Genomic DNA, 138,506 nt, shown 5'->3' with positions numbered 1-138,506 from the left:
CAATGTCCTCAGTGCTCTGCAGCCTCAAAACAGGATCCAAGGAGCTTCCAGAAAGGAAACAGGGCAACAAATCTTTCAAAGAGGGCAAGGGAAATGGTGATGAAACTTTTTCCTGGTGAGCTAACGCCCATTACTTGATCAGCTCCAAATTTCTGGGGTGGTGGGGCCCCGTACAGGTGCACAGCACTCCCCGCAGCTGGCAAGCCAGTCACTGCAGGACAACATGCTGTGATCCACACGTTATCAGCCTCAACACAAAAAGAAGATTTGCCTTTTTCCTCACCCCCCTTCTCCCACAGGGCAGCTCGTAATTCCCAGATGCAGCTAACAGCAGAGAGTCAGTTATCTGGAAATGACTGGTTGCGGTTTCAGGCTATGATAGATGGCACTCACTGGTAATCCTTCCCTCCCTCTCTCCATTAATACTCCTCCTCCCTCCAGTTACCAGAAAATGCAGCAGTGCTCCCTTCTGCCTGCCCCTCTCTCCTCCCTCCAGGCTACTCCTTTGGAGAATTGGCTCCACAGCTGGATTGTAAAATAATCCAGCTGTTCCTATGACAACGTGCTGGCAGTGGGCAGAGATGACGTCAGCACACAGTGTTGGCCCATTCACTACCAACACCCAACTCTGTTTGTTTTGGTTTGGGATGCATTTGTTTTTCTATGCGGGCAGCTCTGCCGAGTACATTTCTGAAGGCCGGAGGGGCAGGAGGAGCCACAATCCCAGAGACGCCAAGAAAGTTGCTGGCTCTGTGATTTACCCTTTTTTTTTTTTTTTTTTTGCCCCAGCTCCATCTGATGGGAGGATAAAAACCCCTCCAGGAGTCTTGCAGCTGCACCCAGTCTTTGCAAGACTTGATCCAGAGCCCAAGTTGAAAGGCACAGTGCAAGACTTTGCGTGTAAGGCTTCCACAGTAAAAACAAAAAAGCCTTGGGTAGAATCAATAGGGGCCACACAGCCTTTATTTTAACATCTTGCCTCTCAGCAGAAGGATTGCAGTGTAGAGGGAAGCAAAGGAAAAACTTGCTCCTTGTGAAGCATTAGCCGAACACCTGGCTGGACTCATCCAGCCTCTCCAGCTTTGATAGGTGCTAGCTCACATACAGAGGGATCTGGGCACAGGCCATTAGCAGGAGCAGAAGGACCTCACTGTCAGGCTCAGCAAAAGGAGGAGGCTCCTCAGGTACTGCAGCTATTAGACCTCCTCAGCAACACCCACTCCTTCTGCATTGTTTAGATCATTCTGCAGACACCATCTACAGCTCTGCAGCTCCAATGACCGGGCTCCCAAAGGGAAGGGCAGGAATGTGCTTGACAGTCCTCAGGAGAGGAAGACAATTTCCCTGGGACTAACACCCTTCACTCACAAGGAAACTCAGCGCAGCAAAATGCCCCTGCTCCCAGCATCAATAAAATGAGAGACAGTGTTTGTTACTCCCTGTACATTTCACTATGTCTCCATTTTTATTCTGAAGGTCTTGAGAACAGAGTAGAGCTTGTAAGACAGACCGGACTCTGTAGCTGCATAACTGCTAACAAACGGTATCCTTTCAAACCCAGGTAATTAACCATCATTACAAGCACAACAGTGGTCATTTCTATTGCACAGCTGACTGCAATGACCAGGGCTCCCACTGCTCTGTCTTCAACATGCTGAATGTCAGCAGATAGGGGTGAAGAAAGACAGTCCTCAGCAAGAAAAGAAAATCATGAAATTAGTTCTGTTGTTTTTGAAGAAAGACCTCCATGGGCCGCTCTGGAGACAGGACACAAATGGCCAATTAACAGAAGCAAGTGCAACGAAGGGCATGTATCTCAAACTACACAGGGTTGGTTCTCTGATCTGGCATGGTGAGCAGCTGGACATAGCAGACTGTCAGGTACAAGGGAAGTCAAGAGATCAGATTAGCTTAAACCTATAGATGCTTCTTTGATGAGAGCAAGGAAAGAAAAACAGCTAGAAGCCTGACTGTTTCTGGAAATGCCTTAGAAATTGCAGACCCAACAAAGCACTGTAGCACGTATCACACAGTGGTCAATTGGGTTTGGACAGACCTTTACAGGCTCAGGAAGCTACCCTTCTAATGCTGCACCAGGCATGTCTGTAACACTGCTGCGTCGGGGTGCCTCACCTCCTCAGCTCTCCACAGCCATTTCCAAGTTGCCCTCAGCATCTGTCCCCTGCCCACTCTTCAACCATGTAAAAGTCCTGGCCATCAGAGATAGCAGCAGCAGCACCAGGTCAGTGGTGGGTTCAGAAGTCTTCTAACTTGCCTTCCCTCCTCCACTGTGCAAGGAGTGAAGACAAGCTAACTTTTGAGAACTGGTTGCAGTGCTGCTGCTCACAGAGCAGGAAGCTCTACTGTACACTTTACCCAAACTCTTATTCAAGTCTTACTCCCAACTTTCCTTCTCGCCACACAGGGATTTCTGTTCTGGGTTCAAAAGATCAGAAATAAATGTCACGAGCCATACGTGGACAGGGCTTTTTTCTTGCTATCCATTTTGCAATTTAATAGCAGTGCAGAGAGTTTTGAGGTACCTCCCACCAGGGCTGTATTTTCCTACCTTTTTACTTACTTTAGAAATCATCCCCAACTTATATACACAGCGCTATGTTTGCATTCAACAAGCTCTACAGCCTCCTCTATATCCAAAGAGCCCTTCAGCCTCAGTGCCACCTGAACATCCTCTGCCAGCATGGTAACTACAGCAAGACACTCCTTCAAGGATCTGGCCTCTGTCAACCGTTCAGTATTGGGCTCTCTCACTGGCCCAAGACAGGCTTAGCCCAAGATCTCCCTAAGTCCTTCTTGCAGAACACAGTTCAAAGAGTCTGTGGCGGGTTGACCCTGGCTGGATGCCAGGTGCCCACCAAAGCCGCTCTATCACTCCCCTCCTCAGCTGGACAGGGGAGAGAAAATATAGTGACAGGCTCGTGGGTCGAGATAAGGACAGGGAGATCACTCAGCAATTACCGTCATGGGCAAAACAGACTCGACTTGGGGGAAAAAAAAAAAAATTTAATTTATTATCAGTCAAATCAGAGTAGGATAATGAGAAATAAAACCAAATCTTAAAAACACCTTCCCCCCACCCCTCCCTTCTTCCCGGGCTTAATTTTACTCCCAAATTCTCTACCTCCTCCCCCCGAGCGGCACAGGGGGACGGAGAATGGGGGTTTGGGTCAGTTCATCACACATTGTCTCTGCCGCTCCTTCCTCCTCAGGGGGAGGACTCCTCACACTCTTCCCCTGCTCCAGCGTGGGTCCCTTCCACGGGGTGCAGTCCTTCAGGAACAGACTGCTCCAGCGTGGGTCCCCCGTGGGGTCACAAGTCCTGCCAGCAAACCTGCTCCAGCATGGGCTCCTCTCTCCACGGGTCCACTGGTCCTGCCAGGAGCCTGCTCCAGTGTGAGCTTCCCATGGTGCCACAGCCTCCTTCAGGCATCCACCTGCTCTGACACGGGGTCCTCCACGGGCTGCAGGTGGATATCTGCTCCTCCATGGACCTCCATGGGCTGCAGGGGGACAGCCTGCCTCACCATGGTCTTCACCACGGGCTGCAGGGGGATCTCTGCTCCGGCGCCTGGAGCACCTCCTCCCCCTCCTTCTTCACTGACCTTGGTGTCTGCAGAGTTGTTCCTCTCACATATTCTCACTCCTCTCTGGCTGCAACTGCTACTCCCCTGTAACTTCTTTTCCCTTTCTTAAATATGTTATCCCAGAGGCGCTACCACTGTTGCCGATTGGCTCGGCCTTGGCCAGCGGCAGGTCTGTCTTGGAGCTGGCTGGCATTGGCTCTGTTGGACATAGGGGAAGCTTCTAGCAGCTTCTCACAGAAGCCACCCCTGTAGCCTCCCCGCTACCAAAACCTTGCCACGGAAACCCAATACAGAGTCAAAAAACAGACTTCGCAAAATAAACAAAAGCAAAGCTCTTCCCCTGACTTACATAGCCTGTGGGAGTCCAAGCTCCTTGTGTGCTGTGCTTTAGTCTTCAGCACTTTTCACAAGTGCCAGATCCCAACCCCACAGTCTCTCTCAGACTTTTTACTATTTCCTAGGGCAAAATCTGATAGGAGGTTGCCAGGCCCCTGGTCTGCATGGTGTTTACAGGAACAGACCACTCTATCCAAAGCTTCATTAGGTAAACTAGACTCAAAATCAGCACCTGTACATATTTGAGAGGATTAAGAACAAGATTTCATCAAAAGGTATTTCAATTATCAGACTGCACAGCAGATACACAGCAAGGCAAAGGACTCTGAGAGCAAGTCTGGCCATGTATCAACAACCTGTCCGTTCCATGAAAAGTCTACCTGCCTACCTGGTCCTGCCCCAGGAAGCACCCTTGTGAGGCTCAGCAATCGCTGGAAAGCAGATGGGCAAGAGCAAGGAGGGCAGCCTGAGAGCAGTGTCAGTGCAGATGGGAGATGGGATCAGGTGAGTGGCTGGGGTAGAGGTTTTGTGGAGAGGACTGGAGGGTCTGTCTGGGGCAGCTGGCAAAGCAGGCTGCTGCACTAGGGGCGGAGCATCAGCTCTTTGGTTCTGATTGAGCCAGTAACTGACTTTAGTGAGGCTCTCAATGCCATCTCCCCTAGTAACCTTATAGCCAAATTAGTGAGGTGGGTTGAAAACTGGCTGGATGACCAAGCTCAAAGCTGATCAGCAGTACAAAGTCCAAGTGACAACCAGTGGAGATGAGCAGCATCTCTCAAGGGTCAATACTGGGGCCAATACTCTGTGATGCCTTTATTAACACCCTGAATGATGTGACAAAGCATATGGCCAGTAAATTCATGCACAATACCAATCAGGGGTAGTGGCTGACATACTTAAAGAGCAGTGCTACCACTTAGAGGAATCCCAATAGGCTGGATAAATGGCTGATAGGAACCTCATGAAGTTCAAAAAGAATCAAATGCAAAGCCCCCCACCTGGGAGGTAATAACTCCATTCAACAGTACAGGGTGCCACCTGGCTGAGGAGCCACTTTGCTGAAAAAGTGTTTGGAATTTGCAAAAAGTTTGGGAACGCAGTGGGGAAACACTAACTCTTCAAAGCATGTCCCCAAGATCCTGATTGCTTACTATGAGGCTGGTCAAACACTGGACCAAGTCACCCACAAATGTTGTAGAACCTCCATTCCCAGGGACATTCAAAATCCAACTGGACAACACAGTGAGCAACGCACTCTTGTTCGACCTGCTTTGAGCCGGGGACTGGAGTAACGGCCTCCGGGGTCAGAGCATCCCGATTCAATACTCCTCAACTAGAACTAGTCGCTTCTGCTTTTCTCCCCCAGTGCTCAGCTTCCCGGAGACCAGCAGGGAGCAGTGAAAGGCGAGGAATGAAGACTTACCCACCGGACCAGCAGCATTCCTGCACGGCTGCAAAAACACGCCGGGACCGCCCAGGGCTGCAGTTACGAATGCCCAGCCCAGGGAAGCGGGGCAGGGACCCGTCCAGCCACCGGCCAACAGAGGGCACTGCGGGATGCTCCTACCGGGCACGGAAGGGGCACGGCCGGGAGAGCCCGGGCCGCGGGCTGCCAGCCGGGCGCGGCCGGCGGTGACAGCGGCCGCGGGGGAGCCGCGGGGACACGGGGCGCTGAGCAGCCGCCGGGGAGCGCAGGTCGCAGGAGGGGACGAGCGGGGGGACTCGGCCGAGGCACGGAGAGGCTGGGGGAAGTCTTCGGCCGGGAAGTCAGGCGGAGGGGGCTGCCCAGCCGGGTGCACCCACGGGTGCCAGCCCACGAGCCAGATCCCCAGTAACTCCCGAGATCGGCTTGATATTGCTGCTGTAAGCGTTGAACGTTGCTTGTTGCTTCAAGCATCTGCGGCTACAGGGTTCATATTGCCCAACTCTCCTCCTTGATCCCGAGATCTAAACACATGCTTAACAAAAACCGAAATTTAAATTCTTACATAACCACATGACTCCAGGCACTGGGATGATGAAATCCCAAGTAGCACCAAGACAGTGGAAGCACTGACACAGGACCTGGAGGGGACTGCCAAAACCCAGGAGACATGGGCAGCCCTGTGCCGTTTTACTGGACAGCTTTGCTACATCTCAGGATCGTGCTGACATCCATCATGCAACTGAACAGCGAGGCCACAAAGACATTTGCATGCTTCTGTCAGTTCCAGTAAAAACTATAGCATATTGGTTTAAGCTATGGCACTTTATCTACTGATGACAAGTATGGAAAATCAGACATGAGGGGAAGAAACCCCAGTGAATGGATGTCTCGGGACCCCAAAGACCTGGGTTTAGAGGTGGCTGAGCCTAAAAACGCTGCCTCAGGGGTCTGACTCGTGTGTTGATGCAACTGGCTGGGGTGGTGTCAGGCATTCCCACGCCAGTCTCTCCACCCTGCTCTCCTGGCCTGGGTTAACACACCCGTTCCAGGGGAGGCAGAAAAGAATGGGAACATCAGCCTTTGTCGCTGGGCATCGGGGAGCTCCGCACAAGCCCCTTTCCTCAGACGCTTGGTTAGCTCACAGCACTGGGGACAGGGGAGGGTATGCACAAGCTCCTTTCTGTCACCCAAGAGAGCTAGCAACCCACTACAGACAGCAAAGATGGTATTTTAAACTGCTAGTTAGATCTGTCAGAGCATGTCATCCAGATCTTAGAGATGCTCACACACATACATAGAGATGTTTCACACTTCTGGAGTAGTTCCTTGCCACAAACCCTGTGTGTTACCACTCGGCTGCTTTCACACACACCACCAGCGCGTTACTCCTCTACTCTCCCTGACCCAACTGATCCCGCCGATCATAGACTCAATACATCACGTAGATTGGAAGGGGTCTCGGGAAGCCACCTAGCCCAACCCTGCTCAAAGCAGGGCCAGTTAGAGCAGGCTGCTCAGGGCCTCGGCCAGTCAAGTTTTGATGACCTTCAAGGCTGGAGGTTCCACAACCTCTCTGGGCAACCTGCTCCAGTGTTTGACCACCTCCATGGTAAAACACTAGGATTTTAGCACACAGTCTGAAGAGTGAGCACTCCAAACTGAATTTAGGCAAATCACTTATGCCCTCAATATGCTGTTCCACAGGAGTTTATACAGCTCTGTCAGGTACAGGGCCTGCTTCTTCCATTGCTCTGGTATTAGCATTTGACTGATCCTGCAGTAACTTTGGTCAGGGACTCAGACGAGCTGGAACTTAACCTCCCACATACATTTGTGCCGGTTTGTTTGTTGTGCCAGTGCAACTTCCTGAACAATTTCATTGAGAGGTCAGACAAGTAACTGTGCAGAAGCCAGGAAGGAAACAGAATCGCATGGATGGGAGAAGAGAAGAGAGCAGGACCACACGTGGATTGATTTAAGCTATCCTGAAACTGTCATTTCAGCACCTCAATTTACCTGGCTATTAAGATGGGATCACACTCTTCACCTGCTTCATATGGTTCTGGGGAACAGCTAATTACGTCAGTGAGAAGCCGAGGTTGTCACCTTCAAGGTGCTCAGTGGCCTGGCACCAGCACATCAAAAAAAAAAAAAAGGTCTCCTGAAACACCAAGATAGACTGTAGGCAACAACTCTGACCCTCCGGCACAAGACACTGCAATAATGTAATGCTTGCCTGTGCAAGAGACCTCATTTTCCAAGGACCTGTCCAAATTTGGAGAATGAGCTCCCTAGGGACTAAGGGCACTTCAGTACCTGCCCGTCCAGACTGCAAGCTATGCTGCTTTCACCTGTAATGCAAACACACTACAACACAAAATCCACTGGGGAGAGGAGAGGGGAACAAACCACACATTTGCGTATTAGTCACATTCGAGGTTAATGGGAAAGTACTCAGATGCTGCTCTGAACGGCTCATGGTAAGCTGCAGAATAGAACAGAACACTTCGATCATTAGTGCCCATGAGGAGCTCCGAGATCCTCAGGTGGAAATCATTACATAATAAATACTTTGTCCTCATAAACACAGATGATTATTTCAGTGCATAACGTATCTTAAAAAAAGGAAATACAAACTTTTGGTTAAGAGTCAGAGCTGGTCTTTACCACATTCTGCGCCTGATCACCTGTAGGGCACAATCTGTCATGCAATATCCAGTAATTAAGTTATATTTATGACAAGATTGGAAGCTGTGAGGTCATTCCCTGTGCAACTACACGTGCCTTAAATTAGCTACGATAATCATTCTCACATGTACACAACAGTTCAGGCCTTTAGCAGCAGCCAACGTCTGATGTTACAACAGCAAGTGACAATGTGGTATGGAGAGGAAAAATATTGCAGACTTTGGTCGTAAAGTGGTTTAGAAAAAAGGAGATTTTGCTGGCGTTTGACTGCACGGAGTTATACTCAATTCCCCATATCCAGCAAATGGAATTGGCTGGCACTTTGATCACAAACACACAAGTATCACCGATTCCAGAACTGTCTTATTAGTATCTACTCTCTATAAGGAATCAGCAAATAAGCTGCATTTATTTTTGGCATGAAAATACTTGCACAGTAAAATGTTTCTCAAATTATAGGTTCTAAAAATTATGAAAAAAATTATACATTTCAATTCTGAAGTGCTAAAGCCCTCTTGGCAAAGATGACTTATATTTACGTTATGTGACAGGTTTATCAAGAAGCCATGTTAATCCTGCTCTGGTGTAATGAGCAAGAGTCTTGCACTCCTGTAGTACCTCTCCGCAACAAGGACTTGTCGTGGTTTAACCCCAGCCGGCAGCTAAGTACCACGCAGCCGCTCGCTCACTTCCCCCCCACCCCTGGGATGGGGGAGAGAATCAGGAAAAAAACCTCGTGAGTTGAGATAAAGACAGTTTAATAGGACAGAAAGGAATGAAAAACAATGATAATGATAATAATAATATGACAATTGTAATACTAAAAGAATTAAACTATACAAAGCAAGTGGTGCACAATGCAATTGCTCACCACTCGTTGACCGATGCCCAGTTAGTTCCCGAGCCGCGATCCCCCTCCCAGCCAACTCCCCCCAGTTTATATACTGGGCATGATGTCATATGGTATGGAATAGCTCTTTGGCCAGTTTGGGTCAGCTGTCCTGGCGGTGTCCCCTCCCAGCTTCTTGTGCCCCTCCAGCCTTCTTGCTGGCTGGGCACGAGAAGCTGAGAAATCCTTGACTTAGTATAAACACTACTTAGCAACAACTAAAAACATCAGTGTGTTATCAACATTCTTTTCCTACTAAATCCAAAACACAGCACTATACCAGCTACTAGGAAGAAAATTAACTCTGTCCTAGCCAAAACCAGGACAGACTAAAGCTACAACAAAAAGATTTTCATTAGGAAGGCAATTACAAGTTCAGGTCTTGACTAAATGTGCTGGCACTAAGAGCCAGAAGCCATACCCAGTGAAGCATTTGCCCTCAGTAGGGCCCCTAGGAACGTAGAGGTATGTACAGTATACCCAAAACTTTTCTCAGATAAATGTTCCTAACCAGGAACATCCCTTCTGGGGGAGGTAGCTTGTATGAGTATCATTCTGCAGTTCTAAAAGCTGTGGAAACCATCCCATCAGCTTGCCACGCCTCTCAGCTCAGCCCGCAGACTGAAACAAAGATCTTGAAGATAAACCACCAGGTAGAGTAACATGCTTCCTTGTGTGTTATTTCACTGTATTTGTCTCCAATTACAGCTACGTATCTACCTTTCAGTGAAAACAGTAGTTCATGTTTCCCTTAAATCCCACCCAATATTTAGGATGATTTGGGGGTAGTTTACCAAACACTGCAGTCATCAGGATTCTTTTTGGAGCACTGAACACCTTACACAACCCTTACAGTGAGGTAAATCCTCTAAGCTGCCAGAGCTCATTTATAGAGTGGTGACACAGGCAGCATCTACAATACCAAATGAAGCAGACAGGAACTGTTCTGTGGTGGAAGGGCCAGGCGGTACACTCAGCACATCCACACTACACAGCACTTGGCCTGTGGTCGCCTCCGAAATACATGTGGTGTCCCTGTAGCCTTAGGGCATAAGTATTATTTGAAGGGTGTTTATTTCAAACACCCAGAGTTGAAGAAACGAGGGCTGTGCTGTAGCCCAGAGGGGCGATTTACAACATCAAGCTAAAGGACTTGTCATATGCCAAAGCACAGAAGTGTGTTTGATAGGATGAAACCTGCTAGGATATTGCTGGATGACCCAGTAGAGTGGAGGGAGCCCGGTTTCATGCAGCCTTGCCCACTGCTCATCGGACACACACTACCCTCTGAACTACGGCCAAGCACCATTTTGGGAGATTGCTAGCTGACATAGGCCAAGACTGCTTCAGGGTCCAGAGTTACTACCATGTAGCAGAGCAGGGTGGAAAATCAGCAGTCTAATGCTCAAGCTTGCTACCTACCCCCTTTGATTCAGCAACACAGGCATAGCTAAGGAACCCAGGCTTGTGGCACCTGGAACTTGCTGATAAACAGCAACAAAAAAAAAAAGGGGGGGAGGATGGGAGGATCTGAGGCTCCCATGAATAGTTAAAGCTGTGAAGAGCTGAACTCTTTGAAAGTCTCAGAGTGAAGTCCTTATCTGTGCCGAAACCCCATTCTTGGCTTTGCGCTCAGCTCCTATGTAATGACAGCAAATTACTTTGGTATATCTTCCTTGGTGTCCTCAAGGTTAGTGACACATCATCATTAGGTTACGTTACTATTTTAATTCAATTACCATACCACATGCTTAAATGCTCTAACAGAGCTTGTCCTTCTTTCTACCGTGTGCTACTGGCAACTGTCATTTCTCCTACAATTAGAGTTCAAATGCTTCATAGCAGGAATTGCATCATTCTCATGCTGAAGCACCCACTATACTTCAGAGCAGTGTCAAAATAATGTTTTACTTAAAAACCCCAATAACCTGGTAATATCTGAATCCTGTACATTTCAGATTACATGCTTTAAAACTGACACTGCTACTGTATTTTATGACCTTTGCCATATTGTTACCTATTCAAAACAAATATTTAGTTTTGCAAACAAAAACAGATAAATACTGTATTATGAGTCGGGTTCACTTCCCTTATTCCCTAGCACGAGAAGATTCAAGATGGGCTATTTAAAAAGAGCTAAATCCTTACCAAATGGAAGATGCGATGCAATCAGAATTAAAATGACTCCTTTAAAGTTGCAGCTGGTTGTCTTTAGCCAACAGGATCAAGTTACAAAACATTTGTATAAAAACAGAGCTCAAATATAATCAGTGAAGAGGAGCTGAAAATCTGTTGTTCTGCAGGCCAAAGATGCGGGGCGGGGAAACAGAACAAGAGCTCCATAATTGGAAATAATAAAGAAACTTTGTCCACATGCTAGTTACAACCTTCTTTTGTTTTCCCACGATATCCTGTTGATATAATATCCAGGTCCCTTGTGGACATCCGCTGTTTCCAAATGAGAAGAATGAGCGTTGTTAGTTTCACTTCAGCACCTCACCAGGTCACGAGCCTACCTACTATGCGTGGAAAGCCTGCCGGAAGCAGGGTCAAAGAACCACCTTATCAGCAAAAGATCTGAACGGATGAGGAGCAGGGACATATGAGATCACATCTTGTGGTAATTTAAACAAATTTCAAATACCATTACAATAAGGAAGCACAGAATAAGAGCAAAAGTTCAGCTAAATACTTACAAACCCACACAGGCATAGTCACAGTTGATCAGATCAAGCACACCTTTTCCCCCTCTCTGCTATCAGCCACAGTCTTCTGACACTACCTGACAGCAACCACCCAAAGAAGGTTGTAAGGACAAAGTCAGGGTGAAGCGCTGCCTCCCTGCAGTATTCCCTACGGCCCCAGAAATTTACACAAATCAGGACTTCCACAGCCAAAGGGAATATTTTTGTATTTAATAGTCCTCATTAGCTTTTCCTTCTGTTCATTTTCTGGACTTCTTTTCAGCTCAGAAAAACCCTGTAGTATCCACAACATCATGCAACAAGGTTTTCCACAAGTAACCACAACATGGAATGAACAACCTCCTCAAGTTTGGTTTTATCCCACATTTTCCCCAAGTTTCATTTGATGCACATCATACTTACGTTGAAAGAAACCTCCCCTCACTCGTGTCTCTGTAAGGCTGAAGAGTCCTCGTTAATTTATCTGTTTCTCACCCAGAAGCTATTCTACACCTCAAAACACCTATTTACTTCCCTGCACCTCCTACAGTGCTCTACGTCCTTCTGAAGATAAGATCAGAACTGTACACAGCATTCAAAGCACTGGCACACCACGGATTTACCCCGTGCCGTAACAATGCTCTCTGCTTTGTTCTCTAGCTCTTCTTTCTTACCTCCTAATATTTGATTTGCTCATTTACCAATCCTTGAGCTGAGATTTTCACAGAACTATTATTATGCCAAGATCTTGCTGCTAAGTGATAAATCAACTTCTAGGCTGTTCCTGTATATTTGAAGTTAGGATTGTTTATCTCCCATTCAAAACACTTTACATTTAGATACATCAAATTGCATCACCCACTCACTTTGTACTGTGACGTTTTACTAAGGCTCCTCTCAGGCCACAGGCTCCAACTCAGATCCTTGCAGAACTTCACATATTGACTCCTTTCACCGAGAAAACATTTTTGCTGTGTCTTCCAGCAACCTGTCTTTAACCCAGTGTCATCTAACCACGTGAAAACTTCTCCTCTTATTCCACAGTTTCTTCAGAAGCTTTTGCTGATAGATTTTGTTGAATGCTTTTTAGAAACCCAAGTAGACGACATCAGCTGAATCTCTCTTGTTCACATGCTTTGCCTACTCCTCACAGGACGCCAAACGACGTGTGAGGCCAGGACTTCTCTTTAGAAAAGCTCTGCCAGCTCTCCCAGTACACCATTTTCTCCCCGCACCCACTCGTTCACCTTTTTAAACAGTTTTCATTAACTTGCCTGGTACAGAAACAGGCTCAATGCTCAGCAGCTCTCCAGAACTTTTCCAGCCTTTTTTTTTTTTTTATTGGCATATTAACTATCTTCCCATTCTCTGTTATCAAAGCACTTCTAAATGCGATGTTACACAAAACCATTAGTAAGCAGCTCAGCTATTTAAATCTTGACCTCTCTTAGAACTCTCAGATGAATACCATGCAGTCCAATTGTTCAGCGCTGTTTATTTTAGCTATTTGTTTCACAACCTTTTCTACAGACACTTCAGCTTGAGACATACCCTCTGGTAAATCTTTAAAAAAATCGAATATAAGCATAGGAATCTTCTTAAGTTCCTCTACAGTGAGCACAGAACAAAATACTAATTTAATTTTTTTCTAGAACCTTATCTCCTCTGAACAACCCATTTATTTGTGATTGCCCACTGGCTCTGACAACTTTTTTGGCAGGCTTCCTGTTCTGTTTTGACCAAAAGCAGAAGAGTCAGATTCATTCGCAAAGTAACAACAGAACAAACGGCACGAGAACCGGCAGAACAAGTGTTCAAGGATACAGGTGCCTGGTCACCTGCTACACTGAAGTCAGGTTTCACAGGACAGCTCTTGTACTGCAAGTGCAGTAAAAAGGGTAATTATTTTCTTTCACCTAATTCTGTACAGAGATAAAAGCTAATTGTTATTACGCATTTTTTTATGTTAAGTTGAATTTTAGCACCTTTTATTTTCCACAGTCACAGGTCAATTCTTCCAGCTAAGAGCTGATCATGGAGATTTGCAGGTGGAGAGGTGATGCCAGGGAAGCCCAGTTAAGGACAGTGAGAGCTACAAGCTCTTACATGCAAACCTGTCTGTGACTCAGCACCCAGCACTACGGGGAGCCAGGGAAGCTCCCATTCCTTCTCCCAACACCTCACATTCCGCCCACCCCCCCCCCCCCAAAAAAAGGGGACGAGAGTGCTGCAGGACGGGTAACGGAGCCCACGCAGCCTTGCCAGCCCACCACAGGCGCCCACCTTTGAGGAGCCCCGCACAGAGCTCAGCCACGGCCTTCACACCTTCGCCAGGCTGGGGCAAGGCACAGAACGGCGGCCCCAGCTGTGGGGACACTGCCAGGGCCGGGCCGCGCCGCGGGCGAGGCTGAGGAACACGGCCGCCCGCCCCGCACGCCGGCCGTTGGGCCAACAGCCCGGCCCTCGCGCGCGCGGACCCCCCGCCCCCCCTTTCTGGAACCTTCCCGCCGCAGAGCCGCACGCGCGAACCGACATCCCGCGCCCGCCACGGGAAGAGGGGCGCCACCGCTTTGCCATATATGGGCACGGCCGGAAGTACTTGCGTCATGGCGTTGGCTCGTAGCGTCTCCGCGGGGAGCGGGACGTCACGTCCCAGGCGCGCCCGCCGCGCGGCGCCCTGGCAACCAAACAGTAAACACGGCGGCGGGGAGGGGCGGCGGGGCGCGCAGGCGCGGCGCGGCCCGGGGCTGGCGGGGAGGAGGAGGTGGCCCCCGCAGCGCCCCGCGGCCCGCGGCGAGGCCCGGGCGACCCACCGGCCGCCTGAGGGGAGGGCGGCTGTCCCTGCGGCGGGGCGGGCCCGGGAGCTGCGCCACGGCCCCCGGGAGCGCTGCCACGGGCCCTGGTCAGCGCGGAGGGTCCCAGGGAAGGCCCGCCTCAGCCCCGCTCCGGGCCTCTCCGCCGCCCGCCGTTCACCGGGCTCCGTGAGAGAGCCCCGCGGGGTCGCGCTGGGGCTGGCCCGACGCTGGGAACCTCCGCGGTGATTTCAGGTATCGGCAGTGGTGCCAGCCCGGGCCCCTGCGCCGGCCCTCAGGGCTGCGGGGGAGAGGGGCCGCCCCGCCGCGGCCTGGGGGCAGGAGCGCTGGAGGCGAGGGGTGAGGGGGGGTGTGGGGGGTGTGCACAGGAGCGTGTCGGGACTGCAGCTTCTGCCAGCATCGACGCAGTCCTGGACCGTAGCACCCTCCTGTATCCGGGGTTGCTTTGCTCTGCAGCCCTTCTTTATTCTCCTATAAACGTGTTTAAGGCTCCTCATGTTGTTTTAAAGCTCTACTTTTTGTAATTCGTAATAACAATTCCACTGTTCCTTGCGTTGTGTTGCAGTTTCATTTCTAAGAATTACACTACTGCCCTCAATGGGATGAGGAGCACAGGAGGCGTCAGAAATAACGCGAGCGTTACCTGCTTGTCTTATCTCGTTCCATTGTTTTGTTTCACAAAGCTTTGTACCGATATCTGTGTGATGTATCAGATACAGCTTATAATTGAAGCACATGCATGTAATCCATTCGAAGCAGAGATTGCTGCATTATTCCTTCTCATGGCTCTGTTGAAGTTAGTGGCAAGATTCCCACTGATTTAAGTGAGATTTCACTACAGAGTTCTCAAATGCGAGGAAGCAGATGAATCATATTCATGACATGCCATAAATTTTATGTAGCACATCCTGAATTCTTGATCATCCCTGGCTGAAGGGAAGGAGTAGGGCTGGAGCCTGGGGTTAAACGTAACGTGTCTCATGTAGTGCCACCCCTGAGTTTGACATCATTGCGTAACAAATGCAAAAGCTGACACACTTGGCACTTGCTGTCACTGCTGTTAGAAAGAAAAGCCTCAGTTAGTTAGGCTGCAGGACTGCTCGCTCTCAGAATTCAGCACTAGATTTTGCTTTAACCTGTCCAGTGATCATGAGAGATGATGGGGCCAGGATCACTCCACCTACTTTGAGGGGACTGTGTGGTATTTTGGGACTCTATAGACCCCTGCTCCTTTCTGCCTCTCTGCTGAACGTCTAGTGATTTCAACAGCATGCGTGGGCTCTGAGACCTCTGAATTTTCCAGCTCTGAACCTGATGGCCTTTCAGCAGAAGGCATGTTGTGATTCCAGATTTACTGACTTCACAGGGTTACTTGTCACGTAAGTCTCACTCTCTTGCAGCTACACCTACATGACTGCTTCAGGGGTCAGTGCTACTGTGCATTTGCAGTGCCAGGGTGTTGGCCTTGTAAACTCGAGTGGCGATGTGAAAGTAGCTGCTTCTCAGTGGGTGGCATCTCAGTAGCAACTGGGGTCATTCTTCGTCAGTTGTCAGCGCTGCCTCCAGCTTAATGTTGAAAGACGGGAAGCCGCACGCATAATATTTGCTTTTCCACAGGGCAGGCCTTGTTGAGCAAGCCATGAAACTGCAATACACGCTATTGAGATGAGATACATCCTGTGCGTGTTCTGATTAGGGAAGGAATGAAGAAAGCAGAGCCTGCTGCACTGACCAGGAAACGTGGAGTTACACAAACCCAGCCCTGAATGCCAGCCTGCAGAGATTTCCTGAGAGCGTGGTGTCAAGGTGGCCTTCAGCCAGACGCACGTGCCAGCGCAGGTGGCATCTTTGCCTCCACCTTGAGAAAGGAGTTCTCAAGGGCTGGAGTGACAGGCTGGAGGCCATCGAGGAGGCCTTGCTGCTCTTGTGGGACTCTTCACGTGCGAGCATTAGGGAGGGAGCAGAGTAGTGCTCTGCACGCAGGGGCAACCTGCCCCAGCTGCTGTCCTGCCAGAGGGGCACGTGTTTCACAGCGCAAGCAGCAGGAGCAACAGAGGGTAGCAGCCCCTCTAAACTAACTTGGGAAGGAGAGGACATGTTGCACAGACCCCAGGGAGGGAGCATGTGGGCCATTTGCCATAACTTGTACTCATTTAAGGGCTGGGCAAGCTTTAATAGAAACTGAGGGGCAAGGGAAGGGTCAGCGTTTTGCCTCATACCACTCAGCCAAAAGTGAGAAGAAAGTGGATGAGCATTTCTCCTCCCCTCGTGGCCAAAAGAAGATACGCCTTAGCTACTCCTTGAGGTGCCAGACCAAGTCCAGGGGCACCCAGAGCAAGGGTGTATGTCCGCTCCTCCCCAGGCAGGAGGAAGTTGGGCTGTTAGGCACATGCAAATGATTGGGTGGACCCCAGCCTGGAGATGGCCTCCCTGGTTCAGAGGCATGAACTCACCTGCCCTTTTTACCTCCTTTCCAGTGAGGCTTCCAGCTTGTCGCTGAAAGGCCACAGCAGGTGACACACAGGAGCAGGAGGGGACCAGACCCAGACAGATCAGATGGGGAAGGCCGTAAGGAGTGACCCCACTGCCCACCGGGGTGGATGGGAAAGGGCACAGCCACAGCCAGCCCTGACTAACGCCAGGGCAAGGACAGGTCTGGCCTCAATGGTATTCCCACCCCAATGCACCCTATGCCTCAGGCAGCTAGCACCAGTCTGCAGTTTATAAAGCCCGGCCTAAATTAGAGGCTAGGGAACCCCTTTAGGGTCACAGGGAAGCAATGCAAAAGGTAATGCAAGGACAGCTCCAGCAGTCAACTTAAATGCTTTTATTGACAATGTCTCTGAACAATAATAAGCAAACAATGCTTAAGTTTCATCCAAATTCACTTTCCACATGTCAAAAAAGACCTCAAGGTAGAAAAAAATAAAATAAAAATATAAATATCTGAGAATCCATCTTAATAAATAAATTAAAAACACAATAAAAACGTTTTCATGGAAAACTTATGTCAGAACATTCAGACCACCTCAACAATGCATGATCAGTAAAGTTACAATGAACATCAATGTAGAACTACAGTACATGGATATAGCTATTTATCTACCTACTGGAAAATAAAATAGAGTCTCTTTCCCCCCCACATAAGATGGGTCATTGCTAAGTCATCAGAACACGATATTGCCAGGAACACAGTAGTTATTGTTAATCAGCTGCACTAGATACAAGTTGGAGATACCCAGCACCAGGTTAAATTCCAATCATTTAAAACCAAGAGATTAATTAGTTAATGCTAGTGATACTAAGGAGGGGAGGGAGTCACCTACCCAGCCATGTGGGACATGCTACAGACTACCAGCTCTCATGGATGGGCCATTGGGGACGAGACAAACTCCATGCGATTTGCTACATCTCTGGAAGAGGTACGAGGCCTCGGTGCGGGGCGCTCTGCCAGGCCCCGGGGCACCAGGCCAGACTGGGGGGTGGCGGTGGCGGGGCCCTCCCCAGGCCCGGGGAGCCCCATGGGGCACAGCAGCGAGTCCGTGGGGGTGCACGGGCAGGGGAGGGGGCCCGGCAGGTCAGTCAATGCTGGAGCCCCTCACAAGGCCAGGAGGGTGGGGGAGCTGAGGGAGTCGGACGAGGGCTCGTTGCTGCTGCTGCCCTTCCGGTGCGCGGCAGCGCAGCTGGGGAAGGCGTCCGCCTCGGGGTAGGTGAAGACGAAGGTGGAGGTGTAGGTGCTGGGGCACGGGGTGCAGGTCACCACAGGGGTGCAGAGGGGCTCCAGCTCGCCGCTGGTCCCGGCGCCCAGCGGCTCCCAGTCCGACGCATAGAAGGAGGAGGCCCCAGGCAGGTCCATGTCGGGCACGGAGCGGGAGGCCTCCCGCGGCCCCGTGGAGAAAAGCAGCTCGTCGAAGGGCTCGGCCTTGAGCTCCAGCCCGCTGCCGCCGGTCTCCTTGGGCGGCACGGCTGGCGGCGCCTCAGCCATCAGCGGCAGGGCGAAGGCAGCCTCCTCGGCCACGGGGGGGCTGGGGCTGCCCAGGTCCAGCGCGGTGGCAACTGCCAGCTCCTCGGAGAAGCGCAGCTCCTCGGGCATCTTGCAGGCAGGCCGGTGGGCCGCCAGGATGAACTCCAGCTTCTCCTTCTCCTTCAGCAGGTTAGCGATCTCTGCCTGCAGCGCAGACTTCTCCTCCTCCAGCTGGTCGGTCTCCTGCAGAGAGAGCGGGGCTGTCAGCCAGGGCCGGCACCACCCCCGGCTGGAGTCCCCCTCCCCTCGCCAGACCCGGGTACCCCCCCCCCCCGGCACACCCCCCCGCCCCGGGCACCACTTACCGCCTGCAGCGTGTCGGTGAGCTCCCGCCGCCGGTTGCGGCACTTGGCTGCTGCCATCTTGTTCCTTTCCCGGCGGATCCTTCTCTTCTCCTCCTCCTCCGGGGACAGCTGCGGGTAGAGAGAGGCCGCTCAGTCCCGCCGTCAGCCCGGTGCCCCCCGGGCGGGGCAGCCCGCCGGCCGCGCCCCCCACTCCCCCCCCCCCCCCCCGCCCCGTACCCCACAATAACCCCGGTCCCCGCTCACCTGCTCGACTTTGCCCCTGCGGCCGATGCTCTGCCCGCGGCCGCCCGGAGCCTTCAGCACTGCGGGGCGGGAGTAGGCGGCGGGGGCGGGCGCCGACACGCCGTAGGGGTGCCCGCGGCTCTGGGAGGGGGCCACCGAGGAGATGAGGGTGGGCTGCACCAGCCACTGCAGGTCGGGGCTTGTGGAGATGGCCGTCACCGTGGGCACGAAGCTGGCGCTGGAGACGGCCAGGTCGGTGCAGAAGTCCTGTGGGACAGAGGAAGGGGGGGGGGTCTGCCGTCAGCGGGGCGCCCGGACCGCTCCCCGCCGCCCCCGGGGCCGCGCCGGCCGCGGCGCCGCGCTGCCAGCGCCGGCTCCACACGAGAGCGGCCTGTTATAAATATCTCTGACGTCCGCGCTGACGCAGACACTGCTCCGGAGTCTCCTCAATGAACTCGCGTTTTATCAATGAAGCCGCTTTACACACCCGCCGCAGAGCGCGGCCCGGGCCATGGCTCCCCCGCCCGCCCCGCCGCGGCACCGGGGCCGCTCCCCCCGCCCGGCCCCCGGCCCGGGGGCAGCCCGCCGCGACCTGCCCTCCTCGGCGGGCACCGCCGAGCCCCGCGCCGCCCGCTCCCGTCCCGCAGCCCCGTCCCGTCCCCGCCCGGGTGCTCCCGCCCCGCGGCGAGGGCGCAGCCGGCGTGCCCGGCGCCTCACCTGCGGGTTGACGGGCGAGCCCATGCTGGAGAAGGAGTCCGCCGGGGAGGGGTAGTAGGTGAGGCTGTCCCCGGCCGGGGAAGCGCTGCTGCAGCGGGAGGAGGGCGCCTCGTACTCTCCGGCGAAGCCCTGGTACATCATGTCGGCTCGGTGCGCGCAAGCCGGCGGTGCGGGGCGATGCGGTGGTAGCGGAGCGCCCTTGGGGAGGAGGCGAGGAGGGGGCCGGCTGCGTGCGTCCCTCTGTCCGGTCCGCGCCGCGCGTCTCTCCGCTCCGCCGCCGGGGCTGCCTCTGCTGCTGGAGTACCGCGCGGCGCCTCCCTTTTATACCCTCCCGCCGACGTCACTGGGGACGCGCCACCCGCGCCCGCGGGGGGGGCCGCCCGCCCCGCGCGCGCCCCGCGCCGCCCCCGGGGCCGCCCCGCGCGCCGCCCGCCACTGCCTTCCGCGGAAGACGGCCGCGACGAGGGGCGGAAGGCGGCCGCCGGGGCGGGGGGAGCCCCGCGGGCGGCGCGGGGGGGGGCGGCGGCGGGATTCCCCCCCCCGCGCGGAGTGGTACGGCCGGTCTCGGGAACCCACTGACGCAGATATCCTTATATGGGATACATCCTGTGCGAGGGGGCGTGACTGACGGGAAGCGCTCCAGGCTGCAGCCAAGTGCGGCGGGCGGCGCGCGGGACGGGGCGGGACGGGACGGGACGGGACGGGACGGGACGCGGCGGCCCCTCCCCCCCCACGCGTGGCGAGACCCCGCCGAGGGCCCCGGCGCGCCAACGTTGCCCCCGCGGGCGCCGTCCCGCCGCAGGTGACCCCCTCCCGGGGGGGGGGCGGCGGCACCGCGGCTCGGCGGAGCCCCCGCGCAGCCCTGCCGCGGAGCAAGGTGCTCCAAGGGAGGCGGCAAAGCAGGGCCGGGGCTCGGGCCCCGCAGCGGGCCGGCCGGGCAGGCGTGCGCTTTGCACTGCAAGTAAAACCCCGTCCCCGGCACAGAGCGGGGTCTGCCCACGGCTGGGCATGGGGACACGGCGGGCCCTACGTGCGGAAAGCCTGACCTACCCCCTTCCCTGCAGCGAGGGACGCGTTACACTCATGTGGCACTATTTACTTGTCTATTATATACGCAGAGTAATAGTCGAGAGGGAGGGTAATGGCATGGGGCGCTGGGAAGCCCTGCCAGGGAAGCCTGGAGGGCCGCAGCCCCCCTGGAAGGTTGGGAGAGCTTGGGAGCAGCACTCGGGGGTGCTGGGACACGTGCCAAGGGCACGGGCAGGGGGCCACCGGGAAACCACCGGCGAGGAGCGAGGGGTGAGGCTCGTCCTTTCCTCCAGTTTGGGTTTTGTTTTGATCCTTGTTGCAGCGAAGCCCGGAGACACCCACCCACGATGGGGATGTCAGGCAGCCCTGGCTCAGGTCAGGCTAAGCTGGGAGCCAGACCGCAGACTCGCCTTGCACGGGAGCCAAGAGATCGCGGCTATAGATAGTAACAGGGAAGCTGCAGCAGCGAGCGTGTTTACAGCAACAAACAGAGCCTGCAGCGCAGTCTCCAAGCAGGAGCGTCACCCAGCCAGGCTGGGATCCTGCTGGCAGCCTCTCCCGCTGTTTGAGCTCATGGGCTAAATGCAGCGCCTGATGCTGCTGCTGTTGCTGTTGCTGCGCGAGCAACCTCCGTTCTTAGAGATCTGGGCCACGGGGGCGGGAGAACTGGGCCAGCTGCTATTTCTGAGCTGCCCGTCAGAGCGGAGGGGACAGCCAAGGACTGCCGCAGCTCACGGCCCTCACCGCTCCCTGGGAAAGGACCCTCGGGGGCCAGCGTTGCCTCTCACCAGCTCAGCGCCGTCCCGTGAGCTAGCCCCGCTCGGGGCAGGCGTCGTCCACCTCAGGTCCCTGTGCTGCCGGGGGGCTCCTTGCCCTGGCCAGCATTCCCCCTATGCCGGCTGCTGAAGCAGCGGGGCGAGCATGGTCTCTTCAGCAGCCCCAGGCTGCAGGCAAGGAGGTCCCCCCTCTGCATTGCCCAGAGGAGGGACGTGCCAGCAAATTAGCAAAGCCACGACGCCACCATCCCTGCCAGCGGCCCAGCAGCGGGCCAAACCTCTGTGGCCACGTCCCCAGCAGGGCCTGGGTTGACCACTGGTGCCCAGCATGGGCGAGAGCCTCCAAGACAGTTTCAAGTCCCAGACGTTTGCCAGGCACATTTCAGAAAACCCCTGCTTAGTCCTGCTGCTGTCTACAAACTGCCCCCCCGCCCCCGAAAGAAGTGTCTGGAAATCAGGGAGGGGGACCTGCTTCACCAAAGCCCAAAATATTTTTGTGGCGCCCATGCAAACTGTCTGTTGCCATCTCCGCTGGCGACCGAGCGTGCTCTGTTTGTACCAAACGGAAAGTGCACAGATGCTGCACATTTCTAACATGTGGAGGCAAGGAAACAGAGAAAGCGAAAACACATGACGTGGGTTTGTTGTTTGCTCCAAACGCGGGGCGCACACGGTTTTACCGCAGCGTGTGTGAGAAAAAAAAGAGGAAGCAAGCGGTACCACAGGGACAAAACAGAGTGCAAACCCTCCTGCCCGGGTGACGGGGTTGCCCTCGCCAGCGTGCTGCCAGAGCCTGACAAAGGCTCCCCGCCCCTCTTGCCAGCTGGGAACGGGCAGAGGTGTTCGGCCCTTCCAAAATAGTGCGACCTGAGGAATGGACCACGAGTCCATCAAGCACCACAACATTATTAAACCTGTACAACCAGGGCCAGCAGGGTTTTGCCGGGCTCCAGCAGTGCTCGGCTGGGCCTCAGATGTAGGGATGCACCACTGTAGGGACTAGGATTCTCCCCAGCCCCGGGGTAGGGGTCCCCCATCCCAGCATGACCCTTTCCCCCTGCTCCAGACAAGCCCATGGCATGGCTGGGCCCTGTGCTGGCAAGGAGGAGGTGGCTGGTGACCACCGCCGGCAGGGAGATGGCTCTTCCCAGATGTCTGGCCAGACAGAAGAGGCCGTGGCCACTGCACTGCTTGGGCATCGCAATGGTGCTGGCAGGGCACAAGGAGAGCACCCATCCAACAAGGATCTTGTCCTGCGTACCAACGGGACCCCTCCACCTGCCTGGCCCCCACTTTTCCTCCCGCCAAGCAGGGAGGTGGGAAAGCTTGCAGCTCCTGGGCTTACAAGGGAGCAGCGAGCTCCCCAGCCCCAGAGTGCCAGCATGGGAACTTGGCCCTGCTTTCACACCCCTCCTTCAGCTGAGCTTGTGACTGAGCCTGGGCTTGGAAAGCCACAGCAGAGAAGCGCCTGAGGTGTGTGGGCCGGTGCAAACCACACAGCCAAAACCTGCTTCGGGGGCAGAAGATGGCTGTGCCTAAATTTGGCCGCTCACTAGGGGAAAGTTCATGCTAGCAGCATGGCCCTTTGGCAGCCGCGTGACAGCCCCGACCCACCCTCTGTCAGCAGCACCGACCGCAGCGTGGTTCCACGTTCCCTCTCCGGGCAGACACTGTGACGGACGTCTGCCTCCAGCTAACCAGGGGCTGCTGGGGTGGGTGGGAAGGAAACCCGGGGGCCAGAGTCCAGCAGCAGGGCTGGCACGCAGAGAACACTGCTGTGGGCACCAAAAAATAGCTCCTCACTGTAAAATGCCCCTCTGCACTGAGAAGCCGTCGTTGTCTGGCCAAGCGCCCTGCCCATACCATCAGAGGATCCACGCAAGAGCCGGAACACCCGTTGCGGTACAGACTTCATGGGCAGGCTCCAGGGGCATTAGTGCAATTCCCACTGCACACACCTGCACACCCACTGTTCCCGGTGTTCCCCGCCGCATGCACTCCCTGCGTGGCACAAGGGATCCCCTCCATCCGCCTGGCCCCAGGGAGGCTTGCGGAGCTGGGCAGGGGCTGCAGGGCTCAGGAGCAAACGGGATGGAAAAGCAGGAAAGGGGGCTAATAAACCAGTGGTGGGGGCCTGCCCCCTCTCTTGATGTGGCTGGGGAGCAGGGGGTGGAGGAAGGGCCCTTAGCACATTATCCGGGGGGCCTGAGCTCCCCCCAAGACACGCTGCAGCTATCACCCTCCCAGCTAGCCTGGGAGCCTCCAGGAAGGCAGGGTTCCCACCTCTGCTGGTCTTTAAAATGCAGCGCATACCCAAAGCAAAGTATAAATATTAATTAATAATCACAGCAGCTGGGTGTGTGACAGGGACACCCTAAAGAATAAACACTGCAAGCGGAGACATCCCGGCATCTCGTGGTCGTGCAGCCACATGCCACGGGCCGCCAATTACTGCGGATGACGCCGTCGAGCCCTCCCACCCGTTCTCACCGCTCTGCCTGCTGCTTTTGCCTGCACCACAGTGGATGGTAGCTCGTCAGGCACGGCTGGACCTTGCTCCGCACACTGACGAAACCACGCGCCGCTCACAGCCAGCAGGTCCGAAAGGCGGCTTCGCCCATCGCGGCGCTTCCTCCGCACCCCACTGCCCCAGGGCCGGGCTGGCAGCCGTCGCCCCGTGCGAGTGAGGTTCATAACCCAGAGCAATTCAAGCACAAAGTTCTCCAGCCGCAGCTCCTGCTGCTGCCGGCGCCGTCCCTTCGTGCGCCACGGCGGTGCGACAGAGCCGGAGCACCGTGGCCAAGCTGGCCTCTTATCTCCCCGCCAGCTCCAGTGCCATAGGCCCATCCCAGGGCGTTGTGTGTGCTATAATCCCAGGGTTATAATCCCAGGGCACTGACCAGCCGGGAGGAGAGGACAAAAAAACACCTGAAACAAAATGACCCGTACATTTGTGGAACCACTTGCTATTTAGATGTGAAATCCCAGAAATGAAAGGCAATAGGTTCGCGCTCGGTGCGAGGCAGGACATTCAAATCCAGTGACAGACAGGCTGATGCAGGTCTTTTCTGATAACCAAACAAGATCCAAACGAGGCAAGCACAGCTGCGCTTTCCTCGCTGGAACCCTGCAAGGAGCCTGCAATAAAAGCCCACACAATCGAGAGAAAGCTTGGGCTTCTCGTTGCATCCAAGAGCTTTCTGGAGGTGGCGGCTGGACGGTCCTGTTGCACAAGCCGTCTCTTCCCTGTGGGGCTGGGCAGCCGCACCGATGCTTACGCTGTGGGCTGGGGTCTGGGTAAAGGGGCTGGGGTCCGGGTAAAGGGGTCCTGCCCCTCCATCGGTGCGGTGGCTCTTGAAGAAAATGGGCCAAGGGTAGCAAAGGAGGAAGTGCTGAGATGAAGGAGGAAAAGGCCGCTGTGCTTAGCTAAGGAGATTTTGTTGCAGGCGGAGAACAAAGCAGCCGAAGTGAAGGGAAGGGACAGGATGTTGAAGATTGTTTGGCTCAGGACAGAAAGAAACCCTCTAATTGTTGTGACTGGGGAGTGCTCTGGGGAACCGCTCAGGGGGACTCAGGACAAACAAAGGATCACAAAGCTGAAGATAGCCTGGGAGGGAGAGGGATAGCCTGAGGCTTTGCCAGTGCCTGGAGAAACAGCCCTGCTTGGCTGGGGGTAGTCCCCAGATCACCTTTCTCCTGTGCCATTCCGTGTCAGAGACCAGCACGCCAGGCAGGCTGCCCCGGAGGACAGCCATTAACAGCAGCAAGGTCTCTCTGAATCCTCGGCTGTCATAATGATGGGGCAGTTGCAGGGACTCACGGAGACTCAGCCCACCCTGGCCCGGTGGGAGTCACATTCAGTTGCTGCTGCTGAAAGGAAATGGCGAGATTTGAAAGCAAGGTGTTTGCTCCCTGCTCTGGCTGAGCTGTACCTCGGGCTGGACAGTCAGGCTGCGCACAAGGCAGAGCCAAAGGAAGCCGTTGGCTCTGTGGAAAGACGCTGCCACTGCAGGAACAGAGACCCCAGCAACGCAGCAAGAGAATAAACAATGAGGCATGGCTACGCAGAGAGTTGGCCTTCTCTGCCCTAGGAACAAACATTGGGAATACCCCAGGAAACTGAGGTTCCTTAGATGGTATTTAAGAAATGCAATAAATACAAAATTCAGTATTATTAAATGGTCTGGGGTTAACAGTGCCATGAATATACATACATGTAAACAGTGTGGAGCGCTGCCAGCCCAGCCCCGAGGCTTTGATCCTCCCCAAGGATCCAGATCTGCCAAGCAATTTGGTTTGGCTGGGGGGAACTGCTGGGACGGGAAAACATCTTTTGTGTTAACTCATCCCTCAGTATCTGCGCAACTGCAACAAGAGCTAAGCATATGCTTGCGCAGAGACCCCTGGGAGGAGTATGAGATTTGCAGATCACCTGGGGTGCTCTGCTCCATCTCTGCACGGCGACCAGGGTCTGGAGGACAGTCCCTGTTGCTCACTGCTACCAGCCTGCAGCTTGTTCTAAGTCGAGGAAAGCACTTGCCATTATCCAGGCCCATACCAGCACCTGAAGAGATCAGCCATTTCCTTCGCAGTTGAGGTCAGACAGAAAACATGTGGACAATAAACAGGCCAGAGAGTACAGGCCTGGAAACTCAAGTACCTGCCCCCACGGAAGAGGCACAGCAATCCACTTTGGGACTGAGTTTGACCGGTGATTGCACATGGAGGGCCTGTCCTTCTCTGTACTCCCCTCCTGGGAGCCTGGTTGCCAGGGGCACAACCAAGCCAGTGGGGACAGGTTAACTTGCTTTCTCCCTGCTTGCTTTAGGATCTCAACGGAGCTCAGCGGGCTGCAAAACTGGCACTTCTCGCCTGTGTGAGATACCCCTCGACCGTGCTGGCCTCCCCAGCCACTGAGAGCACCAGTCCGGGTGTGGGCAGGAACCGACATGGAGAAAAGGCGCCCTGTGCTCCAGCACAAAGCCCCAGTCAGCCAGCCTGGAGAGCTGCCTGCCCCTGGTTCCTCTAAATAGGGATTCCCTCCTGCCTTCCCCAGGCAAACCCTGCATCTCCCAGGGGGCTGGAGACAGCCTGGAGAGATTGGCCCGGCCCTGGTGAGGAAGCGGAGGATGGAGCTCGGGGTTTGTGCTCATGCAGCTGAAGTGACGCGCCGGGCACGGGGGCCGGGACGGGAACGGGGGGGGGGGGGGGGGGGGGGGGGGGGGGGCGATGCTCGGCCTCCCACAGCACACGCCACCCGCTTGGGGCCTACCGCCTCCCTCCTGCCCAGCGGCGGGGCTGCCCGGGAGCCCTCCAGGCTGCCTGGAACCCCTCCAGCCCACCCGCACTGGCCGCCGGCGTTTTAGGGTGCTTGCTGAGGCCAGTATCGCAGCCAGGTCTCTGACACCCCTCGCCCCGGCAGCCTGCGCCGGGCTCTCGCCGGGCCCTGCTCGCCCCCTCAGGCCCGGGGTGGGGGGCAGCTGGGGGCCCAGGGGCCCGGCGGCCACTCAGGGACCCCCTCGGCTGAGCGCTCCGCGGGGCCGCCGCACCCCGTGCCCGAGGCCCGGGCGCCCCACGCACCGGCACCCCTCGCACGGGCCGCCGGAGCGACGGGGACCACGCGGGGCAGCCGCGGGGCCACGCCGGGCCCACGCCCGCGGCCCCGACCCCGCCGCGGGCAGGGGGAGGGGCCAGCGCCGCGCGGGCCCCGCCCCCCGCCCCTCCCGTCCAATCCCGGCGCTGTTGCTGGGGCCGGGCCGACCGCCTGACGTTGCCCGGGAGACGGCGGAACGTTGAAAGCACACAAACCTGTTGACGTCGGTGCGTGGTTTCCGTAGAAACGGGCCGGCAACGTCATCGCCCTCCCCCTCCCTCCTCTACCCGCCGGAGCTCGCGGGCGACGCAGGCGGCGGCGTCAGCCGCGGCGGGAGGGGTGGAGCCCCGTCGCCATGGCAGCGGCGGAGGGTGGGGCTCGGTCGCCACGGCAGCGGGAGCGGCTGTTGTTTGTTTGGGAGGCGGCGGCGGCCGAGGTCGGACGGGAGCCCGCGGCGGCCCCGGCCCCGGCCCCGGCCCCGGCCCTCTGCCCACGCGGCTGCCGGCGCCCGGCCCCACCGGCGGGGTGCCCCTGTCCGGCCTGCTCCTCCGCTGCTGCCCGCCCGGCCCGGGGAGCCCCTCAGCCCGGCGAGCCCCTCAGCCCGGGTGCCCGGCCCCGGGGGAGCCCCCACGGGCAGAACGCAGCAGTCTGGGGCGTGGGTTAGCAGAGATCCCTTCAGCCGGCAGTCCCGGCTGAAGCGGCCGCCCCTCAGACCGCTGGCAGCTGCCGGGCACCCCTGCCCGGTGTGCCGGGAGGGCGGGGGTTTGGTAACCTGAGGAGGGAAACGGGCCCAGGGTTAAAAATAATCCCGCTGAAAGGAGTATTTGTTTTTAACCTGGATGAGCTGTGCAGCCCGCTGCACTGGGGAGCCTGACCGGCGGTGGTGACAGCCCGGCTGGAGGAAGAGCCTGGGGCTGGGGTGGGCTGGGAGGGACGGATGGACGGACGGATGGATGGATGGCTGCAGAAGGCCGTGCTGCAGGCACTGCTCTGAAACGAGCGGGCATGAGCTCTTGCCCTGCTGCAGGCGCGGGCTGAGCACCCGCAGCGCGTGTGCTGCAGGTCTGCTGTGCTCATCACCTGGGGTGCCGAGTGGGGCGCGTATGTGAAGTGGACATCCAGGCAAACATCAGAAATGTGGCCTCGAAAAGAAACCAAAAAGTGAACCACAGATGTCTCAGCATTTTCTGGTCCATCTCTTGAAGAGCGGCCAGGTCCATCCCCTCCCGGCGGCATCCTCTGCAAAGCCTGCTCCGCCAAATCCGCCTGGCAGACTTTGCCCGGCGCCAGCGTGTACTCCCGCGACCGGTGGCGACAGTGCCCGGCGGAGGCCAGACAGACCAAACGCTCCTCCCTGCGCCGGGGCGGCACGGGCTGCCCCAGAGAGCCCCGCTCCTGGCACCCTGCCTCCTCCCCGGCTGCCGGCCTTTGGGTGTGCTTCGGCTGTCTTTCCCTCTGACATCAGCTTCCTCCCCTACAACACACAGTGGCCAAAACCCTCCTAGGTGAAACGCCCGGCGAGGAGGGCTGGCTGGCTGGTGGGGGGACCCACCCACCGGCATTTCCCCCTCCCGTGCCAGGGCCGGGTGGGTCACACCGGCTGGGGGACTCCCCTGAAACCCCAAACACTGTCTTCGCATCGGGGGTTGCACAAGCGCCGCCGGCAGATGAGAGAGGAGGGAGCCAAGGGGCCGCCCCGGCCTCGGCCCCCGCGTCGGGTGCCTGCGGGGTGGGAACTCCCAGCGCCTGTTCCCGCCGCTGCCGCCATCTGCTGAGGCCAGCAAACTGGAAACCAGCTGCTTGCCCAACCCTCGCCAGCAGCCAGGCTGTTGTCATTGCTGTTTGCTTTACATCAGCTCTGTTTGGTTTGGCAGGCTGAGGGCAGCAGGTTCAATCCGGGCGATTTTACGAGGGCTGGTTCCTGTCCCACACCCCTCGTCGCTGAACACGGCGTACATTGAGGATACCCTCGCCCTGCAGCCCCAGGGCAGGAAAGGGTGCGGCTGAAATTAGTGTTTGCTTCTCAAGGGCAAGCCTGAAGTGCTAGTATTTGGGAAGGTAATCACCGGGCGTGAGAAAAGGCCTTCTGCATGGTCACGGCAGCTCCCCACGTGCTACAGGTGCCCGATCACCTGCACCCGGGGACCGCCAGCCATGTGGGAAAGTGTGGGTAGGTGGCCAAAGGCAGGGATGATGCTGCGGGTCTGGCTGGCTGCAATGCAGAGCGTGTCCGAAGTCAGCTGCCAGGGCGACGGAGGCCAGCGGGAGGGATGTCCCACCGGGACGTGTACCCTCCTACAGCCCTTGCCCCACGCAGCGCCTGCTACTGATGCCCGGCATGCAGGGGGTTCTCCATTTCCATCTGAGATGCATCTTGTCCAGGCAGCTGGTACCCGTGGTAAGGGGCGTGGTTTATTCTCCACATTTCACACTGAAGTGAGAAAGGAAAAACGTCACTAGTTACTCCCACTGCTCCCCTTTTCCCAGGACAGGCTGCCTGCCCTCTGGCCCCATCCCAGGGTGCAGGCAATAGGGCTGCTGGCATGGGCGCTCACAGCTCCTGGGCTGCAGGGAGCCACAGAGGCCCATTAGCCCAGTGTCCTCCTCCTCGTCAGCTTCTGCCTCATCTCAGCAACCGGGCAGCCCCGGTGCCCCATCCTGCTGGTCGGTGACCCCACCAGGGCTGGGGTGCCCCCCTCGTTTGCCACAGGACCTCACCCTGCGGGGAAGGAGCAGCGGAGCAGAGGACAGAGTTCAATGCGCGGCAGCAGTTCAAGTCACCTCCACCCAGCCCTGCCCCAGCTGCTCCTTCCCAAACCCACCCGGCCCCATGGCGCACGGGCCCAGCTGAGCGGTGACGTGGGGTGACAGCAAGCGGCTGGAGATTTGGGGTGTGTGGGGGCACCCACACAGCTCTGTATCGCTCCTGGTCCCCTCCTGCCTGAGCCATGTATTTTTTTCCCTTGTGCTGGCCATACGGGCATGCAGCCATGTGGCAAGCCAGTTCAGAGAGCTGACCTGGCTGGAAACGGAACACTTTATTTCAGCAGGTTGGAGGTCAGCTTGGGCTACTTGCTGCTCAGGCTTGCCATGGGCTGAGCTGCTGCCAGGGTCCCCTCTCCACAGGGGGACCCTATTCCCGCTTCTTGTTGGGTCCAGCTCTCGGCCGTGGGGTGAGGAGCCACCCTCTTGTGCTACCCCAGCAGAAAACCCTTTGCTGCCTTTTGTCAGTCAGTCCTCCACTGGTTTAGCAAGGTGAAATGGCTGGGAGCAAAGTCAGGAGTCAGCAACCGGTACAGGGAGAAGGTTGGGTCCTGTGCCAGGAGGAGTGGGAAAAGCCAGCCTACTGCAGCTCGGCTCGGACTGCTGCGGAGCTGCAACCTGGGCGGCTGGGCACTCGCCTGTGCCGGCACGACGCAGGGTACGCTGCTAGCCGCTGCCCAACTCCCTCTAAATCAGCTGATCCAAATCTGGGAGGAACACCCGGCACCTCCCGAGCCAAGCCGGGGTGCACGGCGCTGCTCTGGAGCCTTGTGGTGAGCTGCACTGGCAGACGACTAACCCCTGGAAAACAAAAGATGATGGCTTTTCTGCCAGATCAGCTCCTGGATCTGGTTTGCCGAGCAGCTGTGTATAGTGTTGCGCTGGCACAACAGAGAGGATGTGAGCGAGTGCCGAGGAGTTGGAGTTGCTTAGACCTCTTCGAACAGCCCTGGTATCAAAGAAGTGTAACCATAGTGTTGTGGTTTAACCCCAGTCAGCAGCTAAACACCACGCAGCTGCTCCCTCACTCCCTCACTCCACCCCCCGCTCCCAGTGGGATGGGGAGGAGAATTGGGAAAGAAGGTAAAACTTGTGGGTTGAGATAAGAACGGTTTAATAACTAAAGTAAAATATAATACTAACAATAATAATAATAATGAAATATAATAGTAATGAAAAGGAATATAACAAAAAAAAAGAAGAGGGGAAAAAAAGGGAAAAAACCCAGTGGTGCACAATGCAGTTGCTCACCACCTGCTGACCGATGCCAGAGCCACGATCCGCACCCCCTGGCCAACTCTCCCCTGTTTATATACTGGGCATGATGTTCCATGGTATGGAATATGCGTTTGGCTGGTTCAGGTCAGCTGCCCCGGCTATGCTCCCTCCCAGCTTCTTGTACACCTGCTTGCTGGCAGAGCACGGGAAACTGAAAAAATCCTTGACCTAAGATAGGCGCTACTTAGCAACAACTAAAACATCAGTGTGTTATCAACAGTATTCTCACACTAAATCCAAAACACAGCACTATACCAGCTACTAAGAAGAGAATTAACTCTATCCCAGCCAAAAAACGGGACACGTGGCCACACATATGACCCCAAGCTAATAGGACTCCAGTTATCTGCAGAGCCTTCATGAGTCCAAGCCTGGGACAAGTCTTTACTGAATTGCCTCACTAGGACAGGCTTTAATGAGTGCTGGAGCTGCGCCCTAGCAGGAGGGCTTGGAGGGTGTCACCTGCCCTTTTACACAATATTTGAATGCAATTGCACTTCCCTGCAGAACTGGGGGGGGAGGGGATTGGCTGCTCTCCCATTCCGGTTTATCCCAAGTCCATAACATTTTCACTCCCTGAAGCATTTTAGTTTCTTTGTTCATTTCTTCGTTGCTCTGGTGCCAGTTCTGGTGGTTTTAGTGGCCTCTGCCCCCCCGGGCAGCATTCACGGCGAGGTGCATCCACAGCAGTGTTTCAGGGGGCTGCATAATAGCATCACTCCTCTCCTGTCCCTTCACCCTGAACGCATGCTGCCTGACCAGCACTACAGGGGCTTACAGAGCTGCTGCGCTCTCTGTGCAAATCCTCTCCCTCCACACGCACCGAATCCATCCGCATAATCTTCGGGATGCTCCCCCGTATCCCAGGCTGGGCTATGCTCATCCTCTTGGCGCTGATTGTCCTCTCCCTCCCCAGCAAGCAGGATCACTCTGGAGTGAGCCGCTCGCTGCGATCGTGACTGTTGTGAAACAGTTTAACTTCCTACGGGAGCGGCAGCCCTTGCCTGTCAGCCTGTGCCTGGCGCTTACAACGCCTCCAGCACTCACAGCCCTGCTTCCTTCTCCCTGACGTGCGCACATGCACGCTCCTGCATGCACACCCCGTCCCTCCTCCGGCATGCCTTCTGTGCCCGCCGGTTTCCCAGGGGCCTGCCCCGGGGAGCGTGCCGGTGAAGGGGATGCAGTGGCATGCTGGGGGGGCCAGGGCTCCCGGCACCGATGGGGGATGCATGAGGAAGATGGATACAGGTTCTGCTGGGAAGATTCCGAGGAGGCAGCTCTACCACCCCAGCCAGCAGCTCCTTGGGTGGGTGGGCAGTGGTTGTACATGGACCACAGTCCCCTTGCCCTGCGGGTTATCCGGCACCCAGCAGTGCCTCCTCGGGAGCGGCCGGGCGGCAGGCACGGGCTTTCAGGCAGGGACATGCCCAGGGGGTGGATGTCGGATGCCTTGGCCGCCACGGAGGCTCGGCGGTGTTCCCAGGAGGTGACTCTTTAGGAAGTGGGTGCGTCCCGCCAGTGCCGCTGCGGGAGGCCCAGCGGGAACTGCGTGGGAGCGAGGAGAGCCATGGAGTGGGCTGGGCCCTGGCCTGACCCCCCAGTCATTAGGGAGAAGGCAGCTTTGATGTGAGTCAGCAGCAGAGCTGGGTACAGGGTAAGCAGGACCCGGAGAGCGGAGGAGCAGGGAGGTGCCAATCGGCATCATGACACGTCCTAATTACGTTAGCTTCCAAATCTATATTGCACTATTAAATGTGCTTGCTTGCACGAGAAACAAAAGCAAGAGGCATTCCCCAAAACTCCCTCCAGGCAGTGGACTCCAGCGCCTAACCCAGACTCTGCCAGACAGAGGAAGGAGTCCCGGTCACGCTGCCTCCTGCCAAAAATTCCCAAACCAGCAAGCCCCAGGCTTGGTGCCCTGCCTCGCCAGCCTGGGACCAGGCATCGGAGCATCGCTGATGAAGCCACCGCCTGGGAGGGCCAAGTGCGGAGGAGCCGCAGCCTCTGCGGGCGAGGAGCCCTGCGTAATGCCTCTGCTCCCCGCAGTTGGGAAATAGCTGTTGCGCAGAGGCCGGGCGCTGCAGTCAGCTAGCACGGGACAGGGTTGCCCTCAGCCGCTTACCACATCGTGCCTTACGTGCGGGAGGTCAGCCCAGGGATCAGCCCCTGGGATCTCACAGGGGCTCGGCCAGTGTCAGACTGAGGTACCCCAGAGCACCAGGAAGCGCAGGCAGCAAGGGCAGGAGCCCCCCACATCCCCTCCACCTCATGGGGTCCCCCAGCATGCTGCCCAGCTCCCAGTGCCGGGTGCTGGGCTGGCCCTGCCAGGCTCCTCCATGGCCCCACTGGCTTCCCGCACACCCGCAGAAGTCCCACGGGGAGAGCAGCCTCCTGCTGCTGCTGCTGCTGCTGCTGCTGCTCCTGCTGGTCCTGCTGTGGCTGCTGCTGCTGCTGCCACCTAACGGAGCCGCTCCTCCAGCCCGGGTGAGATGAAAGCGGCAGTGCTCTGCACTGGCAGGCCAAAGCTTGCACACCCCGGGCAGCCTGCCGTTCGGCTGTGCCCATGCCCACGCTGGCAGGGAGCATGTGTGATGTGCAGGCGCTGGAACGAGTGAAACCCCTGAGCGCATGTCACACCGCACGGCAAGGAGGAGACCCGGTCTCCCCCTATGGATGGTCGCCCTTGAATCTCGTTGACACGCTCTCTCTCCATACGTGCGCACGTACGGCGTACCTGGCCCACGCGGCCGCCACGCGCGTGGAGGTCTCAGCTGCCAGGAGCGAGCATCCGAGCCACCAGTTCGTGGCGGCTGAGACGGGGAAAGCGAAGCAGCTCCTGAGCGATGCAGGTCATGGCAGGATGCTTTATATAACCCACAGCCACAGAGAAAACCAAAATAGCTGCCTCCCTGCTGCTCAGTTCGTCTCTTCCATCAAACATGGATAAAATTAGAGCAGGCGGTGACGTGCACCTACGTCTGCGCAGGGACTCCAGGGAGACGGAGGGAGCCGGCTCAGGACTCTGCCATTAGCGGCACAGCCTGCCAGAGCTTTCAAGTAAAATCCGTCAGTGAGGCTGGTGTGTGGCCACAGGGGATAGATGTGTGGAAGAGGAGGAGGCAGCGGGGGGGGGCACGGCTACCGAAGGCGCTCGAGGACTGCTCCACGCCTCGTCGCTGCCTTTTGGGAATGCAGGCTGAGCACTCACACGCAAGCTGGGCTTTGGCGCTGCGCTGACCCTCACCTTCCTGGCACGGACACCACAGGGGTCAGAGCAGGGCTTCTCCGAAGGCTGAGCTCTGGACTGAGGTGTCTCAGAGGGCTGAGCCCCCAAGCAGGGGAGTGCCGGACCAGGAATACTTCTGCCAGAGCTTTCGAGCAAGCATGTCTCTGTGGGCTGGGACCCAGGGCTGCTGCTGTCCCCTGGGAGGTGACCCGCAGAGCTGGCCAGCCCCTCTCCGTCTCTGCTGACTTTGCAACCTGGTGGAGCCCCAGGCTATGTAGTACTGGAGGGTGGTGAAAAGCTGATTCAGAAAACACTGCGTGGAGACTCAGACCCCTTTAAGAAAAAAACAAACAGGAAAAAAGAGCCAGCACAAAAGCCTAGGCTAGAAGCTGGAAAACAGTCACCTACATCCCTGTATAGACACCCAGATAAGGTCTGAGCCTTTCCCTGATGACATGAGAAACTGCAATTGCTCAAAGCCTCTGAATACTAGGTAAAAATAATAGTGTCATTGTCCAAAGCACACACAGATGGAGGTGTCTAACTTCAGCTCTCTCTTTTGGCCGCATTGGCTTTGATTTTTATTATTTGGTTTACTGGTCTGAACAGAGGAGAGGGAGCCAGAAATGCGATTGTCTGCTATGCTGTGACATTGCCCCGGTCTGTGACCTTGGGGACATCTTTCCCTGATGTCTGCGTGTCTGCGTGCGTGCTTTGGTGTCCCATCCTCTTCTCTGGGGCTAAAGTTCTCCATCCTCGTTCAGCTGACAGGGTAAGGATCCAGGAAGGTGAGCGAGTTAATATTTGTCAAACACTGAAGATGACAAGAGCCCTGGAGAAAATCTCTACGTTAATCTTTATTTATGGTAAAGCATCCAAAAAAAGTTAAAAAAGGACAAAAGGTTTAAAACTGCTTTCCTGGTCTGAGAGGCATGTGCCCACTTGTGAAGGCAATTTATGCCCCGTCCCCTGGAGCTCTGCCACCTTCCCCCTCCACCTCTGTCACACGACAGTGCTGGATACTTCTGCTCTCGGAGAGGTGGCTCAGATCCCAGCCAGCTCCTGGAGGCAGGAATCTCAGATATATATAGCAGCACGGCAAGAGGTGACCTAGGCAGCCACAGCAGCAGCTCCTCACGCTGGGCTCGAAAAAAACCCAAAACCACACAGAGCAAATGAAATGTGTTCATCTCCCCCACAAGCTCCCTCCTGGAGTTGAATAGCTTAACAGAGGAGAAGTGGCCAGCCGAGAGGAGGGATACCTGTGTCACGCCGCGGGGTCCCTCCTCACTCAGTCCTGCCCTCAGCCTGCTGAGGCCACCTGGAAGTTGCTCGCATTTCCTTGGGGACGTTGTTTGCTGAGTATCCATCACTGCCTGTTATCTTATCTCACCGATATCTGAGGAATTGCCCTGCAATCCAAATGTCAACCATATGGTGCAGAACATCCAGCGTGTCCCTGCGTCCTCTGTTATCTTCTTCTCCTTTGGCCCATGACAAGGCCACGGGACGTGTGCGCACGCACAGCACACCGGGGCGCCTGAAGTGGCACAGGTTGGTTTTGCATATTCAGTGAGGCAGTTCAGAAAGGGTGTTTGGGAATCAAGGGGCTTCATGTGACTGTACAGCAAAATCCAGGTTCTCTGGGTTGGTACCGAAGTCCGTGTGACTCCTCCCGGCCACAAACAGCTGCATCTGCATCCGCACGACCCAGTGCAGCCTCGCACCCCTGTGATGCTGCTCCGAGCAGGCTTCTGCCTGGTGCTGCCCACGCCGCCGACTCCGCATGCAGGCAGAGCTCCCAGTGCTGCCTGCTGGCTGGGCAGGGGGCATTCATCCCGTGGTTGCCCAGGTTACCACGTTCCTTCATTTCACTGAAATCACTAGTTTATTAGTAGCAGAAAGCCTCTGAGAGAGCAGAGAAGACAGAGGTGGAAGGGACCAGCAATGATGGGACAGGCCAGACGGGCCCACAAAACATGTCCTTTCCCCATGAGCCACAAATTACCCCTCCTCAGACCATGCTGGCTGTTGCTGAAGAGTTACAAGACACCAAAGGCAGGTGAGGCAGCCATGGACCAGCTGCTGAAAAAGCAGAGAGAGGGTCGCACAGCTCAACGGCACGGAATATGGGAAGCCTTTGGTGCGTCCACTGCACTCACACTTCACCCGCGCCCTCTCCTGCACACCAGCTCTTGAGGGATGGAATAAGTAACACATGAACATCAAATATCAGGCGTATTTGTTGCAGGCAAGGGCAGGAGAGCACTATGATACAGTCTGGGATTCCCCTGGGGCTGTTGGAGGACTGGTTTTTACTAGCGGGATCTCTGCTGGGATGAGATGAATGGGGAGCAGGATTAATTTGCAATCCCTCTTACGTCACTTGACGGAAGATTTAATGACTGGGATTTCCCTCCAGTTATCCTGGGGGAATTGGAGCTCATTTTACAAGCTCTCGCCCAGCGTCAGGCAAGGAGCCATTCTCAGGCTGTTTGAGTCTCTTTAGAAGACGTCAGGAATAAAAATTGTTTCCCGTAAGCAGTAGCAAGGAGCAGCCTGGCACAATTGTGATCTGAAAAGGATACTTAACAACAGGAGCATCTTTTTCCTCAAACCCTCAGCGCATTGCTCTTTCATAACTGTTCTGTAGCCCAAAATAACCTGTCCTGGCAGCTGGCGTTACTTGCATAAAGAGGAAGCTGAGGACCTCAATGAGGTCAAAGGGAAGAGCACCCTGTCTAGACTAACATCCCTGGGGATTTCAGCCCCAGCCTCCTGGAAACTCCCTGGTCCAGATTTGCCCTGGTGAGTCAGAGCCACTTGCACAAAGCCAGCACCAAGACAAACTCTAGAGCTATCCCATCACTCTGACACCTCTTCTGTGACCTGCTCCTCTTGGGAAGGCTTCTGCAGGGCAAAGGAAATTTCCCTGTTGCTCTTACCACTTGATCCTTATCAGCTCTTCCTAGCCATGCTGCAGGACAGATGAGAACTTGCGATTGCACATCCTATCCATCTTTGTTACCTGGTTTTCCATTCCCTCCAGCTAGAAGGCCTTTCTTGTTCTGCTCACCAAAAGGCCTCTCTACTAACACTCTCCATATCAGATGTTGCATGCAATGGTCAGCCATGTCACTAAGGCCGGTGCACCGGAAAGGTTCGTAAGGCCCACTGGTCTTTGGTATGATGCTTAGGAGTGACTTCTTGCCTGTGGCCAGCAGTGAGAAAACCAGTATCCCCGAGGTTACTCTTCCCTGGGTTTTGGGGTGCCTCCTGCACCCCCACCCAGCCTGGCAGCTCAGTTTGCCCTTGCAGAAGGAAATCTGCAATGCAGAAGTTGCCCATCTGCACCAAGTGGCCACGGAGGCTGTGGTTTGGGTGAGCCATCCTGCCCCACAGAAGTCTTGCTGTAGAGGAGTTATTAATATTCCCGTTGCCCACGTGCCATGCTGACTAGCTTCCAGGGATAAGTGCTCTCCTCATGTGCCTGTGGAGAGAGGGGACTTCCCAGGCCTAATTCAATGCTTCCCATTCCTGCTTTCTTACACACCAATCTCTGCGGAGGCTATGAATATGTCCTGCTGAATCAGTGTTCATCCAGCCAACTTCCCCTTTTCACAAGGGGAAATATTTATAATCTAACACTCAAGCCACTGCGCAGTGCAGCTGGTGGAAGACATCCAATAAACATCCCATCTCACTGCTGCCTTTGCTGCCAAGCCTCCTCCCAAGAGCTGGCGACTTGAGTAGCATTCAGCTGCGCTGTTGTTGATATATACGAGGTAATATTCATTAACCCGTTCGTTAGATGCTGACCACTCTGACGAGCAGGATGAAGGAATGTTCTTCACGTGAATCTTCAAATAATCAGCAAGGCTGTTCTGAGCTGAAAACAATCACGTCAGTCTGGAAGAATTCATTAAGGGTTGTCTTCAGTGGAGACCCTGGCTTGGTACTCTCCATTGCATCTAGCATGACAATATCTTTGAAATATATAGTATCCCTGTGCATAAATGTCCTCTATTATTACCAGGCGATATGAGGATAATATCATTCAGAAATAGGTTCCACAGCTACAGCTGAGGTTAATTTTGTGTTTAAAATAGGGATTCGAGCTCTCTCCTGTCTTGGTGTTCCCTCCCCAGTGTTCTTGCACTCACTTGCTATGTATAAGAAGGAAAGATCTGAGAACAGAGAGATACAAATATTAAATAGCTGAAGTTAAAAATAATTAAAATTAGCCCTTGAAGAAATACAGCTTCTAGTAACAAACGTTTTTGACGTTTAATCATCACCATAGTAGAATAATAAAAAGACTTCAGGCTTCCTACACAGTAAAAGCTTACTGCTATCATGTGCAAAGCCTACACAAGAATATTTATTTTTTAATTCCTGGGTATTTTTCATGTTACTTTTGACATGTGTAAGTCTCTCTGGATGGTTACATTAAGAATTCAGTCCAGAATTTTTCTTTTAAAAACGCAGCTGAAGTCACAACTCATCTTAACTGGGGATCGTTTGGAAGAGTTGCACTTGAACGCACTCATACACAAGCCTTTCCTCATACCTACTCATGTATTTCTCTCAGTTGCTGTCTTCCCGCAGCTTGGGCAGCCATCTTCCTTGAGAGAGGACTTGGCTACGTTCCCATCAGGTACAACTCGAAGACAAGTTTTGTGACAGATAAGCTTTCAGTTATGAAAAACTGAAATTGATTTAAGGAAATACCTTCACAGACATCGGACAGCAAGTCTGGAAAGCATGTAATTCAAGAATTCAGCAATACCAAAAACCATTGACATTTATATGGTGGGTAGGAACATCCAGATTTTTAAAAGTCAGTATATGTTTTAAAAAGGATAGCGAGTCTTCTTCTGAGGTCCTCTGGCTAGCTCTAACTAGTAAAGATTTGATGCTGGAGTAAATATGTCCTGTCTTTCTGCTGTGGGCTTCTCCGTTCTCCTGTGTCATGTCCATCACTAGCTGTTATCAGGGAGAGGATAGCGGAGGAGCTGGTCTCGGGGGTCTGGGCGCTGGTCTGGGTGTCCCCAGCAGTTGACAGGGATGAAGTGAGTGAGGACTCCACCTGGTCTGCAGGGAGGTGGACCTAGCACGGCCAACCACCTTTTATTTAAGGTGCTGCTCATTATAAATTGGCTTTATCTCTCCATTTCACTCATTTGTTTCATGGGTGAGGAGACTGCTCAGACAGACTTGTACAGAGCAGAAGTACACAATGTAACTGCTGATTAGACCTCGATTTCAGCATAAAATCAGTTTGAAGAAACCTAGGGCGGGATTTACCTCACCAGATCTAGATGTCTGGTTCAGGACGAGATGACCTTCTCCGTAGAATAACCTCTTTCTCTCTATCGCTTGGAAAAGGGATGCAGCTCCCGTGCCCCATCAGATGCAGAGATGGGCGTTCAATCAGATGGATTTCAGCTCTAGTCTTTTAAGAAAAAGTAACCATAATGTTATGCCCCAAACCTTGAAACGTACTCTCTTTTGTGTTGTCCTGAGCCTGCACTGCATTTCACAACTGAAAGAAAAATAATGGTATGACTTAACATTGGAGAGTTTGCCTGTTAAGACATGACAATACCCCAGGCCTCTTTTTTTTTTTTTTTTGACTCGTGGCTTAGGTAACAAAATTGCATGCAACCTTTTGTAGAGCTTCTTGAAAGCTTGTGTAAACAGCAATTTCTTACCCTCCCTGAGCAAAGGCAAGTTTATCGCAGAGGTCAGAGGAGGACAGGACAGGGGCTGGGGGGTTGAAAGGAGGAAACAAGCCAGCTGCTTCTTGCAGAGGGTGGAGGTTTCTAGGTGGACTCTTTATTGGTGTTTGCTGGGAAAGTTCATCCCAACGCAGCTGCTGGTGAGCAGGAGAGGCCAGCGGACATCTGCCGTCTGTGGAGCTCACGTGGTGCACGCTGCTGGGGCCGTGGGAGAAGCAGGGCTTCGGTTGGAGCCGCCTGTTGGGAATGGAAAGGGGAACTGGCTCCCCTTGAGCTCCAGAAAGGCAGTAGGTGAAAGTTGCTGGGAAATGAAGTGGGAGATTTCCTCAAAAAGCTAGGAGGGAGCCTTGCGAGCCTGCCAGGCTATTGCTTGAAAGCCAAAAACCTGCCTGGCGGCAGGCAAAGCACTGGGGAGAGATGAGAGAAGCATTGTGAACGCTCGCTTCCTCAAAGTGGTTTGTGTGTGATTGAACCTGGGCTATCTTTGATGAAGGGTGTTTCGTTTCCCTAAATGAACTGATGTTTTAGATCAAGCCCCATACACTTGTTTTCGAGCAAAACCAATTCACATTTATACAGGATTTTTAATTACTTTAGGTAGAAACAACTTCAGTCACTGAGTGAAATGGAAACAGATATGTATAAATATATTGTAACAATAGTTTGTCTCCTCAAAGGAATTACCTTATATGCTTCTTGATGTCTAAAGGTTATTTTGTTCCATGCCTCTTATCCAAACACTATATGTTTTAGCTATATGGCCAGCAAACAGTACCTGGGGTCTCTGGGACAGATTCCAGGGAAGGCAGAGCAGCACGATGCTGTTTTATGGCTGTTCAGCCACTGATTTATTTTTAGTTGATTGAATAACGTCCCTATCTGGATTGTGATCACGATGGTGACTGTGATGGTTATATCCCAGCAATGGGTTCAAATATAGCCCCTTAAAAGAAGAGGCCTTGCACTTTCCAGAAGAAGTGGATGAATAATTTTGCATGGTTAGTAAAAACAGCAATTAGTGTCATAAAGCATATGTAGTTTTTATAGAAGTTTCTCGGTAGCTTGCAGTGGATTGCCAGGTGCAAGGCAGAATGCAAAAGGAATAAAGCATAAAAGTAAGTCTAGAATAGTTTTTAAGAAGAAAATTGTTTCAACTTTTTATTGTCTAAAAGAAGAAAATGCAGAAATGCCACAGCAGCTGACGCAGAAACAGTAAAAAAAAGTCTAATTACATCATTCACACACATTCATACACATTGTTTCATGGAGACAGCAAATTAGTGTTGTTTTCTGCCATTTACCATAGATAAAAGATACATTTTGGTACAGCAGAAATTGACTACTGCCAACACTCTGTGAAATTCTTTGTCAGTTGGGAAAAAATTAGAAATTTGGTGGGAAAGGGAATATTTTCCTCAGTGGCCATTGCTGTCTCAAACTACAGAGACACCTAAAGGTTTCCAGTGCTCCTTTGTTAACACAGGGCTGAAAGCTGAACAATTCATTGCTTTCTTCATCATTTTCAAGACAGCAATGAAACTGCATTAGGGATATTTGGAAATATAAAAGGTATACACAAACAAAATGGTTTAAATTTTTGCAACGTATCGTGATTGGCAGATGACAGGGTAATATTTACTTTGGGGATACACCCATTTGTCTATGGATTAGTGGCAGTGAGAACAAATACCTGCTTCCAGCTAATTGCCAAGCTCCCACAACACTTAACACAGCAGATTAGGCTAAAATGGGTCATCGCTTCATCTGGAAAGTTGTGTAACAAGTTACCAATCTCTCCTTCTCCTCTGTTAAGTGTTTCAGAATTACAGGAAGCATTTCATTTTGCCAGCCTCCACTATGTGGAAACGTTAAGGCATGTCCCTGCAAGACTGTTATTTCTAAACCTGCAGCTGAAAGGATCGTAAAATGCTTTCCCGCTGCTGTAAGTTACTTTGCACACTCAAGGAAGATTGCCCCGTTGCATGTTTAAGTGCTTTAAAGCGTGAAAAGCTGGGGATTGTGAAGAGACTCACAGCAGCTCCGTACTATTTTCTTTCACAACACGCTAAAGCACTAAAGCATCTCTGATGGGGTTTTATAATTAGATCTGAACTTGCCTGCGCGGCAGTTTCTAGCATAATGCGTCCACATGAGAGAAGGCTACAACAGAAACTGGGGGATAAATTTGTCGGTCATAAATGTAACTCATCTAAAAATGTACTGTGACAAAACAGCCAGAATAGGAAAGGATTGTAGTCAGTTATGTATTTGCTCTTTGATGGTTGACTTCACACTTCGATTTTAGAAAATGAACCTACCTTAACATGGATGAGCCACTTTCTCTGATATTTGCCCCAGAAAATAAGGCATTATTGAATGTTTTAATCCTGCTAGAAGGCTGGGTACGTATCATTGGTATGAGGAATGTTCTGCATGGAGAGGTTTGTCGTACTGTGCATGTTTCATCAGGAATTTTGTGGTACAACATTACAACATTTCATATCTTCAGATTCTAGGAATCTAGGTTTCTTAAAGCTTGTGAAATAATATGTATTTCTGCCTTAAGTGCTGCAATGGAAAGAATGTTTTCATTGTGCAAATATACTTTGACATATTGCAGAAAGAGCTAAATATTTATTTTGTTATGGTTAAGCTTCCAAATAATTTAACTGTCCAAGTAAGGAAAGGTTTGTGAACCGATTAGAACAATAAAGATGTATTGAAATGTGCAACAAGTGACCATAAATCCAATTTCAAACAATAAACTGGAGCTTAAAGTAAAGTAGTGGACTGAGCATTTGAGCACAGCCACCCTTCACTTAAGATACATGCTCTGCTAAGGAAAATTGTGGTTCCCTAAAATGCCATTTAAATGAAGGGCAAAGGTCTAGTGTTGGGAAGTTGTTTTTGTGAGGGTTCTCTTTATCTCCCTCCGAGCAAGGAGGTCACTCCATCACTGTACAGTTGGGCTTAGTTTCTGTTCCTTCATACGGCGGGCTTCATCGTAGTGTCTCGGTAAATACAAGCACAAGGATGTGAAAGCACAGAACTATTCTTTAAAATGCTCTGGCCATGACGTGGCCTGTCTTGATCTCCACTTGAACATCCAGGCATTAAGTTTGCTGGTTTAAGTCTCTTAAGAGTGAAGTTTGTACCGATTCCTAGTTACTGCTTGTCATTAAAGACGTTTTGCCCAGAGAGAGAGGACCGGTGATGTTTAAGAAATAAAAGTGAAACAATGGTGTAATTTTTTTTTGCTCAAGCTAATAGAAATAAAAGAGCTTTTTTACTTTCTAGCACTGTTACTATCCGTTTCTTTCTTCCTGCCTTTCCTTACATCTCAGCACATCCAAACACTTGCAGCTGATCCCAGGAGCTGACTGCAGCTGTGGCGATCATAACCGCACACCTGGGAAATCTTCCTCCTCCCTGTCCCCCTGTGCGCAGGCAGGTTACGCCGCAGAGCAAGTCGCTTCTCCCACTCGTGCACATGGTCCCCGGCAGCGCCGCTCCCCGCGGCAGGGCCAGCGCCGCGGGCCCGGGGAGGGCGGCTGAGAAGGGAGGGAAGCCGGTGGTGTGGTGCCAGGGGAAGCAGCAGTGGTCCAAAGCTGGTTGGTGGGTTATTGAATGCTATGTTCCTAAAGGGTAAAATAGACCAAGAGGAAAAAAAAAAAAAAAGTAGATGTGAGCATATGCTGGAAAGGGAGAGAAAAGAATAATCCTCTGAGTATCTTTAAAAATCATCATAATTTTATTTGCTGTCAAAACCGCTTGCATACCTCTGCTGCTATCGTATTTGCAGTATGCTGATCCAAAGAAGTGAGACATCTGATAAAACTAAATTTTCTTGGCTGAAGAAGACAGGAGGGAAATTACTCAGAAATTTTAAATAATAATAATTAAACAGCAAGTGCATCTCCCATGGAAGGACCTGGGAGGCACCCAGCTGTGCAGAAGGCTCTAGGAAATTCAGACTGCTTGTCCGTCCCCAGTACACTCCTCTGCATTGGAGCACGGTTTGATTTTTTTGTTTTGTTTTTAGTTTTTCGTTTCTTTAATGGATTAAATTATTATCAATCATTATCATCCGTTATTAACGAATTAATTTCATTAATCATTTATTTAATAATTAAATAGCCCACTCGAAGGGACAAGCTTCAGTACCAAAGTCCAGCACATGTGCACCTCGAGGGGGAGGCGGTCAGGAGGACACGGAACGCCCTATTTACGCGGGATCCGTGGGACGATGCTCCCACCCGCGCGCCGGCACCCCGCACCGCATCCCTCCCCCCCCCGCCCGCCGGGCGCCTCGCGCAGCCCCGCCCCGCCCCCGGCCCCGCCCCCGCCGTGACGCACCCGGCGGCGTTGGTCACGTGTGGCGGAGGCGGAGGCCCGGCCTGCCGCACCCGTAGCCGCCGCCATGCCGCTGCCGCTGCCCGGCCGCCCCCGCCTCGGGCAGGCCCCGCTCCTGCCGCCGCTGCTGCTGTTGCTGCTGCTGGTGGTGGGCCCGGCGCGGCCCATCTCCTTCCAGCTGCCGGGCAAGGCGCGGAAGTGCCTGCGGGAGGAGATCCACCGCGACACGCTGGTCACGGGCGAGTACGAGATCGGCGCCCCGCAGGGCTCCTCCACCGGACCCTCCGCCAACCTCAAGGTGCGGCGGCGGCCCGACGGGTGGGGAGCGGGGGGAAGTGGGGGTAGGCCGGGACGGGCGACGTGGCCCCGCCTCCCCGACCGTGCGGGGGCGGGGCGGGGGAGGAGGGGGGGGGGGGGAAATGGATGACGCTTTTCCACGCGTGACACCAACCCACGCGTGGGTTTCCAGCGGGCTTGGCCTCCTGCCTGTGGCACGTCGGGGGGAGGGATGGGGCAGGACTCGCCTTGTGCTAGGGGCCAGCAGCTCGCCCAGGGGCTCTGCCGTCTGGGTGTTGGGTAGCGAAGCGAGCGGGGCAGGATTTTGGCTGGAGCCAAGTACAGGCTTTTTCATGCCCACAAAGATCTCGTCGCAGCGGCCCGGCCCGCCAGCCGCCGTATAATCCGCACGCCGAAGGCCTTCGGCGTGCGGATTATACGGCGGCTGGCGGGCCGGGCCGCTGCGATAAGGCCGTCCTGAGCCTCCTGACAGCGTGTGAGGAGGGAAGAGTTACGGTGACGTGGCTTTCCAAGGGCTCCCTCCCCGCGTATTGCCTGGCACGACGGGATGGAGCAGCAGGCCGCAGGGAAAGGGCGAGGTGGGGGCTTAGAAAGCAGGTCTTGGTACGCAAAATGGCTGTTCCCATCTTGCTGTGTCGTGGCTGGCGTGGATTTTAAGGAGGCGGGTGTTTGCTATGGAGGAGAAAATGATCCTAAAGGATCTTTAGGGAGTATAGGGGAAGGGTCAGCAGAATATATGTGAATAATACATCTACGTGACAAGCAGCTATTAAAACTTCAACAGCTGCGCTTTAATTCTGTCCACAGTCTGCCTTCCCTAGGCTTTCTTCAAATTTCCCAACTAGCTGAGTAAGGTCTGTTGCTATGTAATCAGTTTGTAACAGCTTTCTGTCTTTTTTTTATTTCTGTCTAAGCTCCAAAGGTTTCAAAAGTAAGCACGCAAACAGAGGGGATGGTCTGCTCAGGAGTCTCTGAACTCAGTGTTATTCAGTGAGTATTTGAGATATCCTGAAATCAAGTTGCCCTTCCAGTATCTGCCAACAGACACCCGAAGGCTTTGGGTTATTGGCAGTTGTGCTTCGTTATGGCTAGAGAAGGCTGTTTCTGGAGTATTGCTCTCTTTAAAATCTTGTTCTGCTGTGTATGGTTACGTCATTTGTAAGAGGAAACTTGTCTGTGTATAGGCAGAGCCAAGCAGCTTTAATGCTTTAAGTTGTTGCTGTAGTATTTGCCTGGTAAGGTGCATGTATTTCAGATTGAGTGCCACGTTCCTATCCGTCTCTTACTGCTCAGTGATCAAGCCTCCTGGTTCTCTGGTTGCCCACTCTTAGGTCAACTGACCCCACAGTCTCTTCCAAAACTTACTTTTATGACAGAGGACTTGTCTAGGGAGGTGATGAAGCAGTGAATCCCATGCTTGAGTCTTAGTCTGGCTTTGCTGCTGAAGCTGGTATCCAGGTAGGACTGCTCATGGAAGTTGTATTTTACTGGAACTGTAAAATAAAAATAAAATAAAATAAAGTCAAGTCCTGTGCTAGTTTGAAAAGCTACAAAGGAGAAACAATAATCTATGCAATTCTTGCTTTCCTTCTTATTGTTCAGGTATGCTGGGGCCTCCCAACATGCTGGGCCTGTGCTGTAACACCTCTGTTAGGTGCATACTTCTTTTTGTGTCTAAGTTTGTGTGGAAAAAGTTAGTTCAAGACACCAAGTCTCTAGGTGGTCTCGCTCCTTCTGCACTGGATGGCCTGCTTCGGTCCCCTGGATCGGGCCACCAAACGTAGGAGGTTGGTAGTTAATCCTGGCCAGGCTCAGTACAGTTCCTGCCGGTGAGCTAAGTTTTGTGTGTGTGATACCGCAGCGCTAACAGTGGCACCCTCTGTTTTGGAGGCATCTGCGGGCTCTGCCAGCTGGCTGCCGAGGGGCAGCGTCGGGGCGGCTGAGGTCTCGCTTGGGCCCAGCCACGTGCCTCTGCCCCATTGTCGCGGCCGGCCGTTTGGGGAACCGTCGGGCTGTTTGTCAAGGGCGAACAATGCCCTGTCTGTAGGGGATTGCATTACCGTAAATAACGTTAGAATAGCATGAAAAATCCCTTTCAGGTCAACTCCCCCACAAGTGTTCTGGCTGGGCTATTAGCAGCTTCTCCTGCCCCCGCACGCCCGGCTGAATGGGCAGTGTATTTGGCTGATTTGGGCAATGCTATTCAGTTTTGATGAAAGGCGCATAGCAGAGCTTTTACTGTCCAGAATCCTGTTCATGAGCAGGCTATTGCTAGAGCTGCAAAGGGCAAAAATGGATCAAGCTGCATAATATTCTCTAGCTAAAGATTAGCTCCAGTGTCTACAAAGCCCTAAGGGAATAGTGCTCAAAATAATAGGGACATTTGAGAGCTTTCTGTGCTGTGTTCTTGTGACCGCTTCTTGGGATGGAGAACCCAGTGTGCAGATTATATGGTATCACGCTGATGAAGCTAACATCTTGGTTAATCAGGACCGCTCCATTAAATTGTGTGTGCCGTATGGTGGCCAAAACATATGCTTTTACGTTGTGTCTGCGTGGTCAGGTGTGGACAGTCCTGTACTCCAGCGGGGCCGGCTCACTTGAGCCGAGTGCCTCCAATAGTCTGGTGGCTTGTGGCAGGGGGATGGCAACACAGCTGCCTGTGTCTGACTGCGCAGGCCTGCTTTCATCTGCTCGCTGCTTGGATACAGGTAGAGCTCTGAGCAGGAACTGCAGCATGGGAGAACAGTGCTCCTCGTTCTCGGATGCTGACAAATACCACATGGTGCAGGGGCAGGTACAGCAAATCCTGTAACAGACAATTACGGGATAATCTGTATGTAGAGGAAGCTTGTTCCTAAAGTCTTGCCTGCTATGGTTTATACCCTGAGGCATGAGGATTTATATACTTTATTATGTTTTCCTGCCTAATGCAGCAACTCTCATTATCCATGTGAAGGTCCGCACCTGTTCCGAGACCAGCAGGCTGCTGGCATCAGTGGTGTCCCATGGCAGGGAGTTAATTAGGTGTTCTAATAAGAACAAAGAAGAGTGTTTCCTTAGAATCATTTTGGGTACGTAGCCCTTTTGTATGGCCTTTGTGCAGGGGAACAAGACTGGTTTTCTGTTGTAAGATGGAGTAAAGGAGAATGTCTGACTTACCTTCTCCATACCACAAATTATTTTGTGTACTTCTGTCTTACATACCTTTAAAATTATTCCCAAGCTTTTTAGTCTCTTCACCTCTAAGACTTTCAAAAACCCGTAGTAACTTTAGCACCCAAGCTTTTTCAGACATACCTGTTGAAGGATAGATTTGAGGGAAACTGGGAAGCATTCCAGTGGAACACACACTGTTGATTTTCACGCAGTATCGTAATGCCTTCAGTTTTTTTCACCCCTCTCCATGGTCAGAGTATTTCAGCTGGACGGAGCCTTTAATTGAGCACAATAATTCTCAAGTCTGCATCATGAAATGTGTGTCCTTTTTTTTTACTCTTTGTTGAAGCATTTTTGTACACCTACAGTTTTTACCTATTCTTAGTAATTTCATAGACTTAGCGCAAAGCAATTATTACTCTGTCTGTGTAGTCTGAAGTGGCCACTTTTATGGATCTTGGCACCCAAACCTTGTATAACTCAGGGCCACACTGATGGTTCATTTCTAGAGGAATAGATGTGCCCTTCTCTGTTTCATCTTCTGGGGAATGAGTCTTTTTTGTCTCATAAGGCTTCTCCGTATCTCTGTTGCTATGGGAATTTATGAATTTTGCTTGCAAAATGAAGGCAATGAATAACAGTTTGGTTCAGCTAGAGTTCCTAAATGTAGTCTGTGTTCAGGGGTTATAGGAAGAAGAGGAATTAATGTGGTTTTCGGTTTTGGGGTTTTTTTGGTTGGTTGCTTGCTTGCTTTTTGGTGGGGTTTTTTTGTTCAATCTAAAAGTCAATAATTACCTTAGAGGCACTCTGACTTTGTCAGCTCCTGGAGTGGGATGAGAGGAGAAATTGATATAGTCGCGAGGAAGGAGGGCAACTGTTAAAAGGAGAAGGCAGCAGATCCAAAGGGGAGGCTAGCAGAACTCTTCCTGCACAGGCAGCGTGAGCCTGTGGCAGCGAAGCACTGTGTTTCTTACCCTCGTTGTCTCTCTTACAGATAACTGACTCAGCTGGGCACATTCTGTATGCCAAGGAGGATGCCACTAAGGGCAAGTTTGCCTTCACCACTGAAGACTATGATATGTTTGAGGCCTGCTTTGAGAGCAAGCTTCCTGTGGGTAAGTGAAGTGAAAGGTCTGTTGGCTGCTTATAGCTTCTGATCAAGTTCACGTAGATATGTGGATTAGGGGTATGGGTAAAGTGATCCTGAGTGTGGTCCATAGAACACTTTGACTTTTAAAGGTGATCTTCAGGAGGTTGTGGGCAGTCTTGCTGTCGGTGTTGCATTTGAAGTTAAGTAATCCTCTGCGGCTGTCGTGTAGAGCGCTTGGGTCCTCTGAAAGGGGAATCACGTGTTCCTCCCGTAGAGGTCACCACAGTTGCAATGAGTGGCAGTACTGGGGAGCAAACCACACCTCTTTTGCCCTTTTCATGCTTCTCCCCATCTTGCAGTCGAGCCAGGACAGAGCAGGATGCCATCATCTCCAGGACCCTGTCTTTTTCCCCAGCTGACCATCTCTCTCCATTTGGTGGAACGTGATCTCTCCGCAATGTGTACTTGGCAGCAATCCTCCGTTAGGTTAGCAACCATTTTCTGGGGTTGGTGGGGGTGTGTGTATAGAGAATGTGGCCTTGGTTTGCACCCGCAACTGCTCTCTTAAGTGGTCAGTAAAGGAAAGGGGAAACGAGCAGGACGTCAGCCTTGCATTTGTGCTGCAGGGATGGTTGCCTAACGAGCGCTGAGGCTCGTTTCCTGTGAGTGTGACGCATGTGCTGCTTTGAGTGGCTGGGCTCAACTTCAGGACAAACGTGCTGAAAACAGCCAACACGTGGGCTCTAGTCTCATTTGCGGTGGTGTGAGCACGTGCAAGTTCGTAGGTGCTCACATCTTTTCATGGTTGCTGTCAGAGGTCTGCTCCCTGGACCTGGTTCTTCTTAGGTCTTATCCTAAAAGATTCCAGAGCATTTCACAGAGAAGTCACTAGCAGCATTGCTCATGTCTGTTGAAAGGCAGCCTCTGTTTTGCTGTTCTGCTCCATGTATAAGATACAAATAGTTTGCAAGTTGAAGAGAACTTTCCAGAAAGAGAAGGCTATGTTCTTTGCTGGGATTGGGAAGGATCTGGCTTGTAACACCTCTTCTATAGTATTTTACAGATAACAGTATTTTACAGTGACCCCAAATGTTCAGGATTTTGCTTTTATTTCACTCCAAAGGTACGGCTTCCAAATGCTCCTTAACGCATCGAGACATGCAGGCACTAGTGACTCATCTGGGAGTCACTCATGCTATTTACTGTCCAACACCTGGGTATTTGGGAGGTGTCCAGACAGTCCCACAAATCCTTTCATACCTTCCATGTCATCACACACTGAAGTGGCAAAGGCTTCTTTCTTTAGTTGTGTCTAGACTCTTATTTCAGTGCTTGTGACCAGAGGTTTCTTGCCTAGACTGAGCCCCTTACAGCTCTTTTGATTGTAGCAAATGTTTGTTCCCTGGCTCCCTTGTATTGTTGCAAGCTTGTTTTAAAGCTTTCAGTACTGATGAGGATAAAATATTTCAGAGTGCAGCTTCTACCTGGTGACCAGTGGGCCGTTGAGGTGCCAAAATCTAGAGCTGTTCAATTGAGCAGCTGGATCCTCTTCTGGAGGCTTTCTCTTTAGGGGCCTCCAAGCTGCCAGTTTCTTTTTGGACGCAGGTGCCCCAAATTCCTTGCTAAAGAGAGATGCTGCATGGTGAGTATCTCCAGATTTCCCATGCCTGTGCTGGAAATCAAGGAAGTATTAAAGTAAGGGAGGTGGCACTGTAGGCTTGATCATCTGCAGGACTTGGTTAAGGTACTGTGGAAGAAGTAACCACGTCACAAGGAAGTGCCTTGTTTCCTCTATAAGGTCAGCATGGGAATAGGGGAACTGACCAAGTGCTGTTTTATCCCCATGTTTCCCATGTTTCTCTTTAAAGGTGTTTGGGTTTTTTTTCCACAGTCTTATCAAGTAAGTGGTCAGGACTTACTTGTAGTGCAGCAGCCAAGGAGGATGTTGGTGGAGTACTGGAAGAGAAAAACTGTTGGTAGAGGAAGCCCAGAGCCGTTGGGACCTGAGGGGTCTAAGCAACTGGGATTTCTCAATCCTTAACCACAGAAATGAGGAAGAGGAAGTGAGAAGGAGATCCTATTTAGAAGGTCTACCTTATCAGAGTGGAGGAGTTCTTAAGGTGCTTCTTGGAGCTATGGGTGTTTGCATGATAGGCTTTTTTCCCTCTTCCAGGGTGGAAGAGTCCTGTCTTCCTGACCAGTGCTCTCTTCCCAGGCACGCTTACTCTTGCACCGTACACTAATCTCTGAGAAGAACAGCCTGGCCGGCACTACATGCTCCCATGTAGGGCTCTTCCCGTGTGCTCATCTTTACCCCTTTGCTCCTTCTGTAATCCTTCTCTTCCCAAACTTTAAGAGTGTTATGGCTCATTTTTTCTGGAATTCCTGTGGGAAAATTTTTTTACTTCCAGTTCAACTATCCTGTTTTTCCACTGACTTTGCAAATTAAGAGCTCCCCTAATCTCCCAGGAGACAGTTCTGTGCTCATGTGAGATGACCTCTTGAAGACCTCCTGGGGGACATAGGTATCAGTTTAGTTCAAGATCTCTGGGATTTAACTGTTTTTGCTGCTGATGCAGTCTGCTCTGGTGAGCCCTGGCTGCAGCAGGAGCAGGGAGTTACTGAGGATCTGATGAGCGTGAAGGGAGCTGCCTAGTGCCTTGGGCTCAGTAAACTTGTAGAAGAGCAGCCTGAGTTTTTCCAGGCCAGTCCCTGACCACGTTAACCTCTTGCAGAATGTCTGCTTTCCATCCCTTTGCACCTAGCAGCTCTAAGTTTTCTACTTTCTTACTGCCTCTTGGCAGCTCTCCCTTCCAGCCTGACAAATTAATCCTTCCAGTTCTGTTCTCCTGTTCACTGGCCTTTTCATCTTTCTCGTATCTTCCTGGAAGCTCCCGCTCTCCACCGAAGTTGCTGTAATTTAAACAATGTTAAAAGAAAAACTCTCACTGAACTGTGTGCTTTGAATTTTCTTCTGCAGCTACTGTTGGCTGTCCTACCTGCCAGTCTCCAAGCATGCTGGTATATGTATGGCATAAGCAGTCAAAACTTGTGGTTGGAGAAAGGAGCACTGGGTGGTTGTATACAGCCTGTCTGTTAAAGAACAGTGCTGGGATTTGAGTTTGTTTTTACAGTAACGGGTCTTTTATAAGAAAGCAAAAAAATTCCATCCTAATCCTGATTTATCCATTGGGCTCTTACATAGCTGGGTTTGAGTTTTGAGCTCCTGTATCCCTCAGGAAATTTAAGAAACAGTTTGTAATTGATATGGACCATCTTGTCAGTAGGTTATTCCATGTTCTGCTAACAGTTGAAGGTGGAGGTGATTCTACTCTGGTGTTGAAGAGCTGTTCAGTGGGTAGAGAGAAAATTTGGGGATGTTGTACTGAAGATCTGGAGTATCTTCCTAGCCCTGACTGGAGTGACCCAGTGTAACCTGTACATTGAATTTGTTTGTGGACTGAGGGAATGTCCACCTGGCAGCCTCCTAAGGCAAAGTGTGAGTACTGGACATGCTCCTGAATAAAGACTCTGAAATTCATGGTATAAGTGAATTCAGACCTTGTGTTTTGCTGGCAGCCAGCTGAGGACAACTGTATGCCCTGAAGTGCTGGGATTTGGGAATGTGTTATGTACAGACATTTCCTTGGTGGGTGGTATACTGGAATATGATACTTGGGTTAGCTGATGTGCTGCATTCTTTAGGGTACCTTATATGCCTATTCTAGATATATTTTTTTTTTTTTTTTCCTCTTGTGAATGTTCTCAGATGTGACAGTTTGTAGCAGTTAAAAGAAGCTATCAGCCATAGGTGTCCCTAGCTTGGGGGCTACAGCCTTAACAGATACCTACTGTGTTGCTGACTGCAGCCTTATGCTACTCACTGTTTGTGCAGCTCCAGCTGGCAGTTCTCTGAAGTGGCGTTTTCCCGGCTTCAGAAGCCTCCTGCCATCTTGGGGTTTGCATTAGCAGTGTGAATCTCGAACATCTGAGCTGTTCTTTACCTGAAAAGATATGTTGGTAAAGGGATTGCCTTTGTTTCTGCAGATGCTGCAGCACGCGAGGGTCAGTAGTCCCTGTATGCCATATTCCTCAATTAGAGCAGTTTATCTTCTGCTCCTTTGAATGTAAAATCATTTACAACCCCAGTAACCTTGACAAGTTGCCGGTGCACTTCCTGCTAGGAGGAACGTGGCCTTCCCAGTTGAATATTTGTCCCTCTGGTGACTTGTCCCTCTGGTGACTTTTCCTTCGCCAGGCTGTCTCAAAGCAGCTGGTATTCATCTTCTAATCCTCTGCAGTTTTTACAGTGATTTGCATCCTACGCACACTTAGCGCTTTTAGTTACAGCTTGTTCTCATTATCTTTGGGAGGCTCTCCTTCAGCCAGGATTTATTGTGAAGTCTCTGTATTTTTAGGCTGGACTGTGCTGCCTCCGCAGTTAGCTGCAGACATGGAGGGAGGGGAGGGGTGTTGTGAGTTCTTCCTCAGTGGTGGGGAGAGCTGGTGATTTCCTGGCAGGCTGAATATTTTGCACAATGAATCCTTTCATTATGCTTCCAGGAACAGGGAGGATGCCGGACCAGCTCGTGACTCTGGATATGAAGCATGGAGTTGAAGCAAAGAACTACGAGGAGGTATGTCCCCTGGCTGCCTGCACTGCAGGCTCCCCTTTCCCAGCACTCACGTGATGCCATTTGTAGATCTGGGGCTCATGATGGGAAGCTGTTTTCCCAGCGGTGATGAAAGGCTGTCTGCAACCTACAATTCCAGGGAAGCTTTATGTGTAAGGGGATAAAAAAAAAGACAAACATCAACTAAAAGTAATTCTGTGCTCTGGGAACTGGAGCCTAATGTGTGAATTTCTTTGCGAGGACAGCGTGACCCAGCTTCTGGGCATAGGCATTAGAGGCAACAAGAGACTGAGAGGTGAAGTTTCCCCAGCCCCAGCAGCGGAGGGTGTTTTAGGTTAATATCAGATCCTCCTAAAGGTCAAGTTGCATTGTTACTGTTCTTACCTTCCTGACTGTAAGATGTACTGGCTCAATAGCCCTGAAGTGGCGCTTGTGCATTTCTAAGAACTGGCGGTGTACCAATGTAAAGGTGTTTGGCAGAGTAGTAGCTGGTGTGAAATGGGTATTTGGTTTGAAGGCGTGACATTGCAAATAGGCATAAAGCCTAAACGTTTCCATCATAGGAGGACATAGCTTTCTTAGACCCAAGAGCCAGCTGTGTGGAATAGCAGTTGCTTTGTGGCTGGGACAGTCCTGGCTGGTTTGGATGCTGAATTTTGATGGCTGCTACTATGCTTTTGGCTCACTAGAATTTGGGGTCAGTCATCCCCCAGCACAGAGCCTGTGCCTGAGAAAATGAGAGTAGTTGGCGGAGAAAGATTCCTGCAAATGATTGCTCTGTCCACTGCACACAACAGCATGGGAGATGCCTTAAGGAGGAGAGTGGGTAGCAGAGGAGGCTGTGTATGGTGCCAGTTAGAAAATGAGCAAATTTCTGAGATGGGCATGCTGGAGTTTTTATATCCTTTTGAGCTTTGGGCTAGCTGGTCCTGCGTGGCTTAAGTCAGTCTAGAGCACATCCTACGTGGAGAGTAAGAAAGTGCTTGGGGTCACGGAAGAGCAGAGCAATCATTGCATAAGGCAGGCTAGAGCACATCCTACATGGAGAGTAAAAAAGCGCTTGGGGTCAGGGAAGAGCAGAGCAATCATTGGGCTGGCTGTCTGGCAACCAGCTACTGAAGGATTACAGGATGTTGAAATCTTATGGGATGACCCCTGAGAGTGTAACTGGGAGGATTATGCTGACTACATTTACAGAGTCTCTTTAAATACAACCCCACAGCATACTCTGAGTTACATTACCGTAGTGCTACCTAGAGGCATTGTCCCTATGCAGAAAGGTTCTCTTATGCCTGTGTATCTACATACTCACTGGTTGTACTGATACAACTGTCTTGGAATAAAAGTAAGTATCCATTATGCTTGTCAATGTAGTTAGATCAATGGAAAAGGTCCATGGACAAACATGGGAAAAAAAGAATTTAGACTTGCAGTCCCACCTGATACCAAATGCAGATCTTGGCAGCACTGGCAGGTGTCCTTGACTTTTGAGGACCTCTGAGTGGCAGACTGTGTTGAACCTTGTTGAGCAGCACGTCTGCAAAGGACTCAAACTGGTTTACTGTTTGTACAGCTGCTACGGATGTTTAGCCACACTGCTTTGCAGTGTGTTTTCTTTTTTTCGTCCTCTCTCTCCCCAGGTTGCTGTAGTATTTGTGGATTTTGACTTGACAGGTTGCTGTAAGACCTCAGAGGGGAGGACTGTTGCTCAGGTTTCTCACCTAGAATTGCTGCTATTTTGAGCCTTTTGCTTGTGATATTCATCTGCTGTAAGGTACCAGTGACCTGTCTTCCCCTCCAGTTCTTGTTGAATTTCTGCGAGGAGCCTTGATGCAGGGAGCTGAACGAGGGTCACTGATACTGTCCTGCTTGTGCGTGGATATGTGGAGTGAGAGGAGGGGTTATGTCCAAGTCTGGCTTCGTAAGCTTTCATAGATTCAGACATTCTTGGAGCAAAGCACTGGGAGAGTGAGCTGGGTTAGAAAACTTAACTGCATGGCAGTGTCATACCTTAGTTCTCTGGGGTAGGGAGGAATAACTTTCTCCATTCAATAAGTAGAAATGAAGGTAGCAAAAAGTGAAAAGACTTTTCAGAGGGCACCAAGAAGGCTTGGCGATCTAGATTCCTTTCCAGATCAGCTAGTCCTTGTCAATTCTTGGCTATAGCATGTCTCTTTGTATGCTAGGGAGAGTTAGGCTTTGACAAATCTTGGAGTGGCCCCTGAGAAGTTCAGTGGAGTTGTCTCAGTTGTTCTGGTGGTCCAGATGTTCCTTCTAGGATGATAGTGTTCTACCACACAGATGCTTGGTGGGCTTTATACGAAATCCCTTGGAGCAGCTGTGTGTATTGGCTTCACTAGGGATGAAAGAGGTTCCAGGATGTGCATCTCGGAGTACATGCAGGACTAAAAGTAGCTATCAGATGTTTCTAGCTACACCTATTAAGAGCAGCTGAAGGGGGAATGCAGGATGGAGCAGACAAGCCTTGGTTTTTCCCAGTGGAACCTTTGTTGCCTTCTGTGAATGAGGAAAAGTGCCCTCCAGGAAGATAATGGAGCTGGTCAATGCAGGGTTAGCTTGTCAGCAGAGCTGCCTGAGACCTTGTGTGTGTTATAGACCTGCTGCTCTAGCTGTGTCAGCAGCGCCTGGGCCATAGGCATGCTTATGCTGGTGCCAGTTTTTCAGCAAAGCTCTGCTGCAAGATAAGTGTCCAGGCCACAGGGTTTTGTCAGTACAACCTATTGGCTAGAAAGCAGGTGGGGTTTAACCTCCTGTTTCCTACCCCTCCTCACAAACGCACTTGGAATTGACACTGCTGTGCTGGCAGAGCTGTGATATACAGCTCGCCTCAGCATAAAAAGCCTCAGATGACTGCTTGATGGCCTGCGGCTTGCCAGGATACGCATGTCATGTGAAGACCCTTCAGTGAAATGTCACGAGCATCTCTTCAGATGGGCTCTGACGCCTAGGCAGCTGCCTCTGGAAGCGGCATTTCAGGGATGCCTGCACCCTGGGTGCCCTGCTGGCCTTTTGGCACCCGGACCACTGAGGGATGCCATCCTGCGGCTTATGTCTGAGTAATCCTGTGTGGCAGTGAGACTGGTGGTGAGCTGCAGGTGCTCCATGTGTTTTCTGTAGTTTCCTGTAGCACATCTTTCTTCTGCTGCATTACTCGGGGACACGGCATCTGGCCTTCATGGCGGCGGCCTGTCACGCGTTGGTAATAGTGACAAATTCTACGCAAGAACCAGAGTTACCCAAACCCTACGCTGTAGCAGTGGCAGGAATTGCAGTTAGCTTCCTTTGAGTGATGTCCTTGTGTCACAGATTTTACATAACGTGTAGTTAGGTTACAGCCAGGACCCAGGCAGGGACATGTGTTTACACATTCAACTTTAAATAGTTGCTGTTGTGGACTATGCTTTCTAATTGAATGTCCTGTGGATTTTTCTTTTGGGATACAAGTCTTGTGACTTGTAGGACTGTGGGTTGCATGTTCTGCACAAAAGTGATGTCCTATAAAACCAGCTTTTATAAGGGAAGTGTATTTTTCTTTTTCTTTCAAACTGGCTCAAAGGCAGCCCGTCCCGTAAGTATTCCAGCAGCGTCACCTGGTGGCTTGAGGCAGATGGAGCACTTCGTAGCTGCGCGGTCCCTGCCAAGAGTATGTGCTGCACTTGAGGTTATCAGTCTAAGTGATAAAAGCCCCGAGCTCTTGTGGGTGTAATCAAACCACTACTACTGGGAATCAGGCTGCCCGGGCTTTCTGGGGTGTGTGGCAACAGTTAGCAAAGTTAGTCTCGGTGCTAATATCCTGTGTGCCTATAGAACAATATCGTATGTGTGTGTAAGTTAGTCACCTGTATCTCAGTCTGTGACTTCTATTCACTGGAGGTTTAGTCATGTGGCAAGCTCTTCTACCCACTCCTCAGAAGCCAACTGTGAATAAGATGACATTAGGCCGAATAAGGAAGAAATGTGCTTGCATGCATACTGTGCTCCTCTGTTGTGTAGGAGGGGTAGTAGGAAAGTGTGTTTCAGAGAACAGGTGGGAGAAGTGATAGTGTTCTAGGCAATGGTAGTTTCTGGCTTGTAGAGGTGTTTCCCTAGGGGAAGGATGCCCCAGATCTGTAGTATGTGAGGAGGAGTGGTTCAAACTGGCAGTAAAAACCCATGTGGGAGCTTTTGGGTTTGGCCCAGTGATTGCCTGACTCTTCTGTTTTCTAGATTGCGAAAGTGGAGAAGTTGAAGCCTCTGGAAGTAGAATTGAGGCGCCTGGAAGATCTTTCAGAGTCTATCGTTAATGACTTTGCCTATATGAAGAAACGAGAGGAGGAGATGAGGGACACAAATGGTAAGAGACTGTGTGCTCCTTCAGAGAGATGGAGCTCTAAGACCCCTTACTTCTGCTGAATGTGTTATTAGGACAGCATTTGGAGATCAAGCAATTATAGTGGTCTCTGCCTGTTCTGTTCCTAGTAAGGGAAACCTGCTGATACTTCTCTACCTCTGAAGCAGTCACTGAGTCTTTGTGTGTCCCAGCTCTAGAAATAATTTATTTCTGTCTCCATTCCTAATGTGAATTACTCTGTACCATTTAATGTTGCCCATTAACTACAGTTTCGCCTTGTTCCCTCTCATTATCCTTCTCGTTGTTCCCTCTGCTTTTATTCTCAAGTACTGCTGGTGCTTGGGTGCCCTTGCCTTCATGCTGTATGGTATCTTGCCTTTGACGTTTCGCAGGGGTGGGGAGAGAGAAAATGCTGGGAACTTTGCCCTCTTGAGGCGCATCTTGTGATGTCAGACTCCCATGCAATCATCTGTTGTTTGTTTCAGAGTCGACAAACACCCGGGTTCTATACTTCAGCATTTTCTCCATGTGCTGTCTCATCGGACTGGCCACCTGGCAGGTTTTCTACCTGCGTCGCTTCTTCAAGGCCAAGAAACTGATTGAGTAAAGGAGCAAGTCCTCCTCCCCCTCCTCTCAGATCCAGCTGGACACCGCTGGGACCCAGCCATGGCCCCCTGGAGCCATCTCACAGATGATACCCACTGACTGGAGCTTTTCTGCAGGAACCTGGACCCTAAAGGGGGAGGGGAGCCTAAACATTGGAGGCAACGGGGGACTTGTAAAATCCTGTTGGATGTTGAGGGTGGGGGAGGTTGTGATGGGTTTGGGGATTCCTGGGGCAGCGATTAAATAAAAAAAGATGTTTCCATGACAGCTGCAGCAAGTTTTTGCGCTGTCTGTTCTCCTTTTATAATCTTGGTTTGATAATGTCTCCCATCTGTCTGTGACTGTAGTGTTACTCTGAGCCACTTGACCCTGCTGAGCTCTTTAGGTGCCATGCAGCTAGCACCGGGGCAGAGCCGGGGATTCCCTGTTCTGACCAGCTGGGATCTAAGCCTCGTGCAAACGGAGGTGAGTGCAAAGCAATAGGATCCATCATTCCAGCAGGGCCTGAGGATAGAGGGAGGTCCAAGGTTTGGTCCCTGTTGTGGACCTCTGTGTTTCTCCCTGTGGGAGCTGGTGTCTGTGCTGACAGGTCAGGGCACTTGAGCATACGGTGGTTCAGCCTGGAGGAAGGGGAGCCTTGGAAGGAGGGCTTGGGAACGTGTTTGAGCTTGGAAAGGAGAAGCCTGCTTTGCTCAAGTAAGCTGTCCAGCCTTGGTCCTGCCCTTGCTCCATGTGTTTGTATTGGATTTGCCTCTCTTGTTCTGAAATGATGCTGCAGTTTTCCTGAACGCCTTGGTCAGGGACGGCCTTTTGTGCAGACAGGAGGCCTCAGTCAGATACAGTCACAGAGCAAATAGGAGCAGGTTATGCTAAGAAACTTGGTCTTACATTGAGCAGGAGACTTTTGTCATCTAACAGTGTAGCATTTATCCAGCAGGCAGCTGGCTGAATCTCATTTTCTGAGACCTCAAAGCAAGGTGGGCTGCTGCTCGTGTGCAGCATGAGGGCCTGTGCCCTGCTTTGAGGTCTGAGGGTGCAAGGGGTGCTTTGCAGGTTGGCAGAGGGGTTGTTGGAAGAATGTGGGTGAACTCAGAAAAACAGTACAGGGTAGGAACAGGCTAATTCTTCGTCTGGGGGGAGTCTGAACTGTGCCCTCAACAGAATTGTTATTCTCCTATGCAGTACTACAGAGAGAGCAAGCAGCAGCTTCATGCCATATGAATGGCTGAGAAATGACAAGATGTTAAATAAGCCAGGCTGGGAAAAAACAGGCAGGTTAACTTCCTGGACTTACCTGCTGCAGTTTTTAGGCAGTGATTAAAATTCTTTCACCTTCTCTGCATTCTTTTAGAGCAAATGGTTCAGCAGCATAGCATTCTGGTGTCATGTGCCTAGACACTTCCGGCTAGGGAAGGGGTTGTCACGGCCCTGGGCCTAGGCTACCATTTTGAGAAAAGCATGGTTTTATAATTTCTGACCTGAATCTGATCTATTGCTGGGATGGAAATGGTTGTCCAGGGTGAGGCAATGGGAAAGAGGATGAAAAGATGACCTCCTGTCATCTAAATACATTAGTACTTTGCCTCCCCTTTGCCATTGCCAGGTTCCTGGAGTTGTTAGTTCCACTGGCAAGGGCTTAGATTGCTTTTAATTTGTTTCTTTTTTGATAAAGCCATATTAAGAACCCCAGTCCACTCCTCTGCCCTTGCATCCGTTTTATCCTTGTATGTTTTTGAAAGCTGTTACAGTGCAGAACAGCAGTGATGCCACAGGACTGAATTACAGAAGTCATTTGAAGGTAGTTTTAGGTCCTACAGTTTGAAGCCTGTAGATCTTTTAAGGTTTTGCTTTTGTTTTTATATAACTTGAAAAGACAGTACAAGAAAGGGGCTTTTCCAGTCTTGTCTGTTTTGATATCCTCACCCCATCCTTATCTGAGTACAAAGATATCTTTATCTTAAAAATGGTGGCGAGGCCTTAAGTTCCCCAGGTGACTGTTACACTATCATCATTCTGGTGTTGCATTTTGATCTTCGCTGTACTGGTGTGATTACTGGGGAGCAGGTGTGGGGACTGGTATGGATTTACCTGTAATGACTGGTTGGGGGATTTTTGTCAGCTTTCTCAAATAAAATTTCTTTGGGGAAAAACAACCCACCTCTGTTGTCCGTGTGAGTCTTGTCCTCTTTGTGCACGTTCCTACCGACTGCCATTTCCTGCAAGCTGACCTGTCGCAGGAAGCAGCAGGTACGCAGACCCCCCACCAGCCTTTGGGTTTCTCTAGCAACAGTTAATTTCTAAAGAATTTGAGAATTGCGGACTCGGGAAACGTACCGGCTTGCACGGGCTTCTCTGGAGTGAGATCAGCACAGCAAGCGAGGTGTGTCTAATACAGGTTACCATTTGTTGCCTTTCTTTTCCCCCCTTCCTAATTATATCCCTCTGTGGAGGAATTTTGAGGCTGATAGTGAAGAGGGCTGGTGCTCTAGAGTACAAGATCCAGTTTTCCACCGTCGGCTCCCATGTAAAATTTAATTCATTAAGACAAATGGAATTACTTTTCAGTTTTGTGCTTTAGAGGAAATTTTACATGGTTGCAAAGATGAGTTGGTCCTATGTGAGTGGCAGATGCTTACTGAAGAGAGTGGTTAGTTAGTTACTGAACTGCTGTCAGATCTCCTCTGCTGAGCCTGTGAGCCTTTTGTCACGCGGTAGCCAAGTGAGATATGCCACGTAGCAGGACTGGGGGCACATAAGTGCTACATAACTAGTTAGTATTATCAGGGAGAATTTCAAGAAGGGAAATTCCCAGATCTTTGGATAAGGATTAGCCTCTGCAAGTTCTTGCCCAGATGAATATTTGAGTGTGTGAAATCATACAGCTGTTCTCGTGCGGTAGGTTGGCAGTGGGTCTGGGCTGTTTCAGAGTACTGTGGATGCAGAGCTGGTGTCTCTGTTCCATTTTACTTCTGGGAAATGGGCTAAAGTTGAGCTGTTGCAGATACTTGGGTCTGAGCCCATCTTTGTGTGTGACAGATACATCGCTGGTAAATCTATAATTGCCTGTAGCGAACTGCATCAGCCGTTTCCAGCCTCTTCCACCCACTTGTCAATGTGACTAACGATTTAATTATCACAGTACTTAACACAGCGCGTGAGCATTCCTAAGTAAGGTATATCTTCGCGTATTCCCCCTCGTGCTATGCCAACGTAGGCTGCACCCTGTACAAAGTGCCTGCTGCAGCTGCTGTGTGCGTGCACGCGTAAGGGGATGAGCATTTTACATGCTCTGTTGCTCATTTCTTACAAGCTGCTCAGGTATGTGAGAAATAACCCAAGCGTACGAGATCTGTGTTGTCTCCTCACTGGCAGATCAGGGACTTTCGACTCAAACTAGTTTGGCAACTGGTTGGCGAGATCATCAGGGGACTCCTGCCTGTGCATTTCAACGGGGTCCTACGGCAGAGGTTTGGGAAAGTAGTGTGGCCTCTCTTCACCCCTGCCAGTTCACGTGATGTATTTCTGTCTCTCTCATATCTTTAGTTGTGTCCCTCCGCTGTACTTGTCTTTCAGACGCCTGAGATGGCCTTGCCCTTAGTGAACAAAATCTCTGGGAAATGAACTTCCCGTACGATCAAGGTGGCTTGTTGGGAAGGAGAGAGCGCAAATCTGAAATGAATACATCTTTCACAGGAGAAAAAAAGTTGGGTCTGGTGAAGACTGCAGGAGTTCAGGGTTGGTAGTTTTGACTGCTGCCCCTTCTCCACCTGAAAAATTTGTCAGGCTTGTGCTTGTTCTGTTGTTGCTCCCCCAAACCACCGCTGGTGGTGGTGTGGTGGGTCTCGCAGGCCTGCCTTTCTCCAAGGAAGGTGGAAGGAGCAGAGGATGTAGAAAAACTGCCTGTTGGCATTTCTTGGACCTTTTTGCAAACCTGTAACAGCTGAGCCCAAGCTTTTGCTGCAGCACTAAAATATTTGTATTTGCTCAGCAGTGTTTGTAGGAAGCCTGTTTTGCTTTGCACTGGCAGGAGTTGGGAGTTGCTGTTTCAGCTGCAGCTGAAGTGACTTAAACTTTCTGCAAAATGGCAGTAACAGATGCCTGATTGCTCCTTCTGTTGCCAGAAGTCCGTGTGGTTTGTCACCTTAAACTCAATGCATTAGCTTCTGCACTTCCAGCTTGCTGACACAGCCTGCCAGAGGACCTGTGGTCTCCAGGTGTCTGTCCCAGTGATCTTTGCTATGAGGATCATTTGTTTAGCTCATGTTTGGAGAAAGCTGCTGTGTCCTGAAGGACCCATCTGACTTGCTGTATTTCAGTTTTTGCAATAAAATGTACATTTTGAATAACTTCCTTTGGGGGCGTGTTACTCAAAAAAGGCAACGACAGAACCATGATCACGTTGCTCTGTGTCACTGCTGCGGTTTCCTGTCACTTAATTTCCTTTCATAGCTGATATTCCTGAGGTACCTTTTCCCTGAGCTTTTAAATAGGTTGCGTTATGTGATCTTTGCATAAGCTGCACCAGGAGGTTCTGCTGGAATTGTAATGAGATGAACTTGGATTTTCTTGGTTATATGGGGGATGCTGTTCCTACAGCCTCCACACAGCCGAGGCAGGCAGGGGGTCGGGGGCGTGCTTGTGTTTTCCAGCTATATCCCATTGCAGCTCTGGTCTGATCTGCCGCAGAGCTTTACCCTCTAGCGTTTTCTCACCCATACCAGCTGCTCGGTCTTTTATTTTCCCCCTGAATATATTTTGTTTGGATAATCTTCCCCCAGGTGTAAGATATTTGCTATACATATGTAACTGTAATCTCATGGTGTTGTCTTCTTAATTATAATTAACCATGTAGAGGCCTTGTCATTTCTTCCTTCTCAGTGTGGGCTGCTCTTTCCTTGTGTTAGTAACATAATCAATGTACTGTCTTGACTCTGAAAACCATGAATGAGATCTTTGAACTAAGGCAGATACTTGCTATGATTTGGTTTAAATGACAGCGTTCCTACCCTTATCCAAATTCATTGTTCAGTAACAATTTTGCAAGAGGCAGAATAGCACATTGCCTCTAGGTGGTGTGATTTCTTTAAATGCTTGAGTAAAAAATTCAGTGTAAAGTCGGGTGCATATTGTTCAGTCATATTCCAATAAACCTGAGTGGGCAGTGGCTGTTACTTCCCTTAGGGGCATCTTGCTGGGAGAATTACTGCCCTGCTTTTTAAAGCATAGTAAAGGCAACGCTGTGGGGTGGCTAAACCTGATTGTAGCTACTACTGTGATCATTTTATGGAAGAATGTGTATGATACTGTAGATAATAATGAGCAAGATAACTCTACTTTTCAAATCGGAAAAATGAAGATTGACTTTTTCAATTAGTCTTCTGGTTTTCTACAACCATTCCAGATTCCTTAATCCCATTTCCATGAGATTTTGCCATCTAGATTTTTTTTTTAAATTATTATTATTTGACAGATGACATTTTGCCAGGTACTCCCCTTGCAGTGGAGGGAGTGAATGATCCTTCACAGAACATGTCTGAGCTTTTTCATGCGTTCCTGCAAGCTCCTTTATTCTAAAACTGACATGCTGTCTTTGCTGCTTGGAAGGACAACATCTTTGTAGAGAAATAGTTACAATGCACAGCAAATAAGCTTTGACGGATAAGCTACTCACTTTTAAAATAGGTGTGTATAATGCTGAACAGCTCTTTAACCCTCACCACATTGCAAGGAACCCTGCTTGTTGTTTCACGCTCTGAGCAATAAAGCATCTTCCCAAGGTAGTGGGATAAGAGCTAATCAGGCTTTGTCGTACCTGGTTTTAGGAATTTGTGCTTCAGCTCCTGACGTCTCCTCTAAGTGTAGGATCACCTGTCCTGAAGTGAATGTTCCCCATTGTTCAGCTCTGCTTTCCCATCTGTGGTTGTGACTGCTGAATTTTGAAAACAAAATATTGAAATGATGATGGTGTGCATTATCTGTGAAGAAAATAAATCACTTACCTAAGATTAAGGTTGCTAATACTTCCTTATGACAGAGAGGTTATTGCAGCTCCAGATCTAAAATATTATTTATGAAGCCTCGAGTTTATTTCATCTTGGTTAGAAATGTCATGAATTGTGAGTGGCACAGCAAGGGACACTGCTACATTTCACACCATTAATAAAATGTGTATCCGCTGCAGGTGCCCTCATCTTTCCAGCAGGTCTTTGAGCTTAGGACACAGTTGTGGTGTTTATTGGTGTGTTCTCTCTTGTAGTCATTATTTTTCAATAATGTATATTATGTGTAGTAGAGTTAAGAAAAGTTAACATCTGTGTGATAAGAAACAGTAATGACCTTTTTTGATATAAAGCAGTTACTTCAGACAGTTCATTACCAAAATATAATTTGAAAGCTTTTTAGGAAAATAACCTTGCACTCTTGACTTCTTGGGAAGTAAAGTAACTTCTCTGTCAAGCGCTGAGGCAACTTCTGCTTTACGCAGGTTTTATGAGGCAACGGGTTGGAGGAAGAGGTGGAAGATGGCTTCGGCAGTCTGCTCTTAATTCCAACTGTTAGATTGCTTAAAGCGCTGGTTTTAATACGCTTTGAACCCGGTTTTGGGGAGGCGGCTGGGCCGGGGCCCCGGGGCGCGGGCGGGGCCGAGGCCCGACCGAGGCGGTGGCGCGGGCCCCGGCGGGAGGCGGGAGCGCGGAGGTCGTCGCGGCGGCGGCAGGAAGCGGTTCCGGGTCGTCGTCGGGAGCCAACATGGAGCCCGTCGGGCTCGCGGGGCCTCGCTGAGGGAGAGCCGGGCCGCAGCGGGGCCGCGCCGCCGCCATGTCGCTGGGCGAGTACGAGCGGCACTGCGACTCCATCAGCTCCGACTTCGGCAGCGAGTCCTCGGGCAGGGGCGGCTCCCGCGGCGGCGGCAGCCTGCCCGGCGAGCAGGAGGAGCTGCACTACATCCCCATCCGCACCCTGGGCCGCGGCGCCTTCGGCGAGGCCACCCTCTACCGCCGCACCGAGGTAGGCTGCCCCGGCGGCGGGGCGGGCCGGGCCCCCGCCGGGCAGCGGGAGAGGGGCCCCCCTTCTTCTCCTCCTCTTCCTCTTCCTCCTCCTCTTCTTCCTCCTCCTCCTCCTCCTCCTCCTCCTCCTCCCCCGAGGAAGGGCGCCCCGGGGGCTGCTCCGAGGAGGGGCCGAGGGCCGCTGTCAGGGCGAGCGTCAGCGGTTTTCGGAGGCTGGGTGCTTGGAGGCCCCGGCACCCGAAGAGCCGCAGGGGGGCTTGCCCCCAGGGGTGACTGACAGCCCCCAGGGGTGACTGACAGCCCTCTGGGTGACAGCCCCCGGCACCGCTCCGGGAGCAGCCCATGTGTCAAGTGACGACTTTGGCCCTCCGTGTCAAGGGGTGCAGGTTTTGGGTTTCGGCATGTTTGAGCACCGCCAGTCTCTCAGCCTCTAAAGTTTCGTAGGGAGATGTGGAGACTCTTCTGACGCTAATAGATTCCTCATTTTTCTATGTTTTATTCCAGTCACAGAGGACATGGGGGCATCTCATACAGGTAACCCTCTCGCGTGATCAGCATTTCAGCATAATCAGGGGAAACTGGCTGAGAAGCCAGTCTTACTGTTGCTCCCAAGTTGTTTAATCCTATCCAGTTCGATCGTAGTTGTGCTTTTTAGCAGCTGTCAAAGAAAAGCGCTTGACTTGGTTCCCAAGGGAAGTTCTTCAGGTTTTTTCTGGGGAAGGCCACCCTGAGGTGTCACGGCACGAACAGTTGTAAGTGAACACTGTTCACTTAACAGATCACTCATAGCATGTCTGACAACATGGGTGGGCCTAACAAGGGCAAACTAAATTTGTTCTTGTTTCCTTGATTTTTTTTTTTTTTTTTTTTTTTTTTTTTTTTTTAAGGAATACCTAGGTATTTGTAATGGCTTATGGTCTTGTACAATATCCTACAGTTATGGGATTGGAAATACGCTATTCTCCCTTTATTGAACTGGAGTATGTTTAGTCTTTATTGAAACAAACTGTGTCCTTCCCTGGAAACCTTGTAGTATTTTTTTATTTTATTTTTTTTCTCAAAGCGAGTGCTGGCCATCTAGAAAGATGGCTTCAAGCCATTGCTATTCCTAGCGACAAACAGAAAACCTCAAAACTTATTGTTGTGAAGAATCTTTGTCTGAAATCTGTAAGAGGCAGGAAAGTCTTTTTACCTTTCCTGAAATTTTAATTTCCTGCTATAAAGGCACATACTGTTCTCTTCATAGTAATGTGTTTTTAATTAAAAGATGTTTTTGTGTTTCAGGATGACTCACTTGTAGTGTGGAAGGAGGTGGACCTGACCCGGCTGTCAGAAAAGGAGCGTCGTGATGCTTTGAACGAAATCGTTATCCTTGCCCTGTTGCAGCATGAGAACATCATCGCATACTACAATCACTTCATGGATAACACCACGCTGCTGATTGAGCTGGAGTACTGTAATGGTGAGATCCCTACTCCCACTTACAAACGGGTGGCTGCCACGTTGCTGAGTCACCCTCCTGCAGAACCTGCAGGGAGTATTCCTGGAGTGTCCTCTGGGGAGCAGAGAAGTGGAGGTGAATTCTCCTGCATAGCTCCTGAAGAAGAGATTGAGAACCCTTCTGATTGACTTGTGTCTCAGGTGCCAAAGAAAGAAACCCAGTAGTTAGTACAGGCAGTTCAGGCAGTAGGTGATTTCTCGAGTCTTCTGAGTAGCTGGTGCAGTGGAAGAAGTGGGTTATTGGTAACGTACACTTCTAATGCGCCTTGCTGTGTTCTTTTAGGAGGACAGTGGGGAAAGACCATGAGGATATTCGGGCCTCTCTGCCAGTACAGAGCGGGGCTGTTTTTCAGTAGTATCACTTAAATAGACCCCTTCATTTGGCAATTATAAATCAAAGCTTAAAAATCTACTGGCACACTGCAATCAGGACTTCTTCCTGCCTTGTGCTATCAGCTTCTATGTTTACTATTTAAAAAAAAAAAAAAATCTGGTCCTTCTAGTGGTGGAGAAAACTTTACAATTCCATCCAAGAGTAGATCAGATGGTATTGTTTGGAGTTTGCAGGGGAAACAGTCCCAGCTGGGATGGAGAGGTAGAAGGATTTGATATGAGGGTCTGAGTTGCAGCTGCTCTTAGACAGCTGGAAGAGGAGGTCGTATACAGCTAATATTGCTGGAACAGGATACCTACCTAGAACTGCAGTATGGTTCCTATTTGGATGAGTGGGACAGCTCCCCTGGCTAGATATCTTGTGTGTGTTTGGTGGTTATGTTAAGCCTTGGCTCATCAGGAGAAACTTTTTTTGGTGGAAAAGGCTATCATCATGTTGTTATCATCTTAGACAGATTACTTTCACTGGGACAGGTTGGGGAGGACAACAGAGTTGTGCAAAGTATTTTTGAAGGGTGTCAAACACCCTTGTGTTGTTGGCCGGTTGGCCAAAGCTGGTTTTGCTTCTCTGCGTTTTGTTCTTATGTAGGGTGGAATTCAGTGCAAGAGTAGGGGAATGTTAGTTCTTCAATGCGCCATTTATTTTAGGAGTGCTCTGTGTGAGTTATTTAGCTGCCCCAAAAAGACTGTGTGCTTGGGGCCATTATAAATTCATTGGAGGGCATAGAGAGAAGCTGCATAGTACTGATGTCTGTACGTGTTTGTTAATGTCTCTAAACTGTTTGTTTTACTTTGGGACAATAACCGAGAGATGAGTATATAGCCTGCGTTGCCTGAATGTGTCTGAGTGGTACAGAACTAGGGAAATGAGAAAGAGGGAATCTCATTTAGACTTATGGGTCTTTGTTTTGCCAATGTGTTAATAGTTGTTTCTGTGGCTTTTCTTACAGTGTACAAGTCCAAGATAATTTGTGAGTAATTTTTAAAGTAAGGCTGGACTAGTTGCTATCAGACGCTCCTCAGAATCCAAAGGTTTTACTCTTTAATTGGCACATCTCTTCTGGAGACCTAGGAAAGACTTTCATATATGAGTAAATATTGTCCCCGTTTTATGGGGAAGGAAGCCAAGTTATTGATTTATTTGCCTATAGTGCTGTATGTATGTCATGGTACCATAAGACTTGGATTTATCATGGGATAACATCAGTGAATACATCTGAAATAGATTTGGGAAGAAATATCCTATAAAATACATCTGTTGAAGAGAGAATGGAGTGTCAGAAGGTTAGATGAGATTAGATGAAACAACGAAGAAAGTAACTTGTTTTTCTTCTTAGTATGTGTGCGTAGACGTATTGGTTATCTGAGTCAAGAGCTGATTTGTCTCCTTGTGTAGGATTTTGGTGATGTAGTACCTGTTATGCTGCTCTTTGGTTCAGAAAAGCTGCAAAAAGGATGGCAAAAAATCAGAGATGAGGAACAGAATTCACTAAAAGCCTGCATAGTCTGAATCGCTAGGAAAGAGGTTCATAAGAAGAGGCAGAAGTGAATACTTCGGTTAAATTGTGAATGTGAAGAGAGATTTGTAGATAATTTGCAAATGTAAACATAAGGCAGAAAAAAGAAATGTTGAGAGCTTATAGCAAGGCTGAATGAGAAGAAATTAAGTGAAGGGAATCTTAATTAGAATATCAGAAAAATCTTCCTAACATGGAGGTCTGAAATAAGTCCCTCAAGGAGGCAAAGGAGCCATTGTGACCTGCTTTGGATATCTACAGCTTGACAGGCCCATGGAAATCAGACAGCAGAAAGCTGTCTTGCACCATACCTGTGGGAATGGGAAAGGGCCTGGTCTTCTGTTACTATTAGGACATATATATAATATATAATAATTGGGAAATAGGATAGCAACAGGATGTGATCAGAGATTTGGGATTTACTGATAGGATGGTAATCTGACAGGGAGTCTCACTGCCTGCAGCCCTCAGCATAATTTCTTTTAGCTCTCCTTGATTTTCAGTCTGCCATCTTGAAATTGTGAGGTGCCCTGAAGAGTCTGCTGATTTCAGGCTTCTGTTGGTGGTGCTGCTGTTGTCAACGCTCTGTGAATTCTGCATCGATGTATTTGGCAGGGCAGATGAAGGAGAGAGGCAGGTCAGAGCTGGGCAGTAAGTGGGGAAAGGCAGTAACTTGTGCTTTCAGGGACTACTCTGAACTTATAATTGCTTTCTTTCTCTTTTTTAATAATATTATTTATTTATATATAATGCTGAGCAGGACAATCTCACATGATTTGGTGTACAGGTTGTAAATGTATACATATCCCAAGAAGCGCTTACAGGTAAAAAAGTAGGGACTGCTAGCCTGTCTTACTGATTCACTTTTCAGAGAGTATTAAATGGTGGTGTGTAGTGGGTTGACCCTTGTTGGGTGCCAGGTGCCCACCAAAGCTGCTCTATCACTCCCCCTCCTCAACTGGACAGGGGAGAGAAAATATATTGACAGGCTTGTGGGTTGAGATAAGGACAGGGAGATCACTCAGCAATTACCGTCACGGGCAAAACAGACTCGACTTGGGGAAAAATACATTTAATTTATTACTAGTCAAATCAGAGCAGGATAATGAGAAATAAAACGAAATCTTAAAACACCTTCCCCCTACCCCTCCCTTCTTCCCGGGCTTAACTTTACTCCTGAACTTTCTACCTCCTCCTCCCGCCCCGAGTGGCACAGGGAGACAGGGAACGGGGGTTTTGGTCAGTTCATCACACGTTGTTTCTGCCGCTCCTTCCTCCTCAGGGGGAGGACTCCTCACACTCTTCCCCTGCTCCAGGGGGAGGACTCCTCACACTCTTCCCCTGCTCCAGCGTGGGGTCCCTCCCACAGGAGACAGTCCTCCACAAACTTCTCCAACATGAGTCCTTCCCACGGGCTGCAGTTCTTCATGAACTGCTCCAGCGTGGGTCCCTTCCTCGGGGTGCAGTCCTTCAGGCACAGACTGCTCCAGCATGGGTCCCCCGCAGGGTCACAAGTCCTGCCAGCAAACCTGCTCCAGCGTGGGCTCCTCTCTCCACGGGTCCACTGGTCCTGCCAGGAGCCTGCTCCAGTGTGGGCTTCCCACGGGGTCACAGCCTCCTTCGGGCATCCACCTGCTCTGGCACGGGGTCCTCCACGGGCTGCAGGTGGCTATCTGCTCCACCATGGACCTCCATGGGCTGCAGGGGGACAGCCTGCCTCACCATGGTCTTCACCACGGGCTGCAGGGGAATCTCTGCTCTGGCGCCTGGAGCACCTCCTCCCCCTCCTCCTTCCCTGACCTTGGTGTCTGCAGAGTTGTTCCTCTCACATCTTCTCACTCCTCTCTCTGGCTGCAACGCTACTCCCCTGTAACTTCTTTTCCCTTTCTTAAATGTGTTATCCCAGAGGCGCTACCACTGTTGCCGATTGGCTCAGCCTTGGCCAGCGGCAGGTCCGTCTTGGAGCTGGCTGGCATTGGCTCTATTGGACATAGGGGAAAGCTTCTAGCAACTTCTCACAGAAGCCACCCCTGTAGCCCCCCCACTACCAAAACCTTGCCATGCAAACCCAATACATGGTGTTAAAAAAGAATCATCTCTGCTTAAGCTTAGATATGCCAGTGAAGTTCTTAGATGGAGGAAGAACTTAATTTTGTGAGTGCCTGACCAGTTTAAGTGAAGAGTGCTAAGGGAGAGCTGTAGTGATTCATCAGATCTGTTAGGGGATTTGAGTATTCCCAGCAGTACCTGAGCAGAGTAACTGCTGCCATTAACTAAGATGAACCTCTCTGTCTTTCTCACTCACTTATAATTGCAGGAGGGAACCTCTACGATAAGATTCTGCGGCAGAAGGACAAGTTATTTGAAGAAGAGGTAATTTGGACTGGTTTGTAAGGGAGCAGTGGGGCTGGCCTAATGTTCTGGGGATCTGTCTGGTTATCTGATTATTTATACAACATTTTTTCCCTAGTGCTGGTGGGGAATTTCTGTGTATATCTGGGGATTGACATCCTTCCTCTCCTGCTGAATATTGCGAGCATTTATGGACTATCAGAAACTTTTTATTTTCCTTTTTGGCTGTCTATAAGCAGTATAAACTTCCAAGGGAGGAATAATGAAAGAGAGTGCTCAACTGACTTTGGTCACCTTATCATCTTGGCTAACATTTAACTTTAAAACCTCTTTCTCTGTTTCTTCCTGGTTGGTACTCAATTTCTCTCTCTTCTTAACCATTTTGTAGGTTCTTTTCTGCGTAGTTACCCTGAATCTGTCTCACTATAGATTTTTTTTTTCTTGTTCCTTTTCTTTATTTTTTTTTTAACTTATTTTCTGCTGTCTGCTTCCACCTCATGCTGAGGTGGTTAATAATTACATTTATTTATCTTATATAATGACTTTTAAGGCCTTCCGGTTCATGGTGAATATTAAATGGTCACAGCTCATATTCCAGAGAGCCGAGCTGTAGATCTTTCCCATGTGATCATTAGTTGTCATTCCTAAGTCTTTTCACTCATTGAGTTCTGTGATGCTTGTCAGGACAGACACTATGAACAGCACTAGAACAATCTACCTTTTGGAACATCTTTTCAGAGATTTCCAAAACAGGAAATTCTAAATTCTCATACTCCTGAAGGAGCATCTAAATGGTACGATCAGGCCCTCTTGCTGTGCCTCTGTGTGACAGGGACGTATGGGGTTTTGGGGAGGGGCAATTTGAGCCTCACATAAGGCTTTTATTCCTACCTTTGCAGATGGTGGTTTGGTATCTCTTTCAAATTGCATCAGCTGTGAGCTGCATTCATCGAGCAGGAATTCTTCACAGGTAAGTGTGGCATGTGGTAAAGCTAAGGTAACCAGTGCAGTTCATGGATGTGAGTGCAGAACTCCTTTGAGTAGCCTTTGCTTCTGTGTTTAAAGCAAGCACAGAGCTTCTCTCCAGAGCGTAGCTGGACTACCTAGATGTTAAGTATCACTTCTGTAAAGAATTTTTATTGGGCTAGAAACCGTCTTGTGGTAAATGTGCAAGAAATTTTGTATATGAAAATGGAATTGCTGCCTTTGATGCTGCAGCTTTGTGAACAAAGAGTTAATCCATGTAGGAAGGAAGTAATTTGGCCCTTTATTGCCATAGCACATAAATGATGTTTGCTAAAGTGGGTAGGAAGAGCAGTTACCACAGGCCAAAGGTACTTCCTACCTGCTCCACAATTAATAGCTTCAAACCAACGTGTATATCCTTCTGTAATCCCTGGAGGCTAACAGTGATGAAGACTTTACATTGGTGCATCACTGTAATATAACCCGTGCGAAGATTTGTCCTGCATTTGCCTGAATCTCATTTCTTTGGCCTGTTATTTAAGGAAGTAATATAGCTTGTTAGCTGGTAGTGGTAATTTTGACATTGACTCTGAGATTTTAATGAGTAGCTAATTACCTTTTTCTGTTGCCCTTTTCTGTTTGGGAGGGGTAAATCTCATGGCTTACCTGTGCTTCAAGGAGGCCGTGATGTTCTGGGGAGTACCGCACACGTAGACAGCTGTTTCCAGCATGGTTGGATCGTGTGCTGCACAACATCCTTCTCTAACTAATGAGCATAGCTGTGTGAGGATGTTTTCTGTGGGATAGCATCCTGGTTGCTGCCATTCTAAATCTCTGGTAATTGGCAAGCCTTGCTAATGAAGGGTCGGTACCCTACACTCAAGAAAGTAGTGCCTGAGTTTTTGACCTAAAGGAGATGTTGTGTCTGTCCTGCTTTGCAGTGATTTCCTGCTTACCACCTCTGTTGCCCATCTTCACAGCAGAGTTCACAGTCTAGGAACATGTGTCTAGGCCCCATAATCCTTCCATAATAATGAATTGAACAGTTATTTAAATGTTTGCAGTGATTTCCTTCTGCTGCAGACATTGTCAGAGTGACCCAGGACTTTGCGATGCCCCAAGTGGATGAATGCAAAGTGCTGCTTTACTTGATGTTGTCCTGATCTACACTGGGAAGTTGTTGATGGTACGTTAGGAAAAGGGGGTGTAATGAAGTGTTGGCCATGGGAAGCATATCATACTGCGGGGGCTTCCTCTCTGTATTTACAGCCTCTTATATTGATCTGTGAAACTACATATAAATTATTCTGTCTGGGAGAAAGTGTTTTCATTGAGTTTTGGAATTCAGCATTTTTGTGGCCATCAGCCTTTTGATCTTCTGGGCATAGTATGTCATGTTATGAAGAGTTGTTCTTGAGGCGTAAGGTAGAGGGATGTTATGCTTAAGTTCTAGAGTGGCATCTGTTTCACACCGTCTGTATGTGTGTTTATATTTGCATACATATTCATGCATACATTTATGTTTTTAGTGAGCTCAGTGACTCCTGGCTTGGGTCTATTTATAAAACCAGGAAAAATAAGAGCTGCTCAATGACCTTCATACAAGAAGAGACTGAGAGGGGGAAAAGAACTATCTTTGATCTGTGGCCTTTACATAGGTGTCTGGAGCCTGAGCTTTTTAGACTGTGTTGTGTTTGTGTGGTGATGTGGTAAAACATGGATAACTGCAGTTACTGCCCCAGTACTTGGGGTCAATTTGCCTTTGGAGAGCTCTGTGTGTGTGTGAGAGAGTGCTGGCAGAGTAGCAAGTACCTCATTTTGGGGGGGAGGTGTAGCAGTGTGTGGAAAACTGTGAAATCCGGAAATATATTTGAGTGTCTGCATTTCTTTTTCTCCTTTCAGAGATATAAAGACATTAAATATCTTTCTAACCAAGGCAAACCTGATTAAATTGGGAGACTATGGGTTGGCAAAGAAGCTGAACTCTGAGTACTCTATGGCTGAGACTGTGAGTATCTGCCGCCTTTGTGTGCAAACTGAGGTGTGTTTTTCTTTCATCTCTGCATGCCTTGCAGAAGACCAGGGATGCTGTACATTCTTGCTGCTTGTTTTCTGTGGTTTTCCTTTCCCTCTCCCCTCGATTTCCCTCAATGTTATCTCACTAACGTTGGCATATTTGCTGGTGTGTTGCAGCCTGCAGTTATCCTTGCTCCCAGGTTACCTTTTGGAGGTCTGTCTCTCTGCAAAGCAGCAGTAGACTAAAGATAAGTGCCACTGTGGGCATGGAATTGTGCCAGAGCCAGTGTAGCTGTGCTAGAGAGCACTGCTCTTCTTTCCCTGGTACCTAGGCATGGTACTTCCAAAGGTGAATCTGTGTAACACAAAGGCGGTGCTATCCGAAGGTACAGAGACAGCAGTATAGTCACATCAGTACAGCGCTCTCCCTCTGGGCTCATTAAGCCCAGCTTAGCAAGTTAAATTAATTTGGTCATGCTGCTGTGCTAACAGGGGCGTTTTGCCTCAGCTGGATCTGAGATAGCTTGGATGTGCTTGCCTGACATTGCACTGTACCATAGATGTCTGTCCTATCTCTTTAATACTCAGGCTCTGAACTGAATTACAAAGAAGCGAGAAAGGCAGTTGTACTTCTTACGGTAACCAGGTGTATGGTTTATTGGTAATGCTCTCGGAGGGGGGCAAAGCTTTGTAGGAGAGATTAATTCTATCAGAAGGCTGTCAAGCTTGGCTTTCTTCCAGATCCTTCTAGAAAGCAGTTTTGCAGCCAGAGTTATGACACAGGGTAAGCTGTATTGCAGGCACCTGAAAGGCTCAGCTTGAATTTCCCAGCTCCGTTAATTTCTGTAGTGAGCACTAGACTTGGAAAGGGAGACATTGTCTGGAGCTTGTATCTGCTAACGGTCTTTATTATAGTTTGGGATGCAAGCCAGCTTGCACTTCCCCTTACCAGGCCATATTATTAGATTTAATGCAAGCTATTGGTGTTCTTTTAGGATGTGTAGTTAAGTACTTGCTAACCTCCTTCCAGAACATGAGCGCTATTGTGCAGTTGCACAGTAAGTGGGAACTGAAGGCCACTGCATAAAGCCCTCGCTAAGTTAAACCACGACAGCTGGGCTGCAGCAAAACCACTTCTGTTTCGTCACATTTTTCATGGCCTTCTGGCTTTCAGAGAAAGTGGAGTCTGTGCTATGAATTTCCAGGTTTGTTTTTGCCTGTTGTGTGTGTTCATCTACACCTGCGAGCTTTTTTTTTTTCCTTTTTCACTTCTGAAAAATTTTGAACTATGTACCTTCAACCGTATTTCATTCTGTATATGCTGGCTGTGCTCTGGGCTAGTTGCTCAATTTGTGATCTAATGACCAGTGGCGGTCTGGAAGTCATTTTTTGTGGAATGAGTGCAAAACATGTTATTGTCAGTATTTGTAATTGTAACAGTCAAATTACGATTTTGTAAAATGTTTACGTCTTGCTTACTAAATGATGATTTCTTAGTTTATCATTTTTTCTCCCATTTACCAAGGAAGATACAGAAAATAAGTCTGTCATACAGAAAATAAGTCTGTGTCTTACAGAAAGCTTACATTATCCTTTGCTTAAAAGAGCTTTAGGTGCAGTGTCTTAGTTCTCCATATGTTACTCCAACTAGGTGGGCTTTAAACCTTCCCGTGGCTAGAACTCGGGTAGCTCTGTAGCTGTCACGCTCTGTAACAGGAAATGGAAGGGAGATGGCAGATTCTGAATGTGCCCATTAGGTATCTAGTGTACTAGCAGAGCCTAATGAAAGGCAAGCTTTGTAGTCCTTGGAGCTTTGGTGAGAGAGTTGAAAAGAGGGCACCTATAAATATTTCCCCTTCTTCTAAATTCTGTCTTTTTCATTTTATTTCACTGTCTAGTTCCTTGCTAGGGAGTGAGCTCCATTCATCTGGAAGCTTCATTCTTACACCTTTTATCATGTTTGTTCTGTGTCTCCTTGTTGTGACTTTGAGCTATGCCACTATTTCTGTTGTACCTGGGAGGGCTTCTGTATTTAAGTGCTGGGTTTTGGGATTCTGCATGTGGTGGGGGGTGTTTGTTTTAAACCAATTGTTCAGGAAAGCCCACTTCTGAAGTGAGAGCCTTTCAGGTGGGACTCAACCCAGCTTTCTAGTTACTGACCCAAAAGTAACCCCTCTTTTGTCAGAGGGAGAGTAGCCTTTGTCCTGGCAGTACCTTGTGATCAGACAGAGTGGCTCCATAGCCATGGGCTGGCATCTGTGTTTGGAAGCTTTGCTAGATCCCTTTTCCTTCAAACTCTTATGAAGGTTTCCATATGTCTGGTCAGTATGTAAGCCCCTGATTACCTCTAAATGTAGTACATTTAAGAGAGGGGCAAGTCCTTGCTGTGTTCTCATGACTACTACTCCATTGAGAAGTATGTACCACGTCAGGATCTGAGCAGAGAGGTGCGTAGGCTCTTCTAAGAAACACAGGCACAGGCTTGTGAATGAGAAGGGAAGAAGCGTGCTTGTTGTTCCCATCACTCCAGCACGTTGGTGGGGTGTTTCATCTGTGTCACTTCAGTGCTGTGTCAGAGCTGCATCTAGCTCTGATGCTCGTGGGCCTTTGTGAACATGATGGATGCAGAGCTCCTGAATTGAAGGCTGCTGGATCATTTCTGATTTTTAAATGTTCTTTTTTCCTAGCTGGTGGGAACTCCATATTACATGTCCCCAGAACTCTGCCAGGGTGTGAAATACAACTTCAAATCAGATATTTGGGCTGTGGGCTGTGTCATCTTTGAGCTGCTTACTCTGAAGAGGACCTTTGATGCTACTGTAAGGCTGCAAACCGGGATGGACTGAGTAACCTTATTTTTTATCACCCTGAGATTCACACTTGGCTCATAGCTTTCTTAACTCATGTTTTTCTTTCATTGTTGTTTAAATCTGCTGATTAAGAAAACAGTGGCCTGGAGTGCCAACTATAGCCAGAGAAAATGTCTGCACGATTTCCCCTACCCTGCACTGCAGATGCCTCTCTGGCTCCTGCCAAACCCACCCTTGTCTGCAGCCCTGGGTTTACCAGATGTAGAATACAAGCTGTGCTAATTTGTATCATGGTTGTGAATGAAACATCTTTTTCTCTACAAGGAGGAAGTTTGTGATTGTGTAGTCTTTTTGGTTTTCTCAGCGTTACTAGCTGTGAATTTTCTGTGCAGCATTCTGTAGTGAAAACTTCCAGCCTTCGGATTTCATAGGATTTAATCCTGTTACGCTTTCTCAAAGTTTGTATGCAAGAGAAGTGTGGTCAGGCTGGCATGGAGAGGGTGAAAGGGAGCATTGCTGGCTGGCATATGTGATTTGCTAGCTTGTGTCATGAGATGGGAAAAGCTGCTAGCTGCCATGGTGCAAGATTTTGTAACCCTTAAAGAACTGATGTGAAAATCCCATCCTTTCCTGACTTCCTCTCATCATGGCTACCGAGTCCCCAGTAACTTTACTGCTGTGCGGTGTTTCAATGGCAATATGCTGTGTAGGAGATTCCATGCAGAGAGAAACCTATCCTCCCTCCACTGTTAGGGAATTTGGTGAAAAGCTGAATGTTGCCACCAAGCCCTAGCTATCAGAGGTACCATTTCTGCAGGAATTATTATTAGGTTTCTGGAGAACCTACTAGGCAGAGAAGAAGAAGGATGTGTCCTAATCAGAGAAGGAGGAAGAAAATAATGGTGGCCTGTAGCATCTCTCCCCATTGGACACATTGTCCAGTTCAGTTCCCTTACAGCTGGTTTCTGGTTTCTGCCTAGAATCCCCTGAACCTTTGTGTGAAGATTGTACAGGGAAATCGCGCCATGGAGGTTGATTCCACTGTTTACTCCTGGGAACTGATCCAGATGGTGAATTCCTGCCTTGATCAGGTTGGCAAAATACTTTTTTAATTTCAGACACCCCTGCCCAGCTGCCTACGCCATGGAATTCAGGGGTGAAGGGGAATGACATGCCTGTTTCAGCATGAGGCCTGTTGATGCAGGGTAATTTCTGTGAGGCTTGAGGCATCACTAAGGCTGGGCTTCCTCCAATCCTCTGAAAGCATTGTCTCAAGATGCCATTCAGTCCTGCAGGCTCTGGAGCGGTGCTGGGTTTACTCTGACAACAATTATTTAATAGGCTGGCAGAAGCAATTATTTTCTAATGCAGTGCGACAGAGGTGGGAGCATCGTCTCAGTACAGTCTCTTAAGGTTCTGGCTTTCTGACCGTGACTCTGGCTTTCTGTAGGGAATTAATTTCTTGAAAGCAAACATAATATTGATACCTTCAGAGCGTGGAAGTCCCTCCTGCACATCCCTGGCATTTATCTCTATTCCTTCCAAATACTTGAATTAATTCCTTTCCCTGCCGAAGGGAGTCAGGGAAGGAGGTCCATGCAGGCTTGAATGAGGTCTTCTGGCCCAAGATTTCATTGTAGATTATGAGCATTTCCCAGAGAATGACTTGTTGCTTGCTTCTTTCAGGATCCAGAGAAGAGACCCACTGCAGATGAATTGCTTGAACATCCCCTTCTCAGCAAACGCAGGAGGTAATCAGATGGTCTTGCCTGAAGCCTGGACGCGTGCCAGAGAGAACAGGAGGGTTTGCACAGACAAGGGGCATTTATGCTTTTGTAGCAAAGTCCTTAAGTTAATTTGGCCTGACGTGAGGCAGTTGTTGAAGTACACTTCATCCTCCTTAGGAGAGAAGTGCGTTCTTGCTGTCTTGTCTTCTGATCCATCCCGGTGTTCTGTTGGTGCATGGGTATAGTAGAAAGGTCTCTGCATCCTTTGTCTTAGAAGCTGTTGTATTGAGAACCTTGAGGCATCCCTTTCTGAGGCTCCTTTGAGGAATGCTGGTTCCCACTCTTCAAATCTCTGTGAAAGAAGGGTCACAAAGATCCTTATGGTCATTGGGAAAGGCCTTTCAAAATATACATATCCTTTAATATAGAGACCCTCACTTTCTCCCTTTGTTGCCTCCTTCTTCTGGAGAGAGTTGCATTGAAAGTGGCCCATTTTAGCTTAGTTTGACCATCAGCCTGCACGCCCTGTCTTTTTATGAAAGGTAGACCATAATTCTGGACTGTTTGGATCCCACATTGGTTGCTTTGGGAACAGCAAACTTAGTCCTTTACCCAAGATTCTTTTACTTGGTGGTCAGCAAAGTTTGAGTTTTGTCTTGCTGTATGCACTGGTAAAAGCCCAAATCCTGATAATATTTAGCCGTTTAAGGTCATTCTTGTGCAATATGGGTATTGGTTGGCCACTTTCTGGTATATATGTAGTTTGTTGTCCTCAGCTGTCCTGGAAGTTTGTTAGCTATATGGTACATTACTTCTGCCCTACTTACTGTGTATTGCTGTGAGCTGGTAAACAGCTGCCACATTTCCTCCAAGAGGGAGCAGCATTTTATTGGAAAGGAAAGCAGTCTGTGTGTGCTGCTTGTCAGTAAATTGCTTTGGGTGATGTTACTGTTTCCTAAAATGTTTTTTCTCCTTTGGCAGGGAGATGGAAGAGAAAGTCACACTGCTTAATGGGCCAAATAAGCGACCAAGGTAATTATTTGGGCATGTGTTTGAAAGGAAGTCTGGAGAGAACAGCTCCCCAGAGAGGAACTTTGCTGAGAGTGTTAGTCTGTGACAGCCTTAATGGAATAGTGTAGTTTAGAAGATCCCTAAATGCTAGGAATTTGACATAGTTGTTACATGGTTATTGTCCCACGGTTTACTCTGCCTTTTATATCCCACTTATATGTATGTCTGGAGCCTTACCTCAGCAGGTCTCGTACAGCTCTCATCTGTCCTACCAAGGATGTCGTCTTTACAGCGTACATATCTGAGGATGTAATGTAGATCCTTCCTTTCATGCAGATTCCCTTGAGCAGGAGGAATATGACTGTCTGAATGTTGACTATTAAATTAATATAAATATCTTTCATAAAACTGGATATATGCAGAGGTTCTCCATGGTCCCCAGCAAGCCTCTAAGCAGGGTTGCTCTGTGAAGCAGATAGCTTCCATGACGTGTATAGCTGTTTTTCTGTTGATTTGTCAGATAGAATTTGACCTTTTTTTCCTCATAAACTTGGAAGTACTATCTGAGCACTTTATGTGAAGTTGTTCCTGTTCATGGGTTGCTCGCAGTTTGCTTTGATTACAACTTCCATTTTGCAATCTGCTTGTGAATTGATTCTTACCTGCATGGAAGAGTTATATTTTTGCCCTCAGATGGAAGCCTGTAATTTAAATAAAGAGGAGAGAGAGAAGTTAGAAGCTTTTGGATGCTTCTGTATTTTGAGCAAGATTTCATGACCTTTTGTAAGGCTTTCATTTTTCACAAATGAGAACAGCTCCATGGCCATTCAGTGAAAGCCCGGTCTTTTTAAATGATGTCAAATTGGATTGTAGGCTTTTTAAAATGCTTCCTGGAGGCTAGTTTCTCTGCTGCACTGAGACAGGTTTGATCCTGAGTGCCTCTATAGCAGCTGAGGCCTCACAACCACTCAATAAAAAGAACAGTTTGTGAAAATAAAAACCATGAATGGTTGTGAAGGGGAAACTGATAGACAACAGTAGGAAAATGAGTGATGACAGTGAATGCAAACTCATTATTAAAAGCATGTGTGTTTTGTGGGGGGGGTCTTGTGCAGGTCAAGTACCATGAATGAGGCTCCCATTGCAGTGGTGACTTCGCGCACTAGTGAGGTGTATGTTTGGGGGGGTGGGAAGTCCACCCCCCAGAAGCTGGATGCCATCAAAAGTGGCTGCAGTGCACGCCAGGTGTGTGCTGGTAACACTCACTTTGCTGTGGTGACAGTGGAGAAGGAGCTCTACACCTGGGTGGTAAGTGAGAGAAACTTCAGGAAGGGGGTAAGGGTGGGAAAGGAGAGTTCAGATCCACCACTGACCATTCGTGAGCCTGTTAGAATCAGATGGGCAAGCAGCTCGGAAAAGGAGGAATCTGATTGCCATGGACACTGTGCGGCCATCTGCTTCAGGGCTGACCCAGGTCTCCCAAGGCAAGTGTGGTTTTGGGAGCAGTTTTCCATCATGACAGGCAGCGTATTGGAGACTTGCTGTGCACTTGAGGATTGTAGGTGCTGGACTTGTAGGCCCAGACACTGAGTCAAACATCTCTTCCTCCCCTTCCTGACTACTAGGAATGCACTGGAGGCTTTGTGATGCTGTCTTGGCTTTGTGTATTTTTGAGGAAGGTTTTCTGAGATCAGAATGGGTGGGATGAGTGACCTTGTTGTAATACCGATGTCATCTCTGAGGCAACTTGTGGATGAAACCAGAGATGTTTTATACTGAACAACTCTGCTGTTTATGATGAGTGGAAATTCTGTAATAGTTCAAAGTGAATAAAAAAATGTTGGCATATAATGCATTTAAAACAACTGAATCCAGTCTTCTCGGGCTTAGATGGTCAGTGACATGGAGGTGTTCTGCATCTCCAGGCTTCCACAGGCTTTTGTATTGATGATACAGAACCTGTTAAGACAGATTAGAAAATACTGGCAGGTGGGTGAGAAAAGAAAGATCCAGACCGGAGGAGAGCAACTTGAAGTCATTTGCTGGATGTTCCTGCAAGAATGGCCACTGAAAACCTTCAGCTGGCTACTAATATTTTGGTTTTAGACTCAACACTACTCAGAGTTATTTTGTTTTTCCTGTAGAATTGGTAGGTCTGGCCACTTCAGTGACATTTGTTTCATGTTATGGGTTTCTTTGCAGCCATTAGGATTTAGAAAAGTAGGTCAAAAAGCTGAAGGATGAATTTCAGTCCTGCAGCAGGGAGCAGGTTCTGTAGCCTGGCAGATGAGAAAGGAGCAGGGATTCCTCACCAGCTGGCGGCCTGAGACCGGCTCACTCCTCGTTAGTGCATAACTGCCTGAAAGCCTGTGATGCCATTTAGAATGTTGCCTGCTGTTATGCCGCATAGCAGATAGCAGTCTCTTCCCTAAGGTAGCTAACACATTCTCTTGCTCTTTGCTGTCTCCTGTTGTTCATTCGAGGTGCTGTAATTATTGGCACCATCTCTGGAGTTGTGGATACATAACCTTACCAGATGTTTCTGTCTTGCAGAATATGCAGGGGGGCACCAAGTTGCACGGGCAGCTGGGACATGGAGACAGAGCCTCCTACCGGCAGCCAAAGCATGTTGAGAAGCTTCAGGGAAAAGCCATTCGCCAGGTGTCCTGTGGAGATGATTTCACAGTGTGCATCACAGGTGAGAGCTGGAAGGGGACCACCCCCCCACACACACTTTGCTGTGCTGGGGAGGTGTTTGCCTTCACAATAAGATTAGCAGAGCAGCTTTGTGCACAAAGGAGAAAGTCCCATATGTTACTCACCCCTCAGTTTTGAGGATGCTAGGTGCGGTAGTGGAGATAGATCAACATTATTACACAGAGGAAGATATTGACTGCCAAGAAGGCTGGGTGTTTTGCTAAGGATGCGCTCCTTTTTGGTGATGAAGCTGAGTGTTGAGCCGAGCTCCTTGTGGCTGTGCAGAGTCCCTGCTCTTACCAGTGCACGTGTAGCCTCCGTACATGCCTGCGTTAAAGACAGAGGAGCCTGAAGTCAAGAACGTAAATATGTTTGAAACTCTTTTTGGACTGTGTGGGGAAAGAGTCACCCAATGATAAAAGATGTGTATCTGAGATTTGCTGTTTAATTCAGAAAGCTTGAGATGTGGTAGCTGTCTGTAGTTCTAACCCTGCTCATACTTTTGAAGATGTGTTAACTGTGGTGATGTCTGTTATGGAAGAATTTGAATCTCACTTTACCCATGAAAACATAATTCTCAACAAGGTAGTTTCCAGCTTATTTTGCCAGTGCTGGAAAAGCAGAGGTTTGACAGAGATAAGCTCAGATGCTCCATGTGCTGGAGGAGTGACTTAGGGACCCACAGGATCAACTTGTGGGTTTCTGTTAAAGAAAGTGGCAGGTTCAACCCAAGATTTTTTGACACTGGTGGCCTGAAATAGCTGCAGGTTGTGGTGTAAGGTCATCGATCTTAATGTGAACAAGAAAGGACTCCATATTCTCTGGATGACATTCTTCTGCACTAAAGAGGAGGATGATTACAGAAAAGAGGTTGCTCTGGCCATGTCCTAAGAGGTTAATATGCAGCCTAATACAAACTCTGCATGCTGACCGAGCTTTCCTTGTGTCCTTCAGATGAGGGCCAGGTGTATGCCTTTGGCTCAGACTATTACGGATGCGTTGGCGTTGATAAGGCTTATGGCTCTGAAGTGCTTGAGCCCCTGCAGCTGGATTTCTTTCTTACCAACCCTGTGGAGCAGGTCTCATGTGGAGATAATCACGTGGCAGTGCTGACCAGGAACAGAGAAGTCTACACATGGGGCTGCGGAGAGTATGGTAGGTAGAGTCTCCCTGGAACCTAAAGGCTCTGGGGCATGCCCACTCCAGAAGGCGGCTTGGTGCAGGTGTATGATGCAGGGCCTGGGTGAGGGCTGTCTGGTATGCCTTGGTGGGCAAAGAACATTGTTTCTTTGGGGCTTTCTTTTCTTTTAAGAATGGGGAACTGGGGACTGAGCCCTTGCGACTTTACTCTGGGAAGCTCTAGGGTGCTGCTTGGCTTCCTTGTGGGTAGCCACAACAACTCACAGTTGTTCTGTGAGTGGGGTTGGATTACCTTGAGAATTGGCAGGCAATGATGCGTGTAGGGGAGCAGGTTTCTAGTTCTGTAGGGAGATTCCTTTGGGACTATGGAGAGACAATACCATTTCTTAGGGGCGGGCACCTTGTGAGGCCATTTCTAACTGCAGTGTTTTCACTGATGCAGGGCGCTTGGGCTTGGATTCAGAAGAAGATCACTACACCCCTCAGAAGGTAGGGCTGTGACTACTACTTCTCAAAATCTGCATGGGCATAAATCCAAATTAGTTGCTCTTTGGAAATATTAACTGTCTGAGGCTCAGGTGTTTTTTCTGAGGTATCACAGAGTTTGCGAGTGTTTTAACTTTACTTCCTCACTTTATTTTGCTTCATTTGTCCGTAGAGATCATGGCAGAGGGACATGCCACTCCCAAACCAGCCACCATCATGACTTAGAGCTTAATTGCTCTAATCTCCAAGCTGGAACTGGAAATGCCAAACTTAATGTTGTAGAAATCATAGTAGGAAATACCAAAATGCATACCTCGGGTCTGTAGAGGAAACTTGCAGCAGTGCAAACAACTGGGAGTCTTTGAATTTGACATAATGAGTTAAAGATGAATTGAAAGTAAAACCCTCGTGAAATACAGTGCTAGGGGTAATTGAGGTAATCTAACCCATTGGGGGTTAGAAACCAACAAGGATGTGCCTGGAAGCCAAATATCCGTGATCACACAGTATGACACCCACACAGCATGACACCCACACAGCACAGACCCAGCCCTGCTCGGCATACTGGGTCTGGTGCTTGTAGACTGCAGCTGGCCAGGATGCTTGTGCACCATGTTTCTGGTTCCTGTGCTGGCTCACCGGTATCTGCACACAAGGTCTAGAATGTCTTGGATTTCTGCATTGTGACCGGAGTTTCAGTATGCTATAGACTTTATGATGTTCTTGCACCTTCATTCAAAATAACTGCACTGGGTATTGTCAGTGCCCAGACTAGCTGAACTGCTGCTCTAACCCCATATGTTTTCCGTGTGCCAGCTTCTATGTAGTAGGTGTTGGGATTTTGATTTTCTTGGGATATATTTCTTCCACATAGGTGGATGTTCCAAAGACCTTAAACATTGTGTCCGTTCACTGTGGCTGTGATGGGACTTTCCTGCTCACCCAGACAGGCAAAGTGTTGGCATGTGGACTCAACGAGTTCAACAAGCTGGGCCTGAATCAGTGCACATCAGGGATAATCAACCATGACGTAAGTGCATTTGGGTCCCTGGCTCCAGCTCCCAGCAGTCAGTAGTATATGGGGAAATGGAGGTCCTGGGACAGTGACAAAGCATTCATTAGCTTTGTGCCAATTTGTTGGTTCCAGTCCAAGACAATGGATACTGGGATTGTGGGAAGAGGCAATTTGTTCCTCAGTTTCCTTTCTGCCCTATGGCCTTATGTCAGATCTGAGGTAGTGAAACAGATAGCGAGGTGCTCCACAGTGACTTAGCCAGTGACATGGATTCTGGCAGTTCTTTACCATGCCCGTGTTGGGACTGTCTAGGTTAATGTTGTGGTCTGCCAAGACCTGCTTGAGTAGGTCTTAGCTGATGAACGTGTGGTTTTTCACTCTGTGCTTACCCACATGTCTTTTCTCAGACGTACTGTGAGGTGCCATACGCCACTTCCCTTACTTTGGCCAAGCAGCTGTCCTTCTACAAGATCCGTACCATTTCTCCAGGGAAGACACACACAGCTTCCATTGATGGTGAGCCCTATGTATTAAGAAGTGAATACTGGTTGCTGGATTACTTTACATCAGCTTTGCCCTTTCAGCCTGCCCCTTGACCACTGAGGGTTGTGCTCTTGGTAGCAAGGCTCATGCCTGCTCCAGGAACCCAGGATTCCTGTTCCTCAGCAGTGTTGCCTCCTGGCCAGCTGAAGCAGCAACATCAGCTTCTGGGTCAGCCTTCCTTTTTTTTTTAAAGGGGGGAGAAAAAAAAAGTTTGGGGAAGAATCATGCTCTGGGCTAATGGAGGAATTGTTTATGACCGAGTTAGGCTTTGCCCAAGTGACATCAGTCAGAGGGCTGTGAGGAGTTCCAGCCCCAAACATCAGAAAAGGGGAGCAATGGGAGAAGGAACTGGGGAGGTGTTTCCAGGCTGAAGCCATTCCTCTTGGCTGGCACTGTCCCCTCCCAGCCTGGCTGGCTTCTCAGCAGAGTCCTTTCTGGTCATGGGCTGTTGCTGCTAGTTCTCTGCGTGCATGGCTGCTTCCAGAGTTGGGCCCTCGCTGTGACTGTCTCCTCGTTCCTCCTCTCAGAGCGAGGCCGCCTGCTGACCTTCGGCTCCAACAAGTGCGGACAGCTTGGTGTTGGGGACTATAAGAAGCACCTGGGAATTAACCTGCTGGGAGGCCCCTTGGGGGGTAAGCAGGTGATCAGGGTTTCATGTGGAGATGAATTCACCATAGCTGCTACTGACGGTGAGTGGGTCTTTGCGAAGTTGTGGTGGGTTCCTTTGAACTAGATCTGCAGGGTGGTTAACTGGCTCCCGCTGATCATTTCCTAGACTGCCCCCGCAGCACTGCACTGAAATAAAGAAATCCTCCTAGACTGGGGCTGTCTGGCCCTGTTAGTTGTCCCAGTGCGGCGCCAAGCATTTGCTGTCCATGGGGCTGCAGAGTGCCGGCTTGGTGGCTGCCTGTTAGATTCGTTATCAGTTTGTTCTCCCGCTGGCAAAATGGAGCTGGTGGATTAGATACTTTGGGATAGCAGTTACAGCAGAGAGGCTGTGATCCTTGTAGGAATTACAGGCCGAGAGGGAGTGAGTGAACTGAGGCTCCTGAATCTCTCTTTCCTCAGACAATCATATCTTTGCCTGGGGTAACGGCGGGAATGGGCGTCTGGCAATGACATCGACCGAGAGAGCTCATGGCTCTGATATTTGTACCTCATGGCCTCGGCCAATATTTGGATCATTGCATCACGTTCCAGACCTGTCGTGCCGTGGCTGGCACACCATCATCATTGTTGGTAAGTGTAAGTTTAGGATGAAATTTTGTGTTCTTGGTTATGATCCTGTATTGCTTGACAGGACCTAGTCTATAAATCCTGCCTGGGAACAGGCCAGGTTGCTGTGGGGGAATGTGGCAAGCTGCTCTGAGCTCTAGGCCTGCAAGACTGGCTTTGTTGTGTGCTGTTGTAGGAGTTGTCTTGCTTTCCATGTGGCACTCTAACTGAAAGCATGCTTCTCTCCTTGCAGAAAAGGTGTTGAACTCTAAAACAATCCGATCCAACAGCAGTGGCCTGTCCATTGGTACTGGTGAGTAACCTGCCCTGGGGAGCTGTGGTTTAAGTCCATTCAGTGGTTAGTTTGAGTGGGTGCAGTTTGGTCCTGCAGCATAGTTTCTCTGTGTTTGAAAGGCCTCACAGAAGAGGTCAAAGGGAGGAAATCTAGCTGGTGCCGTGCATGGGAAGGGATGGCACAAAGCTGGGAAAGAGAGAACTGAAACAGAGGAGGAAGAACATAGATGCAGTGAGGCCTTTGTAGTTGAGGAACTTCAGTTTGACAAGGAAAAGCTGAGAGGCATTCACTGAAGGGAGCTGATAAGGGAAGGGGGGCTATGGAGCAGCTGCTGGAGAGATGAGAGTCCAGTTTCTTGGACCTGTGGGAGGGCTGGGGCCAAGAAGCTGCAAAAGACTGCTGCACGCAAGCCTTTTTGGGGAGGCCTGCAGGGAGTGTTGGGAGATAAGCTGTTGAGGGAGATGCCGCTAGCATGTGCTCTAACTATGGCCATACAGCCCAAATTTCTGCGTCTTCTCTGCTCCAGCTGCAGTTTGGCAACAAGAATAGCAGAGGTGGAGAAAGTATAAAGTTTTCACTCTTGTTTGCTAGTGGCTCAGAGCTGCACAACTGGAGGAGGAGAGGAAGAGGATAATGAACAGGAAGCAGAGACCCCCAGTCCCAGTGGAGGCTTTCGGGGAACCATGGAAGCAGATCGTGAGCTGGGGGGCTGGATCAGCACCACAGAAGCTAAGGGAGGCAACAGTGCTGACAGCAGCTCCTGCCCTGGCTGGCTGCGGAAGGTAATGTGGTGTCTCAGAAATGCCTTAAAATGGGGATCTAGGCTGGGAAAAGCGAGTGGCCCCTTCCACCTTTAAGGGATGCTCTGAAAGGTTCTCAGAGCTGTGCTGCGCGGGGAGCCCTTTAGGCCTCGCTGCCTTTTTTACCACAAGAGGGTGTTGGTGCATTGGTTGAGGAGAAGTCGTCAGATGCAGGAAGGCAGGCAGGCCTGACAGTGCTGCTTTTGTGTACCCAGGAGCTGGAGAACGCTGAATTCATCCCCATGCCTGACAGCCCCTTTCCTCTGAGCATGGCATCTTCAGAGCCCGAGAAGGAGACTCTCCCTTACCAGAAACTTCAAGGCCTCAAAGTGGCCTCTGAGGAACCTGTTGGATTAAACAAGCCCAAAATGGAGCCCTGGGTAATGTTATCCAAGTGAATGCTTGGCTAAAAGCTCTTGGGGACCATAAATGGCAATGTTTGAATTATGGGAAGAGCTGAGAAGAGGGTGTTGGATTGGCCTAATTCATCTGGATGAGGAAAAAAGGGCTGTTGATAATCAGAGATGATGCTGCAAAGAGAACAGTTCACAGGAATCTAGAACACAAAGCTGAGGCTTGGTCAGACTGAAAATAATGAGATCAGTTCTGTGGAAAAATGCGGTTAATGCAATTGGAAAAAAGAGAGAAGCCTAGGGCCCAGAAGCCTAGCAGAAGATAGAAATTTAGAAAGCAGAAATTGCTGTGAGATAGGAAGAAGAACTGATAGAGGAAATCACTGAGAAATTACAGCCTGTGAGACTATCTTATTCCAGGAGTTTTCTGTCCCAAGAGGAGACACAGATCCCAGGCTTAGGGAAAGGGGGGTAAACCAGATGGATTTTGGTGATAGCAGCACAGGAGCAGCTTTCCCAGAAAAAGGAGGAAGTTAGTGGCTTTGTACTGAAGACGTAATGACTAGTAGCTTGCTGACCTTGGCTGCTAGAAGTTTGGGAAGTTGGGAAACGAGCTGGGGTGACACTTTCTGTGCATGGTTTCTTCTTGTGGCATATACAACTCCTGGCCTTGCACTCAAACCTGGCCTGAGTTCCCTCCATATCTCTGCAGCCTACTTGCCTGAGTCCAACCTTGCCATGCGGTGAAGGGAAGGCTGCGTCTCCTGTTGCGGGCTGCATGTGCAGTGCTCTGCAAGTGGAGGTGACGCACCTCCGAGGCCTGGTTTTACAGTGTCTGGATGATCAGAAGAAGCTGCAGCAGGAAACTGTTCGTCTGAGTGCCCAACTCCAGCAGTTCTGCAGAGGGACGGAGGGAATGCAGCAGGTGAGGACCCATCACCTGGGTGCACATCCATGCTCAGGGCTCACTACACTCCTGCATAGATTGTGGAGGCTGCGCAGAAGGAAGCAGCTCTTAACAGACGTCTCTCTTAGAGCAGAATAGGAGGACTGAGCATGGTGTCTGTCTCTTGTTTGAGCTCCTGATGCAGGCTCTGGTAGTAGCAAGAGGAATGAAGCCAAGAAGACAGTTTCCTGTGAGGACAGCCCAGTCCTTGAGGGCCTGGGATTCCCCTTCTTTTCTCCTGATGAGAAGGGATGAGCAGTCAGATGTCGTGGAGAGTCCCAAATGGCTGTGGGGAATAGGAACTGTGCCTTGTGTGGCTCCTGGCTTCTTCGCAGCTAGTCCTAGAGCTGTTTGGGTAACTGTTGTGTGTTTTGGCAGGTGGAGGTTCATTCCAAAGGAACACAGACAGCCAAAGAGGAGATGGAAGTGGATCCGAAACCTGACCTGGATTCAGATTCCTGGTGTCTCCTGGGAACGGACTCGTGCCGCTCCAGCCTCTAGTCTCCTGAGCCCACTGGGATCCATCTAACTTCACAGCACACTAACCGAACGCAGAGAGCGGCTTTCCTGGCTTCAGGTCACTCGCAGACAAGAAGCGAGGCCGGAGGCTCCAGAGCAGCACCCATGTACGTTTGATATGAACTAGGAGTGAGTTTGAGAGGGGACGGGCCCCTGAGCTCTAGGCCAGCTCAGTGATTGAAGCAGCAGCAGCTCCTCTTTGTACCTTATCTGTCAGTTCTGCACATGAGGCAGAACGGCCCCATTACGGCGATGGCTCCAGTAGCGGCTTGTGGCCCTTTCATTGTTTCACTGCTTCTTGGGAGCTGCCTTTGGGACCCCAGTATTCATCACTGCATCTCTAGATGAGAGGAGGAAACATGTTTTGTACTGAAGCTGGCTGAACCCTAAGACTCGCCACCTTCACTTCAGAGGGGTGAAGGACTAGGATCCTTTCCCTACCACATGGTAAGGCCTAGCCGGTGAGGCTGCTCCCCTCTGCTCAGGGGCAGAGGGAGCAGAGAATGTCTCATTCTGGAGGCAGTGGAGATCTTCCTGTTAGGGAGATGATGGTAGACAGCATGTCCCTGGCCTTGAGGCACAGCTTCTGGCCATATGGCTGTGTCCAGTGGCCTGTATAGATGGAGTTTAAAGGCTTTATTCTGGGTGCCTAGAGCTTTCCAACTTCCAGACAGTGCACCGAGATGAGTGAATCAGGTGTCGTTTCCAATAGCAGTAGCGGGGAGTGTCTGAGATGGGATCTCTGGTTCTCAGTTTCAGACCACCTGCTTCCCAACCAGAGGACAAGCATCTGAGCCTCAGACTAAGTCACCCATTTCCTGCTCCAGCTGTTCAACTTGGTTTGGGTGCCAGAGCTTCTGGTTTCTTGGCATAAGCCCGTAGCTGCTCCCTGCTTGGCTTCTGTTCTGCTCAGCCCCTGGTGCCCACGTTCTGTGTGGGTGTGGGAAGAATCAGTGTTTTTCCATTCAGTGTTTTGATGAAGCTGGAATGCAGTTTCCTACCCAGAATAGGTCATTAATGCCATGGTCACAGGATGCAGCCTTCCCCAATGACCATGAATGATCAAGTCTCTGTGCGGAATTCACCTTCTTTCTAGAAGCGAGAGGCTTTCCCAAGAAAATTGGAGATGGGAAGAGGCATGGTCTGTTGCTCAAGATTTCCTCATTTCCTGTTAGAGAATGAGGTTAATTTTATTCCCCTTAAATTTATTAGCAAATTGACTTTCAACTAAGCTTTTGGGATTGGTAGGATCCCTGGGAGCAGCTAGCCTCCCCTGCCTTACGTGAAGCCTCTAAGGAGTCCTGAGTCCCTCTCACCTTTGCTGTGAGAGCGGGGTTGTGATTTCATTAGGCTTAAACCATCCCCATCAATGGCATGTCACTAGAATTGCCTTAGGTTTATTGGAGTTGGATATCCTGTCACTTCTCCTAGACTTCTTCTTTTGAGAGACTGTTCCAGGGGAGCCAGCATTCCCCATTTGTCTCTAGAGGTGGATGCCAAACCATTCTGCTTGCAACTTATGCTCCTTAAATACTTCTTTGGTGCCTATTGCTAGTATCTTGGAGCTGAATCAAGTGCAGTCTCTCCAGTGCAGTGTCCAGGGCAAGGATCGTACAAGTGTGCCCGTCCATCATTACCGAAGGAGGGGCAGAAGGACAGCCCTCCTGGGAGGTGGTGAGCGTCAGGCACCCTGGCGTGGCCACGTTGCTTGGTTGCCCTTGTGACTCTGCTCTCCTTTCCCCCATGTGCGTTGGAGTCAGTTCTCAGGTTAGGGTCCCGGCTTGAGGGTTGTTGCAGTTGGAAATGATTGAGTTGGTCACGTTGCGGCAGTGCCTTTGAGGAGTGAAGAGTTGAGCCTGAGCCATGTCCAATAAGCAAGCACCAAGCTGGTGGGAGTCGCTCTCCTGCAGTGCACTGCTATCCTCATTTCTCAATGCTCTGCAGTTGGGAAGCTAGGTGCACAGACTGGATTCCCCTTGGATCTAGTGGAGGATTAGGGTCCCTGACAGAGGATGCCCTGTGCTCCACAATCTCATATGTGCCTTAGAGGATTCACGCTATCCAGGTTGTGCCTGTTACAGACCACAGATTTCACACCAGCCAGCTATGCAACCAAAAAAGCAGTTTAAAGCCAGCACCTTCATCTTGGGCTGAAAATGGAAGGGCAAGTGGGCAGAAGTGCCTTTGAGCAGTTTCAAACCCTTTTTACTTCTCCCCTTCTTGCAGTGCTAGCTCCGTATGTGTTGGTCTCCTGCTAGTATTGCTACTGAGTTGTTATAGTGGAACACAACTTATGCCTGCTCTGACACTCTGGCTGAAAACTAGTTTGTCGTTGTCTTTTTTTGAAAGGTTAAAGGGTGTAGTGGTTTGGAGTTTCTGTTTAAATAAATGTTTAAACTCATTCTCCTGTGTTCCGAGTATTTTTTTTTTTTTTTTCCCCAGGAGAGGAAGGGGAAGTATGCATATAGTCGGCTGGCTTCATGGCATTCTGTTGTTTGATTATTTTTTTTGCTTATAGAAGGAGGGCCAAGGGGCTTGCAGGTTCTTTGGGAAAAAAAATGTCAGGTTCTGTGTCCCTTTATTAAAAAAACCAAACCAACAAACAAACAACTCTTTTTCTCTTGCTGCTGCATCTGCTCCTAGTGACGTCAGGGGGCTTTTGTGTGTGTGTTTATTTCAACAGTTTGAGTGCCAAGTGGGAAATGAGTAACGGGAAGAGAGAGGCTCAAAGGGAAGAAGTACCTGTTTCTCTCGGAACAGCTTCTACTGAGCATTAAGGCCTACAGAAGGGACAACCTGCCTGACATGTGCTCAGCCAACTGTTCCTGCACACTGCGCTTAATGCCTGTCACTTCTAACTTTTTATCAGGGTTTTAGTAAACTGTGAAATGTCTTGAGAGGCAGAGCTGGTTTAAAGACTTAAAATCACCAGAGATCTGGATACTGAAAATGCAGCATGTCTCTGAGAGGGGGATTGTACTGCAGAGGCAGAAGAGGAAGCTGAGCTGGTGTGAGTAACATAGCTTGAGTAGTGCCAGGGTAACACTAACCATGATAGCAAAGAAGCAGGGTAAATCTCTGTGCTGAGCCTGATGCTTTGGCTAAACTGTTACTAAGTTTTAAACCAGTTATCAGAGACTTTCTGGATACTGCTGTTTGTCTTGACCTGAAACAATAGCTCAGCAAAGAGGGGTGAACTGCCCATGGTTAGCTCTGAAACAAAGATAACAAATGAAGCCTCGTGATTTAATTTCAATAACTTTCATTTAATCTACAGTTTCAATCTCAACGTTAGCCATTTGCCTGTCACTTAAGAGAAGTCCCGAACAGATGGATTTATTTTCCAGTATCAAAAGCTTTTGTGTGTGTAGCTATCCCAGTCACCATTTGCACTCTGCTGACTTTTAAGGTCCACTAAACACAGTCAATAAAACGTGGTGCAAGGGGAATGGAGTTAATATTACAGGACAGGCAGTGGTACTGAATTTCTTAACTACTCTTTGTTTAATTCAGTTACACCTCTTATTAATTCAAGGAGGCTGGCATAAAGCTTCCAATTTACCCCTTTCCTGCCTCTTGTCACCTCTTGCTATTCTGTATTTGGAAGCTCTGGTTAGAGCATTCGTCTTGCTTCTCCAATCAATTTGGATATAGCAAATTATTTTCCCTTGTTTCGAGTCTCGTTTTTCTCTCCTCTCTAGGTTAGTACACTCATACCTGGCTGGCACAGTGCAGCACTGACCCTTTCTGGGACCTTCATGCTTTTCTAGGGTGTGCCAAGGGATTGGGATTTCTGCCCGCATATCTATAGGGCAGAAGCTCTCCAACTTCTTTCAGGAGTCTGGTCCACTCATTGCAGGCTGGAGTGTTTCTTCATATTCATCTTCTGACTACTCCAGTTTAATCTAGTCACTTTTTATCTTTTTCTAGGTTCTCATGAGCTGCTGCTACATTACTGAAGGACTTGCAAAAGGAGCTGCTGGAATTTTTTCGTTCCTTGTTTGCTTCCTATTGCAACTTTCTCATACACAGTAGTCATTCTTACTTTGAGAACACAAACCACTCTGTGACCATTTAAAACAACTTTTACACAACAGAACCAGTCTAATATATTAAAAATCAGAATCTGGAAAAATAACTGACTTAGAAATGTGCAGGAACTGTCACCAATTACAAGCAGATGATTCTCCAAAAGGGTCTGTAGGACACCTGTTTCCCCCAAAAGACCCTTTAACAGTGTGTGACAAACAAAGACCTTTAGCTTAAGGCCAAACTCACCAGGAACTACCTTACATCTCAAGAAGAAAGCAAAAGAAGGGGTATATTTTTGTCACAATCCCCTACCATTGCAGCAACTAAGATGAAAATAAGCAGATGACTCAAGGAAGGGTGCAAGCCTTGTGTTTTAGAGGTCCCTAGCAACTTGGTCTGCAGGAAAACTCCAGTTTTTTATATTAAATCTAGTTGTTGATTTAACCCTGAACATATGAGTGAAACAGCTAACAGGTTTTCTGATGTGAAGTTCCTTAGTGTATTGTCTGTGGGCTGAGGGTGTTTGGCTTTTTTTAACTGTAGCAGTTCTTAAACATTTTGGAAGGAAATTAAAAATAAAATCAGAAGCCAAGTTGGGAATCGAAGGAAGGTTGTCATGGGAAGGAAATTCCTTCTCAGCTCCTGATAGTGATACACGGAGGCACAGAACTGTCACTGATCTGTTCTTCACGCTTTATACAAGAAGCCTGGAGATAGGAACAAATGCTCTGTATCGCGATTCTTAATTTCTAACTCCTGCTGTATGCTCCCTTCCATGATCTTCTCCAAGTCCACCTTGAAACAGTGTAGGTTCCTTGCCTGTGCTAATCTATTTGGAAGGTTTCTCCATGACCTCACTCCTCTTCTGGTTAGAAACCTAATTTCCAGTTTGAGCTTATTCATGACCTATTTTTGATCTTGTGAGGTGTTATTCTTTAATTAAATATTTCGTCTTCCGCCCTTTCCCGACTCTGAGTCCCAGCTATTGTACACGGTAAGTAACACGTTGGGATGGTTGTTCTGTTGCCTCAAGGGCCTGGCCAGTTCGCAGTATCTCTGCTGTTCTATGCACATAAATTGACATACAGAGTCAAACAGTAAGTGCCTGCTACTGCTAGCTTTTCTAACCCCCTGAATTTCTGATCTTGAGCTTCTTGTGTTGAGGAAGCATTTAATAATACTCCTCCCAGTTCTCCTTTTCTAATTCAAACAATGTCACACTGGATTTCTAAATGGTAATGTTACAGATCTTCAGCTGGTAAGATGTGGCCCCAGGATTGTCACTAGCATTCCAGAAAGGCATCTAAATAAACTCTTGGGCTGCTGCAGAACAAGCGTGGAATAAACCGACCTACACAGCTTTCATTATTCAACTGAACAGTGCTACAACAAATAGGACAGAGCACGAGCAATGCCCAAGCAGCAGCTCTGGATCCTGTTGTCTAGCACAGATACCAAGGATGGAAGAACACAGCAGTCTGTGTGCTGCAAAAAAGTAAACTGCTAACAGCTTCTTCCCCTCTCTGTCTGACTTTTCCAAATGCCTTGTCTAAATGCTAAATGGTTTTGAAGACTGTAGAGTCCTTTCTCGCATCCCAATCTCTACAATAAAAATGCTACACCAGCCAGAACCACTGTCACTGTTAGCATGTTCGGGGTGAACATCTGCACCTACAGAGCAGTAGATCAAACAAAAGGCAGATGCTCTGTTTGGCCTAGCTCTTCTCATGAACAGCACTACTCTATGCTTTGGAGAAGGAAAAAAAACCTGAGTCTGCAGCCACTGATGAGCTGAAGGAGAGCAGCTCTCTTCACATCAGACACCACTAGTTTAAAAAAAAAAAAAAAAAAAAAGCCCAAGCCTCCCTAACCTACAGGCAAAATATGATTCTGAAGAACAGCCCCTTTCTGATGGCTGGTTTGCTCCTCGCAGCTGCCCTGCTGACAGCCTGTAGCGACAGCGTTTCTTCCGTGCTCAGCTGACTGAACGGTGACAGCCTTACACCTACACTGAGACTCCACGTTGAGCTCACTGGATGGGAGCAGCAGCTCCCAGAGGGGCATCCCGTGTGGGGCAACCCAGGGCACAGGTCGAAGTACCCAGGGTCTAGTATTCTGCTTATACGTCCTGAGCTGTTCACTTGCTGTACGTATAAGCTCAACATTCGCAGCCAGTGTTGAGACTAGGAAAAGTGCAAGTGTCCGTGGCTGGAAACCTGGCAGAAAACAGGCAGGGAATCACAGCAGCAGGTACAGTTGAACACCACCTCAGCAGCGCCTCCTCTGCGGTGGGGGTGGGGGCCTATTCTTGATGGTTTTGCATTTGGGAATATGTCTCTCTGCTGCTTGGGGAGCAAATCGGCGTCTGCAGTAGGGGCAGGCCACGTAGTCTGGGTTTTCAATGGGAGGCAATGGGGGCAGGTCAGACACCTTCCCTCCTTTGGAGAGGACTTGCTGCACCTGGCGGGCCTGGCGCAGGGTCTGGATGAAAAACTCGTGCTTCTGTCTCCAGTTGTTCCTTCTGGGTGGCTTATGCTGCAGAAAGGAAAGGCAGTCAGAGCAACTGGCACCACCGTCAGCCTCCATTCTCAATCTTACGCTCAGGGTCCAACTCAGGTCACCCGTCCCTCGGCATTCCCTGTTGATGTAAAACCCTCTCTGAGGAGCTGAGTCCCACAAAGAGGATCAAAAAGACCAGCACCAAGGGGGATTTGAAGGAAATACTGATGGAGACATCAATACTTAGAAAGAACTTGAGAGTAACCAGAAAAACAAGCCCTAGGGCCAAGGAACTGGAGAGGGTTGCTACAGCTGCTTTGCAGGAACAGAGCTGCATGTTTCCACTGCCTTCGTTTTAATAGCCTGTGTTATTAACCTGGATGTTCAGTCCATTCCCTGCAGCCCCTAATGTCACAGAGCTTTACTGCAGCAGACCCAGTCTGCATCCTGAGCATCCTGACTACAGCAAGGAGTGAGCTTTCTCCAGGAGTACACCCTTGACACATTACAAAGACAAGTCAGTTAGGACCCCCGCCGCCCATCTATTAGATTTTAAATGGCTCTATTTATCCATTTGGCAAGAACCTTTCAGAGGCAATAGCTGGACTGTATCCCTTAGCCCCGCGTACACGTGAAGGCGCTTGCATCTCAGTCAGAATTAGGTGTCAGAGTGGAAGGAATGTGAGCAGTAGATGTGGATCGAGGGAGGCAAAGGGACTGCACGTTACCTGAGGCCTCTCTGAGCTCTTCCACTGCTGATACTGTTCCAGTTCTGTGCCCCTAGCTCTGGCCTTGCTGGAGTCAAACACTTTCCTCTTGGAGCTTTGGCTCTTGCCGCAGATACTCGTGTGCGTCTCAAGCCTGGTGCAGAGAAACTTACGTCCGCAGAAGCTGCACTGTCCGAGCCCCCCCGGCTCCACAGCACTGGCAGCCTGCATGTACAGCACCTCTGCGGACGGGTGGTCACCAGAATCTCTGTCTGAGAGGGCAGAGGGAGAAGGGCTGCATTTTGGGGCCAGCTTTGAACAGGAGGCTAAACGCTCCACGGGTATGCGGTCTCGAATTTTGCTGTTGCTGGCCACCAGCCGCTCCTTCTTGAGTTTCCCCATAGCCAGCTGTTGGGGGTGGAGGGTAGTGCCAGGCCTGGGGATAGTGGCCTCTGCAGACTGCGCCCCACCGGAGAGCCCATCGCCTGGCCTGGCTGCAACTCTGAAAGTTTTCTCTTCAGGGTGCCTTGCGGCCTTTCGCTCATGGGTCCTCTCCGCCTCTCTGCCTCTTCTCTCCTGTGCCTCGACAAGCTCCTTCTCTCTTTGAATTCTCCTAAGCTCCTCCTTTGTTCTCCTCAGCTTCTCTCTGAGGAGGGCCTCTTTCTTTCGAATTTCCTCTTCCAGGTTCCGTCCATCTGCCTCCAACTTCAGGATGTAGGCCAGCTCTCTCCTGTACAGATGGGAGGCTGGCTGTTTAGGCTCTGCTGTCCAAGGAGAGAGCACTGCAGCTAGCTGAGACCTCCCTGCTGGAGGCTTCCCTTTGCCCATTGAGCTAGGCCTACTATTTGGAGCTTCCTCCATGCATGGGGAACTTCCAAGCTGTGCTGTGTTGACCACTGGAACACTCCCACCCTTGTGGTGAAAAATTGGTTTCAGGGGATGGGCACGGTCCACTCCTTCTTTCCGTCTGGCTACTGATTTTGCTGGCAGAGTCTTGGTCTGGCTGGTGAGATACTTGCTCTGCAGTCCAGCTGAACAGAAGCCTCCGTGCCTGGAGCTGTGTTGACTGCTTTCTGCAGAAAGAGAATACGAATAGCTTCGGCTCTTTCGGGCATAGAGATCCTTTAAACTTTCCTCTTTGTCAGGTATGAGTTCATGCTGAAAGTTGCTCTTCTGGTGTTCCAGCTGGGAACTGGCAACAAGCTTAGTAGCTGCCACCACAGAATCCACCGGTGGAAACAAAGCCATTCAGTGCCTGAGAAAGAGCCTGAGGTTAGAAGCAAAGTCATTACAGACTATCTTATGCAAAACTGGACAAATTTTCTCCTAACAGCCTACACCTGGAGGCTACAATGAGAGGCTATAATAAATATTAGCAAAGGTTTCGTAACTTTCTGGGTTCTGTAAATCTTTACATTCCTTCCATCTAGGGAGCTCCCATGCTGCCTCTTCCAGTCCCAATCGTTTATGCAGCCAGAAATAAGATATGGTTCTATTTCGCTTTCTGTCTGAGCCCTGTCTTATCACGGTAGCAGCAGAAATATGCTGTACTGCCAGAGAAATTGTTATACTCGCCCAGGGTGTTTCCCGTAATGTGTCCCTTCAGTTTTGGCATTGCAGATCCGCCAGTGTGGCACACGGGTCTGACGCGCAGGCGTCCGGTACGCTCAGTACGCTCAGTACAATCTTCCCATGGCTCGTTCTACCACATCCCCCGAAGCGTGTCAGGTACCCACGCCGCAGGTCGGCCCCGCGGGCGGCGGCGCGGGGCGAGCGGGGTTACCTGCGGGGCTGCGGCCGGCGCTCTGCCCGGCCTCCTCGGCAAGCTGCGTCGCCACCCGTTTCGCTTATCGGTCTCCCATCGCCCGAGAGACCCGACACCTCTTCCTCCTCCTCCTGCCCTCCACCCTCGCCCCGGGGCAGCGCGGAGCTCTGCCCGCCGCCCTGCGCCTGCCGCCGCCCCGGGCGCCGTGTTGACGGCTGTTGCCTGGAGACAGGCACGCGAATGCCAGTTCCTGCGCCGCTCTCGCCGGTGAGCGGCCACTCGATGGTTCCTCCGCAACGCTCCCGCCCCCCTCCGCTCTCTGGAGGACCCCACCTCTATGGCCGGGCAGGGGCGACTGACCGGACGGCGAGTCAATATGCATTATTCATGAGGCGGTTAATGAGGGACCAACCCCTCCACAGCCGCTCGTGGGTCCTGGCTCTTCATTGGCCTCAGGGGCGGGCAAGGCCACGCCCGCAGCGCAAGCCGCGGCGCGCCGCGCAGGCGCAGCGGGGTGTGCGGCGGCAGGAGGCGGCGGCGGCGGCAGGAGGCGGCGGCGGCAGGAGGCGGCGGTGACGGCGGTGACGAGCGGCGCCGCCATGGCGGAGGGCGAGGGCCTGGTCTCCGTGGACTACGAGGTGTCCGGCAAGGTGCAGGGCGTTTTCTTCCGCAAGTACACCCAGGTGCGTGGCGAGGCGGGGTCGGGTCCCGCGGCGCGCCCCTTCCTGAGGGAGGGCCTGCCTGCTGGGGGACGCGGTGCCCTCTGTCCGTGCTGCCGGGGCTGCGGCGGCTCCTGCGGGCGCCTCGGTGGGGCTGAGCCGCGGGCGGGCCGGATCGCGGCCACGACCTGGGCTCCGGCCGCTTCTGAACGGGGACTGTCGTCTCTCAGTGCTGCTGGCGGCCTGTGCTGCGTTATGTAAGCAGGACTGAAAAGTGCGTTTCGGCCCCGGTTTTTCATGTGAAAGAACATAATGAGTAGTCGGGTGAATCCTCTGCTGCTTTCCTGCTGCCTGAGCCATAGGAGCTTCCTCGGAGGTCTGTGTCTCACATATAAAATTGACTCCTGTATGTGAATGTCATTCTGTAGCTCTCTTACAGTTCAGATTAATCTCAGTTTGCCCTGCGTTGTCTTCTCAGGGGGAGGCTAAGAGACTAGGACTCGTTGGTTGGGTCCAAAATACTAGCCACGGCACCGTGCAAGGACGAATTCAGGGTCCACCTGCCAGGGTACGGGAGCTGCAGGACTGGCTCAGGAAGACGGGAAGTCCCCAGTCCCGCATCAGCCGAGCCGAGTTCAGCAATGAGAAGAAGATCGCGGCGCTGGAGCACAAAGACTTCCAGATTTTGAAATAACTTTGTCTGGGAAGAAGCAAAAGCTGGAGCATGAGCTGTCATCACAGAACATTTCCCCTCTTCCCCGTTCGTTCAGTCAGCCAGTACTCAGCTCTAGAACTTTATTTTATTACGTTTCTAATTTATTGGTTTGTTTTACTGTTAGTCTAACTCGCAGCCTTTCACAAAATCTTGGCAGGTAGAGGAAGAGCTGTGCTATCTTTATTAAAGGGGCTGTTCAGGGACACAGCCTCTTTATTTCTGAGTGTATGCGCAGAGTGGGGTTTGAGGAGTTGTACGTGAGTAAAATTTGTAATTTGTGTAGCGTTGCGCTCACGTGAAGGAAATCACAGACTCAATGCCGATATGAAAAATTGCTAAAAACGTTATTTCTGTGCTCTGAATGCCTCAGAAACGATGTATTTTGTTCCATAACTTTATTTTTTCTTTAGAATAAAATTGCTTGGAGCTTGCTGCTTGTGTGGAATGGATGTGTCGTATGGGGGTTGAGTGGATCGCAGCCCTTCGCGGGTGATCCTCTTGCCCGTACCTGCCCTCGCGGGACCGTGTGCTGTTACGAGCAGCCCCTGGTGCCGCTCTGAGGGAGAAGGCCCGGGAGAAGCTGTGCTTCCCGCCGCCGTTCCTCGCTCTCGTCCCTCTCTGGCCGCCTTAGGCCCGGCTAGGGCCCGGCCTGGGACGGGAACTACAGCTCCCAGCATGCACTGCCCGCGGGCGCCGGGCCTGCTGGGAGCCGTAGTCCCTGTCCCTACCGCCCCCCCCTTCCCCGCCGCCTGCAGCTGCGCAGGCGCCTTGTGCTCCTTGCCCGCGCCGTCGCTCGCCGTTGCCCTCCCGCAGGAGCCGCGTGCGGGCCCGGCAGCCCGCGACGGTTGGTCTCGCGCCGCGGCCGTTGTGGGGCCGCCCCGCCCCCAGGCCAGCGGGTACCGAGGCGGGGTGAGAGCGGGGGTGGGGGGCACGCGCCGCCCCGGCGCTGCCGGTGGAGCGGGGCCGCCGCTCCCGTCAGCGCCCCGTCGCGGCGGGCGCCTGCCTCCGGCCTTGCTGCTCTCGGGAGCGGGCAGAGGCCCCGGCGGAGAGGGGAGGGCGTGCCTGCCCGCTGCTCTGGCGCGCCGTGGGGACAGCGTGTGGTAGCGAGCCTGGGCGCGGGTCCCGGCTGCCCTCCTCTGCCCCTGGGGCCAGGGAGCCTCTGGATACCTGTCACGGAGGGGGCACCAGATCCCCAGAGAGAGCGAGCAGCGCTTGCAAAGCTGCATGGGGAGCTCTGCGTGAGGGGTGTAGAGGTGTCCCCTCGAATACCAGTAAGAAACCAGTAGTCATCAAGGACAGGACTGGAAAATAGTGGGTTCTCTTTCACATAAACAGCTTACTCAGTATCCCACACCCATTCCCAAGTCTGCTTTATTCCTTTCTTGGACGAATTACAGCAGATGCTCTTTGGCCAGAATGAGGCATTGTGAATTTATGTGAGGAGATTGAGCTAAAAATGAGAGGAAGGCAGCTCTGTGCCTGCTTCTTGGTGGTAGTTTCTATATGTTTTTGATAAAAATGGAAACAGAAGCCTTTTGCTTGCAGGTCATTTGAGTTTAGCCTTATCGTGGTTGGAGTTTGGTTTAGGTATGTTAAGTTTGAGAATCACGTATGCTGTTAGTAAGGAGCATAGACTCAGATGCTGGCCATTTACCCTGAAGGCACCAGCAATGTGTAGTCAAAGCCTGAGCAGCAAAGTAATCACAGAAAAAGTCTTTGAATACCAGGAAAATTAACAAAAGTATATTTATGAGGATGCTTGCAATAAATGAAAGTTTTTTCAGGCCTTTAATTTGTTTTTATTGTCTTCTTTTTTTTTTTTCTTCTGTCTACCCAGGGAGTTGTTTTATGGAACATGGAGGAGTGAGCTCCCTGCAGTTTCTTGAGTTTCTCATCTATCTGATTTTGACATGATCAAACGTTTGGTGGAAGATGTGCGAGCCAGGCTGCGTTCTGGAGTGACTATCAACTCACTGGGGCAGTGTGTTGAGGAGCTTGTCCTCAATAGCATCGATGCCAAAGCAACATGCGTAGCTATCAGGGTGGATTTGGAAGCTTTTAAGATCCAGGTGGTAGACAACGGCTCCGGGATGGGGAGAGAGGACTTAAATGCAATGGGGAAGCGGTACTTCACCAGCAAGTGCAGCTCACTGGGAGACTTGGAGAACCTGACGTTCTACGGCTTTAGAGGGGAGGCTGTGGCAAGCATAGCCAACATGGCCAGCGTAGTGGAAGTTTCATCTAAGACCAGCAGGACAGCAAAAACATTTGTGAAACTATTTCACAATGGGCAAGCGCTGGAAGTCTGTGAAGCTGAATTGAGCAGACCAAGTGGTGGAACTACAGTGACCGTGTGTAATCTGTTCCATCAGTTACCGGTGAGGAGAAAGTGTATGGATCCTGTGTTGGAATTTGAGAGAGTGAGACAGAAAGTAGAGGCTGTTTCGCTGATGCATCCCTCTGTTTCACTTTCTTTAAGGAACGACACTTCTTGTTCTATGGTGCTTCAGCTCCCTAAGACAAGAGATGTATACTCTCGGTTTTGTCAAATTTATGGACTGGGCAGATCGCAGAAGTTACGAGAAATAAATCATAAGTCTGGGGGATTTGAGCTAGGTGGTTATATCAGTATTGAAGGACATTACAACAAGAATATGCAGTTCTTGTATGTGAATAGAAGGCTTGTTTTAAAGACAAGACTACATAAACTAATTGATTTTTTATTAAGAAAAGAAAGTGTCATTTGCAAGGCCAAAAGTGGCCCTGTGAGCAGACAGGCTAGTTCAAGTCCTGGTCGCCATCGGTGTGGCCCAGAGTTGTACGGGATCTTTATTCTCAACGTGACTTGTGCGTACAGTGACTATGATGTGTGTCTGGAACCTGCAAAGACTCTAATTGAGTTCCAGAACTGGGATGTTCTTCTAACTTGCATAGAGGAAGGAGTGAAAACATTTTTGAAACGAGAACATTTATTTATTGAACCGTGTAGTGAGGACATCAGAGAATTTAATGAAGATAATGACTTTTGTTTGTATAACGCTCCCGTTCTGAAGCCCTCACTCTCTGACGAGAAGAGCATCCAAGACAGTTTTAAGAAAGCACGCGATGAAATTGTGGATTCCTATGAAATGTGTAACTTGCAATCAAAAGATGTCAAAAGGAAATCCATGACTGGAAAAAACCCTTCAAATCTTTTAGAGTCAAATAAAAATCTACAGGAAACTGAAATCGCCCCAAATCAGAAGATTGCTGAACCATCTGATCCATGTAGAAACAACAAAGTGGAGATTCCACTGCCCAGCAAAGATGACACAGCTTCTGATTTCATTATATCAAATATCTCAGAGCAGGAGCCAAAAGACACTAGGAGTTCCCAAAAAGCGTCTGATACTCATCTGAAACCTTCAGAAAGTCTTCGTTCCTCTTTCAGTGGAGGGCCCAGATCAGAAACAAGAAAAATAGACAGTTGCGATGACCTGCAGCATTGTGCAGAGAATTACATAAGAGATGTGGGAAGCCAGCAAGGCAAAGTAGTGCAGAAAAGCAATACGGTCCATGTCTTAAATAATGATGTTATTCAATCGCCATCTGAGAGAGAAGACCCTACTGAAACAGAAATGAGACCTGAAACTGTCTCTGGAAGCTCATTGATGAGACTGTGTAATGCAAGAAGAGGAGACAGGGAAACAGCTGAAGTGATAGATGATGTTGGAAGAGGGGCTGTTAGTTCAATACCATCAAAATTATGCTCTACAGGCCTCATAACATGTGTTATGCAAAATGACCCCCGACATGAACGTGAACAAACAGAAACAAATCTTGTATTGAACATGCAGTGTAGAGCTGGCCCTGTCAATGCCAAGGATATTTTTGGCCACAAAGTAAATTTTCCGATTCAGTCTTTAAATGCTAAGGATATTTCCAGTAATACAAATAAGGAATATACACCTCCTTACACCAGAGAAGTATGCATGGCTGATGGTAATGAGTGGTTAGAAGACAAGATTTTGTCAAATCAGGTGAGTGAGGAGATAGTTATGCCTGTTGCCACCAGTAAAAGACATTGTGAGACATCGAATGTTACACAATTGCTGCTGGCAACTTCTTCAGGTGTTCCTCACGATGAAGTTATAAAAAGCACTAGAAGACAAATAGCTGTGCCCAGATCTCAGCCCTCTAAGAAGCTGAGCTTGTGCACACAGCTGGGTTCGTTAGAAAAGTTCAGGAGATATTATGGGAGAGTCAAGTGTACACTGCCAACACCGTTGTCCGAGCGGAGAGAATTTGGTCTCCCAGTTTTTAATTCACAAGCTAATTGTGACTTTTCAAAGAATGAGAATGACAATCACAGTAGCTTGAGCACTTGTGAAACTCCAGCTTTGGAAGATACAGTTTCTAATAATAGTAGCCAAGTTTTTGGTTCTTTGGAAGAGACTTTATTCTGCAGTGGAGAAACTTCACAGGACAAACGAGCCCTTTGTCAGAGTCCTTTGACATTGTCTGATTACTCTCAGGTCAGTAAAAAAAATACAGGTTGTAAAAGATCTCCAGGATCATTATCATCCAAACTGTCCAGAATGAAAAGTGACCACAAAGAAGTAGAGCAACCTGGTGAACAATTCCAAACAGATTCAAGTAGAAAAGATGACTACTCGTTTGATCTTACATCTTCAAATAATGATTTTTTGTACAATGCTTGTCAAACATATAATTCCTCAGTGGAAAAAATGAGGGAATGTAATTACAGCATTTCTAAGGGGGATGCATGCTGGCAATCAGACAGTACGAGAGCAGAGTCCGTGAAAAGTACTGTTAGCCCATCACCACTCAGCAGCATAGAAGGCGAGTACACAGTCTCTTCAAGCAGTGTTTTATCATTACCTGCTAAAAAAGATTGTGCTAACATCATCTGTAAAGATAAAAGTATGTTAGATGAATCCTCAGAACAAAATTTGAAAGATACTGAGGTTCCCCATATGACCTTCCCAAGTAACTGGGAATTCTCTGCAGACAACACAAGCAGAGGCAATCCCAGGAATGATTTGTGGTGTTCTGACTGGCTGCAAGATTTTGATGTTTCGTCGGGTAAGACAATATACATCAATAAAGCAACTGGACTGAGCACCTACAGCACTCCTCCTACTGAAGGATTTCAGGCTGCCTGCATTCAAGATATAACAACAATGGCTGTGAATGTTGTCTCAAAGAATGGTAAGAGGGGTGGTGGTTGTTGTAAAAATGGGATGGGGAAACCAGTTTGTGTTCTGCTAGGTGCATAAAATGTCTTGCTGACAGCACCTGACAGTTTATACTGAAATATTGTAATACGTGTAATAGCTGTATGGAAAGCAGGAAAGTGTTGGAGACTATGGAGACAGTAAAACATTAACATTCAAGATACTAAAAGATAGTTTTTAATAAGCCAGTAAAAAGAAATGCCAGCACCTTGTCAATTAACAGGCAGCTGTCTGGGCATCATGACATTTACTGTGATCACAGTTATATATAATTGTTGTCATATAAAAAGTGAGGGACACACTTTAAAGTAAGTGTACTAGAAAAATTTTGTGGTTTTTAACATTTTGTCCTAACTGCATACAAAATGTAAAACAACCCTTGAAAAATGAACAAAAATCTAACTCTTCGTTGAGAATGTTTGGTCTCCTTTCTGCAGATTTTGGAAGGCTGTTCCTTCACACTTAGCTTTGTAGGAGATGTTGTACAGCATTGTTGGTGGTTTGATAGTGGAGCTTTTCCAGGGTGACAGGACACTACATTGTATTGGTTTTTCAGTGGTGTGGTGTTCATGAGTCTTCGTTGATCTATCTGTTGAGTTTGGCTTTCTGTGTCCTCCTGATCTGGCTTGGCAGAATAGTGTCTTTGATAATTTTTCCTTCCATGGATATATCTTTGTTCAAAGTTGTTCTTCATTCTGTTCATAAAATCTATAGGCAGATTTTATGAGCGAAGATGCAGCCATTCCACATGTAGACCGTATTTTATACTGCATAATTTGTTTTGAAAAAGTAGTTTAGACTTCTTTCTAGATAGTTCTCCTGTGAAATATTTGTCTAATCAATCTTGATAGCCTCTGGTTTGTTCCATTTTTGTCTGTTACTTCCTTCTTTATCACCAGTCATAGAAACACTGGTGCAATAGGTGTTTCAGTTGTTAAGCTATTCCCTTTTAAGTATAATAATTGATGCCAATAATTCTTAATATTTATTGTGTTCCACTGAAGTTGTTTACCAGTTTCAGTTGCCCACAGTGCTGTTTGGTAGCCAACCGTAGCACTGAGATGTGGAGCTTGATCTTCTGTCCAAAATGTTTGGATAGTGCATTCGTGTTCATGAAGAGACTATGTCACGTACTCTTATGCTTTTAGATTATGTGTAGTCTGTAGTCTTTGAAGATGTATATTGTGTCACATCTTTTTACCTCCAATGGCATTGTTCTTTCTTAGCCTTATCATTGGTGTTACTCTCCATCGTATCAATGGTGCCACTCTTTCTTAACTCTGTCAATGGTGTTATTCTTTGGTGAGATGTCTACTGCAGCTTTTTTGCTTTTCTTAGGTTGAAGGTCGGACCTCTTAAACCTTCACAAGGTATTTGGACTCTGGCTAGACCCTATAGATCTTAGATTTTCAAAGTTCAACAAACTTGTTCTTTCACATGTTTTTCAAGCAAAGGATATTCGTTCTTTTTAGTCATAGGAATAAACATAACTGTGTTCTAACGCAGCATTCATATCTCTTGATGTTGAGCACTGTTTTGGACTGCTGTTAAGAGCCAGGAGCAGAATAATTTCTTCACTTGCTAGGTATGCTTTCATTTTGCTTTTTAGAGTAGTGTCAGTAACCCCATGGTGTTGACTTAGAATTTCATAGTCCCATGATTTATTAAGAACAGCATCTCATACACAAATTTAGGGAAATTACACTGGTTGGTGACAGGTGGAAGGAGGTAAGAATAATCCATATCCTCTTTTCCATGACAGCAGTGGCCATCTGCTATCTTTTCCAGTCACATGCCATGTGCTCAACAGAAATGCTAGATTTTGTAGGTTAGACTCAGGCATCTTTGTACTGATTAAACTAGTTGCTACAGGAAAATTTATCAAGCTTTATTTCACCATCAGATGCCTTTTTGAATAATCTAATGCTATGCATTTTTAGTAGGTTAACAGCCCAGTTCAACTTGGTCTTCGTTGTTATGCCAGCTATGTTTGCATTTTTTGTTACTTTTATTACATTATTGACCGATATGTCATTACACTAGTGTATTTTAATGATCTAATTGAGGCAAGTGAAAATGAATACTCAAGTATGGTAATTGTATGTGGTTTGCACGTATAAAGTAGATGCATTATTATCCTCAGCACCTTTTCTGATGTTACTTGTCAGAAAAATCATATTAATAATATCTGTGCCAGCTCTGAATTCTCACTGGCCTTTGGGCCAGAAAATCCTAGCTTTATGAACAATGTATATCCTGAACAAGGATTTTTCGTGCAACAAGAAGCAAGGAGATGACTCTTTGTTTATTACATGTATAAAATACTGGACTTCTGTTCATATAGATGACAGATGCTTCTGTGAACTTGGGAGATAGTATCTTTCCATGACTATAGCTATAAAAGTTCTGTCAAAGTCTGAATTAGGCAGCATTCTTCAATTTGCCACAGTTTACCAGGAATCACGTCAGGCCATCTTGTCCTCTATTCTGGGTTTTATGGCAATGGAATGCTGAGTTACTCTCTCATGCTGGGCTGCCAGTTTGGATTCTTGAAAGGATTCTCGGTCCCCAGGGTAGGACCATCATTGGTCCTTACTGGAATGGAGCCAACAGTCAGGAGTCTACGAACTGGCCTAGGATCTCATAGAGCCTTTTCATACTGAGCTTATCAGCACGCAGCTGGTTTTCTTTGGCGTTATCACTCTGCCACTTTTCCTGAATGCACACCCTTAATTTCTCAGTAGAAAGGAACTTTATTAATTCATTATTATTTCACAAAGAATAGAAGTCTGAATTGTACCAAAGGAAGGGTGAAATGTTTACCACTGCGCTGGAAATCTGAGCCACTTTTCTTAATAATCTTGATAACAGTGCAGGTTTGTAATATCATTAAATCATTTCTGGGTGGGTAGGAACATGTTGTTAGGCTAAGTCTGATATCTTGTGGTCTCACTGACTTGTAGTTTTCAGTTTTACAAGTTCCTGATAACTGTATTAAGTATTGATAGGAGTGTTGATAGACTGACAGTTTTGCCACTCCTTAATAGAGGGAATTCAAGAGTGTTTTGATACCTGACGGACTACTATATGCCTCCTCTTTTTCTTTGGGGATAACACTTCTGATTGCACTAATTCTGGAAATAATTGTTACATGTTTAAAGCAGCAGCCAATTTTTAAGGACAGTCTTGCAGAAGCCACAGTAATATTTTAAAATACATTTCCTGGTGGTGGTGTGTCTGATAATTCTCAGCTTTTTATGTACATGCTCTTATTTCTCAATGTTAGATTGCAAAATCTGCGGGATACTCTAATTTGTACAGGGCTAAGCACACACTGATTTATGAGAATATAATAATTGTATAGCTTTTTGTAATTTTGCATGCTGTTGAATCTGCAGCAGTAAATTTATATTGTGTTTAGGAATTCAGTTCAAGTGTCATCCCTTTAGAAGTGAGATTGTGCTACCCTTCCTTCCTAGACCTCGAAAAGAGAAGACTCTAGCGAGCCGGGATCTGAGAGGTAGGGCCAGCTTTCCAGGACACAGTGTTCTGTGGTCAAAACAAATCAAAGAATTCTCCCAGATGTCCCAACAGGAACCCAGAATTACTCAAGGTCTGTTAACAATGGGACCGTGTGAGTCATCTCAAATCTAGAACGGGAAAAAAAAATCTTTTAGGGTTGAAGGCAGGTTAGGGGATACTTATTTACAGGATGAAATACCCAGTTCTGTGTTGAATTATGTCAGTAGTTTAAAGAATAATTACCTACTCCCTTCTTTGAACTCGTTCCAACCTTGGAATGTGAAAAATAGCTTCAATCCTCACAATTTTTTTTGCAGTGGAAAGGATGAAATCATCTTTTTGGTATGTGGCTTTGTCCAGAACGAGTGGGTAGCTAAACAGGTCTTTCTTTCCATCCCCCCCACCACCCCATTTCCAGGGCCTGTTGAATTGTGCTGCAGCATGTTTAGGAGTCAGAAAGCTGCACAGTGTCCTTCCTAGCTAAAGCAGACAATAGAGAAGCCCAGTCTCATGTTCCATTATTTATTTGTACATTCTCCTCTTTTTATGAAGGAAAAAAAAATAATGCTTGTGTGAGGTAGAGGTACCCAATGCACCTTCTATTGATGGATGGTGGTAGTCCCTGTGTTATCTGTGTTTTCTTTCCCAGATGCTGAAGGAGTGTCTCTCCAGTCATTGCTTTCAGAATGGGATAATCCTGTTTTCGTTCCCTGCCCAGAGGTAAGTATTACCTCGCATCTCATGCTAAAATACAAATCATTTTCTGACATGGGGACCAAATTGCAAATATTGTAACTGTTGCATATCAGTTATTCAGCGATATATTAGACTACAGACCTGGCAGTTATGTGTTTTTATAGACTGTTTATATGTAAGTCATTGTTGTGGATTTATTCAAAGTCAGAGAAGCAGGTATTAGGCTAATCTTTTGCCTTATGTCGTTTCAAAAGCAAAACATTATTGTAAGCTGTCTTTCCCTCTACAGAGATAGTCATCTTCAAATTAAAAGTTATCAAATGGCAAAATTGTAATATAGTGTCTGTCCTCTTTGTGGACCGAGTTAAAATAACCCAGCTTTCTTCTCTGGGATGCAATGGGTCTTAAAAGTGTATTTTACTATAGTTGTTTTTATAGCTTGGCAGGATTATAACATGTGAGAGGGAAACAATGTTGGAGCTTTTAGAAAAACTTCCTTTGTTGTCATGAGGTAGCGTTATCTTTAATCATCATGTTGTGTGTGTGTAAACATATGTATGTAACCATTTCCACCTGCAAACAATAGGGACAGAGTAGCAAACCACCTGCTGGTGAGTTTCTGAAAAGGAACAGTTCTGTTCAGTTGCTGCTGTGACGTGTACTCTGACTCATTTCAGGGTAATACATCTTTTGTAATGCAATCCATTGAGAGCTCACGTAGGCTGATAATTAACTTCAGGTTTTCTGATAGGTACTTGAAATCAGCTGAATGCATTGAAGTTAGCAGGTAATACCCAGATGGGAAAGTATATGGGGATGAAAGCAGAGGGATTCCTGGATGGTATCTTTAGCTAGTGCTATTCTTGTGTAGGAAGCTTGGTTTGTCAAAATACAGAGTAATTTCCATTTTTCCTTAAAGCTGGTTTGTTGGGGGTATTTTGTGTGTGTTTGAGTGTTTTGCTATATCCCTTATAGCCTGCTTGATCTGTAATTCTGTTTTTACAGATTGCTGTTGATGTGACCAGCAGTCAGGCTGACAATCTGGCTGTGAAAATTCACAATATCTTGTATCCTTATCGTTTCACCAAAGACATGGTTCATTCAATGCAGGTACAATATGATCTGTTACTGGTTTTCACCCCAAGTTCCCACTCAGCAGATGAGATTTGCTGATGTTTCTGCCTGGTGGGAAAGAGGTATCCAGGGAAATAGTTCATATCCCTAATTTTCATAGCACAAACAGAATTCTTGGTTGCTGTGTGATACCGGCAGACACATATGTCATGCCAGATCTTAATATCATCTCATGGTTAATCAGCTATCTGCAAGTGAGTCTAAAATTCCTTGACCGTATGGTTAAATCAAATCAAGAGGCTGCCCTGTTACTGCTGCTTAGAAACACTGTTAACTAAATGATATTTCAATGGGCAGTTTTTTATATTTATTGTAGGCATTTGCTTAGTTCGTATTCCTCTGAAATCTGTGTCATGTATCTTCCATTTTTATTGACCTTAGAAATTTAATTCTTCAGCAGAGTGGTTTCAAAAGCAAATCCCAGATTTTGTGGAGAGACTTGAAATTTCACTTTAAGATTTATGTCTGCCCTGAAAAGTGATTCTTAAAAATGGCATCACAGCATCGAGTTTAACTGTTTTAGTGCTTCTTTATCAAATGTTTTGAATGTTAGCTTAAAAGCTAATGTAAATGTATGGCTTCAACTTACATTCTTTGATGGTTTGCCTGGATAGAAATGCCAAAGTGGATTCTCTCCCTCTCTTGCATCCCAATGACAAAAGGCTTACAGGCCCAGTTAGCATTATTCTCATGCAATCAGGTTGCTGACTTTGAGATTGCAGGTTCTGACTGTGTGGGGCATGATAATGTTGATCTCCAGGGTGGACAAGGATTCAAATGATTCCCTTACTTATGTTCTGTGTGCAAGAATAACAGGAGTAAATAAAGTTATTACAGTAAACAGATTATGTTTCAAAAAGACAGGAGAGGAAAGCTGGAAAATGGAAGGTACCATTTTTCTGTTCACTCATATATAAGAACTGTTCTTTAAAACTTACTAAGTGGTTCTGTGATTAACTTTACCTGCCTAATGTTTTCCTTTGTATGTTTTTAAGAAGGTAAAGCTAGAAGAAATTACCACTTACTATCTCTGAAGAAGCTATATACTGCCTTCAGTACCCTGTAGTAATTTTGAGAATCTCTGTAGAAAAGACCAAAAGCACAAAATGTCACATCATGCCACAGGAAAAGAATAAAAAGAATCATTAATGTCTTGCATCCCTGCAAAGAAATAGGATCATCTATTCATTTTTACCTAGGAGGTGAACAATGCACATGTTGTGAGACAGAGAATTCAGAGTGAGCTCTATGTATGTGACTTGGGGAGAAATTACTCCCTAACACCACATCTGTTAATTTAAATCTAACAATAAGATACTGAAAGCATTGTGCATCCCTGCTCAGTATTCCCTGGAGCTTTGGTTGATTTCTGATGCTTGAGGGCAAGGTGGAATCAAGTCACAGAGGCAAATTCTACATCAGAAAATGAGGGGGAAAAATGCTTCCTGGCTCCTACAGATGATCAGCACAAGTCCTTAAACACAGGGCAGGTTAAAAAAGGTTGTTTACATTCTCTTTCGGTGATATCAGCAAATCAAATACTCAGAGTTGCTGTGCACAGTTTAATTCCCAACTCAAGGAGGCTTCTGCGTGACTATTTAATCCATTCTGTAAATTTCCAGCTCCACCTTAGAGCAATTAGAGCTCTTGCCCTTATGACTTTCTTTGAAAAAATTGATCCAGAGTTATTTTCTTGGATATTTTGAAACTTTCTCTCAGTTCCAGACTAAACTGTTTCATGACCAAATTTATGGTCATTTGACCTTCTGCCAGTATTGTCTTTTAGCTTAAATAACTGCTGCATTTTCCATATTTAGACCCCACTGTATTTATAAAGAATAATTATATACCTTCTCAGTCTCAGTTTTGCTAGGCCAAATTCTTTAAGCCTTTGGGATTAGAAAAGATGTGGTTTCCACTCCCCTAATCATCCTACTAGCTATTTGTTGTGCTTGATCCATTTTGATTGTCGTCTTCTTTTGTTTACCTTCATTTTAAAAATAATTTTATGACTGGGTAATGATTTTTCTGAGTATCTTACAGGTTCTTCAGCAAGTGGACAATAAATTTATTGCTTGTTTAATGAACACTAGGAATGAAATGGACAAAAAGGCAGGTAAGAGTGGTTATTAACATGAAGTTGAAGTGGCTGTCAAGTGCAGTTAGACTGCAGAGGGAACACTGTCTTGTTTGTATTCCCTTCTTGCCTTGGGATGATACTGTGAGTAGAGGAAAATGTTAGTCCACTTGAAATTTCCTGGATCTTCTTTATCTTTATTTTGGACGTTGTTGAATGTTCCTACTGCCTTCAGATTAGTGTTATAAAAATAGATTGTACTCAAATGACTAACATCTTTCAGACTCTGTTCACAGTGTCTGGACATATTAATTGTTGAAGCTTGCTGAAACTGTACAAAAAAGGCATTCAAAACCAGTAGTTTTTGTAGCGTTTTTAAAGACTGTATTAAACAGAACAGTTTGTGGGTGACCTCAGCTCTCATTCTGAAGTTAGAGGAAGATGTCAATAGACAGGAGTTTCTGACTCAATCTGATTACCTTAATTTAAATGCCAATTTGGATCACTAAATTTCTGTTCTGTGGTGACTTTATGTTCTGCTAGCGCAGCCTCCTTCTCACTTTATTTCTGTAAAACTGGCTGATAGTTATCTTCTAAATGTGGCCTCTAGGGAGTGGTCATTCTTCCCAATCTGTGCAGTTGTCTGGTACAAAGTTGCCTATTTCTCATCTGTTGTGGTGCTTTTTTAGATGGAAACCTCTTGATTTTGGTGGACCAACATGCAGCTCATGAACGGATCCGCTTGGAGCAGCTTATTGCAGGTGAGGATTCAGATGGTCTTAGGAAAAAAGATAAGCAGTACACTGAAAAGTACAAACGAGCTGTCTGGGATGTATGGAACCAATAGGATATTCATTTGTCATCTTTATCCTGATCCCTAGGAGAGTACAGACATTCAGTATCTGTAGCGGTCATAGTATTGGCAGCTGAAAATTGTTACAGCGTTTCCAAAAATAGAAGATGTACTCCCTACCCACAGAACTATCGAACTAAAATAGTCCTGACATAATGAAAGAGCAGGAAGACTGATAGGAAAAACAATGAAGAGGAAATAGAACAACATCAATAAGATTATGTGGTTATGCTGTGAAGAATAAGACGTGGGATACAGAGTAAAGAGCATAGTTCATTTGGTTTCTTTTTAGCTGAATACTGTGCTTAAAGCCTAGAATTTCCACAGTCTGAAACTGTTTGCAAAGGGATAATAGTCTTCTCTGTAAGCTCATTAGCCATTGGTTTCAGTGTTAAAAAGCACAACACCATCCATCAAGTACTTAAAAATCATTGACCTTCTCTTTCATCAACAAATACTGCACAGTTCCTGCAGAGAGGGTTCCAGGAACACTGCTCCTTTTGGTCAGGTACTGAAAAAAGTTAAAGACTGAAGGGAGAAATGCTTAATGAATAGTATTTTAATGCCATTTATGTCAGACTTTTCTGTGGAAAAATTGCTCTCTGTGAGTTTGACTAAATATATCAGTAGTTTTTTTGCTATTTAGGGTGACTCTTTTTTGGAACTGGTGGGAAAAAACAAAGTGGCATCAACCAGCCCTTCCCCAGAGACTAGATGTCTGGTTTGTGACATTCCCAGTCCTCCACAAGTTTCAGGAGAAGGCATTCTGTGGTCACTTTTTAATCCAAACAGAGGATTACATGCCAAACCATAGGGTCATTAAGGGTAATGCCTGCGTAAATATTCTAAGAGGGGATACTTCTAAACGATTCATTCACAGATTCCTATGAGAAGGAAGCTGCAGCATGTGGCAAGAAGAAATTACTATCCTCCTCCATCTCTCCCCCTTTGGAGATTGAAGTTACAGAAGAACAGAGAAGATTTCTACGGTTAGTAATGGCCAATAGCTCTAAACTTTTGGGGATGACTCTGTTGACCAGGAAGATCTCTATATATTGCTAGGTTACCATGAAGCTCAGGAAAGAAGCTGTTGATTCTTTCCTGAGTTGAGACCAATTGGCTATATCTGTGCTGAGGAAAATAGGTGTGCTTCTCAGGCACGTCATTACATCTCAAGACAAAACCCTGTGGTGTGCCATCTCTGTGCCTCTGCAATGTGCTCTGGTTTCCCTGGGAAAGTAAACCTTCATGTGTGGGCCAAGGAGAGTGCCAAAGCAGTCTGCACCAGTCCTACTGTCTGGGGCTTAGGACCTGGGAGTGCACGCTGGAGTGCAGTGCCCATAGTGTCAATCTAGTCACTGATTTAGCAGGCACTGTTTGAGAAGAGAAGGATGGGGTATGGAAAGTTTGTATTGTGAATCCTTCAAAAATGCATTCCTTAATCCTAGGTGCCTGCCAAGAGTAACTAATGAACACTGTTTCCCGAATGTTTCAGAACGGTGGCCTAGCTACTATTAGGGTATTTAACTTTTGTACTGCAAGAGTTTAGATACAGATTTGTTGTTGGACTATTGGAGACCTATTGGACACTAATCAAACTTTTTTCCCCAAAATCCCTGTCTGTCACCTGCCACATGCATGTGGTTTTTTTTTTCCCTGCATTGTTCTTCATTTTCAGGTGAAGTTCTATCTTAACATTCAGAGGACTACCTCATTATTTTCAAACTGCTCTTTTTTGTGATGCCTGTGGCAAACTTGACAGCTTTTAAATCACTCCTTGTTAAGATTGTTGCCTGTTATAGGGATACACTTCTTTGGTGTAAAGCCCTTTTTGGGTGTATTCCAATCATAACAGTATCACTGCTGTATCCATTTGGTAACTCTTTTGTGTAACAGTGGCCAATACCAGAAATTCCAAAGGAAAGTGTAAAACACTATTATGTTCCACCTGCCTTAGGGAAAAATGTGAGAATGTAACCATTGCTGTTCATAGTTCAGTAATATTTGGATACCTTTGTTGTTCCCACCTCTTAATGATGTTCTTGCTAACATCGCAATATTTGTAATGCCTCTTGTTCAACTTTGAATTATTTTTGCACTCATCTTTGAATGTCTTCCATTTCTGATATATCTACTTTTGAGACTGGATGGCCAAAATTGAATACAATCTACCAAGTGAGGGTATCCCATTGATTTGTACCATAGCTTTGCAGTTGTGGCCGTATTTTCTGTCTATTATATCCACACCTGATATTTTGTCTGCTTTTTTGGCTACTAATGCTTGCATGAACTGCTTGTTTGTTGAATGGTCATGACAATGAAACACAGAGTTGTGGGGGTGTTTTTTTTTGTTTTTGCTATTTATGTAGAAGCCAACAAAATGTACAAATAGGTCAAATTATTCCTGATAACTTGCATTTATTTGTCTTTAGGAGCAGTGAAGTCAGTTTTTCTGTCCATTTTTCATTATACCTTTTTCATTCATCCTACTGATTTCATTCATCATTTTTCTACTTGTTTTAAGTTCTGATTGAGTTCAACATCGTCTTTAGTGTCAGCTAACCTAAATAATTTTGTGTTTTCTACAAATTTGCCTGCTTGACCATGCCCCTTCTTTTCCACATCATTAATAAACAATTATGAAGATACAGATCAGGACTCATGTCATGTTGAACACTGACCACCTGTTGCCAGCATACCTTTTTTCTGTAGTCTCTAAATCATGACAAATGTTACTTCTCTATCCATGACAACTTTTTGCATCTGCATGTCTAGCCACTTTTAAGGGGCGGCATCAAAGGCTTTTTGAAAGACCAAATAAATACTGTGAGCTACTTTTCTTCATCAGCTAAATCACAAACATACTACAAAAATCAGTAAGATAAAGTAAATCAGAGAGGCATGGTTTTCTTTTAAGGACACTGGTTAAATTATTCAGCACAGTCAGATGCCAGTTGTGATTTTCAGTTATCGCTTCAGATAATTGATTCAAGAAGCTTACTGGTGCTGGCTTACTGGTGCTTTTATTGTGTTGCTCTTTAATTTATCAGTATTTATTGGCAGTTCATCTTTTTACAATCACTCTGTGAGACTATCCTTACTAAAAAGTTATGAATTAAAAGTACTATGTAAAAATCTGAATTCTGTTGTTATTGTTGCTGGCAGAGTATGACTGTATTCTGTGGTAAAGTTTGAGGTAATGAAATAAATTAACTTCCCTAAAAGACCTTTCTCTTCAGCTATGCTTGCTATTTAATAGTTCAGCTGGACCTCTGGTTCACCTGCAGCTTTGATTCTGTTATTTGTCTAATAACCATTGTAGTAATGCATTGTTCTGTTGACTCTCTTGAACTTCCTTTTTTTTCCCCCTTAAAAAAAAAAAAAAAAAAGGCCTTATTGACTTCAATAGCTGCTTGGATTCTGTCATTTCACCACAATGGGCTTTTTCGGTCTTTCTCTGCTCTTGCCGAAGGCTATACATGTCTTCTTTTTTTTGGGTAGAATTACACAAGTCATCTCCATATGGAGGCTAATAATTGTGTTATTCTCGTGACTGATTTTACTAAGTTTAGATTAGCTTCTTTTTTGTTCAAAGAATCTCTTTTCTAAAATTGACCTTCACCACCTTTGTTTTAAGTGAATATTCCCTGAGTTAATAAAATAAACTATATATTGTTACAGTTGTTTTCATTTTGAAGACAAGTTCTCATCTGCTGTGAAGTCCCGTTTTTGTGTGTATTTTTCCATCCACAGGGTGACATATGTCAGATTAACTAGAGATTGTTGTTTCCTGGCTTCTCTTTGCTTAATGGGATATAAAGTTCATTAAACCAGCATAAATTTCTTACAGTATTTTTTTCCATTTTAAGTATTTGCTATTACGTGTCAACTGAAATCACACTTTTTTAGGTTAGACTTAAAGGAGTCTTTATGCTGTGTAATTTCAATATTTGAAGTGTTTGTGTGTTGAACCAGACACCTTGTGCATCTTTAGAAAAGGCAGATTTATAAATTTAGACATAAAGCTTCTTTCCACATAATACAGGAACTCTTAGATCTTGTGGTTGTGGAACATGAAATATGCATGGTTGATTGGAGTGAAGAAACGTGGCTGAATGTAGGCTGAAAGGGCAAAATTACTTGGAATCTCATGATGCATGGATTTTGAGATTGGAAACTGTTGCAGGAAGAAACATATATGGGGACTACAGAAATATTTACATGTGCTGTGGAGACATAGCTAATGTGGTTGATGTCTTATTTCTGGTATTTTTTTTTTCCTCAGATGCTGCTACAAAAATTTGGAGGACTTGGGTCTTGAATTATCATTTCCTGAGACCAACAGCTCCTTGATTCTAGTGAGGAAAGTGCCACTGTGTTTTATAGAAAGAGAAGCCAATGAATTACGACGGAAAAGACAACCTGTCACTAAAAGCATTGTGGAGGTCAGCTGTGGATATGGGTGAAATTGTGATACTGGGTCTTGTTCTGTGTTAATGGCCCAGGGTATTAGAGTATCTCTGTTATGAGGGAGACAATGAAGTCCCTTGGCAGATGTGGGTGCCATCCCTTTTAGTAGCTAAATAGTCCCACAACTGAAATCCCTGAACTATAACAGAAACGATAGGAGACTGTTTCAGACTTGGACTGGTGGAGAAACTAAGAAAAACAGTATATAGTACAGATGTTTCAACAGTTTACTACTCATGAATGCTTGAATGAACAGTAAATGCTTGAATGAAAAGTAAAATGATTAATATTGCTGATACAGAAATATTACTTGTTAGGATTAAAATTGTTTTCGTGAAATCTCTACATGAGCAGTGCAGCTTTCTAAGAGCTGCTGTTCCAGGTGTTCTGCAGTTTGAGGAAGAAATTGCTGAACTAATTACTTGCAGTTTCCATTGTAAACAATTCTCCACAATCATAATGGCTTCAAGGACTCCTTAAAAATTGTTTCTGGAGTACCATATTCAGCCACTAGGCTGAGCCATTGTGAATCAGTCCAGTCTTGCCACACATCTCTTGATATGAAAAGAAGAAACAGAGAAGATGATTCATCTGATTAAATTTTCTTTTCCAACCTTGCTATAATCAGGAAGAACTCAAAGTGCACTCTTCTGGTGTGATTTGGGAGCCAAGAGCACTAAAAGTGGCGGAGGAGGGGATCAGGTCCGTGCCTCACGAGCACTCATTCTTAGCTGACACCTCAAGATCTCACGAGCATTTTGCCAGGTCTATTCTGCAGTCCTTTTTATTTTCATTAGGACTGGTGGCACCTATTCATGATTATGAATTCATTGCATTTTAGACATCAGAAATGACATCCATGTGGACTATTATCCAAAGAAGAAAGGGCAGCTATTCAAAGATACCACACATTCATTGCACCCTGAAGTATAAGAGTTCCATTATACCCATTCTACAGACAGAGTGAAACTAAGTGATTAGTCTGAAGTCTGATAAGATACTTGTGAGAGGTCAGGACTTGCAGCTAGATCTTTCACACTGTGGTCAGTGTACTAGCAACGGCATCATTTTTCCTGGTTCTGGCAGTTACACAGTAAATTATACACAGATGTGGACAAAGCAGGGTATGGGCAATGAAAGGGAGAAGTAGCAACTAATGATATTACATTTTTCTTTCCAGGAGCTTATTCAAGAACAAGTTGAGGTGAGTTGCTGTCTGCTTCTGAAGTTGACCGTAATAATGCAAAGCTTACTGAATGAACCAAAGGCAGTAAATGTGTTAAGCCTCAAATGAGAGAGGTGGACTAGATAATCCACTAGCTTTTCCTCATTTTTAGTTTCCTTTGTGTTACAGTTCTTCCTTTTTCTCATGTTAAATGGAAAGTAAGATGATGTTCCCTTACTACTTGTAGTTAGTGCAGACCACAGGAGGAGGAGCACGAGGGACACTGCCTCTGACGTTTCTGAAGGTGTTAGCTTCCCAGGCCTGTCATGGTAGGGAAACTGTACTTTTCTTTTCTGTCATTCTTTCTTTCTTTTTTTTTTTTTTATTTTAGCCTTTCTGTCTCTACACAACATTCTCCCTGGGGCAGTGGTTTCAGAATGTGTTTGCAGGAATTCCAGGATTACAGACTGTGTGTTTCATAGGGATGAGGAGATAATGGTGTTTTCATGGACAGCACTGTGAGGGACAAGCAATGCTGCTCTGATTTATTCATGTATCGGCCTAACGTACTTTCCAGCCCTCACGTGAAACACAAATAGAATACAGTTCTGAGATGCACTCATCCGTGAGCTCCAAACCATTCAAATAATAGCTCTGTGAAGGGGCAAAGGGACGTGCTGGAAACTCCTTGAAAGGAAGCAGGAAAGAGGACTTAGACACTCTTCCCAAAAAGCATTTTTTATTTCATATAAGTATCAAAAGTGCAGTTTCAGTGTGCCTGTGACCTTTCAAGTATTTTTGGATGGAGTGCAGTAGGAATTTACATCTTCTAAGGGACTATGGCTTTCCAGCACCTGGAAATGAGCAGACCTTACAGGTGTAGACTGCAGTAGCTCTAGCCTCTTGTGGCAGTTCCTGTGCCATATACAGCATTAACAAGATTGTGCTGACGGGGTAAATGTGAACCGAAAGCATCTATTTTCACTGAGTGTCACTGCATTCTACAAATGGCGGCAATATATAATTTTTTTAATATATAAAAAAGTCCCATGGCTGAAAGGCAGATTGCAGATGGTCTTGTGCATCTGTGAAGGCTGAAGGTTGCAAACACCTCTGAAATGACTCCCTAATGTTCTGCTTGGATTTCCTCTGGATGCCATTAAGTGCTCACTTGTGAGAAAGGACTTATTGGCAGGGCTAGTATGTGGTAGCCTTATGGCTTATGGCAGGCCTGTCAGTGGCAGGCATGTAGAACTGATAAAGCCTATGGAACTGATATTAGCTGTCATCTTGGTTTAATACTTTTTGATTTCTGAACTGGTTGCATCTTCAGTTGTGACACACACACACAAAAAAAAGCAAAGGAAAAAAAAAAGCCCATTTGCTTCTTGCGACGTCATCTGAAAAGCCAAAAACTAATAATTTTACTATCCATCAGACTTGGGTTAGGGGAAGTTTAGGCCATGGAAAGCTGATCCTTATGCAGCAGGCTGGTTAATTGAGCTAAGCCCTGAGGCTGCCATACTGCAGCCTTTGGGCTGCCTTTGCAGCCTCCCAGCTAATCTTTGGGAGCTGCCTTGTTTTCTGTGAAAACCACAGCTGTGGAGGGAATTCTGCTGGGTGGCTTGAATTCTCTTTGGCAGCGTGTGCAAGAATTTGTATCTTTTTTCAGGAGCTATTAAGTTTAATGAGCGTTTGACTTTGGAGGAGAGCTGCAGGCTTATTGAAGCTTTGTCATCTTGCCAGCTGCCCTTCCAGTGTGCTCATGGAAGACCTTCCATGATGCCTCTTGCAGACACAGACCATCTACAGCAGGAAAAGCAGGTACTGTGTGGGACACAGATATGCCTCTGATAATCCACACTCTGGATTATGAGGCATGTCATGTATGTATGTGTTAGAACTAGAATGGGCCAGTTTGGAACCATCACCACTGGCTGTATCTTACTTGAATTTTTACATAGCTGTTACCAATAAAATAAAACTTTAGAACATTAAACCTCTGTCCTGCAAACACTTTAGCAAGGATCTTACCATATTTCATTTGAATGGTCACATTGACTTGAATGGGGTCCACTAGTCCTTAAAGTTAAGCATATATTTAAAGCGTTTGCAGTTTTTAAGTGGAAAACATGTAAATTCTGATACTCTACCAGCGGCAAAGATGCTAATTAAACAAACGCCTACTTCCCCAAAGTTTAAGATGCTATAAAATGGGAAAAAAAAGCAAAGAAACAGCAACATTTAAATTAAAAAAAAAATAAAATCATTACTCCTTCCCTTTTGCTATAACTGTGCTATATTGAGTTATGAAATTGGATTCTCTTGAAAGTCAGGTGGGACTTTGAATTAGATGTCAGAAGGACTTGGGAATGACTGTATTAGGGCAAAAAGTATGGAGGCATTGAAGCTCATTTACTTGTTATGATTTAGTGCTCCTTAATTTTTCTCCCTCCAGGCTAAACCTAATTTGGCTAGACTGCGGAAGATGGTGCGAGCATGGCACCTATTTGGAAAAAAAAGACCTTAATCAAAAAAAAGTTAAGTCTGTAAGCTGCAACCACTAGAAGTGTTGGTACACAACAATTGTTGTTACACAATACCTTGTGTGGAGCCAAGTTTCTGAGCCGGTGCGGTCACCAAAGTTCTGCTCCGAGTACTGACCTAAGAAGCAGAGACCAGCCAGGAGAACATGGCAGGAGGAGCCCACCCTCGTAGCCTGGAGAAGTGTCTTCAACATTAAGGAATTACATTGTAAACCTGCGCCTTATGTCAGTGCTTGACTATTGGAGGCAAGAAGTTGCAGCCACTCGCAGTTACTAAAGTGCTTTTTCTCTGCGAGCACAGCATAATTCTGCATAATAGAGTGGAGACTTTTAATTAATGATGTATTTTATAGTGCTTTGAAAATGGGGAGGTATTTATTAATAAAATTAACACTAAACTCTTTCCTTGGGCTCATGGCAGTGGTTGGAATGAGGACCGTCCAGCTTCATAGTATATATAGGCCAACTCAGGATCAAAAAACATTCCTTTTATTTAACTAGGCAATGAATGACACACCCAGCTGTTTTCTCCAGCTCCCTGCAGTTTGCATTCTTGAGTGAGAGATTTCTACATCCTAGCATAGTCCCATGTTCTCAGGGTACAGAAACTTACCCCCACAGAAATAACTAAATAGCCCATGGCATTTTTTACAATAGGCAGACTTCTTTTTACAGGGTCCAGTTCTATTTTGTGTCTCAGTCTAAGGTAGAGGAGTAGAGTTTATTTCAGAACGGTAAAAGAAGATGACGTCTTTGTTTAATCACAGCCATCCAACTTAAAACCAAGTCAGAGAGATATTGACATCTGCTGAACCAAAAGCAAAACAAGGAATGGAAACTACTTTCATTTGATGCCTTAACTGTGGTGTAGTGTATTGCCATACATTGATAAAAGGGACAAAGGAAAAGTGATCTGACTGATCTGCAAGAGCCTGAGATATCTAAGATGTTCCATGCTGCCCCTCACAAAAATCAAGAACTTTCCAAATGAGACAAGATGACCACCCAAGAAGAATAATTGCAGTCACTCAATTAGTACAGGAGAGGAAAGACCCTCAGACTACAATAAGCAAAGCAAGACCTTGAGCTCTGCCTTCTGACACAGAGGTGGACAAGCTAGCTGATGGCAGACCTGCAGAGGTCCCTTTCATCAAGAATGGAATTTCCGTTCCAGCATTGTACAAAAAGCTGGTTTATGTTTATTTCAGCAACTCACCAAAAATTGTCAGAAAATTCTACCAAAAAAATCCATTTTGAAGACAATTGCCAATGGATTCCTATCACATTCATACGTGAAAGCACACCTTAAAGCCTGCTACTGCATCATAGGTGCAGGCAACTCACTACACTGGTAAAACTCCTGCTAGTTAAAGAAACAAAATAACTGCATATGGAAAATGTGCTTAACAGTGAGATCACTGTGAACAGCCTTTATTGCAGCATACTTTGAAGTAACAGCTTAGCTGCCCCAGAGCGTTACATGTATGCCTTGCTGTTTCAAAATCCAAGTGGGTTAGCAGCTCCACATGGCTTCTAACACAGCAGAGATCAAAACCTGTACAAGAGCTCTGCCTTCTGTTGCTTTGGGTAGGAGAGACATTGCTGAGCAAATTCCCCACTGATTCCCCACAGCAACCCGTCTTTGCAACGTACACTTTAATTAGCTGTTGTATCTTTCTAAAGAGAAAGAGAGAGTCTGGAGTGCGATGTGCTTCATGGCATTAGAGTTCATAGTCATCCGGATGGTAGAGCTCACTCATGAGGCGGTAGATGTAGGAAGGCGCATTACCCCCAATGTTAGAAATGAAGAGAGTAATGAGCTCTGGAGGGACGTAGTCAAACACTGGGCAGTGAACGTTGATCTTTGCCAGGATCTCCCCTGTAAAGTGAATAGCAGCAATATTAGACAAACCAACTCAAAGTACATCTAGCCTTCTGCACATCTTCCTGAGCCCCTGAAGAAACTGGCTATGCACATGCCACCCTGAAGTCAGTATTGGAACATCCTGAATACTTTCCAACTTCCTCACTGATGTCATTGAATTACGGGTACACAGCAGTCTTGGATGAATGGCAGCACTCTCTTTTGGTAGTTTTTACTGATAAAAACCCCAGATCCCCTCTGATGTAGATTTACTAATCACCAAAAAACCTGCTAGTATGTAATTAGAATACAAGAATCCTGGTACTGCCAAAGTTGTTATTTAAAGAAAAGCTCAGACGGCCAAAACCAAAAACCTGTGCCAGACCTGCTATCTTCATTTCAAAAGTCTTTGTCACATAGAAACGGGACTTTGAAAGAGGCTTTGCTATCTGAAAATGGGTTTGGGAGCTGACGCCTTTCTAAAGATGATGCTTGTGTGGGAAGCCCATTGCAGAGATACTGGGTTTCAACAAGTGGATAACATAACAAAGTTTCAAGAAGTTAACATGAGTTGTAGGAAGGAAAGGAAGCTGCCCTCGGTGTTAGGCATCTGCTCTGTCCCACAGGAAACTGCCACCTGCCTGGCACCATTATCACAATCCTATAATAAAACACTGACTATTTCAGAGCAGAAGCAAAAGTGCAAAGATAGTGTTCAAAGGAAATCCTTTTTCTGTACTTTCTGTAATAGAAAGTTACGTATAAAATAGGATGGTTCCCAGCACTTTTTTCTGCTTAAGACAACAGGAAAGGATTTTCTGTCTTGGGTTACAGGACAGTCTTATGTTTAAATTTTATGTGAGCTATTAAAAAAAATTTAAAAATTATAGCCAGAACCAGCTTGACCAGCCTGTATAAAGAAGAACCAGTACCTTCTGTGAATGGCAGCACTTCCTGTGGTGACACAAACTTGTGGAATGAATCTTCTTCGTTAGGGAACTGAATGAGAAAGAGTACAGGAAGGTCAGGAAAAAAAAAGAGACTGCCTCATTATCCTACTGAAAACAGATCCTGGGTGCTGGAAGGAACTAAAGCAGAGGAAGATGACTTGCCAGGTGATACTACATCTGTTTACAATAATTACATAGTGCCTGTGCCTAGAACCTCTAGAACATCTACAGGAGAAAGGTTTTTCCTCAGACCTTTTAGAGCCTTCTGTGACCTGGCTGCCCTTCTGCAAAGCCTAGGGAACTGGAGCAGAGAAGTGACTTCCTCAGTCTGCAACTTCATCTGACAATACTGAAAAAGTGCTGAGTGTAAGAAACAGCTCTAACAGTAAGTTAGAGCATCTCCATCTACCTCCTCTGTCAGTACACAGGGTCTTTCAACACTAAAGATATAAATTGAAATCCACTGTGGTTGAAGAAGAGTAAGTATGGTGATGTCAGTCTCTAGTAGGCAGTGGTCTACACCCTTATACCCAATGCACTGCTTACTCAGCACATGTGGCAGAGGAGGGTGCTTCAAGGAGATCCTGAGGTGTGCCAGATTTGGGTGAGGATCTCTTATCCGAAGTAGCAGCACTAGATGGGGGAGATGGCTCATTTACCAACTTCACCTTGGGACAGATGGTGCTCTCCACCCTAAGCTTCCACAAGCATAAAATCACCCCCCACCTCTATGTAGAGCAGGTGCAGTCCTGAAGAGCTGCTGTACTTACCTGCGGTGAAAGCTTGAACATAGGGGCACACACTATGAGCGGAGTGGAGTGGTGTTTAGCTGCCAGTGCCAGAGTGTGAGTCCCACTCACAGCAATCAGGGCACCGTTGGCCAGGATTGTCTTTGTACCAATGATGACCTTAAAAGGCAAATCAGCATTAGATAGCATGTTCCACAGCAAACTGGGGAAGGAACGCTTCCTGGCTCAGACCCTGCTGGATGAGCTGGAGGAGGAGTTTGTCAGAACAGCCAGCCAGCCAAAGGCTGGAGTTACAGGGCAGCTGGATGCCTGATCTGTTTCATCTGGCACTGGCTCTGCACCGAGACGTTCCTCTCTAACAAGAGCATGACTCCAGCATGGTGAGGCCAGCACAGAGAACTTCAGAGGACAGAAGTATGTTCTACTGCAGGGAACACCAAGCAGAAACTGGGCTGTGTTCCCTGTTGTTCTACAAGCCTGCAAAGTAAGCTTTGTACAAGTAACTTGACTGCTGGCTGCAACAATTCCCTTGCTGTAAAATAGGAATAATGTAAAGCAGCTTAAAATATATAGATAAGAAGTGGTGCGCCTGGATTTTATTACAAGTACTTTTTTTTTTTTTTTTTAGTTTGGGGTGCCAAGTCTTCATCTCTATAAAAGTACAGAACAGGTCTGTTCGAAAAGACAGACCTTGGTCATTCCCTTCACCACCCATCTTGTGTTCCAGGCAAGGGGAGTTTCTCCCATTTGGAAATGCTGCTTTTTGCTCAATCCTCTTTAAAAACTGAGGTTAATCCTTTGAGGCTCTCCTGGCTTGGTTTCTTGTAACTGTTCTGCCTGTTAGCCACTAAGGCAGAAAAACCTATCACCGTGCAGTTAGTCATCATACTGACTTGGGGTTCCACACTGAATCTCCACCCCAGCTGTAAAGAGGGACTATTACAATTTTGAGTCTTCAGTGAAGAAATGCATCCATCACTACTGGGACCTGCAGCTGGTTTTGGAGGCCTAAGCACCCAACCTGCCGTGAACTCCCTCCTCCAGTGGAGCCCTCCTTACCTTGTTGACTCGAGACATGACAGCAAAAATAGCTGCATCACTCATGACAGTAGTTTCAATGTTCTCTTTAGACAGTCGGACAGCCATTTCATGACCCTAAAAAGAGGGAGAATCCAATTGGTCCCCTGGGAAATAGCTCCTGCAGTGCAGTTGTAGAGATACTAGCACTCAATTATTGTCTGAACTGCAAAAATACCAAGTGATGGAGCACAAATACAGCCCTCCGACTGAAGGACACAGGGTAGGATAACGAGCTGTCTTCAGTTTCTCCACTGCAGAGGAACTTCCGTAATGTTCAGCTGGCGTCCAGAGACAAGAGTTCAGTAAGAATGCGCGGGACAACATGGTGCCTGGACAAGACAGCCAGCCAGGGCCTTACCTGGCAGAATGGTGCACACTCCGCCACGATGACCTGGAACTTCCGCTTGCGGGCAGCTTCCTTCAGGAAGGCCTCAACCGTGCGCGAGTAGCCAATGGTCATGATCACCTCATTGGAGTGGATGTGCTCCAGCGCCTGCATAGCAATGTTATCAGTGGTGCCCTCTGCAACAGAAGGAAGCCACAGGTGGAAAAGCAGCCAGGAAAAGCAACACTTGTGCTGCTAGGGCTGTCCTCCAACAAGATCATTTTTTACTAAAGCGATGCTATGAGCACTGGTAGAGCAGGAGCAGCTTTTCTCCCTGTTGTTCTTACCAGTGGAGAGGGACCAGGAAGCTGGCCCTTGAATGCCCCATGCTCCCTAGCTACTCATAGAAATAGCTGTATTAAAAACTCCATCGTGAGGGGACTGGATTGTGTCAGCACTATTCCAGATAACCACCGTGCCCACACAACAACTAGTGACAGAAATTCAATGGTTTTACAGTTCAATAGCACTAGAACCAGGTGGAAAGGAGAGGCAGGGCAACCTGGGCCTCAGAAAGTTGGGTGCCTGATCTGTCACGAGATCGCAGAAAAAGAAAAATGTATCACAGTGCTTTGTGACGAGGGTCACGTTATATGTGCACAGGGATTAAGTCCAACCTTGGCATATTTCTGATACTCTTCTTCAGAGGACTCAACTCAAGACTTCCCAGAAGACCAAGAGCACAGGCCAATAGCCCCCCATACTGTTCCCTCCACAATGTTCCACCCATCTCCCTGTAAGCCAAAGAGGACTTAAACTAAGTCCTGGGAGCAGCAGGACTTCAGTTCCTTAGTTCCTTCAGATTAAGCCTCCCAGATCCTTGCTGTTTTCTTTCCACCTAAGAGGAGGGGGAAGCATCAGTCCCATCCCATAAGAAGCTCCACTCATGGGGCAGTTCAGACCTGTCCATACCTAGCTCTATTAGCAGCTCATTAATAGCTTCAATAACGTTAGCTCTGAGGGGAGGATAAGGGGTGCTGAAATCCTCGCTCAGTCCTCCGGAAGTCAGGAGTTTGTGAAGGGATTCTTGCTGGTCGCTTTCCTCACTGCGCCCGTGAAGCCTGCGGAGAGAAGCAGCCCTTCAGCCTCGGGATAGAGCGCAGGGGCACGGCCAGGCTGACTAGCATCCCCACAGCGCAGCACACCTGGATGTGAACAGAGAGGAAGGAAAACCACATGCAGGAGGCACACCGTGCCATGCCGAAGAGCTTCCCTAGCTGCCTCTGCCAGAAAGACACCCGAACCTCTGCCAGAAAGCGCCTTCCTAAGTCATGTGCAAACGCTGCAGCCCACAGATGAGGAGCAGGCTCAACGCTACTGCTCCAGTGGGATGGACCCTCCTGGAAACACAAGGAGAGAACAACCTGAGGTCAAGGCACAGACTGTTGTCATGCACCCACAACACATACGCCAAGCAGAGTTTCACTAGAGGAAACGTCATCAGCTACGCTGAAAACGACAGGTTTCCTTTGATGTTAAAGTCGCTGAATCCCTCTATAGGAGAGGTCGGAAAAGGGGGTGATGGAAACTAAAGGGGTCTCTCAGAAGCAGCAGAACACACTGCATGGGAGAGCTGTTCTGGGCTCCGAGGAGGGGTACAGACAGCAAGAGAGGGGCACTTCACCTGCCATACTCTTCCCGAATGACCTTCAGCACTCGCCGCACCATGTTGCCCACGGTTGTCTCAGATGGCTGGGCTGCCGTCATCCTCTGGCCCTCTGTCCGGATCAGATCCATGAGCTCTCCTGAAAGAGGGGAGGGCCTTGGTTATCGCTGCCCAGAGCGAACCCACGCAGGCATCAAACCAACGCACCCACCCCACAGCAGCCCCACGGCCAGAGGCTGGCTCTGGCACTAGTAATGCAACACCGAGAAAAAATACAGAGATGTGAGCAGAAAGCCACTCGCAGAGCGGTTCGTTCCACTGGGTTTTCTGTAGTACGAATCACTTGGACGCAAGGCAGACTCGAAACTTAGGGAAGGCCGTAAGCAGCGAGTTTAGTGAAAGAGGAAACCACCTGCTGCTGCAATGCTCAGCGCTCGGACGGCCGCCACTCAGGAAAGAGCGCGGCTGAAGGGGGGGGAGGCTCATGCACCTCCTCACGCAATGACACCGATAAGCACAGCAGACTTTAAAGGGCTAAGGTGCCGCACGACAAGCACTGGGAACCCAGACCCACCGGCAGCTGCTAGCGAGGCTCCCAGCTCCCCCGGGCCGCGGCACCAGCGGCACGGCACGGCACCGGGCCTGCCCCGGCCTTGCTGCTCCCTCCGCACCCGATGGCCGCGACCGGAGCGCCGGGCCCAGCAGGAGCGCGGCCCGACGGCCTCGAGGCGCCCCCACCACTGCCCTCCCACAGCCGTCCCCGCCGCCGGGCCCCGCCGCCACCTTGCTCCCGGCGCCACACGGAGCCCTGCCCGCCGCCGCCCGGCCCTCACCGGCCCGGCTCCACCGCCCGTGCGCGATGATCTTCCGCAGCAGCGACAGCGTCTGCCGCGCCGTGTCTTCGGAGCGCGGCCGCTCCCCGCCGCCCCGCAGCCGCGTCACGAAGGCCTCGATCTGCTCCGACAGCTCCGAGCCGCGCTCGGCGGCGCCCGGCATGGCGGCGGCGCTCCGGACCGGCTGGGCTCTGCAGCCGCACGCACCGCTTCCACTTCCGCCGTCCCGCTTTCCCATTGGCGGAGGTTGCCAAAGCGCTCCCACCCCCCGGCGGCGGCGCAGCCAATGAGAAGTGCGGCCGGCGGGTGGGCTGCGGCTCGCAGGGGCTGGCGGGGGCTCTCTCGTAACCCGGGAGACGGGCGGTGACACCTGACCCCGCTTTCCCCGCCGGACGCTGCTCGCCGCCCGCCGCGCGGGGGCTTGTGGGACGGCGGCGGGCCAGGCCCGGAGGGAAGGGTCGCGGAGGGGCGGCGGTGGCCGGGCCTCGGTGCCGGGGGGGCGAGGTCTGGTGGGGGTATGAAGGTGTTGGAGCCGGGCGAGCGGGAGGAGCGGGCGGCCTCCCTGGAGAGGTGCCCCCTGAGGTGGGCGCCGGGCCTGGAGTGAGCCTCCCGGGCACAGCTCGGGAGGTGTGTGCTGGCCGGGTCCCTCGGGCCGGCACGGACGGAGCAGCAAGGTTACCTCCGTGTGGGGAAGCGCCTGGCCTGCATGCCGCCGTTGACGCCTCTGTGGAGAGGAATGCTGCGGGCCGGTGTCAGGAAGGGCCTGTGCGAGGGAACGCAGCGTCTGTGCTGCAGGGCAGGAGGGAGGGAGCCGCGTCTGTGCCGAGCAGCAGGGAGAGCCTGTATGCAGGGATTTACTTTGGACCGTGTGGTGTTCTAGATGCAAAGAGCCAAAGCAAATGGGGTGGGAAAGGCGCAGTTCCTGGCAGTCCAATTGTTCTTGCTGGCAGAGCCAGAACCGGCCCTGGATAAGGCAGGAATGTAGCTCCTTTGTGTCCAGTTCCTGGAGCTCTGTGTCCAGGGAGCAGGCAGGAGCCACGGTGTAATTCTCATTGCGGTGCTGCTTTACTCCTCTGTGTCCTGTTGTTTTAGATTAGGAAACCAAAGCAAACTGGTTTATGCTGGAAGCTTTCAGCGGGTGCTTCCTGCAGGGGCCTGTAGGGCCTTGGGTGCTCATAGCATCCTTTTTGTGCTTGTCTGAGTCCCTTGGGACTTGCCCTACAGCCAGCTGCCATCCAGGGACTGTTGGGTCTCCAGCAAGATACCAGCAGTTTGTGTGCTGGATCTTGAGGTTGTATTGCAGGTGATGTCTCACCTAAAGCCTGGGCTGGGCTGAGAGTCCTTCCACCCCTCTCTCTTCCTCCTGCTTCTCCACGTGCCCCTGTGTGCCTGGAAGTCAGAGCGCCTGCCAGCCTGGGGAAGGAAGCTCACCACATCCCTCGAACGCCTGGCGAAAGGCCACGCATCTGGGTTTGCCTGGATGTGCTTGGGGGGTGCTGCTGCCCTGGCTGGAAGTCAGAGTTTCCCTCCTCCATGAGCTTGTCTCGTCCTTTGCCCCTGGAGAGAGTCAGCAGAGGGTAACAGGGTTTGCACGTGTTGGCACGTCCTTGTTTCCTGCTGTCTTCTTTCCCCCTTCTCCCTAGCTTTAGGGGTCAGTTTTCTTCCATCTTGTGTAAATTGGAGTCTCCCTGGAGTAAGGCCTGTCCAACTCTGCGTTTATGCAGGGTAACGCAGTTCCCCCTTTTGCCCCTCCACGCAGCTATGTTGCAGGCAAGGCAGGGGAGGGCTGCCTGCCTCTGCCGCTGGCTGTGCCTGTGCATCGCTGTGTGCCAGCTGCCGTGGCGTGCAGACACCGCTCCCACACGTGTACCCTGGGACCGGGGCACGCAGTCAACTGGGCAAAAAAAAAAAAAAAAAAAAAAAATCATTGCTTCGGAGCTTTCCTTTGTTTGTTTACTTATCTCGCTAGTAAACAGAGCAGCTCTTGGAGATTAGGCAGGAGGGAGAAGAGGAAGGGAAACCGGACTCTGAGGTTATGACCTCCTTGTGGATGCTGGGCTGTTTACATTCCCTGCTCTGGTCCCAGTAACTATTGCGGGACAGTTTCTTCTCAGCGCCTTGCCAGGCTGCAGAGGTTTTTCCCTGCTCACGCTGTTCCTGCCCTATTCCTTACAGCACTTCCCGCCGGGCACTGGTGCCACAGCTGGCCAAAGACGGCCGGCAGTCCCGTGTCCCTTGAGGGGCAGAGTCCTGCGCTTGGTCTGCTGCCTTGTATTTCATGAATGAAAGCCTCTGAATAGGGATTTCGGGAGCTGTTAGCCCCGTGTAGCTGAGCTGAGCCAGAACCTGCGGCTCTCTGGAGAGCTGAAAGGCAAACCTCCGGCTCTGGCTGCTCGGAGGGACCGTGGCTACGAGATGTCTGGTTGTTGTTAGCCAGCAGCTGCTGCCAGGACCCAGTGAGTTAGGCAAGGAGCGCCCAGGAGGACTGAAAAGGAGGGAGTGGGGAAGAGGAGTGGCAGCGAGGGCAGCGCAGGGCACGTGGGGCAAGTGGGGAAGGCAGCTGGAGAGACACGTTGGTGTCCTGGTGTGCTTGGCTAAAATCTCGCTGCCTTGCAGGCTGCGCTGGCCACTGTGGCAATGTGGGGGGGGGGGGTGTGTGCATCCCTGAGCAGCTGGAAGGAGACTCACCTGGTGGTCCACAGCTGCCGGGTGTTACGGAGTGGGACCCCCCTCTCCTGCCGCAGCCACAGGCAGCTGCCTCCTCTACTGCAGACCCTCCTTCCCTTCCCGGGTGTATCCAGTTCCCCTGGGGCAGAGTTGGCCGCTGTGGCTTCCCAGCTGGTGCATGAGCAAGCAAGGAGGCCGACATTACTGCAGACGGTGCTGGTGCTGTGGGCAAAAGAGCTGAGCAGGGGATGAGCTGGCTGGCCGAGCAAGGCAGCACGTTTTCTGGGCCTGCAGAGCAGCTGAAATCTGGCTTATCTCCTCAGAGAGCTGCCAGCCTGCCCTGGACGGTGTCCTGCTGTGTACCGTCAGGGATGGCTGCTGGAGACACTGCTTCCCTTCCACCCAGTGAATTCTGCATCCCCAGAGGCTGAATGTCATCCTCCAAGTGCTCGTGTGAGGGAGGAGAAGGCAGGACGGAGGCTGTGTAGAGCCTGGGAGCACTGGAACATCGTGTGCTGGGAGGCTGTTTGGATTAGAAACTCTCAGCGGATAAGTGGGCTGGATGAAATGCCAGGGAGGGGAATCAGAGTTTGCTGAACTCTAGTAATTGGACTCGTCTGCAACACCCGGGTAAGCAAAGCGAGCTGCTCACGCTCGGCGCAGGCGAAGGGAAGGAGCCAGCAGGTGAGAGCCAGCAGAGACACGGCCCAGCAGGAACAACAGGGCAGGCTGTCAGCACAGCAGAGACTGTGAAGACTGGATAGGTGACATGGGAAAAAGCAGCGTAGGGTCATCGCTGCGTGCCTAAGCCACTCGCTGAGCACGAGTGACTGAGTTAAGGATGGCATGGTGCGTGCGAGTGGGGGGAACACGAAGCACAGTCTAAGGAGAAAGATGCACCAAAGGTATCTGGTGTGACATGATTGCTCTTTGGAAAGTCCATGCTCAAAGGCCTGAGACAAAAATGGAGGGGATGACTGAAGCCCAAAGCTCTTACAGCCACAGATGTGGAGGCAGAGCTGTAAGGAGGCAGGAGTGAATCTGCTGAAGGGCTGAGGGAGCCCAAACCAGTGTTTTCTGCGTGCTACAGGGGAGAAATTAGGTCACTTAGTAAGTGAAGGGGATAGAAATGATGGGCTGAACCGAGTGCTGAACGCACATTTCCAAGGAAAGAAGACAAAAAACCCAAACAAACAGCCGGTGATCAAAAGCAGGTATGTGAATAGCTGGAAAGCTCAGCTCTGTGGGTCTGGAGGCGCACGCACACGTTGCCTGAGTCATCGGCAGTTTTAGCATGCTTGAAATTCATGGCTGACGCTGCAGGTACCAGGGCACGTGTTCTGCTGGTCTTCGCTGATGACCCTGGTAACAACTGTCCCCTAAACCGGTCATCCTCGGGAAAGTGTGGCTGCCGTAACTGCCTGGGCGGCCAAGGAGAAACGGGCAGGGCTTGCTATGGGGAGCAATGGGATGGATTGAGCGCCTCAGGTTAGCGAAGGATTTGATGCAGCTCCTTGCGTGGCAGCCTGCGTGTACGTGCGCCTGTCTCTGCCTGGAAACCGGCTGCTGGCTCATCCTCACGTCAGCGCAGCACCCGCGGGCAGGCCGAGCCCATAGCCAGACCCTTGCGGTACCAATGGAGTCCGTGATCCCTACGGGAAATGAGTAGGCGGTTCTGAATCCAGCCCAGGGACCGTCTCTCCTGCCAGCAAGTTCGCCATTTGCGCCCCCCTCCTTTTTGGAGCCTTAAAAATAGAGACCGAGGCTGGGAAGTGGGAGGGTTTTTCTAGGGCTCGTTGTGGAAGCAGCTCAGGCTGGGCTGCCCCTCGCCCTTCCCGGCCCCCGGGAGAGGCATGGGAAGCTGGCGTCCAAATGCCTCCCCTGGATGTGGAGCCTCACTCGTCGGCTCATTCATCTGTGGCAGTTCCTCGGGTCTCCTCTCGGGATGCAGGCAGCTGGAGGCAGCCGGTTCAAAGGCCAGGCTGGTCAGGAAGAGGTGAGGGAAGTGTGGGAAGTCGCTGCGTGTCATGTAGGAAAACAAGCCCCAGCGAGGGACGAGGGAGCGCGGCGCGGTGCGGGGCTGGGCGGGAGGTGCCGGCCCCAGCATCGCTAACCGTGTGCCAGACCTTCATACCCGGAAAAGGCATTGGCTTTGCTTGGGTGGCACAAGCGGCTCAGAAAGCTCGGTGGCACCGCGCAGGTGTTGGCCGTGGCTCTGTCCCCGCTCAGAGGGCGCGCAGCAGGCTGGCTGGGCCGGGGAGGAGGTGATGCCGGGGGCCTGTCCCTTCAGGATGGCTTTGGAGAAGCCCCTGAGCAAACCTGGCACGGCTGCAGGAAGCCAGGCCCTTGGGGCAAAACAAAATGCGGCCCAGCCGCTTTGTGGTCACCAAGGGGTCTGTGACACCAGCAGTCTGGGCTGCTTCCTGGTCACCGGCCAGCTCCCCGCAGTTCCTCTGCTCACGCGCTCCCGGCGCTGCAGCTGGCCCCGGGCTCGCTTTGCTCATTGTCTGCTGCGGGTGATGGCAGCTATTCAGCGGCTGCCAGGTTTCAGGGAAAGGGAGAGATGAGCCACTCCTCCACCCACGTTCTGGGAAAGCCTCCGGGATGAAGCCCTGCCGACGCACACGTTCGCTCCTCGACGGGGAGAGCTTGCTGCGGAGTCTGCATCCCGCCTCTGCCCACATCCCACGTTCCCCCCCGCCCCTTATCAGCAGGCGTGATGCCGGGGAGCAGAGCTTGGAAGCAGCCCGGGCTGCTGCCCCGTCCCGCACAATAGCAGAGCCTGCTGCTCCCCATCTCCTCGCCTGTTTGCCTTCCAGAGCCAGGCAGAGTCTCGCCGTCACTATTATTTTGCTTTGTGTCAATATTATGACAGCTAAAAGCAGGAGAACTGCATCCACATGATAAGCAGCCAGAAGCTCTGGGCTGGGCGTGGATAGGGTTTGAGTTTGGCAGGGGAGAAAAGCGCCTGGCAGCCCTTGCCCACCGGCTGGCTGGGCTGGGAGAGCTGGGAGGCAAGGGGCAGTGGCAGAGCAGTGGGCGATTCGTGCCCATGTGCCTCTCCTCTCCGTTTGATGCTCGCTGCCCTTTTCCCAAGGGAGATGAAACACGGTAGATGTGCAGAATATGCTTGGTTCTCCGGTGGAAAAGTAACCTCTGTCTCTTTCCTGGGGAGAGGGGCTGCTCTGCTCCTGCTGGGAGAGTCCCATCCTTCCCAGGACTGCCATACCCTGTCCCTCCTGCCCTGTGTGGGCCTGGGGTGTTTCATCTCTGCCGGTGGTGGAGGTCATGCACACACTGCTGCACCAGTCTGTCCTGGTTGCAGCCTGTTTGGGCTTTCCTAAGCGCAGCGCTCTGCAGCTGCAGGAGAGAAATTCCCACAGGCTTTCTGGGGTTTGGGGGCTCTGCTCCCACCCAGAGCTTCAGGAGAGGAGCTCGGGCAGAGCAGGGTGAGCCGTGCCGTGGGTGCTGCGTCTCCACTTCCTGCTCCAGACTCTCAGCACCTCGTGTGCAGGGGGCTGCTGTTTTGGCACAGTAACTACTCGCCCTGCAGAGGCTGCTGACGAAACGCTTACCTGTAGGCACCCACGTATGCTTGGAGCTGCGGTTCGGCTCCCCGGTGCCTCGCCCTGCTCCAGGGCTGTGCTCTCCTGCAGACACCCATGGCCTGGCCGGTCCCTGCCACACGGGGCTGCCTGGCTGGCCGGCCACTGAGCGCTGTGTCTGGTGGTGTGTGCTCTCTGTCACCTCCCCAACCGGGCACAGCTGACGGGAGATGGCTGGTCATCATTAACCCTCCCATCCGCTGCTGGCATTGCTTTGCCACCTACTCGCAGCTTTGCCCTGGTGGGAAGGCAACTCTGTCCCCTGCCCTGGGCTCAGCCTCGGCACTAAACTAGGCCTGTGCTGAAAGATGAAGCGTTAAGCTGAGCGGCATTGGGTCTGCCAGCTGCTGACCTGTTCCTGGAGCACTGGCTGGCTGAGGGCCACGGCTTCCCAGGGCTTGGGTCTGGCAGTCTCGGGAACATCCTCCTTGGTGGCATCGTCCCTGCCCCCATGGAGGATTTAAGCCGTGCCTGGGAGCAGCAGCCAGGCTTGCTGTGGGTTCCCCTTGCCCGGGTCTCCTGCCTTGAGCACTCTTGGGCAGCCCTGGTGCCTGTCCCGTGCCCCTCCGAAACTCATGTCTGACCTGGGCTAGCCCCAGTGCCTGCGACCCAGGGGGGCCAGACCCTGCTCTCCCCAGGCACGGGGCTGGGCTGTCAGGTGCCTGCAGTTTCAGTCGTGGGTCCCCGGGGAGGCCAGACTCCCCTCCCGAGGAACCAAAACAAACAGCAGAGTTCCTGCCACGTGCGGCCGGGGCTGACTAAGGCCGGACGCTTCCGCCTGCCGCGGGCAGCAGCGGCCGGGGCCGCAAGCCACCGCCATCGGGGTGCGCGGCACAGCCCATTTCCCCCTATTGTCAGCCTCCCCCTCGGCAAACACATCCCCCTGCGCACCTGGGCTGGGAGGAGGCACTGACCCCACGGGAACCGGCCGCCAGGAGCGAGGGATGTGCCGCCACCAGCATCTCTCGGAGTCAGAGCCGCTGCGGCATGGCTCTGGGGAGTCCTTCAGGGCCCGGGTGCCCAGGCAGGTTGTTTGCAGGTTATGTCCTTGAGGAGCAATGCTGACCATCCAGGGGTCACTGGTGCAGCCCTGCTTGCCTGCAAGGGCACTGGAGAGCCCCATGTTTCCCGGAAGAAATCAGTGGCGATCTCCTGGTGGAGAGGCCTGCGTTTCCCCGTGCGGAGAGGCTGGTGCTGGGGAAGCCCCTGCCAGACCATGCCCATCCCCATTCCCACTCTCACATGCAGGTACATGCAGCTCCAACCAGCCAGTCTCCAGCCCTCTGCCTTTTGCCTTCCGTCCCCACTGCGGAGACACAACCTGCAGAAGATTGAGCTGGTTTATCTCAGTGTTACCTATGAACCAAGTCCTCTGCGCTCGCTGGTAGGGGACCTTAAGAGCCGGATCACAGGGCTGGGGAAAGCAATCGAACGAAACACGGAGGGTGAAACGTGGGCGCTCTGGGATGAAGGGTGGGCGCGAGGAGCCCAGCGCCTTACATCTTCGTGCTGCTTTGACCTTGGGAGTCCCATCACAGTGCAGGGCGTAGGTAGCTGCTGGGAGGACTCTTGCCTGCTGGGCAGGAGCGGTGGCAGCAGCCCGAGGGGGTGGCTGTGCCAGGCACTGGAGCATGGGGCGTTTGGCACTTCCCCCAGTGGAAGCCTCCAGCCCTGGTCAGACTGACTCCTGTGTCCTAAATAGCAGCAGCACAAAAATAATGCCCTGAGGATTTCAGGGGTGTTCTCCAAGGGCTTCAGGGGTGACGCATGAGGTCCTGGCTACAGTCAGCTTAAGAGCAATGCAGGGACGAGTTTTTGTTGGACTCTTTTCATCTGAGGTGCTGAAGGTGGGATTTTGCTGGGGAGAAGATGCCCGTGAGGGGATTTTGATGCTCAAATGGTGCTGTTTTATGGAAAAGGGGACTTAGAGGGACCTCGCCTGCGGTGAGCAGGGTGAGGTTTCGTGGAGGAGAGTGGCTGCCTGCGCTGGGCTCCTTCAGTGCTTACAGGCAGCCCGGGCCCCTGCCCTTGCCCCTCACCCATGAGGTGTAGGAGGCATGGAGGTGAGCCCGTTCCCTGGCACGGCTGCGCCGCGGTGTGCTTGCAGCCGGGTGCTGGGGCTGGCCGTCCCCCCTAGACTGCCAGGGCTCACCCGCAACAGGGATGCACCATCATTCCCCACCCGCCTCCCTCCCCAGCGCCGCGAGCAGGGCAGGGAGATGGCACAGGCAGGCGGTGGCGTATTCGAGGCGATGCTCTCAGCCCGCTGCCGCCGCATGGGGCTCACCGCGGGGGAGGCATCTGCTCTTTAAGGAAATGTCTCTATTTGCCTTATGTCCCTGGCTGGTCCCTCGAGGCTCCTCTGTCCCTTGTTCCCAAAGTGCGTAGCTCTGCTCCCCAGAGCCTGGTGGGAGGCGGTGCAAGGGACACACCGGTGCATTTATAGCATCAACCTCCAGCCCTATCCTGCAGCTGGGGAAGGGTAGGCTCAGCCCCCAGGGAGGGAGGGTAGCAGAGGGGAAAGCGAGTGGCCACGGCCCCAGCCGGCTGGATGTTTCTCCGATTTGCAGGAGGATGTTGCTGGTCACAGGTTACCAATGTCCAAATATTATTTCTCTGCTCCTGCCTCTGCTCCGTGCCGCCTAGAAAGGGGATGCTCATCCCAGGAATGTAAACTCTGCCCAAGGCCTCTGAGGAAATAGCTACAGACCAGGGACAGGATTGCACTCGGCAATTAAGGGCTGGTCTCTCCAGCCACACGGCTCCTAGGGGAGAGCCCT

At 49.4% G+C, this 138,506-nt stretch overlaps 7 protein-coding genes across 11 annotated transcripts; 4 read left to right on the top strand and 3 right to left on the bottom strand.

Annotated features, from left to right (window-relative positions):
* Nucleotides 1–17,253: 17,253 nt before the first annotated feature.
* FOS (Fos proto-oncogene, AP-1 transcription factor subunit) lies at nucleotides 17,254–19,961 on the bottom strand. Its single transcript, XM_050898176.1, has 4 exons — nucleotides 19,710–19,961; nucleotides 19,014–19,259; nucleotides 18,771–18,878; nucleotides 17,254–18,648 (listed from the first exon to the last, which is right to left on the bottom strand). The coding sequence occupies exons 1-4, from the start codon at nucleotides 19,848–19,850 to the stop codon at nucleotides 18,040–18,042; spliced, it is 1,104 nt and encodes a 367-aa protein (XP_050754133.1). The 5' UTR covers nucleotides 19,851–19,961; the 3' UTR covers nucleotides 17,254–18,039.
* A 24,559-nt stretch (nucleotides 19,962–44,520) lies between these two features.
* TMED10 (transmembrane p24 trafficking protein 10) lies at nucleotides 44,521–58,804 on the top strand. Its single transcript, XM_050897528.1, has 5 exons — nucleotides 44,521–44,766; nucleotides 48,919–49,039; nucleotides 53,578–53,651; nucleotides 57,876–58,002; nucleotides 58,485–58,804. Exons 1-5 carry the CDS (start codon nucleotides 44,536–44,538, stop codon nucleotides 58,604–58,606), a joined length of 675 nt encoding a protein of 224 aa, XP_050753485.1. The 5' UTR covers nucleotides 44,521–44,535; the 3' UTR covers nucleotides 58,607–58,804.
* Nucleotides 58,805–65,421: 6,617 nt separating this feature from the next.
* NEK9 (NIMA related kinase 9) lies at nucleotides 65,422–92,311 on the top strand. Of its 3 annotated transcripts, XM_050897373.1 has the most exons (23): nucleotides 65,422–65,610; nucleotides 66,114–66,143; nucleotides 66,894–67,071; nucleotides 71,337–71,392; nucleotides 72,271–72,341; nucleotides 74,240–74,345; nucleotides 77,041–77,172; nucleotides 78,144–78,254; nucleotides 78,850–78,914; nucleotides 79,872–79,922; nucleotides 81,017–81,209; nucleotides 82,455–82,599; nucleotides 83,553–83,753; nucleotides 84,181–84,227; nucleotides 85,099–85,254; nucleotides 85,647–85,755; nucleotides 86,310–86,471; nucleotides 86,851–87,021; nucleotides 87,251–87,310; nucleotides 87,884–88,074; nucleotides 88,308–88,472; nucleotides 89,158–89,370; nucleotides 89,770–92,311. In XM_050897373.1, the coding sequence occupies exons 1-23, from the start codon at nucleotides 65,422–65,424 to the stop codon at nucleotides 89,890–89,892; spliced, it is 2,925 nt and encodes a 974-aa protein (XP_050753330.1). In that variant the 3' UTR covers nucleotides 89,893–92,311. The 3 variants fall into 3 exon arrangements, with proteins under 3 accessions (XP_050753330.1, XP_050753329.1, XP_050753331.1); XM_050897372.1 differs by lacking the exon at nucleotides 66,114–66,143; XM_050897374.1 differs by lacking the exons at nucleotides 65,422–65,610; nucleotides 66,114–66,143; nucleotides 85,099–85,254 and having other exon boundaries at nucleotides 66,974–67,071.
* A 3,499-nt stretch (nucleotides 92,312–95,810) lies between these two features.
* On the bottom strand, nucleotides 95,811–98,396 carry ZC2HC1C (zinc finger C2HC-type containing 1C). Its single transcript, XM_050898163.1, has 2 exons — nucleotides 97,170–98,396; nucleotides 95,811–96,477 (listed from the first exon to the last, which is right to left on the bottom strand). The coding sequence occupies exons 1-2, from the start codon at nucleotides 98,394–98,396 to the stop codon at nucleotides 96,211–96,213; spliced, it is 1,494 nt and encodes a 497-aa protein (XP_050754120.1). The 3' UTR covers nucleotides 95,811–96,210.
* Nucleotides 98,397–99,501: 1,105 nt separating this feature from the next.
* On the top strand, nucleotides 99,502–100,718 carry ACYP1 (acylphosphatase 1). The gene is made up of 2 exons (XM_050897695.1): nucleotides 99,502–99,596; nucleotides 100,051–100,718. Exons 1-2 carry the CDS (start codon nucleotides 99,513–99,515, stop codon nucleotides 100,264–100,266), a joined length of 300 nt encoding a protein of 99 aa, XP_050753652.1. The 5' UTR covers nucleotides 99,502–99,512; the 3' UTR covers nucleotides 100,267–100,718.
* Nucleotides 100,719–102,197: 1,479 nt separating this feature from the next.
* On the top strand, nucleotides 102,198–122,390 carry MLH3 (mutL homolog 3). Of its 3 annotated transcripts, XM_050896904.1 has the most exons (12): nucleotides 102,198–105,498; nucleotides 108,946–109,044; nucleotides 109,696–109,766; nucleotides 110,748–110,852; nucleotides 112,920–112,992; nucleotides 113,643–113,714; nucleotides 114,687–114,795; nucleotides 118,092–118,251; nucleotides 119,457–119,480; nucleotides 119,689–119,770; nucleotides 121,114–121,265; nucleotides 121,900–122,390. In XM_050896904.1, exons 1-12 carry the CDS (start codon nucleotides 102,198–102,200, stop codon nucleotides 121,969–121,971), a joined length of 4,320 nt encoding a protein of 1,439 aa, XP_050752861.1. In that variant the 3' UTR covers nucleotides 121,972–122,390. The 3 variants fall into 3 exon arrangements, with proteins under 3 accessions (XP_050752861.1, XP_050752862.1, XP_050752863.1); XM_050896905.1 differs by lacking the exon at nucleotides 108,946–109,044; XM_050896906.1 differs by lacking the exons at nucleotides 119,689–119,770; nucleotides 121,900–122,390 and having other exon boundaries at nucleotides 121,114–121,207.
* A 64-nt stretch (nucleotides 122,391–122,454) lies between these two features.
* EIF2B2 (eukaryotic translation initiation factor 2B subunit beta) lies at nucleotides 122,455–129,617 on the bottom strand. The gene is made up of 8 exons (XM_050896907.1): nucleotides 129,455–129,617; nucleotides 128,640–128,760; nucleotides 127,928–128,076; nucleotides 126,989–127,152; nucleotides 126,610–126,705; nucleotides 125,572–125,709; nucleotides 124,784–124,850; nucleotides 122,455–123,866 (listed from the first exon to the last, which is right to left on the bottom strand). Exons 1-8 carry the CDS (start codon nucleotides 129,615–129,617, stop codon nucleotides 123,709–123,711), a joined length of 1,056 nt encoding a protein of 351 aa, XP_050752864.1. The 3' UTR covers nucleotides 122,455–123,708.
* Between the last annotated feature and the right edge of the window lie 8,889 nt (nucleotides 129,618–138,506).

Source organism: Gymnogyps californianus, chromosome 5 (assembly GCF_018139145.2).
Source record: "Gymnogyps californianus isolate 813 chromosome 5, ASM1813914v2, whole genome shotgun sequence".
Taxonomy (NCBI): domain Eukaryota; kingdom Metazoa; phylum Chordata; class Aves; order Accipitriformes; family Cathartidae; genus Gymnogyps; species Gymnogyps californianus.
Note: the sequence above shows the minus strand (reverse complement) of the source record. Positions and strands in the feature narration are given on the sequence as shown.

Bases quoted from the DNA above. Each gene is read 5' to 3' on its own strand.
- ZC2HC1C (XM_050898163.1), bottom strand. From the start codon at position 98,396: ATGGCTTTGTTTCCACCGGTGGATTCTGTGGTGGCAGCTACTAAGCTT. The intron at 96,478-97,169 runs GTAACGTGCAGT...TCCTTTCTGCAG, and splicing joins AGAGCTCAGAGAGGCCTCAG to CATAAGCCACCCAGAAGGAA.
- MLH3 (XM_050896904.1), top strand. From the start codon at position 102,198: ATGATCAAACGTTTGGTGGAAGATGTGCGAGCCAGGCTGCGTTCTGGA. The intron at 112,993-113,642 runs GTAAGAGTGGTT...GTGCTTTTTTAG, and splicing joins TGAAATGGACAAAAAGGCAG to ATGGAAACCTCTTGATTTTG. The intron at 118,252-119,456 runs GTCAGCTGTGGA...TTTTCTTTCCAG, and splicing joins TCACTAAAAGCATTGTGGAG to GAGCTTATTCAAGAACAAGT.
- NEK9 (XM_050897373.1), top strand. From the start codon at position 65,422: ATGTCGCTGGGCGAGTACGAGCGGCACTGCGACTCCATCAGCTCCGAC. The intron at 72,342-74,239 runs GTAAGTGTGGCA...TTCTCCTTTCAG, and splicing joins CGAGCAGGAATTCTTCACAG to AGATATAAAGACATTAAATA. The intron at 74,346-77,040 runs GTGAGTATCTGC...CTTTTTTCCTAG, and splicing joins AGTACTCTATGGCTGAGACT to CTGGTGGGAACTCCATATTA.
- TMED10 (XM_050897528.1), top strand. From the start codon at position 44,536: ATGCCGCTGCCGCTGCCCGGCCGCCCCCGCCTCGGGCAGGCCCCGCTC. The intron at 49,040-53,577 runs GTAAGTGAAGTG...TTATGCTTCCAG, and splicing joins TGAGAGCAAGCTTCCTGTGG to GAACAGGGAGGATGCCGGAC. The intron at 58,003-58,484 runs GTAAGAGACTGT...TGTTTGTTTCAG, and splicing joins GGAGATGAGGGACACAAATG to AGTCGACAAACACCCGGGTT.
- EIF2B2 (XM_050896907.1), bottom strand. From the start codon at position 129,617: ATGCCGGGCGCCGCCGAGCGCGGCTCGGAGCTGTCGGAGCAGATCGAG. The intron at 128,077-128,639 runs GTGAAGTGCCCC...TTCTCTCCGCAG, and splicing joins ATTCGGGAAGAGTATGGCAG to GCTTCACGGGCGCAGTGAGG. The intron at 125,710-126,609 runs GTAAGGAGGGCT...TTGCCTTTTAAG, and splicing joins TCATGTCTCGAGTCAACAAG to GTCATCATTGGTACAAAGAC.
- FOS (XM_050898176.1), bottom strand. From the start codon at position 19,850: ATGATGTACCAGGGCTTCGCCGGAGAGTACGAGGCGCCCTCCTCCCGC. The intron at 19,260-19,709 runs GTGAGGCGCCGG...TCTGTCCCACAG, and splicing joins GCTCGCCCGTCAACCCGCAG to GACTTCTGCACCGACCTGGC. The intron at 18,649-18,770 runs GTAAGTGGTGCC...CTCTCTCTGCAG, and splicing joins TCACCGACACGCTGCAGGCG to GAGACCGACCAGCTGGAGGA.
- ACYP1 (XM_050897695.1), top strand. From the start codon at position 99,513: ATGGCGGAGGGCGAGGGCCTGGTCTCCGTGGACTACGAGGTGTCCGGC. The intron at 99,597-100,050 runs GTGCGTGGCGAG...TTGTCTTCTCAG, and splicing joins TCTTCCGCAAGTACACCCAG to GGGGAGGCTAAGAGACTAGG.